The sequence below is a fragment of the Oncorhynchus masou genome, chromosome 32 (genome assembly GCF_036934945.1).
Source record: "Oncorhynchus masou masou isolate Uvic2021 chromosome 32, UVic_Omas_1.1, whole genome shotgun sequence".
NCBI lineage: Eukaryota > Metazoa > Chordata > Actinopteri > Salmoniformes > Salmonidae > Oncorhynchus > Oncorhynchus masou.
The window spans coordinates 26,472,067-26,582,969 of NC_088243.1; the positions used below are offsets into that span (position 1 = coordinate 26,472,067).

Consider the following 110,903-nt stretch of genomic DNA (forward strand, 5'->3'; position numbering starts at 1 on the left):
GGCTTTTAAAGATTTTAATGATTCTGTTTCATTACATTATTATTTCACAATATGCTAGTGAAAAATGATCATATATTCCCCTCTTTGGGACTTAATAAGTCCCAACCATTAAATTTGTTCCAGTACAAGTGAGAAGGAGAAGCACCTTCTGTATTGTTATGGAGGCAATCTGCCTCCCTTTCTCCTTGTCAGTCTTTGCACCTCTTCCTCATTCATACTGGGGATTCAGGACCAAACATCTCATTTCACATACAGCTAGAAAGAAAGAAAAGATCCATCCTTAAGCCAATTGTCCTTAAACATACTGTGTATAAGAATGTACATGCATTTCTTTGCCTTGCCCCAGTTTCTCAGTTATGTAAAATATAAGAACAATAAAAACATCAAAAATAATAAACTGAACCTCATAAACCCTTTTAATGTTGTTCTCAATATGACACCTAAACATATGGCCCTCCCTCACAGACACCTCTCCAACAACTGTTTGGTCATAAGTGAAAAAACCTGTTAGAGGATTATGGGCATGGTCCGTGGACTCTTGTAACCGGAAAACCCTATGTCACATACAGTTTTAGGCAAACAGATATTCAGAAGGTCTAACATCATTTATCATTCAGTAACTGTTACATTGAGTACATGGTTATATCCCTTTAACAGTGACTACATGATTATATTATGTTATACTATGTGTATACTTTAAACACATTCCCTATCCCAACATAAGGGAACAGCATGATGAAAAGTTTCACATCATCTAATTTGCACCATTTGCACAAACGCCGCAGGTTCAGGTACTATTAATATACCTGTCATGGGGGATTTGCTACACAGTATACAATTGTCCAGTCTATGTTTTTGGGCTGTATTCTGAGCCCACTTATACCAGCCATTTTTTGTTGCTTTCCTCAATTTTGGGTCAATGTTTGTGTTACGAATCCATTTGGTTCTACAATCTAGGGGGGGTGGCAACGAGACCCGTAACATAACTAATATTATAACAGTGAAAAAGTAACAGTGAGAACAAAAACCACAGACAAATTAAATCTACAGTCAAACACTCAGGGTTTATTTTTAAACACACGGTAAAGGGGGGCGGGAAGAGGGGCTGAGCTGGACCCAAGGAAATAAATAATAAATATCCTAAAACTCCCCTAAGCTAGACTAGCCTGCTTTAAGAACAGCTAGCTAACTAACCAAAAATACAGTGGGAGGTCCGCCCAGTTCTACTGTAGTAAAACGCCAAATGGATCTACCTCCTGGTCCTCTTCCCCTGTCTTACCCACCAAGGGTAAAGACAGAGATGACCTCGCCTACTGAAATACCGGATTGGGCAAAGCCACCAGAAGACGACTCAAGCCAACCAACTACTGAGCCTGACTGGTGTCAGGAAGAATCACCCTCTGCCTCAAGTGACACCTCTGAATGGGAACAGCTGATAGACTCATTGCTGATAGAGTAAGGGCACTGTCATAACCAGAGGCCCATATATGCACTGTAAGAAAAGTATTTCCTGTTGTAAGATATGTCATCACCCTCTCTGCTCTGAGGGAATGGGAGGAGCAGCAGATCAGGTGCAGAGAATCAAAAGGTATATAGTCAATAAGATTCTTGCTACGTAAGCTTAACTTTCCATTGTGTCCTCCTCCCAGAGCGCTAAGAACCTTGGCGTGATCCTGGACAACACCCTGTCGTTCTCAACTAACATCAAGGCGGTGGCCCATTCCATTCCCACCTTCCGGAGACACCTGAAACCCCACCTCTTTAAGGAATACCTAGGATAGGATAAAGTCATCCTTCTCACCCCCTCCCCCCCTTAAATGATTTAGATGCACTATTGTAAAGTGGCTGTTCCACTGGATGTCATAAGGTGTACTCACCAATTTGTAAGTCGCTCTGGATAAGAGCGTCTGCCAAATGACTTAAATGTAAAGAAATGTAAATGTAAAGAGACATTTGCCATTACTTTGGCGCTGACTTCTTGAATTCTGAATTCATTTAGACAACCATTTGACTTCGGGTAAATTGACACCTGACTCAAATTACTTAAAAGATTCTAACTTGTTGGATCTGAGAAGTGACTCTCCGATATACCGTTTAACTATCGATCAGCTGTTTTGTCGCTTTGCGCCAGGTACGTGGGTGCTGATGCAAATATATCCAGAGAGTTCTCTGTAGCCTCTCGATTGAGCTCAGCATCTCGACCTCGTTGCGAGCCGCTGACACTGCGGTAGTTCAACGGGTTTAACTATTGAACAGCTGTTTTGTCGCTTTGCGCCAGGTACGTGGGTGCTGATGCAAATATATCCAGAGAGTTTTCTGTAGCCTCTCGATTGAGCTCAGCATCTCGACCTCGTTGCGAGCCACTGACACTGCGGTAGTTCAACGGGGTTGAGAGGCACTCCAGTCCTTAAGGTTATCCCTTGCTTTCTCTTATGGATGTCTGAATTGACCCTGTGGTTTTGCGCCAGGTACGTGGGTGCTGATGCAAATATATCCAGAGAGTTCTCTGTAGCCTCTCGATTGAGCTCAGTATCGCGACCTCGTTGCGGACACAGACTTTTTTGATATTCCATTTGGGGCAGGGAATCACCAGCGGGTTCTCTTATCCAGTCCAAACTTGAATCTCTCAATTTAGTAAAGCACCGACTCCAAGTCAACCTCTCAGCCAGTAGAGGGGAGTCGCTACTAACTAAATTCTAAAAGAACTCTGACCGATTGAAACTCTGCTCCTGATCTTGTGGGTCTCCTCGTCATCTCTCAAATGTAATTAAATAACTATTATACGAATTTAATATAGAGATAAGTGTTATCATTGTACCAGGCATTTTATAAGAGCATTAAGTCAATTGCATGTTTTTGATTAACGCTGTGTGTGACCGAGTAACAAATTGTGTATTTTGAAGTGTGTTTGATTGTAAAAGACAAAAAACAGAGTGTTTTCAAAAATAAACGGTAGTCTTATTTTGTCTTGAGCAAAAGGTTCTCTCAAAGACAGTTAACGGCACGGGAGATAACAACTCTGACACTCCCCGCTACCGGGACACTGGAAACGGGGATCAATGCTCTATGACAGAATGAGTTACTATTAAAAGACAAAGAGGAAGGTGTGTCCAGTAGTGATTCATTTAATTGTCTTATCGATCTATCTAAGTTTTATTTTCCAAGCGATACATAGCCGACGGGCAGAGTAGTGAGACTAAGTTGACTAAAGGTCTTCACACTTTAAACTAGATACATCACAGAGGGGAAACACTCAACCACAGGGAAATGATATAGAGACTGGTAGGACTAGTGCTTAATAATAACTCAAGGACCAATTAGTGGTGAAACAAAGAGTCTAGAGGATAAAGGTGGGGTTCACACATCCCAGCTAGAGCTAGACCGTTGAGAGTGACAAGGCAAAAGACCTCTCTACGCGGACAACGCTTCGATATAGAAAGAGAGGCAGGGCTACGCGAGCGGTCCTGGTTATACCGAGATAACCTGAAGTACCTATAGTGCCCTGTCCAATCCAGGGAACGGGACGCTAACCACCTCTAGCAACCCCGCTGCCGGCCAAGGGGCGGGGCTAAAGGTTTCGTATCGCGACACTTGGCGCCCAACGTGGGGCCCCACACCTCTATATAAGACTCTACTACTACCTGAGTTAACGGCCCCTAACAGCGCTCTATTTCTAAACAACTTACTAAAGTAGGTTTCTTTAAAGAGTTAGAGATATGGCTATGGCAGTACTAACCTACCCAGACGCAGAGGGAGCCTTGGCTCTCCCTGCAGATGAGGAGGAATTACAAAAAAATAGGCGAGCTAGTGCCTTACCTTACAAACCATCAGGATGTTTCATCTTACCGGGTTTACCATGGGGTAAACTGCGAACGGTAGACCAGACAGCCATAAAATACCTCCTGGGATTTGAGGGCAGACAGGATTCCTGGAATGATAAAAAATTCCAGAAAAGAACCCTAAGGGGAAACGAAATATACATCCAAGAAATGGGGACTTGGTGCCTGATAAAAGTGCCCTCCACCCCAGATGAGCAAGTTGAAGAACACAACGCGCGGCTGGCCATGATAATGCATGACCTAAGGTCATACTGGCCAGACGCAATAGGTTTAGCGCGGCATGGGGGAAACTGGGAAACGACCATAGCAAAAATCAAAATGCATGACCTCAGTGGAGACAACCTGGCCTCTGCAGAGGACATCCTGTCGGGGGAAAAAGACGGGCAAGATGAAGACCAACCAGCAAGGCCCATATCGGCCATGACGGTCTACAGCCCAAATGAACGGGACCCCCCGACCGCTCCGCCAGCAAACCCACAACAGACACTGGCAAGAATGCAGCCCCTAAACACCCCCCAAACAGGGGGGCTATATCCTGACATAACGGGATGGCGAAACCAGGGAGCTAGGCCGAGGGCCAATCCGTCGGCCCACTTTACCCCTAGGGGACCCTATGATCCCCCACCATTGGTAGACCCTACTGAAATAGGTAGTACTTCATATGATGAAGTTTATACCACATCAGAGGAAAAAGATGATGACCCATACAGCAACAAAGTTGACCTGACCCCAGGGAGGAGAGACAACTCCCAGCCTAAGCCACAGAATAAACCAACCCCAAAGGATACCCGCCCCAGATATCAGAAAAGGGACGAGCCCAAAGACAAGCCCCAATACAAACCTAGAGAAAAAGACTCTAAGCCAGACGACCCTCGCAGACCCCAAAAACAAGACTACCTAACAAAAGAAGACTTCCAGGCCCTCCCAAAAGAGGACAGAGACGAGCGCAGAGCCAGGTATGCTGTCTGGAAAGCTGCCAACCCTGATAAAAAATAGGATAGTGCAAACTGGGAAGAGGGAACCCTGGAAAAGAATCTGATGATTAATTTAGAAGGGATAAAATTTCTAATAGACACAGGGGCGCAATGTAGCATGACCTCTCTTCCAGGAAAACCAGTGGGTACTACTACAGTATTGTTCCCTGACGGACATGAGAAAGACATGCCCCTAATAGAAACATTCGGAATCAATATGATTCAAGGAAGAGAAAACCTACTAACCTTACCAGACGCAAAATTACTACATCACCTAGGAAAAGTAAAAATAAACCATTATAAGCCGGTAGACGTAACAGGACAAATAGAGAGAATAGCCAAAGGGTCAGAACTGCCTGAGGCCTGTACCAAAAGAATAGTCAAAAAATTACACAACATAAACATACAGAGGTACAAAAATGACTGTGGAACTTTAGGCCCTGAGTTTGCACACACCATAATAGGTGGTGTGCATCCTCCAGTCAAACAATACAAGATCCAGGAAGGCCTCCTCAAAGAGGCTATGCTAACAATTGGAGAATTGGAAGCTCAGGGTAAAATAGAGAAAACAAGCACCCCCATCACCAACACACCCATGATGGCAGTGCCAAAACCAGACGGGACAGGGAGGTTAGTGTTCAATTTTAGGGCATTAAACAGATTAACTACAAACCATAATGGACCTTTCATAGACCCTACTATGGCGCTAACAGAGATGAGCATCAAGAAATTCAAAACTTGTATAGATTTAGCAAATGGATTCTATGCTGTGCCTCTGGCAGAAGAAAGCAGGCCTAGAACAGCATTCACCCCTAACATGAAAGAATCCTACCAGTTTAAATGTACTCCACAGGGTTATTTGAACAGTCCGAACGTATTCCAGGAAGCTATGGGAAAAATCCTAGCGGGAATACCATGTGAAATATACATTGATGATGTTTATATCACTCATGACGACCCAGAAGAACACACAGAGGCAGTAATAGAGGCCCTAGACAGACTCAGCAGGGCAGGCATGAAACTGAACTTGACAAAGAGCCAAATAGGTCAAGAGGAAGTGAACTTTCTCGGTTTCACTATAGGCACTGGAATAACCGCAAGCAAGAATTTCTTAGAAAAAGTAGCAGATCTCAGCAAGCCTCACACAGTAAAGGAAATGCAGAGGGCCCTAGGCAAAATAGGGTATCTGAGAAACCACATCAAGGGTTATAGTAGGGCTGCAAAGCATTGCTACAGAGGCATAACAAGAGAAGAGTGTCAAAAGGCCATGTCTCACAAAGAGTATGGCAGACAACCCATTAATTGGGACAAAAGGATGGAAGAATCATGGGAGAACTTGAAAATGATGGCCCTGGAGGCTCAGGAGAATGAGCCCAGAGATCCGACACTACCGCTCTGGCTATGCCTTAAACTAGAAGGGCCAGAGGTGGAAAGAGACGGTTACATTTGGATATCAAACGAACTCTCTCCCAAAACAATCAAATGTTACAGCAAACAGTTGAAGGGGCCCATCATGAAGTACTCCAGTGCAGGGGCCAAGATGGCCCTGCTAGAACTATACTGGAACAAAATAGTGTCCCTTGCCCAAGGACAGGCCATAATCATAAAAGACACAGAACTAAACGAACTATGGGCCACTAACCACACTAAAAAAATGGTAGGTATTACAACCACCACTTGGGATAAGTGGAGGAACGTACATGCCACCAAAGGAGTTATGTTCATCAGTGACCAAGGATGGGACACTGATGAACCAGGACCAGGACCTACAACAGTCAAGGTAAAACCAAAAGAGGATAAACCTAGGGACATAGTAGTGTTCACGGATGGAAGTGAGAAAACAGGAATAACCAAGTGGGGTTTTGTTGTAAAAAAACAAAGCCACTGGAGAAACACTAGTAAAAAGGAAACAAGAAATAGCAGGCACTGCCCAGAAAGCAGAAGTCATGGCCATAATGGAAGCACTGCTACACTGTTCCACATCCAATCTAAAAAGAATAGAACTGGTTACAGACAGTTACTACAGTGCCCAGGCCATGACTTCTGACAAGAAGATATGGCAGAACAACGGATACAGAGGTGCTAAACACAAAACAATTCAGCACGAAGGAGAGTGGAGAAAGATCCATGAGTTAATGGATAGGATGGATATTGTTGTGTCACCAAAAAGCCCACACAGTAGATGGGGGAGGAAAAGAAGCTGACTTCAATCAACAAGGCAACAGGGAAGTAGATGAGCTAGTCCAGATGGGCAGAATAGTTCTCTACAGAACTGAAGCAGACAAACTTAAGGCGTTACACATAGATTGGGGACACCCAGGTCCCAAAATCTTTATGAAGCGCCTTAGACAGGACCAGTTAGAATTTGACCCAGTAGAGGCCAAACTGGCGTGCCAGCAGTGCATTACCTGTCAAGAGCAAAAACCTAGTAATCTAGGAAGAGTGTCTGATCAACACATCAAAACATGCACGCCCTGGAGTCAAATAGCATTAGACACTATGGGTCCCATGAAAAGTGCTACGGTACTGGGACATAGATTTACATTTACATTTAAGTCATTTAGCAGACGCTCTTATCCAGAGCGACTTACAAATTGGTGAATTCACCTTCTGACATCCAGTGGAACAGCCACTTTACAATAGTGCATCTAAGTCATTAAGGGGGGGGGTGAGAAGGATTACTTATCCTATCCTAGGTATTCCTTGAAGAGGTGGGGTTTCAGGTGTCTCCGGAAGGTGGTGATTGACTCCGCTGTCCTGGCGTCGTGAGGGAGTTTGTTCCACCATTGGGGGGCCAGAGCAGCGAACAGTTTTGACTGGGCTGAGCGGGAACTGTACTTCCTCAATGGTAGGGAGGCGAGCAGGCCAGAGGTGGATGAACGCAGTGCCCTTGCTTGGGTGTAGGGCCTGATCAGAGCCTGGAGGTACTGCGGTGCCGTTCCCCTCACAGCTCCGTAGGCAAGCACCATGGTCTTGTAGCGGATGCGAGCTTCAACTGGAAGCCAGTGGAGAGAGCGGAGGAGCGGGGTGACGTGAGAGAACTTGGGAAGGTTGAACACCAGACGGGCTGCGGCGTTCTGGATGAGTTGTAGGGGTTTAATGGCACAGGCAGGGAGCCCAGCCAACAGCGAGTTGCAGTAATCCAGACGGGAGATGACAAGTGCCTGGATTAGGACCTGCGCCGCTTCCTGTGTGAGGCAGGGTCGTACTCTGCGGATGTTGTAGAGCATGAACCTACAGGAACGGGCCACCGCCATGATGTTGGTTGAGAACGACAGGGTGTTGTCCAGGATCACGCCAAGGTTCTTAGCGCTCTGGGAGGAGGACACAATGGAGTTGTCAACCGTGATGGCGAGGTCATGGAACGGGCAGTCCTTCCCCGGGAGGAAGAGCAGCTCCGTCTTGCCGAGGTTCAGCTTGAGGTGGTGATCCGTCATCCACACTGATATGTCTGCCAGACATGCAGAGATGCGATTCGCCACCTGGTCATCAGAAGGGGGAAAGGAGAAGATTAATTGTGTGTCGTCTGCATAGCAATGATAGGAGAGACCATGTGAGGTTATGACAGAGCCAAGTGACTTGGTGTATAGCGAGAATAGGAGAGGGCCTAGAACAGAGCCCTGGGGGACACCAGTGGTGAGAGCGCGTGGCGAGGAGACAGATTCTCGCCACGCCACCTGGTAGGAGCGACCTGTCAGGTAGGACGCAATCCAAGCGTGGGCCGCGCCGGAGATGCCCAACTCGGAGAGGGTGGAGAGGAGGATCTGATGGTTCACAGTATCGAAGGCAGCCGATAGGTCTAGAAGGATGAGAGCAGAGGAGAGAGAGTTAGCTTTAGCAGTGCGGAGCGCCTCCGTGATGCAGAGAAGAGCAGTCTCAGTTGAATGACTAGTCTTGAAACCTGACTGATTTGGATCAAGAAGGTCATTCTGAGAGAGATAGAGGGAGAGCTGGCCAAGGACGGCACGTTCAAGAGTTTTGGAGAGAAAAGAAAGAAGGGATACTGGTCTGTAGTTGTTGACATCGGAGGGATCGAGTGTAGGTTTCTTCAGAAGGGGTGCAACTCTCGCTCTCTTGAAGACGGAAGGGACGTAGCCGGCGGTCAGGGATGAGTTGATGAGCGAGGTGAGGTAAGGGAGAAGGTCCCCGGAAATGGTCTGGAGGAGAGAGGAGGGGATAGGGTCGAGCGGGCAGGTTGTTGGGCGGCCGGCCGTCACAAGAAGCGAGATTTCATCTGGAGAGAGAGGGGAGAAAGAGGTCAGAGCACAGGGTAGGGCAGTGTGAGCAGAACCAGCGGTGTCGTTTGACTTAGCAAACGAGGATCGGATGTCGTCGACCTTCTTTTCAAAATGGTTGACGAAGTCATCTGCAGAGAGGGAGGAGGGGGGAGGGGGAGGAGGATTCAGAAGGGAGGAGAAGGTGGCAAAGAGCTTCCTAGGGTTAGAGGCAGATGCTTGGAATTTAGAGTGGTAGAAAGTGGCTTTAGCAGCAGAGACAGAGGAGGAAAATGTAGAGAGGAGGGAGTGAAAGGATGCCAGGTCCGCAGGGAGGCGAGTTTTCCTCCATTTCCGCTCGGCTGCCCGGAGCTCTGTTCTGTGAGCTCGCAATGAGTCATCGAGCCACGGAGCGGGAGGGGAGGACCGAGCCGGCCTGGAGGATAGGGGACATAGAGAGTCAAAGGATGCAGAAAGGGAAGAGAGGAGGGTTGAGGAGGCAGAGTCAGGAGAAAGGTTGGAGAAGGTATGAGCAGAGGGAAGAGATGAAAGGATGGAAGAGGAAAGAGTAGCGGGGAGAGAGAGCGAAGGTTGGGACGGCGCGATACCATCCGAGTAGGGGCAGTGTGGGAAGTGTTGGATGAGAGCGAGAGGGAAAAGGATACAAGGTAGTGGTCGGAGACTTGGAGGGGAGTTGCAGTGAGGTTAGTGGAAGAACAGCATCTAGTAAAGATGAGGTCGAGCGTATTGCCTGCCTTGTGAGTAGGGGGAAGGTGAGAGGGTGAGGTCAAAAGAGGAGAGGAGTGGAAAGAAGGAGGCAGAGAGGAATGAGTCAAAGGTAGACGTGGGGAGGTTAAAGTCGCCCAGGACTGTGAGAGGTGAGCCGTCCTCAGGAAAGGAGCTTATCAAGGCATCAAGCTCATTGATGAACTCTCCGAGGGAACCTGGAGGGCGATAAATGATAAGAATGTTAAGCTTGAAAGGGCTGGTAACTGTGACAGCATGGAATTCAAAGGAGGCGATAGATAGATGGGTAAGGGGAGAGAGAGAGAATGACCACTTGGGAGAGATGAGGATCCCGGTGCCACCACCCCGCTGACCAGAAGCTCTCGGGGTGTGCGAGAACACGTGGGCGGACGAAGAGAGAGCAGTAGGAGTAGCAGTGTTATCTGTGGTGATCCATGTTTCCGTCAGTGCCAGGAAGTCGAGGGACTGGAGGGAGGCATAGGCTGAGATGAACTCTGCCTTGTTGGCCGCAGATCGGCAGTTCCAGAGGCTACCGGAGACCAGGAACTCCACGTGGGTCGTGCGCGCTGGGACCACCAGATTAGGGTGGCCGCGGCCACGCGGTGTGGAGCGTTTGTATGGTCTGTGCAGAGAGGAGAGAACAGGGATAGATAGACACATAGTTAACAGGGTACAGAAGAGGCTACGCTAATGCAAAGGAGATTGGAATGACAAGTGGACTACACGTCTCGAATGTTCAGAAAGTTAAGCTTACGTAGCAAGAATCTTATTGACTAAAATGATTGAAATGAAACAGTACTGCTGGAGTAGGCTAGCTGGTAGTGGCTGCGATGTTGACACTACACTAATCAAGTCGTTCCGTCGAGTGTAATAGTTTCTACAGTGCTGCTATTCGGGGCTAGCTGGCTAGCTAGCAAGGTTGATTGCGTTCCGTTACTTAAAAGAACGACAATAGCTGGCTGGCTAACCTAGAAAATCGCTCTAGGCTACACAATTGTCTTAGATACAAAGACGGCTATGTAGCTAGCTAGCTACGATCAAACAAAACAAACCGTTGTACTGTAATAGTTACAACAGTGCTGCTATTCGGGGCTAGCTGGCTAGCTACGTTAGAAGAACGACAATAGCTGGCCAGCTAACCTAGAAAATCGCTCTAGACTACACAATTGTCTTAGATACAAAGACGGCTATGTAGCTGGCTAGCTACGATCAAACAAATCAAACCGTTGTACTGTAATGAAGTGAAATGAAAATGTGATACTACCTGTGGAACGACGCGGAATGTTGACCGGGTAGTTGGAGTTCAATTCGGTAGAGGTTGGCTAGCTGTTGGCTAGCTAGCTAGCAGCATTTCCTACGTTAAGGACGACAAATAGCTGGCTAGCTAACCTCGGTAAATTAAGATAATCACTCTAAGTCTACACACTCTAAACTGCACAATTATCTTGGATACGAAGACAACTATGTAGCTAGCTGACACTACGCTAATCGAGTCGTTCAGTTGAGTGTAATAGTTTCTACAGTGCTAGTGGACAGTGGATGTTAGCTAGCTGCTTAGCTGCTTAGCTAGCTGCTTAGCTAGCTGCTGGGCAGATACGTTAGGACGACGAAATACGATAATTATGCAATTGTCGTTGATACAAAGACGGCTATGTAGCTGGCTAAGAAGAAATTGCTAAGATTAGACAAATCAAACCGTTGTACTATAACGAAATGTAATGAAAAGTTATAAAAAGTTATACTACCTGCGGACCGAAGTGTAGATGCGGCCGCTCGCTCCAACCGGAACTATGCTATAGTAGCGGTGTGCATGGCAACGGGCTACACAATGGTACACACAGCGAAAACATGCAATGCTCTGCCTGTGTTGACAATGCTTAACCTTTTGACTTTGACCCTAGGACGGTTTCAATCGATCAGGACTGACAATGGACGTCAGTATAAAAACAAAAAGGTAGAGGAATGGTGCACCCAGAGGGGAGTAAAGCACACTTTCTCACCTCCCTTCACACCTCAAGCAAATGGGTGTGCAGAGAGGACCATTGGCAAACTCAAAACAACTTTGGGGTTGTGGAGAGCGGACAAAGATTGGGGACCAAAGCTAGAGTTAAATAGCACCCCAACCAGTTCTACCTTGTGTTTTACAGGTAGGAGACTGGATCAGGATTAGGAAGAACCCAGCGGCAGATAAAAGTGACCTGGTAGTACCAAAGAAATACGGTAAAAGGCGTATTATTGAGGAAGTAATAAGCGCCAATACGGTAAAAACAGCTTGCGGAAAAACCGTTGACATAGCCCAACTTAAGAAAGTATGTCCTCAGTAATAGTACCAGAATGGAACTACCTCCAAGAGTGCAGAGCAGGCCTCCAAGTCAGGAGGAGCCCAAGAACCATTTGGGTAGGCAGGCACTTTAGACATGAGGAATTAGCCAGACAGGGCCTCAAAGGAGGAAGCACAGGAAGAGTGGTCTGGGAACAAAGTGTTCTGACAGGGCTACCTGGCTCAAGCAGACTGAAATGTGTCCCCTGTAACGTATGCAATGAGCCCACTGGAGATATGCAATACGAAGGGCCCGCTGAGCTAAGCATCAGGCAACTAGAGGTGTGCCCTGATGGAGCCTCAGGAAAGTATAGGTGCAGGTATGGACGAGTTCAGACGTGTGGCAGGTGCAACTGCAACACCATGACCAACTGTGCATTAGACATAAGGACAGTTAATAGTTCCTGGGACCCCAGAGGGTGTCAGTGTGCATGGGATAGGCATGGTGACATCTCAGACAGAGATTGCCTCGAATGTCGAAGACAGAGGGTAACGGAGGTCAAACTGACCAGAGGGGCCCTCTTAACCCCAGTTAGAATAGAAGCCCCACTCTGGCCCATTCCCACTGGAACCGCAGGCCCAGACCCAGCTCCAACAGGCCAAAGGTTCCAATTTACCTCAAGTTATGAGTTCCTGAGAGCCAGAGACCTGGGGGAGGGACCCTCAGATGGGTTTGGAATAGACAGAGTCAACAGGCAGGCCTGGATGGAAACGGGACAAGGTGACTGGATCCTAGTAGACCCTAGTGTGGCCTGGGATGGAGTGCTTCTGGAGTGCACAGGTTGGGACCAGGTGGACAGATATCCCCTAGATAATAACCATGAGGCTAACAAACATCCTGGATGGATGAGGAGGTGTTGGTGGGAAGGCCAGTGCAGGCCAGTTAGAGAATTACTCTGGGGCAGGGCAATGACAAAGGAACAAATGTTCACTTTCGTCACCCCCATGACTGGAGGAAATGATGTCCCTCCCCATGATGGAGATATCAGGAGAAGGTACAGGTTAGGCCTAGGATGGCAGCTGTACTTAGCCCAGGACCCCGTGTATAAAACTGAAGGAGTCTACTCTTGTCACAAGTACATATGTAGAGATAGTGCTGCTGGAGAGGGAAAAGGTAAACCAAAGGCAGCACTCAAAAGAGAATATAGCCCACCTAAGAAATCGTTCCTGGCTAGGGTGAAACTGGCATTTTGATCAGACCCTGGAGAGGGCCTATCCAAACCCAGAAACCCAATAGTTAAAAAAAAAACTAAAAGATGCTCTCCCTCTTATATTTCACTGGAAATATGAAGTTGGGGGAGCACAGAACAAAGCATAGGGAATGTAAGATAGGATGATGCTGGTGGGTAAGTATGTTTTTAATTATAGTTGGCGTCCCCAGCGCCACCATATTAGGATTGTATTTGGGCCTAAAATACGATCAAGAAAAATGTAGAAATGGGAAAGTAATATACCTAAAGAAACAGGAAGAGTAAAATACCTAGAGCAACAAAAAATGTGAAAGTGACTTAATCACATTTAGAACAAACACAAAGAAATGGGGCACAGTGGTACAATGTGACACAGCCAATGAAACTGAGTGTCCAGGTTTCCCCACTGTAAAGCTAAAAAGCAGAATTAATTACACTAAGTGGAACAACAGCCTAGGTGAAAATGTCACAATAATGGCAGCGTTAGGGTATGCAAAAAAATGAGGCATGCCGATAGACAAAGTGTTCAAGAGAATTTGGAAAGGGCTGTTTAAACTACTGGTCAAAATAAGTAAACTGGCCCTAACAATTACCTGGTCAATCTTCAAGGGGATCAGATGGTTGTTAAAAGGACTGATCATCTGGAGCTTGGTATATGAGAGAGTGTATCCTCCTAGAAGACAGGGACCAGCAGTTCCTGTTGAACAGGATGTACTGCTCATGACCCCGAGAGGAACGGATGTGACCCAAGTTTAAGGGGCAAAAAGTGACTACATAAGTGAACCCTGAACAACTCAGGTCACGACACCTTCCTGATCAGAGATAAAGAATCATCCTGCTCTCAACACAACTTAAATAAACAACCAGAATCTTTAGGCAGTGAAACTTAAAGATATCCTCTACCATGACTTCCAACGAAACTGACCATGACACCTCGGCTGAGGCATGCAGTCCCTTCACTGACCAGGTATGGGAAAACATCTGTTGTCAAATATTAGTTCTCGTAGTTTTTGGGAAAATAGCATGGGAAAATAGGCATAATAATGGCTTAGTAACTTGGGTTGCTCTATTTATCGATTCATTAGTGGCCATTGATAAACTAGGGTTAACAATGGGACAAAAAAAGAATGCTGTCCGTTGTACCGATAATACTAATCCAGAGAATGTACACAATATTAGGAAAATGTTATTTGGTCTGTCTATGCTTAGAAGCCTTAGCTGCAGCTGTGACTGTAGTAAGTAAAATAGGTGCAATAGAGAAGAACGGAACAGACGGTAAAATGGAACCTATGTGTGCTACCATAATTGGAATACACTATGTGGCGCGGATCATTGAAGCAGGCCTAGTTGGCATGCTATGTGTCCAAATAGTCAAATTAATGAGAAAACTAAAACCAAAAGATCAGCGGAACACAGTCTTAAAGGCCGTCCCACTGGTCCTCTGGGTAACTATCCTATTGATCCGATGTTGCGGAGAAGAAATGGGGTGGCCCACAAACATTTTGAAAGTAGTTTGGGGATTGTGTTTACCCATATTCTTTCCCCCCACTCCCAGCAGGACCAGGAGGAACACGTCAAGCCATGGGATGGGGTAAGGATGGCTAAAGTAATAGTGCCCCCCCCCAGTGACAGAACCAATAGGGGAAGCAGGGGTATTAATAGAGGTAGAGGAGAGTAGAATATGGTTCATAGACATGTGGGCAAGACATTTAGATGCCTTTAAGGCATATACAAATTGTGGGGGTTGTGGCCAATTGGAACCATTGCCACTATGGATAGACTCTACCAACGGGGTAGTGTTAGGCGGAACCACCTTCATATGTGCTCATTGTTACCAAGGGCGTGTAGCATACCGCATTAGGCGTAGCCATGACCCCATTGGTACTTATGCGGGCCCAGTGACTTCGTGGGGAGCCACGGGGCCAGTAACAGAGGAGGGGGACAGATGGATCAGGAAGTTGAGTCCCAACGGACCCAACCTGAATCTCTGGAAAAGCGAATCATGGCCCAGAAAGGCATGGAGGAAGCCGGGATACCGAACCTTGACCCTTAACCACCGGAGGGTGGCTGGGGACATAGGAAATGGTACGCTGACCGGGCAGTGGGACAAGGCTCTGGTAGTCAAAGACCTGGAAGCCCATTGGTCTCAGGAAGACCTCCCCATGCTAAAACAGAGCCCTTGGTTCATGTACGGGAGTGCTAGACCACTACTGAGTTGCCAAATCTTCCCACCAAAAAGGGAAAGACTCAGCTGTGACCAGTGGAACCTACGCAATTATGTGGCCGTAAAGGCTAGGAGAGAGCCAATGTCCAAAGTGATTGGGTGTCCTGAGACAGACGGAAGTGAAACTCTGGCTGACTTCAGTAGGAAGCACATAAGAGGAACCCAAAGAGGCATTAGGAGGCAAAATGGGTACAGGCTTAGGGAGCCAGGGAATCATAGACATTCTTACTGGCACACTTGTATTACCTCAGTGCCCCCCAGACCTGAGCAAAGAGGGCCTGAAAGGAATGGTCCAGACACAAAGTTAGAGCTAAGATATAGGGAGAACCTCTCAGGCTTAGGCCATAGACTGGCCGACTTGACCCTGGCCGCAGAAAGAGCTGTAGGAGCTCTGACCCAGAAAGACCCCCAGGGGAACGATGGACCTCAAAGTCGCAGGGACAAAAAGAGAACCAGGAAGGGGCAAGGTAGACAATAGGAGAATAACCTTTCTTTCTCCAGGGCCCAATGGAAGACACCCAGTCCGGGGAAGAAGATTGGGAAGAAGAAGAAGTTAATAGGCCAATAGGGCACAGAGTAATAACCAGATGGCAAGAATTAGAACGTAAGGGTATGACTGAGTCCCAGACACAAGGGATTATCCTGTAGGGTGGATAGCACCAGTAGTAATAATTCCTCACCCTGCCACTCTTAAAACATGTGGCTCATGTGATAGAAGTACTGAAGGGGTACTCAGCGGGAGATCAATGTTAAGAGGACGGATGTTAGACAACGTATGTATGTTATGTCTAGCCCGCAGTGATAAGTGGCCAACCCTAAATCCCATAGTAAACAAGGGAGATAGATGGGGACATGTAGAAGAGCCAGAAGAGTTAAATTTAACAATGGTTTACAAGGGACAAGAAGTAGACTGGGATAAGATAATTGGCACTGTTGAATTACATGGGATGGCTTACGAGACCTATTCAACAGGTTGGAGAAGAAGGACAACAGAGACGGGTGCAAAGATGCACAGGCTGTGAATCAGGAACCAGAGGAAAGTACCTCCCAGTGGGGCAATAAGGATGGTGTTAGTGTTATGCCGCTTTGCAAGAGATGCTTATGTTGTCAGAGTTGTGCTAGAAAAAGGCAGGAGTGGTATAGCGAGGACGAACATGAGGTTTGGCCTATGGAGAGAGAATATGCTGATATATTTGAACATGGTAGAATAGCTACTAGATGTGGACATACAGATGGTGTATATTTGAGAATGAGGGCCAGAGCTGATAATAAGGCAACAATGCCGGGACATTTTCTGGATTTTTTTCCCTCATTTTGTCTGTCATAGTTGACATAGTGTACCTATGATGAAAATTACAGGCCTCTCTCATCTTTTTAAGTGGGAGAACTTTCACAATTGGTGGCTGACTAAATACTTTTTTGCCCCACTGTATGTCAAGACTCCCGTAGAGAGGCAGACTATGCGGTGGATTTTGCACGTTGGCGGCTGAGAGTGCCTGGAACCCGGAAGCATTGTTCGTCATGTTCCTTCACAGATTTTCAGAGGTGATCAAAGAGGAGCTTGCAGCCCGGGAGCTGCCCATGGACCTTGACTCCATCATAGCCTTGACCATCCGGATCGATGGGCGGCTTCGAGAATGTAGGAGGGAAAGGGAATCTGTGCCCTGTTGCCCTCGCTCGTTTGGGTCAATAAACATATGTGACTCTAGCTGTCTGCATCTGGGTCTTATCCTGAGTTCTGATAGTACCGAGTCAATGTGTGGGGGTACAGATTAGCTGAGGTCATTTGTACATGTGGGTAGGCCTTGGAGGACCTCTTGGGAGCCGTGGAGATGCACCAGAATACAGAGGCCCTGTTGAAGGGGACGCAGGCCGAGTCCAGGAGCCGTTGGAGGGGACGGAAAGACGACCCCACCACAGTACTCCCCAATCAGACAGTCAGCCGGGCTAGAGGACTGCTGACCCACAGAGAAACAGCCGGGGGAGAGTTGACCCGCCGACGACAACCCGAGGTGGATGAAGACCAAAGGAGTAGTTTTGAGTGTGGAGCCCGGGGACACCTGGCATGGAAGTTCCCGGGTCGAGAGTAGTCGATGCCATCAGCGGGCCCAAATACGAGGCGGGCCACCAACCTCCTGTTGGGCACACAACAAACCACCACGCTCTGTTGTATTATGGGAGTGTGGTAAAGCTCATACAAGCACGCCTGCTGGCCCATCCGACTGACCGTGGTGAGGAGATGTCCATCTCCTGTGTCCACGTCAACACCAAGCCGTAATCGACCGGGCAGGCCACCATCGTGACACAACAAGGGAGCTGCCAGATGGTGGTAGTTGCCGTACCTGAGTTGCCGGTACCCCTCCTCGTGTGACGAGATTGTGGACGCACGAGCTGGGAAAAAGCCAGTGGGAGGATCTGAACTTGAAAGCCGCCGTGGCCCAAGTGATTGCAGTGGATGGTACCCAGCCCCAAGAGTTCCATGTGGGTGACAAGGTGCTAGTTTTATTCTCCACCACAGAAAGTAAGTTCCTTGTTGGTGGAGTCCTCTGACCCCTCCAACAGTACACCACAACCTATTTGGATGACATTATCATCCACAGCCAAGGTTGGAAAGATCACCTCATGCGCTCAGGCAAGCCGGGTTGACAGCGAATGTCAAGAAATGCAAACTAGGGTTTGAGGAAGTGGAGTATTTGATTGGACAGGGGAACGTCAAACCCCAGGGGAGGAAGGTCCAGGCGGTTCGTGACCAGTGGTGGAAAAAGTACCCAATTGTCATACTTGAGTAAAAGTAAAGATACCTTCATAGATAAGAATTGGAGTTAAAGTGAAAGTCACCCAGACTTTTTGATGCAAAATTTTTAAATATACTTTCGCATCGAAAGTAAATGCAATTCCTAAAATATACTTAAGTATTAAAAGTGCAAGTATAAATAATAAAAAATTCCTTATATTAAGCAATTTTTTAATTAACACTCACATTTACAAATTAAGCATTTGTGTTTCTTGAGGCAGTAAGGATAACCAGGGATGTTCTCTTAGTGCGTTAATTGGACAGTTTTCCTGTCCTGCTAAACATTAAAATTGTACTTTTGGGTGTCAGGGATATGTATGGAGTAAAAAGTACATAGTTTACTTTAGGAATGTATTGAAGTTGACAAAAATATAAATAATAAAGTACAGATACCCCCAAATACTACTTAAGTAGTACTTTAAAGTATTCTTACCAATTCTTGTGACGCCCGTTTTCCAGGTACCGATGCTGGTGCAGACAGATGCCTGCAACACGGGGCTAGGGGTCGTCCTGTCCCAGGTACACGATGGGGAGAAACACCCCATCATGTACATAAGCCGGAGGTTGATACCCCTGAGAAAATAAGTACTCGATTGTCGAGAAAGAGTGTCTAGCGGTGAAGTGGGTGCTGACACTCTTAAGTATTACCTGTTGGGCATGCACTTCACCCTGGTCTAGATGGCCCCTGGCATACCGCAGACAAGCCATCAGGGGGAGACTCGTCGGGGCCTGGTGACAGACGGAGTCTGCATCACGCGGTGATGGCTCCCTCTGCTGGACATGCCACATCTCAACGGGTCCTCTGGCCAGGCCTAAATGGGGCTGATTTAGGCTGGTGAGTAATCAAGGGGCTGATTGCTCACCAACTGTATGGGGCCAATAAAACTGCCAGGAGGGCAGCACAAGGGAGGGTTGGAGGTAGTGAGAGGTCGCTACCGGCTAGACGTCTTCACGGTCTGCTAGAACCTAAGAGCTCTGTGTTCTACCCCAGAGGAGACAGCATTCCCTTGAGCACAGATGGCAGTAACCTGGAAGAGGTCTCCTGGAGAAGACCTGTTTATTTTCTTTATTGGTTTAAGTAAAAACCCTTAAAACAGAGGTATCGCCCTTCTGTCCGTGTCTGATCTGTGTAAACGTCTAGATCAAACCCCCCTGGTCTGCCACATTAGATGGCTGCCTCGGCTAATTTAACAATCTAAAAATTGTTACTGAAATGACTAATTGAGTGACAGTCAGTGACAGACATAACAAGAGAAATTTCTGATGCACAACCATATTTCTAACTTGCACCTTGTGTATTCTACTATTCTAACTCTCAACAGTAAGTTGAGACCCTGACTGAGTTCCTAAAAATTTTTTTGTTTTGGGGGGCCCCCTACCAGCCTAGGGCCCTAAGCAACCGCTTATGTCGCTTATGCCTGGAGCCGGGCCTGGGCAATTCTGTGAAAATTCTATTTATGTGGAAGTTACAATTTGTCCCAGTGTGTACAGTAGGTTAATTACTTTGTATTCTCTATCTTCTGACATGAACATATTTCAAATTCAATTGTTTTTTGTAGATCTAAATATACAATAAGTTATAGATATGAGCCACCTCACCTGTAGCTATTTTCTCCCCTGTAGGTGGAGACAAAGAGTTTCCCCGTGACATGATAGTTATGGATGTAGCAGGCAGACCTCTAATGCTGATACTTGGTTTAACGTCTGCTTCTTCTGTGGAACTCAGATCAGATACACAGAATACTGATCAACATTAAAGACTCACAACCTGGAAGAATCACATGATTGAAAAGATAAAATACTGTAACCTGTCCAATCAACATTTATTGTTATAAAAAAGTTAATACTTGGTCCAAGGACGGAGTGATATGATCATACAAACTTTACGCTATGGTATTGTATGGTACTGTACGATATGGACCATGGTATGAAAAGCATCAGGATTGTATAGCACATTTTAGAGTGTTGAAGTCACACAGGGAAAGTCTAAGTGTGTATTAGTAAATACAAAAGCATGCTTAAAATGTAACAATACCATTAACCACATTACAGTACAGTTTGTGTAATTAAAACCTTTAAGTAATTTTGTAATACCCTATCAGTAAATATACATAATATGACTGTTGCAAGTAATAGCACGTTTGCCACTTATGTTCTTTCTCCATTGTTATACTCCAAGTCCAGAACAGTCATTCTATCCTAATTTTGGCTCTAGTTTTAGAGCGTGTATTGACCTCAGACAAGAGAGGAAGGGTGGATGGAGGAACAGGAAGAGGTAGAAGGGCAGGAGAAGGAGGGTTGGAGGGTGGGGGCAATGTAGGTTTGACATCATCCTCCTCTTCCTCCTCCTGCCCCTGGTCCATGTCCCCGTTCCTCCTCAGGTGTTTGTCACAGTGTCTCTGGAAGGTGGTCATCTTAGCAAAAGTCTTGTTGCAGACCCTGCAGTGGTAGGGCCTCTGTCCTCTGTGGAGCCTCATGTACAGCTGCAGGTAGGAGGAGCGGACGAAGGACCGGCAGCAGACCCCACAGCAGAGGTCCTCCATGGTGCTGCTGTGTGTCTTAACATGCTGTCTGAGGGACGAGGCTGACCTGAAACTCTGATCACACCTGTCACAGGTGAAGCTCTGTTTGGCTGACTCCAGGGCCTGATGGGCCAGCAGGTGTGTGGAGGAGCGGAAGGCTTTACCACAGTGATCACACCTGTAGGGCCTCTCTCCAGTGTGCAGGCGGTGGTGCATGATCAGCCCAGCCTTCTGGGTGAAAGCTTTGTCACAGACAGAGCACTGGAATGGCTTCTCCCCTGTGTGGAGGCGTCGGTGTGTCTTCAGGTGAGAAGCGCGACCGAAGCCCTTTCCACAGTCTGGACACTTAAAGGGCCTGTCCCCTGTGTGGGTGGTCTTATGGCGCATCAGGTGGGCTGACTGTAGGAAGAGCTTCCCACACACGCCACACTTATACTTCCTCTCCCCACTGTGGGAGCGCAGGTGTAAGGCCAGGTGAGAGGAGGAGATGAACGTTTTGGAACAGAGAGGACAGGTGTGAGGCTGCTTGTCTGTTCTGCTGCTGCGGCGGTGGCTGTGACGCGCCCGGCCGGAGGAGAGAGAGCGGCACTGGGGCTGACGGGGCCTGCTGATTGGTCCAGACCCGTCCTCCACTCCGTCTCCATCCAGCACACTGTTGTTGTTGTTGTTATTGTCAGGCCTCATGGTTGGTGAGTGTCTACTTGACATGGATTTGACACTAACACCTGTATCTACTCCTGGGCATGCGTTTGGCAGTGGCACTAACACCTGGCTTTGTGTTTGGATGAAACACACATTAACCCTGCTGACGGTTAGTCAAAGGTTTCATCATGACAAGGCGTTTCTCTTCCTCTTCAAACCTGAAAGTAAAAACATATAGGGATGCATTAGTGATAGTTCTCGCTATCAAGTGAAGCAACAATGTTAACCTTTATTGACTTTCTATGGGAACTTGCTTATAATAATGCTCTGACAACAAAATATTCTGATAAAAAGGATAAAACTGCATAGTGTAGCATCAAATTGTCTCTTTTGACCAATAATTGGTTGCCAATCACGACAGTAGCCTATTGGGTCAAGTGTGTGAAGGACTATAGTGCCTAAAGTGCCATCTAAACACTGACATTGTTAGCCTATATGAGGTAGCTGTTGCCAGTGGTGGAAAGCGTACAATTGTCATACTTGAGTAAAAGTAAAAATACATGAATAGAAAATGACTCAAGTAAAAGTTAATGTTGCCCAGTAAAACACTACTTGAGTAAAAGTCTAAAAGTATTTGGTTTTAAATATAGTATCAAAAGTAAATGTAATTTCCAAATTACACTTAAGTATCAAAAGTAAAGTATGAAATCATTTCACATTCCTTATATTAAGCAAACCAGAAGACACTTTTATTTTATTTATTTTTTATTTACAGATAGCCAGGGGCACACTCCAACACTCAGCCATAACAAACCAAGCATTTGTGTTTAGGGAGTTTGCCAGATCAGAGGTAGTAGGGGTGACCAGGGATGTTCTCTTGATAAGTGTGTGACTTGGACCATTTTTCTGTCCTGCCAGCATCCAAAAGGTAACGAGTACTTGTGGGTGTCATGGAATATGTATGGAGTAAAAAGTATTTTCTTTTCTTTGGGAATGTAGTGAAGTAAAAGTAAAAGCAGTCAAACATATAAATAGTAAAGTACAGATACAAAAAAAACTACTTAAGTAGTACTTTAATGTATGTTTCCTTAAATACTTTTCACCACTGGCTGTTGCACTATTATTTAAATGATTATGCACTTCATTCTCGGTTTTAGGCTCTATCTAGCACAGCTGTCAGACAAGAACTGACTTGCCTAGTTAAATAAAAAATAAAATGCATGCCAATCACTGGCAGGCATGGAATCACATTTTCCGCACACGTTCATGAAATCGCGCATTGTAGCCTTGATACAACAAACATCTCTGTACAACAACATGCATCTGTCCTTATATTTGTTCATTTTTTTTGCCTGGGTGATGAGAAGTGGCCAACATGGCGGGTGTAGCCAGAGATAGTGTAGATTATAACGAGACGGTCTGTCTCCGCCATTACAAAGGGACTCCTTGTCCCAAAGGCGGGAAGGTAGAAGGTCTGTTTATCGCTGTATTTTCGCCAGGACAGATTTTGACCCTCTCGCCTCGCATCTTCCTCTCTGGTGTAGACTACCAGTCCCTGCGCTGATTCTTCTACAAACGGAACATTTTCACCGACAATCATATAATAACCTATATGCCTTTGTAATGTTGAGTTCGGCATATTACACTGTTTTATGTGTGCGCCTTCTGTTTCCTGGATTTAAGTGGACATCATAAATGATCGTGTAGCGAGAAGGAAAATAGAGCCTGCCTTTCTGATGCTGCTAAATACAGCGACTGCTACAAATAAACCATGCTGAATACATATTCTGTAGTGGGCTATATTATTAGCATAGGCTACTTACGACGCACCTTCCCTGGCGACTCCCATAATTAGGGTAATGACCGCAAACAGAGAAAAGGCGACAGCGGGATTGTGCCTGCTGCTGCTCCAAAGGTTGGCTAAAATCTGTGTTGTTGTTTTTTTTTTAACCAAAGATGGTGGATAAATGAAGATCGTTTACGATAACAAAAAATATTTTATAAAAAGTTAGTTCCAGTCTGCTTTTAACATGGTGGCTCTCCTATTGACACCAATGCGATAGCAGCTGGGTCTGGTCTGCTTAGTTCATTGACTATTTGAACCAGAAAAAAAATGCGAGTGAGATGCATAGTCCCATACGAGTCCGCATACATAGACTCGGTTTGCTTCTAGCAGATTTCGGCTCGGCGAAATGAACATCGCGGTCGCATGGTTAGCGCTAATCTGGATCCTTGGGACGTCACTATCCTTACCCTTAAAATACCTACTTCCTAAACCTAACCACCTAGGTAGGATGTGTAACATACTGAATCATTTGTTTAGCAAATTAGTCATTTATAGTAGGTTTGCAATTTCGTAACACATAATACGAATTGTAATTTCGTAACATTTACGCAATGGGTGATGGACATTTATAAATTAATACATACCATATTACACTTAACATATAATACGAAATGGAGTGTCTCGGATTTACATAGGGAATAATATGAAATGCTCTGCGACCAGGTTGAAGAGGAGGGTCATGTGAAAAATATTTGTTCTATTGGGGACTCTAACCAAGTTGATTATTTACCTTTAGGCTCCCTACAGGTATAAATTAAAACTTAATTAGATATAACTTTTTCTAAACTACAAAATTGTTAGCCCAATGTAGGCCTAACTCAAAATATTTTGGGAGTAACCCAATTTAAAATGTTGAGATGAGACATTATATTTTTAGTTGAGCAAGACTAGCGGCCTCCAGGAGAAATGTGTACATGTTTTTAGGTGACAAAGTGCACATTATAGCAGGGAGGGGGGCATTTAACTCCAAACCAGCACGTCATCATGTTAGGCACCTGAGGGATTATTTATCAAACGTACATAAATGTCTTACTAAATTCCGTCAAGTGAAGATTCTAGGATTTGCTTGCCACACAAATGATTGGGATTTTATTAAACTATCGCACACAACATAAGCATGTTTTCATTGAAAAATCAGAACCATATTATAAATGTGTACTAGTGGATGAGCTCTACTCTGCCTGGAAAACGCCCATAATGATGATGTTTTAATCTTTTTGCAATTTACTTTTTCAAACAAAAAAAATGCATTTCGCCTATAGCAAGTGCCAAACACTGACCTGGCATTCTGCATGATTGATTATATATAGAAACAATTTAAAAGTAAATGCTACAGCCCATACTGTGCAAAATATGAATTGTTGTTCAATATTTTGTTTGTCAATAGATGTTTGTTTCAATCTCCTGTCATGGTATAGGCTCTGAGATTAAATAAACCTTGAACTATCTCACAGCAATACTGGAGACTACCCATACTGTCTAGCCTACCGGTCTATTTACTTTCTCGAGCATGCTTAGCTGAATGAGCGATGGATAGATAAATTGTAGCCTGATATTTGTTGTGTAGTGAGAATATAACAGTCATGTCAGAAAATATGATTTTGATGTAGGCCCTTAACAATAAAACTCAAAGAAACACATTAGGCTACAAACATGCTTTGCGATCTCCTTACCAATGGCAAATGCATGTTTTATCATAAGGCCAATGTTCAAATGTTTATATTAGCCTCTATTATAATTCCTGTCCACCAAACGTCTCAATTTCCCTCAAAATAACAATATTTGCTTGCAATACAATTCATCACTAGAAGTTGTGCATATCTGAGATTTGCGTCACGAAAAGTCACATGTATCGAAGTGGCGTGTTTTTACGGAGTCGCCGCGCTATAGGCTTTCACAGGCTCCCTTGTTTGAATTACATTCACATCCTGATCAAAGTTTCGTTTCATACACGGAAATGCATGAAAACGAAACAACTTTGATATTCAGATTCTGACCGGACAGAACAGGATAAATGGGCTGTAAAGTTTCATTTCACCACTGTGGAGGAAATGTTGATAAACTGAAACTGTTCGGTAGGGATGGGTAATGGGGAGAGGCTCATACGTATAGACGCTGGGCATATAAAACCGTTAGCATACAAAGAACATTTAGTCTGACGACATAGGTGGCTTCAGATGAATTCTTCACACTCCATGAAATGACTGAGGTAAATTGATCAATTTATGTATCTTAAATACAACAAATCTCTTATGATAATTTTCATTTACTTTTAGGTTATAATTATGACTAGGATACTTGAACATTGATTATTACATTTCTGAACTATAGTGACATTTTAGTTTTCTGTCTGATTAGTACAGTTATATTTGTCCTGACATATTATAACCCCGATTATTATAATTCATTCATTGGTTTCTGTAGAATCCTACGATGTGGAAGGATGAGTTTGAGTAAGAGAAAAACACGGTAAGAAGAATACTTTTACCAGTGTAATTATTTTAAACCAGTTGAAGTAGTTGCTTGGTGTGTGTGGAAATGTCAGTTATATTTTACCAGTTTATAGAATTTAAACCATTTATTCCGAATTTTAGTAGATAGAAGGTCGAGATGTAGAAGAATGAGTTTACATTTTCAACAATACTGTAAAAACTAAAATATCCAACTATTTCACTTCAACCTGTTTCTATTAAGACATTCATTTGGTGCAACAGCTCCCCCTTTCATTGATTACCTGAAGGACATCCTGCGGAGGTACCCTGATGGAGGACAGATATTAAAGGTGAGTTTGATTAATCAATCATCATCATGTCATCTGATCGCTCTGGAAAAGAGTGTCTGCTAAATCACCAACATGTAAACCTAACTTAAATATCATCACAGTCACTACATTTAAAGGAGAGGTGTGAGTATCTTGTTTTGTATAAGTCGGCCATAGACCAATTTACTATGCAAACGTTAGTTAAAGGCACCTACGTAAACATCCCTATCCTTATCTGTACTGTGACTATAGGAGCTGATCCAGAATGCGGATGATGCTGGGGCGTCGGAGGTTGTGTTCCTCCATGATGAGAGATGCTACGGCAGACAGAGCCTCAAGACTGAAGGCCTGGGGAAGTACCAAGGTACCGTTCTTTCATATTTGCGAAGATTGAAAATAAATAACATTGATGTTTGACAGTGGGTTTATGAAAGTGTTCTGATTTCATTTTAATAACCCCACATTAGACAGTAAATGTAGAAAGGGTTTCTACCACAACATCTGTGAAAAAAGGCATAAAACAGAAGGCAACATGCCCAGATTAATATCAGGTGCAGAACTGATTCCTGATCATCATACTGGAATGCAAAAATACAAGTAGTCACAGTATCAGGAAACATGCTTGCCCTGGCTCATGCAGGGCCACCAGCAAACGTGTGGTGAGCTGGCATTTTTCCAAAAATGTTAAAACCGGTGTGGCAATGCCCCATCACTTTTGATTTGGTTTCAAAACAAATATTGAAGTAAAAGCGTTGAAAAGAGGGATAAAACTTTGACTGTTGTCCTGTTTGAGAGCAGGTCCTGATCTGTATGAATGTTGTCGTGTCTGAGAGCAGGTCCTGATGTTTTACTCTGATAATCAGGCTGTGATACACAATTAATTGGTATTTACCGCCAGAAGCTAATGCTCGCAAAATCATGTAAATGTACAAGCCAGAATAACCAGGTTTCCATCCAACCATTTAATGCGGATGAATGACCTGGTGCATAAAAAAAGTCACTACAGACCTTATGGATTTGTCGACAAAATGTCTCAATGTTGACAAAATAAATACGTTAGACATGGTGGGATATTTTTTGAGGTCTGTGAAATACATGATGCAACAATTGCGGTGGGAATGCTTTCATGCGCAAATATTGGAGTCAAGCAATGATGTTGTAGCCATTGAGATAGATAGAGGACTAATCTTTATATCTGTTCCATCATGGCTTCTGTGACAGCATGGGCAATGTCATTGAAGCTATAAACCATAGGAATCCCCACCCATTTGACTACTTTAAAATGGTGAAAGCATGGTGGAAGCCCTCAAGAGTCCCACAGTGGAGGTGTCATAATACCCATAAAACCTAGCGATTAAACAGGGAAGTAGTTGAAATCATTTTTGATCCATTAACTTTTACAATAGGGGATTTTAGAAATACTTCAAATAAGGACTGTTTTGTGTAGGCTTGCCCTGAAGTGACGTTTTGATTACCGTGTAAATCTCTCTAGAACAAGGTGACCTTTATCAATATATTCACTGTATTTACCCCCCAAAAATGAAATGCTAATTAGCTGCTAATGTGGCTATCATGAAGAACTGCAAATGCCATGATGATCTGGATGAGATTGCCGAATCGAGGCAAAGGTAAGAATCTATGGATTAACTATCTAATGTTAGCTAAATGTAGTAATGAATAAATTGGCTACATTCCTAAAATTGACAATTCTGTAAACTGTCTTGTGCAAGTTTTAAATTGACAATTGACCAATTCGACACATTTTGGCAGACTTGATACAAAATATTGTGTAGTAATGTCAATGCTTCACTGGATCTGGGGCGGCAGGGTAGCCTAGTGGATAGAGCGTTGGACTAATAACCGGAAGGTTGCAAGTTCAAATCCCCGAGCTGACAAGGTACAAATCTGTCGTTCTTAACTGACTTGCCTAGTAAAATAAAGGTAAAATTAAAATTAAAAATTTCAAATCCCTGAGCTGACAAGGTACAAATCTGTCATTCTGCCCCTGAACAGGCAGTTAACCCAATGTTCCTAGGCTGTCATTGAAAATAAGAATTTGTTCTTAACTGATTTGCCTAGTTGCAAATGCATGCTTTTGCATGGCCGACGAGCATCACCACCCTGGACGGTTCCGACCTTGAATATGTGGACACCTATAAGTACCTAGGTGTCTGGCTAGACTGTAAACTCTCCTTCCAGACTCATATCAAACATCTCCAATCGAAAATCAAATCAAGAGTCGGCTTTCTATTCCGCAACAAAGCCTCCTTCACTCACGCCGCCAAACTTACCCTAGTAAAACTGACTATCCTACCGATCCTCGACTTCGGCGATGTCATCTACAAAATTGCCTCCAACACTCTACTCAGCAAACTGGATGCAGTTTATCACAGTGCCATCCGTTTTGTCACTAAAGCACCTTATACCACCCACCACTGCGACTTGTATGCTCTAGTCGGCTGGCCCTCGCTACATATTCGCCCTCGCTACACACACTGGCTCCAGGTCATCTACAAGTCCATGCTAGGTAAAGCTCCGCCTTATCTCAGTTCACTGGTCACGATGGCAACACCCATCCATAGCACGCGCTCCAGCAGGTGCATCTCACTGATCATCCCTAAAGCCAACACCTCATTTGGCCGCCTTTCGTTCCAGTACTCTGCTGCCTGTGACTGGAACGAATTGCAAAAATCCCTGAAGTTGGAGACTTTTATTTCCCTCACCAACTTCAAACATGTGCTATCTGAGTAGCTAACCGATCGCTGCAGCTGTACATAGTCTATTGGTAAATAGCCCACCCATTTTCACCTACCTCATCCCCACACTGTTTTTATTTACTTTTCTGCTCTTTTGCACACCAGTATCTCTACCTGTACATGACCATCTGATCATTTATCACTCCAGTGCTAATCTGCAAAATTGTAATTATTCGCCTACCTCCTCATGCCTTTTGCACACAATGTATATAGACTCGCCTTTTTTTGTACTGTGTTATTGACTTGTTAATTGTTTACTCCATGTGTAACTCTGTGTTGTCTGTTCACACTGCTAAGCTTTATCTTGGCCAGGTCGCAGTTGCAAATGAGAACTTGTTCTCAACTAGCCCACCTGGTTAAATAAAGGTGAAATAAATAAAAATAAAAAAATAGTTAAATAAAGGTAAAATAAAATAAAAAAATCAGTCTGAAACATTGCCATCTGGTGGCCAAAGTCTAAATTACACCTAAACTCCTATCTGATTGTAGATGGAACAAAAAAATATATAGAAAACGCATGTTTTTTTGTTTGTATTATCTTTTACCATATCTAATGTGTTATATTCTCCTACATTAATTTCACATTTCCACAAACTTCAAAGTGTTTCCTTTCAAATGGTATCAAAAATATCCATATCCTTGCTTCTGGTCCTGAGCTACCGGCAGTTAGATTTGGGTATTTTAAGTGGAAATTGAAAAAAAAGGTCGGATCCATTTAACAACAGCTGTTGCGCTATCTGTAATATTAAGGAAGTCTCAGGGTTTTGCTTGCCTGAGGTAGAGTACCTCATGATAAGATGTAGATTACACTATTTACCAAGAGAGTTTTCAACTATATTTTTTGTAGCTGTCTATTTACTGCAACAAACCGATGCAGACACTTAGGCCGCACTCAACGAGCTGTATAAAGCCATAAGCAAACAAGAGAATGATCACCCAGAAGCGGTGCTCCTAGTGGCTGGGGACTTTAATGCAGGAAAACTGAAATCTGTTTTACCTGTTTTACCTCATTTCTATGTGCAACCATAGGGGGGGAAAAACTCTAGACCACCTTTACTACAAAACAGAGATGCATACAAAGCTCTCATACTCCCTCCATTTGGCAAATCTGGCCATAAATTATATCCTCCTGATTCCTGCTTACAAGCAAAAACTCAAGCAGGATGTACCAGTTACTCGTTCAATACGGAAGTAGTCTGATGATGCTAAGGTACAGGACTGTTTTGCTAGCACAGACTAGAATATTTTCCCGGGATTCATCTGATGGCATTGATGAGTATACCACATCAGTCAACGGCTTCAAGATTTTGAGCATCGACGACGTAGTCCCCACAGTGACCGTAAACGTACATATCCCAACCAGAAGCCATGGATTATAGGCAACATCCGAACTGAACTAAAGGCTAGAGCTGCCACTTTCAAGGAGCAGGACGTTAATCCAGATGCTTATAAGAAATCCTGCTATGCCCTCGGACGAACCACCAAACAGGCAAAAGCGCCAATACAGGATTAAGATTAAAAACTACTACACCAGAAATGACGCTCGTCGTATGTGGCAGGGCTTGCAAATGTTAAACTATTAAATTATTAGATGAAGATCAGATCGAATGTTATGACCAATTTATGCAGAAAGCCAAGTAATTACAAAGGGTTCACATACTTTTTCTTGCCACTGTAGGTCCAAAAAGTTCCATAAGACTGCTAAACAGTTAATCAAATGGCTGCCTGGACTATTTGCATTGACCCCCTTTTCTATGCTGCTGCTACTTGCTGTTTATTATCTATGCATATTCACTTTACCCCTACCTACATGTACATATTACTTCAATTACCTCAAATAACCTGTACCCCCACACATTGACTCTGTATTGGTACCCCCTGCATAATGCCTCATTATTGTTATTTTATTGTTACTTTTTTCTTACTTTAGTTTATATGTTAATTTTTTTAGCAAATATTTTCTTTCTTTCTTAAAAAAAACATCTGCATTGTTGGTTAAAGGCTTGTCAGTAAGCATTTCATGGTAAGGTCCACACCTGTTGTATTTGGCGCATGTGACAAATACTATTTCATTTTCAAATCTGATAGTTAATAGAGCCGAATATATTGAGAAAAGTCACCTTGTCCGAGAGACATTTACATGGTTATCAAAATGTCACGCCAGGGTAAACTTACACGAAACACAGCCCTTATTTGAAGTGTTTCTAAAACCCCCTATGTGAAAAATGGTGGGAAAACGATTGGAACCATACCACTGTTGACTTTTAGGTTTTATGGGTATAATGACACCTCCACTGTGGGGCTCTATGGCACTGCCCATGCTAAAACTGTCTTTTGGCCACTAGAGGCCTCTATTATTCTCTATGGTTGTAGCCTACTTCCACCAAGACATGGAAAAGCATACAAAGTTCATATGCATATGGAATAAGTTATCATGAACATAACTTATTTAGAACTTAACTTATGGTGGGTAACTGCACGGTGACAAGCTTCATGCAAATTTCCCAAAAATATTGAGGGTAGGCTAGGCCCTATCATATGAATGATGCTGGTGACATGATGATCGGTTCTTGGCTGCCAATTAATTAAATTATCTTTATCCGTATCTCATCATATAAGCAAGTATGTTATTTATCACAAGTTTTTGTAACAAAAAAATGGTAGAGTTGAACATTTGATGGAAACACAAAAAACGTATTTAACATTTTTGGTACATGAAAGCGTAAGTGCAAAAGTGCTTTTATGTGCACTGTGTCATCAAGCTATTTTTTTCTATGCAGTTTTGAGAATATTCACATGAAAATCTGTCGCCAATTGGATGGAAACCTAGGAAATGTTGAATAAAAATTGCATTTAAACATACTTTATCGGTTGTCTGTGTGGTTTGTCCTTCAACTGCTCAAAAGCCACCAAGGTAAAGTTTGTTTAATATTGAATATTCAAGATTGCCTTGACAATGAATGCATGACAATGGTATTTTTGAATCAGGGGAGGATGGAGAACAATCTACACTTGTTTATTTTTAGAATTTTCAACGTTTAAAAAATATTAAATCTGAAAATTGTGTTAATTTGTTTTTTTTTATACATTTTTATTCAAGAGCACATAAAGAATATGTGCCATACATACACAACATATATTTGCTGTCTTTAATGAGGGTAATTACATTCACATGTTAAGGTTACATTTAGGCTGAATAGTGCAAATATTTCAAGAGTCTGAATAAGAATACAATTTGGATAAAGCCACAGAAAAACAACAGAAACAAACAAAAATAAATGACAGAATTAGACCAGTAAGATATGTCTGGAACTCTGACCAGACACCTTCATACCTATACTGTCTATGTTGCAAGATTTATGTAATTCTCTCCATGTCAGCAAGTTCCCCACATAGACCTAACCACATGTCTTTTGAGGGTGCATGTTCATTTTTCCAGCATTTTGTTTCACATTTCCTTGCTGCTGCTAAAAGATAAGCTATCACTTAAAGTGGAGAGGATTGGAGTGTATTCCTAGGAACAATACCTAGAAGGAGATGACATGGGTCTGGTTGAATAATAATACCTGTGATGTCCTGTATAACATGGAGAATTTCAGACCAAAAATACTGGATTTTTGGACATTCCCAAAATATGTAATAAAGTACCTATTCGTCCACACTGCCTCCAACACGTAGCGGATATTCCTTTTTTAATTTTATTAAGTTTATCAGGGCTCATAAAAAACAATGTAGTACTTTGAATTGAATCTCCCTTGTTCGGTTACATGTAGTGGCTTTATATAGTATATTCCATTTGACGCGGTCAAATGCCTTTTCAGCATCGAGAGATAGCATAACTGTGTGTTTGAGTTGGGTCTTAGACTAATTGATAATATTCAGAAGTCATCTTATATTCAACGTTGAGTGACGTCCTTTAATGAACCTCATTGATTTTACAGTCACAATTTGTACTTACTGATCTATGGGAACCACAGTCTTGTCGGTTCTTACCTGGCTTCTTTAACAGGGAACGGTTGCTTCTAACTCAAATATGCGGGCAGGCATAGTAACTCTCTCGTTCCAAAGCAGACTGTCCTAAACAGTAAGGGTTAAATGCTGGAAATGAAATGTAATCCAAAAGCATTGTCTAAATCAATAAATAATCAGCACATTTTAGGCTAATATTTTCAGTAACCTACACTTGGGTAGCCTATATGGAATTGCCATAAAACGTTGAAAAAAATGAATACAAATAAATCATCTTTACCCTATAGCCTACTAAAAGAGAAGGTGGGAATGAGGAAAGCAGGCTATTCTGTTTTTTCCAGATTAAATAATACCTTATCATCCCGACACACTGTAGGTCAAAGATTGATGAATTATTCCAGCATTAAACTCCCAATTATGAGCATAAATTCAAATAGTTTCAAGTCCTTAAGAAGAAGGGGTCGCTTCAATAGTCAGTGTGGACTGGACAATGTTCTGTGGTAGATTTGAGCTACTTCTTGGGCCTTGAGTTCTTCTGTCTCCCTCCTTCTGGGAGTTTTCCACATAGTGGGCATATTTTTTCAGACCCTGTCCTCGGTCTGGAAGGTGGTATAATCCCAATGAGGTGCAGGAAAGACATGGCATCTGGTACAGAATCAAAGATGTGGGTTGCTCTCATGGGTGAGGTGCAGCTTCGCAGGGAACATCAGAGAGTATGTGATGTTTTTTTAGAGATATAGATATGTGCTTGTCCTTGTAGAATAGTTCTCCGTTGGTTCTCAACAGCTGCATTATCTCCTGTTTCATTTCGAAGTTGAGAAGGCACACGATGATTGAGCTGGGCCTCTGTGTGTCCTTCGCTCCGAGCCTACTCTGGGCTGCAGGTGCCGTTCTGTGGGCTCTCTCCATGACCAAAGGTGTAGCAGTATCGATTTCCAAGACCTCCCTCAGCATCTTGTCCACAAATGTAGAAATTGTCTGCCCCTTTTCTGCATTGGTTTCGAGCCCAAACATTTGAATATTATTCCAACTGTACTTTTTTTTTTACAATACCTCTACTTGGCCCATCAGGTAGTTAATAGCCTGGTTTTGTTGTATTAGCTTTTTGTCATGTTCCTCTTTTTTTAAATCATTTTTCTCTAGAGTAGTCTTCATGCAATCGATAGAGGTTTGCATCTTGTCAAGTGAGGTGGCTGTTTCTCATTGAAATAACTTCAGTTTTGTCACGAGAGATGAACCTCCGCCATCTCTGTTTCGGCTGTGATGGCAGCATCTACCAACTCATGGAGTTGGGCTCAGTTAGCGACTTAAACACGGTGAACATAGCGGAGTATCTTCTCTTTGATGCCGTCTTTCATTTAAATACTTATCCTGACTCATTGCCATTCCGATTTAGAAGGTCAAATATGTACTTTTAACTCGTGAAGTTCAATAAAGGCCAAAATTGTCACAGAGCTTGATCAGCAAACAGCCTTTCCCCAGAATTCCATGCAGGATTCTCCAGAAAATATTATTTAAAAAAAGATGAACACAAAAAATTGTCTTTATTGTTCTCCACCCTCCTGATTCAGAATATACATTTTGTCATTGTCATGGCATGCTTGGTTCAATAGCAAGAGAAACCCGAATATCCAATATAATTTGACCTCTGTGCCAAACCAAACTATATACCTTTATTCAGATTCAGATGCAAATTTTGAGCAGCTGAAGGACAAACCACACAGATAAATCGGTAGAGTAAGTGTAAATGTAATTTTATTTAACATTGTGGCTTGTAAGGAACATTTACATGATTTATCAGGCATTAGCTTCAGGCTGTGTATACCAATGAATTGTATATTACAGCCTGATTAATTATACTACTGATGTGTATGAACGTTGTTGTGTCTGTGAGCAGGTCCTGCTCTGTATGCCTTCAACAATGCAGAGTTCGCAGCAGAGGACTGGCAGGGGATCCAGACCACCGGCAGGAGCGTCAAACGCAATGACCCAAATAAAGTTGGCAGGTTTGGGATCGGATTCAACTCTGTCTACCACATAACAGGTGAACCTCAGAGTATTATTATCACAATGAAAGAATCTAACCATGAACATGCGCTAGCTATATCACAAGGTCTGCTTGATATGCCAAAATCCATATCACAGCACATGGATCTATACCGGTATACTGTAAATGTAGTCATACTGCCCATTGCTACGTTTTAATTTCTCTTCATAGCCAGCTTTTCATTACATTACAGCATTTTATTCACACTCAGCAATATTGATCATTTCTAGATGTGCCATCCATATTCAGTTCCAAGTACTTGGGCTTCCTGGACCCCCAAGAGAAGCTATTTGGGGAGCGAATTGGAGGCTTCCGGTGGTCTCTGGAGGAAGAGGAAGACAAGGAAACTCTACTGAATCTGCAAGATCAGTTCCAACCATTCAGAGACGTTGTCAAACTAGTCAGTGGCCAAATGTGGAAGGATATCATCCAGGAGGAGAAGCACTTTAAAGGGACACTCTTTAGGTTTCCTTTACGCAGTGAGGCCTCTGAGATCTCAGACAACCTGTATGACTCCAATAAAGTAGTTCAGCTTTTCGACAGCTTCCTTGCGGATGCAGACATAAGCACTCTGTTCCTGAGGAATGTGTCATCAGTCTCCCTGCAGCACATCAACACAAAAGGGTTTGTTAATATCCGGCTTACAGTGACCTCAAGTCCCACAGTTGATCTGAGTCTGAAGACAAGGAACGAGTCAATCATTGATGGATCAACCTGCTTCAAAACCATCACCTCTACTTCCGAAGGCAAGAAGCAGACAAAGACCAAGTGGCTTGTGACAACATGCTGCATGAAAGAGGGAAATGTTCCAGAGCTAGATTTACTGGCCAAGAAGCTGAGTTTCCGCCCTCAAGTTGACTTGGCATTCCAGTGTAGCCAGGCAAGTGTCCTGACTGATGGCAGACTGAGTGTCTTCCTGCCCCTCCCAAACAATGACTCCAACAAGACTGGCTACCCGGTCCATGTGAACGCCTGCTTTGGCCTCACTGACAACAGGAGACACATCAAATGGCAGGAGGAAGACCAGAAGTATGATGAAGCTGCAAAGTGGAATGAGCTGCTGGTGAAGGAGGTCCTCCCTCACACATACCTCCTGATGCTGCAGGATGCCACCAACCTAGCCAAGAGCTCCACACTCCCCGTCTCATATGTGTACAACATCTGGCCAGACCTCAGTCAGACCAAACACAAAGACAAGTGGCATGGAATTGCTGAAGACATTCTACAACGTCTACTCAAACAGAATACTGCCATCTTCTCTCTAGCTGAAGACGAAAGACAGTTTGTTTCTCCCGCCGTGGCTGTGTGCCCATCCGACGACACCATGCCGCCTGAAATGATGACTGCCGTGACCAGGGCCTTGATTGCAGGTGGTGAAAAACTTGTCACCTTCCCAGATCGTGTCTTCAGAGCTGTCCAGCTGGCCTTCCCAGACCCGGACACACTGAAATGGGTGACTCCAGCTCTTGTAAGGGGTGTTCTCCGCAGAGGTGTTGTGTCTAATCTCTCCAACAATGACAAACTGTCTCTGCTGCAGTACATCTTGACTGATGAGAATTACCACGACCTCAGGGGTCTGAAGATGCTGCCTCTCAGTGACGGGACTTTCAAGACATTCACAAATGAAGAGAAGGACATCACTCTCATTGACAATGACACATTTCCAAGGTAAGTTCTTAATTGTCTTAGTCAGGTATGGAAATAAAGCTAGACAGGGCTAGTAGGAAATATGCCAGAAATGTGTCTTCTTAAATATCACACGGCATAGATTTTGGACCCTTCGCTCTCCGTCTGGGCTATTAGACGTTGTAGTCTTCTATCCTGGCTGGCCCATGCGAAAAATCCTTAAATTCCATCCCTGTATACATTATAGTATTTTTCATATGGATAATCCATTCCCTTTCTCCATGAATCATTTACAAGTAAGTATTCTCTTCATACAGAGTATTGCTGCCAGGTTGCAAAGACCTGTTTCTGCCTGATGATCTCAGCACCACTAGCATCCAACATTTGAAGCAACTAGCTGCAACAAGTAAGAGAATACATTGTACAATTATATTTAACAATGAAAGGTTTTGGATATCATGTAGAATTGCAAATACCTGCATGTTTGTCACATGGCTATTATTTTCATATCTCCATCTTTTTAGATATATTCAAAGTATTCAATGTAGATGTGGAAATTGTGGCTACATTTGCCAAGAAGACTCTCCCAAAGGACTGGAAACAGACAGGGCATGTCACCTGGGAGGTAGGGAGTGCTCAGCACCCACCATTGAAATGGCTCAGAGAGTTCTGGAAATGTCTCAACACTCACTGCGTAGATCTGAGACGTTTTGAAGGCATGCCACTGATACCCATCGAACCACTACACGATACTAGCCATTCTGTCATACTTGCAAGACTCCAACAGAATCCAACCATGATTTTTCAGAAAAGCACGCAATCCATCTTACCAGACAAAATAAAGGAAGTCATCCAGAAGGTTGGGGGAACAGTCGTTAACAGAGACAAATGCCTGAAACACCAAGATCTTGACTCGTACGTACTACCACCATCGCCACAGAACACTCTACAGGTGTTCATGAACTTAGCTGCTTGTCAGGTCATCAGTGGAATCAGGTCTGCTCCTTACCATGAGAAAGAGGAACTCAAAGCCTACTTCTCTACTCTGGATTCTCTCACAGTCCATGAGAGAGACCTGCTCTCAAAGATGCCTCTCTTCCAATCAATGGCCGGAGAATATGTTGCCACCCAATACAAGCAGGCAGTGGTTTTGGGTTCCACCCCAGCTCTCCCCTCAGAGCTCCCAATGCCGGATTCCATTGTCCGGTGTGCAACTGAGGCTGATCGCAGGCTCCTATTGTTGCTCAAGATTGATCTCTTGAATACTGCTCAGGTGGCCGTTCATTTGATTGATGGAGTTGAGAAGAAGTATTTCAAGAAACAAGAGAGAGAGGGAATTATGACCTGGATATTACAGCATGGCAGTATCCTCTTCTCACAGAATGGGACCTTGTACAAAAAATGCCAAGATTTGAGCTTTATCGAAATAGATGGAGAGCTGAAGAAGACCTCCAGTATTTTTGATCCAAACAATGAAGCCTTCAAAGTTCTTTTTGAAAGAGAATTCTTTCCTCCAGCAGTGTTCACAAATACTCCAGAGAAGCTTGACAGCTTAATACGTCTTGGATTGCAGACAAAGGAAACTGATGTCTCAGCAGACAACGTGTTGCATGTTGGCACCCATATTGATAAATCACATGTTCATTCACAAAAGGCTTTCAAAAAAGCAGAAGCACTTCAAAGACTATTGAATGGCAATGACCTGCTTTCCCAATTCTCACATCAGCAGCTGCAGCACCTATCACAGCTGCAGTGGGTCCCTTGTGAGAATCCTTACATCACGAAAGAAAATAATAGGGGGAAAGGTTTCTACAAGCTAGAGGAGATACGACATTCAGAGTACGATGGCATTGTAGGGCATGTCATGCCTCTTACAGGAGACTTTAGTCAGAAAGTAAGCAGCAAACTTGGTCTGCTACGCCTACCTCCTGCTGAGAAGGTTGTGGAGAATCTGTCAGCATTGGCAGCTGTGGCCAAGGCAATGACCGATCCAGATAAAGACGTGCAGTTTAAAACCAAGCTGCATAGCATTTACAAATACATGCAAGATCACATCTGTGAGGTCAGGGAAGTGATGAACAAAAGAGTCATACCTTGGCTGTGGGTACACAATCATTTTGTTTTTCCTCATGATGTAGTCTTGGACTACCCACCTGATTTGGATCTGAGCTCGTACATTGAGAAGGTGCTAGACGAATTTCTTCCATACAAAAAGTTGCTGACAGAGTTTGGAGTGAAGACATCACTCCCAGAGAAAGAAATAGAGGACATCCTTCATGACATTAAACAGACCATTGAAAAAAGGCCCCAATCTTTTGGAAAATCCTCAGAGCTGAAAGTGTCAATAGCCATTCTGAACTGGATGTGGAGAGAGAAGAAGAGAGTCAGGGACAATATCCCAGTGCCGGTCATGGCAGGGAGTCAGAGATTTACCCTGCAACCATTGTCAAAGACAGTGTTTTGTGATATAAGCAGGGATGGTCTGGAGGATCTACAGAATGACCAGGATGAGATTCATGTCATCCACGAGGAGATTCCACCGGCGACGGCACAGTGGCTGAACATCCCTTTCCTCAGCACCCGGATCCTGCGTCCAGAGTTCATTGGAATAGAACAGTGTGGGCAGTCGGAGCCCATAACTCTGAGGATTAAGAACATTCTGAAGGAGTATGACGAAGAAAATGACATCTTCAAAGAGCTAATTCAGAATGCAGAAGATGCTGGGGCAAACACCTGTAAGTTCATGGTGGATTTCAGGAACCACAAAGACCCTGCTGACAGCCTCATAGACCAAGGCATGGTTCTCTGTCAGGGACCGTGTCTCTGGGCCTTCAATAACGGGCTGTTCACAGAGGATGACTGGAAAAACATTCTCAAACTCGGATCTGCCTCAAAGGAAAACCAGGTTGAAAAAATAGGGAAATTTGGACTTGGATTTAATGCGGTGTACCATGTGACTGATATTCCCTCAATCCTCAGTGGCAACAAGCTTCTGATACTTGATCCAAATGTTACACACCTGCAAAAGCACATACAAAACAAAGCAACTCCTGGTATCAAGCTCAACTTGTCTCGGGAGCAGCTTCTGCACAGGTTTCCTGGTCAATTCAGACCATATGAGCGGATTTTTAATTGCAATCTTTCAAGAGACAGCACTCAGAAATTCTACCCGGGCACACTTATTAAACTACCTTTCAGAACACAAGAGGAGGCTGTCAAGTCAGAAATCAGCAGAAATGTGTATGACAGAGATGACATAGTGACATTTCAACAGGACCTGACAAACAACTCACAAACTCACCTCCTCTTTCTGAAGAACATCAACACGGTATCTCTTCAAAACCTTCCGTTTGATGCTTCCACTCCTCCTCAAGACGACCAGATAGAGAATATTTTCACTGCCACCAGAAAGGTTGTGAGCACAATCAATATTCCAGAGGACACTCCTCTAGGAATATTACAGAATGATGCTCTGAAATGTCTGATGAAGCGTGATGTGAAATGCCAAGAGGTCATTGACTGCCATAGAGCCAACATAGCTGAACTAACGCAACAACATTGTGATGGATCTGATGTCCAGTTTTGGCTCCTATACAATTGCTTTGGGACAAAGAATTCTTTACAAATGTTCCAGAGAGATAACAAGCAGGCAGTGCTCTCCTTGCCAATCGGAGGTGTTGCTGTACCTTTAAACAAAGAACTAAAGACAGGGAAATGGGTCCCTGGAGAAACCAACCTGGTTGGCCAGGCGTTCTGCTTCCTCCCTCTCTCTGTTGCCACAGGGCTCCCAGTGAACCTGAACGGATCCTTTGCTGTGACCTCTAATCGGAGAGGTCTGTGGGAGAGTGGAGTGAAATACGACTGGAATAGAGCTCTCCTTCAGGATGCTGTTACAACCGCATATGTCAGTACACTGCTAGTGTTGAAGAACATGTCAAGAAAGGGAACCCTTCAACGTTATCAGTACTATACCTTTTGGCCTAATGGAGAGAACGTGAACAAACCCTTCAAACCCTTGGTTGATACATTTTACTTGGTCGTCAGTCAGCACTTCTCTGGCAAACCTCTGAAGCTTTTCAGTGATGGGGAAAACTGGTGCTCAATGGACAAAGCCAGATTTCTGCACCCAACTATTCAAGAGGACAAAGCTGTTGGAGAGCTTGCAATGAAGGTGTGTCAAAGCAATTCAAACACATCTTATCTTGTTGTTCCTCTGCCTTTGTGGGTGAGACAGAGTTTCATACAGACCGGTTTAGATGAGATTCTCCAGCAGAGAACATTTGACTGGGAAGCATTTTACCAAGAAGTGGTATTCAACAACCTGAACAATATGGACCAGAAGAGTAGGAATGCTCTTGTGTTGCATGCTATTGACCTGAAGGACGATGCCATTGACAATCTACTAAGGAGCTACCCATGCATTCCTACAAAGAACAGTGGAAAACTTCAGTACATCAAAAATCTTGTGAATACTTCTGGAAAAGTGGCACACTTGTTTGAGCAAGAGGAAGGACGGTTCCTTGGTGGAACCAAAAATGACTTTCATTCCCCTAAAAGGATTCAACGTCTGTCAGAACTGGGGATGCTGAGTGACCAGCTCCCTTTGGAGGACATCACAGAAAGAGCAGTGACCATTGCCAAAATCTGGCAAAAAGACAAAGGCAAAGCATACAAGCATCTTCAGTGCATCCTGGAGCTGATGAGGGACTCCCTAAAGGATGAAGCCTCGCCTCACTGGGAGACTCTGAGAAACACCGTGTTCATTCCAGCATGTCCTCCAGTTATTACATACGCAGGGAAGGGTGGAGCAGTGAAGGATGGAATAGTCAGACTTCAAAAGCCTACTGACATTTACAGTGACAGATGTCGCCATCTAGTTGACATGACACAATCTGTGGTAGACTCTTTAAATCTGAAAATACACAGTGACGATGCAGTGCTATGCATACTGGGAGTTTGTGAAAGCCCATCACTCGAGACAGTGCTTCAGCAGCTACAGGAATCATCCAAGCACTCGGAAACATGTGACAAACAGACGCTCTTCAACACAGCCCATAATTGCTACAGCTTTTTGAACAAATGGCTGTATGATGAGAAGGAATTGACTGCCATTTTTGAGAGGGCACACTCATTCCCCTTTATCCTTGTTGAAGACAGGTTTGTAGATGTAAAGTCTGTGGCTAAAAATGAGGAATTTGATGCTAAACCTTATCTTCATGTGCTTCCAACTGCCTTCTCCAGTTTCAAGAATCTCTGGAAATGTCTATGCATCCAAAAGCAATTCACAGCAGAACAGTTTCATGGTGTACTGAAGAAACTCAGCCAAGCCTATGGCATCAGCCCACTTTCCAATAATGATCTAGAAATTTGTCTGACAGTAGTCCAAAGGGGATTATATGAGGCCAAAGATGAAAAACAGGATGACTGTCTCATACCTGATGAAATGTGTGTTTTGCAGCCATCTAACCAGCTGTATTTCAATGACAGCCCTTGGATGGAAGTGTCAGAAGATGTCACTTTGTGCCATGCAAAAATATCTCGTGCCGTTGCACTTCATTTCGGGGTGATCACAACAAGACATCACACACTGCTAAAGCATTCAGTAGAGAACTTCTCACCATTTGCTGAAGAGTTTGGACAACGTGAGAAACTGACAGTTCGCATTAAAAACATAATCTCAGCTTATCCCTCGAAGAAGGACATCCTGAAAGAACTCATCCAAAATGCTGATGATGCAGAGGCCACAGAAATTCACTTTGTTTGGGACAAAAGACAGCACAGCACAGAGAAAACATTTGGACAGAGATGGAATCCACTTCAGGGCCCGGCACTGTGTGTGTACAACAACCAGGTGTTTTCTCCTGCTGATCTGCAAGGTATTCAGCAGCTGGGAGAAGGTGGAAAGCACAACCTTCCAGGGAAAACCGGAAAATATGGACTTGGGTTTAACTCAGTCTACCACCTGACTGACTGTCCTTCGATCCTAACCGGTGACAAATGGCTCTGCATATCTGATCCCAATCTGAAGTATGTTGAAGCATCACGAGAATCACCAGGTGTCAAAATCTTATGGGAAGAGGAATGTAAGAACACCTTCATTGATGTTTACAATACATTTCTCCCAAAAGAATTCTCTCTTAAAGAAGGCACCATGTTTAGGTTGCCTATCAGGACTGGTGACATGGCAAAAACCTCAGAAATATCCGACAATGGGGTCAATGTCGAAGATATGGCAAAACTGTCCTCAGCTCTCTGTGAAGACCCTGAGGGATTGATAATGTTCTTGAAGAACATTAGGAAAATCCAGTTTCATGAAATCAACCCAGGCACAGGAAAGCTCAAGACTACTTTCTCGATTGAAAAAAGTATACATGAGAAGAGCATTGCAGAATGGGTTTCTTTTCAAAATCACGTACAACAGTCACTGCTGACCCACGGACAAACACCACAGGAAGCCATTTACAGTGTCAAGATTTCATCATCTGGTAAATGGCCAAGCCAGTGGATCATTGCAGAGCAGTTTGGCTCTTTTAAAGTAAACACTGATATGGAAGGACAGATTGGCAGAGTTCCCCAGGCAGCTTTGGCAGCATGTGTAAGCTCTCAGCCAAGAGAAAAAGGAAAAATTAGCAGCACAAGCTCTCTGCCTAAACAGGATGACTTCATTGGACAAGCATTCTGCTCCCTGCCCTTGCCTGGTAAAACTGGACTTCCAGTCCATGTCAACGGGAACTTTGAGGTAGATTCCTCCAGACGGGGTTTCTGGAAACAAGATGGGAAAAGTCTGAAGATAGATTGGAATGAGTCCCTGAAATTGAATGTCATCGCCCCATTGTATGCTAACCTTCTCAATTACATCCGTTGTGACCTAAAGAAAGTGAAAGTCAATTCCATACATCTTGATTCAGTCCTTGATAGCTCATACTTGTGTTTCTTCCCCACCATCTCCAAAGACACTGGCCAAGATTGGCATGAAATGATTCATGAAGTGTACAGGTCAGTCAATGACAGAAAACTTGACCTTATTCCAGTGCTACACGGCTCAACTCGACAAGTTCAACACAGGTCAATAACAGAGTACACTGTTGAGTGGTCTAGTGTGAGCAAGATGGAACCAAGTGATGCACCTCATTTGAGCAAAGAAAATAGATCTATTGTTTCTATTTTAGATGATCTTGGAATGCAGTTGGTTCCTTCATCCAGAAAAATGGTGGAAATATGGACCAGCTTCAAATCGGCTGGGATTGAAGTGAGAATAGTCAGTCCTTTGACAGTGGGTAACTACCTGAGGAAGAAACCACTGAATGATCCAACTCACACTGAAATGGATTTACCTCTACCCATTGGCCAGACTTTGATCAGAGACAAAGAGAGATGCTCCATTCTCTTGGAGTACTGTATCAAACATGTTGTAGTTAGTGAGGACAGTTCCAGTTCAGACAGTAGACTTAAAAAAGATGCTAACAGGAAGAGTTCCAGTTCAGTCACCGGACTTCCACTGCTTCTCACTCAAGATCAGATTCTTAGAGTGTTTGACCCTGACTCTCCCAAGCTTCTGTCAACATTTTACAGAATGTTCCATGGACATCATGAGGATTTTGCTGATTTCATAACCAACACCAAACATTTTCAGGTTCTACAAGATGGAAACTTTCTTAAAGAATTGACAATTCCAGTCGCAGCAAAGTATTTGAAACCTATACTTCTGCACCTCCTTCAAAACTGTGAAACCGATCCACACTGTAGGCTACATGTACCAGACCAGATAATACACTCATGGCTGACAGAACTATGGGAATTCTTTAGTTTTCACATACATGCTACAGCTTCAACAAATGGAGATGGTAACCAGGCTCTGATAGCCATCAAGGAGCTGTTCTCTGACTGCCCTATGTTGCCAGTTGTGTGCCCAAGACTAAACAACAAACATGTTCTACAAACAATGAGGAAGATGTCCAGTGTGATTCCATTTTCAAAAGAAGAAATTATATTAATTCTCATGAAACTTGGTCTCATGACACTGGACCTTACATTCTTCCAAGAAGTGAACAGGCATCTGCATCAATATCTACTCCCTGAGCTCATGAGGACAAGCGACAGCAGTGCTGTGTTAGACCAAGTCCACCAGCTGGATAATTCAGAATTTCAGCATCTTTCAGATGATGAGTTGAAGACACTTCAAAATGTCCTACAGTCTGGGATATGCTCATCGAAAAACAAACAGGACTACCAGAGAAAGCTCAAGTCATTGCCACTATTTGAAACCATACAGGGTGGACGGCAGCGTATTGATGGACCCAGAAATGTATACATCCTCAACACAGAGTTCAGGGAAAGGTTTCCAGATCTGTACATGGCAGATGACAACAACATTTTCCTGAAATACAACATTGTAAATGAGAGCTTGTCAAAATACCTGAGCATTAAGATATTAAGTGATTTGGAGTACTATGTCCAGTTCATTCTGCCTTTCCTGCACAAGCTAAACAACAACCAAGTGATCCACTCTGTCCAGCTGTTGTTGTCACTACAACTCAAACAGGACTATCAGCAGTACCATGACAAAATCATCTCTATAATGAAAAATGTGAAATTCATTCGGGACATCCATGGGAATCTGCAGATGGCCTCCTACTTCTTTGATGAGAATCAGATGTTGTACAAGGTGATGCTGCCACAAGAAAGATTTGTGCCAGAAAGCTTCTGGAATGAATTTCATAATAGAGTGAACACCATTTTCAAGAGTCAAGCAAGGAAACTGCTCAAAGAACTTGGAATGAAGTGCACTGTGTCAGATGAGGAAATGATTGAATTTGCTCATCAAATTGAATTGGATGCCAAAGGCACTGCCAGCCTCAAAGGGCTGAAACTGATGTCGTCTACATTGTTTGAAACTATTTTCAAAAGAAATGTCAAAAAGCTAGCACCAGACTTTCTGAAAACGATTGCTGACATCAAGTTTGTTTTTCCTGTGGAAATTCAAAAGAGGTTGTGCAACTACCACCAGTCATATGCAGGAAAGAGGACTGTAGTTTCAATCAGAGGTTGTCTGATTGAAAACGATGTCCTCCACCCATACCTAATTTGGACATCCATGCCAATACTGCACGTAGGAAACTGCAATGAAAAGCATATTCAAATGATTAGAGAAGCAGGTGCAGTTGACCAACCCCCTTCTGAACGTGTGACAGAGAACCTCAGAAACATCTGTCAGTCACCATGCCAAACTGCTGACTTGGTTCGAACACGAGCTGAAGTGTTCCGGACATCTTACACCTATCTACAAACAATAGAGTTTGACCCCAAGCCATTGACTGATCTCCCTGTGGTGCTTGTGGAGGAAGATTCTGCACTTGTAAAGAGCAAGCAAACAACTCTGATACTGCTTCATTGTATGGAGTTCAGGCCGTACTTGTACTGCACTCCTCCAAAGGATGTCAAGTTTGCAGAATTCTTCAAGAAAATTGGCGTCAAAGACGAGCCTACTGCAGAGCAGTACTGCAATGTTCTACAAGAAATCCATGCAGATTCCACCGACAAGCAGACCCTTCAGCCAAATCAGGAGAAAACTGTCAAGCGAGCTGTGGAGCAGCTTTTTCATCTGATCATCAAATTACAAGAAAATCAGGTGGCCTCAGAAATTCCCAAGACCTTGTATCTACCTTCAACCGATGGCAGACTGTACCCTTCAGCCTCACTGTATTTCAATGACACAGTCTTCAAGGTTAGCAGATTGGAGGGTGTCATTAAAGACAAGTTGAAACTCCTGGAGAAACTGAGCAATTGCCATTTAGAGAACGACATGTATGAACATTGTAAAATGATACAGTTGTTGCCCCTGGAGATACAACCAAAAATGCTCTCTCAGATTACAGTAGAGAATGTGGTGGAATCCAACATGCAACTGTGTGAGTACGGGGAGGGCTGCGAGTTCAGCGGATGGTTTGGGGCACACCTATCCTCAGCTCCCTTCATGCACGGTCTAGTGTGTCTCATCAGAGAGCAGTGTCAGGGCAAGATATCACAAGGCGATGCTGCCACCATGTGTCAGAAAACCTTTGGCGGCATTGAGATCACCTGCTGCAACAGCCTTGAAACAGTGCTTCAACTTGGCCAGGAGGTACTGAGTGACACCACTGCTGTCACACAGGTGTACGTAAAAAAGGGCCAGCAAGGTTGTACCTTCTACCTGAAACACAATGACGACCAGGCCCACAAAGTGAAGAGTGAGATCATCATGAGACTGACTAAAGAGATTAATGCCCTTCTTAATAACATTCTTGGCTCAAACCTCCTGCTAGTTCTAGGACACCTTCTTTCGTGTGATAGCATGAAGGACGTCAAGACAACTCTAGAACAGAATGGAATCCATGACAGTGCTGATACTGAGGACTCCATGAAAGGGCCACCGGAACCAGGAAGTCCTATTCCTGAAGAGTGGCATGATGCCCTGGACATGAACTTCCTCAACAACTATGAATCTGGGGAATATGTTGGCTTTCAGAATACGGCAGAGGAGGAGCATTGTTGCTATGCAGTTATAGTGGAACAGCTGTGTGTGCCATCTGGCCAATCAGGACAGAGTCCCTACAGATACAAAATACAGATTGGGAAAGATGAAGTCATAGAAGTCAGTGCCCTTGATCTCTACCAATTTAAACGGGAAAAGAAGCCTTTCTCATACTCTTCCACTAGAGCAACGTGCATGGAACTGGTACAGCTGGGAGAATCTGTGCAGCGGTCTTCATCCACAAAGGCCTCACCACAGTCTCTGGAAGAAGCCAAAAAGGAAATAGACAAATGTCTGGCAGAGATTTGGATTCTGTCTGCAGAGGAGCGGTTCAAGGCCATCAGACGCCTCTACCTGAGGTGGCACCCTGACAAAAACCCAGACTGCCAACAGCTAGCCACGGAGGCATTCAAGTATCTGAAAAACAGAATTGAGGATCTTGAAAACGGCAGGACAGGGAAACCATCCTCACACAGGACGGGGAACCCATCCTCACAGCAGTGGAACACAAATTTCAGAAACTTCTACAACCAGTGGAACCAAGAAGCTCATCGCCACCAGTGTGGGAGAGAGAGGTTCTACAGGGGACACAATACTAGATACAACTTCTGGACACATCATGGAAATGTACCACAACCCAACCGAGCAGAGGCTGAGCGCTGGCTGAGACAAGCACAGTGTGACCTAGCCGCTGCTGACAACGACACAGGAGGCAAGACCACAGAGTGGACTCTGTTCAAGGTACATCAGGCTGTGGAGAAGGCTCTGGTGGCAGCAGAGTACAAAAGACATGGAAATCATTGCAAAGACAGCTCCATCTCCAGCCTAGCTGAGCGGGTGTCTCACTACAGCCCCCAGTTAAACACTCTACCCAACATTGTGAGCAAACTGAAACAGCTGGGAGTCGACCCCAAGACCACTCAATACCCAAACTACCACCCATCACCACACATTCCCAATCAGATGTTCAAGTATGAGAACGAATCAGAGGTGCTGGACATGGCATCAAAGCTTCTGTGCAAAATAGAAATATATATTCATTGATTAAAGACATCGCTTACATACTGCAATTGGGCATTGATAGAAAACAAAAACATGACACTCAGTTAATTTAGAAATGCTAAAGGCTATTTCACTTGATTTAGAAATGCTACATGTAACTTTCATGTTGTGATCTTATGCTTTACTGAGAGTACGTTATACACATAGTGGTTCAATAATTCCTTTGAAGAATCAATTAAAAAGATAACCATATTGTTAAATGCTCACAAAAATACAGTAATGTTTTTCCACTTTTTTATTCTGAAGATATTGTTATAATAAATGTCAAAAATAAACATGATTTAATAAAGATAGATCATTCTCTCTCTGCATCCTCTCTGACACAATATTAGAGTTCAAGTACCTCAGAGATCATGCATTTCCAATTACAAGTAGTTTAAGGTTCAAAATAAAAAATAACATTTGGATTTCACTTTACTTGAGGGATATTGGTGAATTGCTGAGATGGTATTGACATCGTTAATACATTGTGGCAGACTGGGGGGTTTGGTCCAGACATTTACACAGATCAGACACAATTGTATTAGCTCTGTTTCAAGGGTGTTTATTAAATAACAAACAAAGAGAAAATAATAGGTCTCCTAAAACTCAAAATGTTACAAGGCATCATTTCATTTGTTTGCTCCATTGTCTTCAGGCAGAAACATGTTAGTCTGAAAAGTTCATTTTAATCATCTTCACTCTCTTAACACACATCTTCACCAAGATCCAACGGCTGGAACATCTTACATTAACTCTGTACAAACAGCAGGTGGCTGCCTGGGCCCACACGGTGCACTAAGGGTTGGATTCAGACTGGAGATAAGTAGAGGAAGATAAGTAAACTAGACTCGATTCAAGCCATATCACTGAAGTTCGGCACTATAGCGTGATTGAAATGTGTAGGCAATGTTCCCGCGTGTGTGGAAACTGCATTCACAATAATCGCTGCATATGTCGGCTCAATTGGAAAATACCTTAAAATTTCAATCATGCTATAATGTTGAACTTACATTTACATTTAAGTCATTTGGCAGACGCTCTTATCCAGAGCGACTTACAAATTGGTGAATTCACCTTATGACATCCAGTGGAACAGCCACTTTACAATAGTGCATCTAAATCATTTAAGGGGGGGGTGAGAAGGATTACTTTGGATTACTTTGTCCTATCCTAGGTATTCTTCAGCGATACGTATTGAGTTGAGCACTAAACATGGACTTCAGTCAAAAAAACATTACCTTTAAATTTCAATCACACTGTAACGCGGAACTTCCAGTACAGATTGGATAAAGGTCTACTTATCTCAAGTTTGAATAGCGCACTAAGGAAACAGAGTGGTCTTTACATAGCAGGTATGGTGGATGATGGTGCCATAGGGGAACAAAATACAATTAATGTAGTCTCATACATTCAACACATGATATGACTGCAGCCACTCACTCATAGAGAAGTCTTCTCAGGGGATCATGTACACTGAACAAAAATATAAACCAACAAATGTTGGTTTCATGAGCTGAAATAAAAGGTCCCCAAAATTTTGCAGACATACGAAAAGTGTATTTCTCTCAAATTTGTACATCCCTGTTAGTGAGCATTTCTCCTTTGCCAAGATAATCCATCCACTGACAGGTGTGGCATATCAAGAAGCTGATTAAACAGCATGATCATTACAGAGGTGCACCTTGTGCTGGGGACAATAAAAGGTCACTTTAAAATGTGCAGTTTTGTCACACAACACAATGCCACTGATGTCTGAAGTTTTGAGGGAGTGTGGAATTAGCATGCTGACTGCAGGAATGTCCATCAGAGCTGTTGCCAGAGAATTCAATGCTAATTTTTCTACCATAAGCTGCCTCCAATGTTGTTTTAGAGAATTTGGCAGTACATCCAGGCCTTGCAAACCGCAGACCATATGTAACCATGCCGGCCCAGGACCTCCACATCAGGCTTCTTCACCTGCGGGATCGTCTGAGACCAGCCAACTGAACATCTGATGAAACTTTGGATTTGCATACTGAAAAGTTGGGGGGGGGGGTTAATCCTAACTTCTACATCGTTTAGCAGTAACATCGGAAACAATGAAGTCGGCACGCGAAACCCCCACGTCTGCATCACTTGATCTCGGTAAGTAATTAAGAGAATGTGAAACTTGATTGTCAGTACTTAATATACAAGACATGCACACTATTTTATTATATTATGTTATTCACATAGGAACGGGGGAAGCTGCTCTGCAGCCCGTGCGCCAGGTGAACGTGCCCCCTCCACCAAGGGAAGCTGCTCTGCAGCCCGTGCGCCAGGTGAACGTGCCCCCTCCACCAAGGGAAGCTGCGTTGCAGCCCGTGCGCCAGGTGAACGTGCCCCTCCACCAAGGGAAGCTGCTCTGCAGCCCGTGCGCCAGGTGAACGTGCCCCCTCCACCAAGGGAAGCTGCTCTGCAGCCCGTGCGCCAGGTGAACGTGCCCCCTCCACCAAGGGAAGCTGCTCTGCAGCCCGTGCGCCAGGTGAACGTGCCCCCTCCACCAAGGGAAGCTGCTCTGCAGCCCGTGCGCCAGGTGAACGTGCCCCCTCCACCAAGGGAAGCTGCTCTGCAGCCCGTGCGCCAGGTGAACGTGCCCCCTCCACCAAGGGAAGCTGCGTTGCAGCCCGTGCACCCTCCACACAGGGATAAAGTGCATGAGGCTCCCAAATCAGCAGGTGCCAGGAATGCTATCCAGGTTTGGCTATAAGTGTCGATGGTCCATCCATGACTGCGTCCACATTTCGCATGCTGACCACCTCAGTCCTGCAAAACCAGAACGGGTTGGGCAGATTGTGACTGAACTCGGAAGAATATGAAGGGGTTTGATTCATTTACATAATGCAATTGTTGAACGTTTCCCACAACATGAATTAAAAACCTATGCTTTGTATATTGTCTAGCATTCTGTTTCTTACCACCAATCTCTGTATGAGCTGCCGCCACCTCACTGCATCACCCGGGGCAGGTGCTCCATTAGATGATGGGTTAGGAGGCTCTTGGGGGTCCATTCTAATCTTCTCATCCATTTCAATATCATGCCCAACATTCTTGTCAAATAAACTTGCACTTCAGTTAATGAGAAGTCCCCTTGAAATCTGTTCGCATTTTGTGGCAATGCCAGTGGAAATGATAGGAATCAGCTGATTTCATTCGTTTACACCAGCATTGATTCAAAATTAACAAGTTTCAAGGTGACATCTCTGTAACCGAAATTAACTGTTTTCAGCTATTTGGCCAAAACCTTTTGGGTGTGCAATTTCAATAAAATGTTGGTATATGTTGCTTTAAGTTAACCCATTTTAAATTAAACTTTTGTGTTTCTAATAAGTTATGGTGCGCTCCACAACCGACCTTGTTCTGCCATGCGCCAGATTGTAGCGCACTTCCTGTCCTGTTCAGAGATCGACAAAGGGAGTGAGAAGCCACGTTTTCAGTGGACAGCTCCGGTCACCTAATAGGGTAAAACCATTATTACATTATTTTGCAAGGTTAATAGGAAACACACTGAACAAAATAACTCACCGAGAAGCCACCTGCCTCCACTCTCACCAGCATCTAGACGCGTAGACCTTGGCCACTTAGAGCATACATTGAGTGTTTCTAATGCTAAATGAAAATGATATTCCATGTCACTCTATGAGTTCAAATAAATACATGAACATTGTGCAGGTCACAGAAACTAGTCCTTTCATATTGCATTTTTATCTGTTGGAATAAAATATAGTAAATATGTCTCATATTCCATACATATATGAAAACAAATGAATTTAGAACAGAACAAGATAACAATATAAACATTTAAAATGTTTTCAGTTAGTGATAGTTTCAACAGTTACCATTGGAATGGAGTGCTGAGACCAAGGACATGAAATGTGTCCTTATACTCTTTATGCCATAAAGTAGTAATAACAGTACTGCATGGTACCCTTGGTCCTGTGTATAAACATGGGAATTTTGTATTTGGTTATTTTATTAGGATCCCCATTAGCTGTTGCGAAACCAGTAGCTACTCTTCATAGGGTCCACTCAAAACATGAAGCATAACATAATACAGAATATTAATAGACAAGAACAACTCAAGGACAGAACTACATCCAAAAGAAAATTTAAAGGCACATATAGCCTACATATCAATACATACACACAAACTATCTAGGTCAAATAGGGGAGAGGCGTTCTGCCGTGAGGTGTTGCTTTATCTGTTTTTTGAAACCAGGTTTGCTTTTAATTTGCGCAATATGAGATGGAGGTTCCATGCAATGATGTCTCTATATAATACTGTACACTTTCTTGAATTTGTTTGGGGACTGTAAAAAGACTCCTGGTGTAATAAGTGTCTGTGTATGTTTCTTATAGTGTCGGTGTATGTTTCTTAGCCAAGAGAGACTGACATGCATATTAATTACAGTGGCAAGAAAAAGTATGTGAACCCTTTGAAAATACCAGGATTTCTGCATAAATTGGTCATAAAATGTGATCTGTTCTTCATCTAGGTCACAACAATAGACAAACAGTCTTCTTAAACTAATAACACAAACAATTATACATTTTCATGTCTTTATTGACCACACCGTGTAAACATTCACAGTGCAGGGTGGAAAAGGTATGTGAGCCTTTGGATTTAATAACTGGTTGACCCTTCTTTGGCAGCAGTAACCTCAACCAAACATTTTCTGTAGTTGCCGATCAGAAATGCACAATGGTCAGGAGGAATTTTGGACCATTCCTCTTTATTGCTGAAATGAAACCGTTTTGTATTCTTGGGATGTCTGGTGTGAACCGTTTTCTCGAGGTCATGCCACAGCATCTCAAAATGGGTTGAGGTCAGGACTCTGACTGGCCACTCCAGAAGGTGTATTTTCTTCTGTTGTTGATTTACGTCTGTGTTTCGGACGTTGTCCTGTTGTGTCACCCAACTTCTGTTGAGCTTCAATTGGGGGACAGACAGCCTAACATTCTCCTGCAAAATGTCTTGATAAATTAAATCCCAAGTTTTTCTGTGGATGATAGCAAGCTGTCCAGGCCCTGAGGCAGCAAAGCAGCCCCAAACCATGATGCTCCCTCCACCATACTTTACCGTTGTGATGAGGTTTTGATGTTGGTGTGCTGTGCCTTTTTTTCTCCACACAGTGTTGTGTGTTCCTTCCAAACAACTCAACTGTAGTTTCATCTGTTCCACAGAATATTCTGCCAGTAGCGCTGTGGAACACCAGGTGCACGTTTGCAAACGTTTTTAGGCACAGCAGTGTCTTCTTCTGTGGTGTCTTCCCTGAGCACCATTCTTGTTCAGTGTTTTACATATTGTAGACTCGTCAACAGAGATGTTAGCATGTTCCAGAGATTTCTGTAAGTCTTTGGCTGACACTCTAGGATTCTTCTTAACCTCATTGAGCATTCTGCACTGTGCTCTTGCAGTCATCTTTGCAGGAAGGCCATTCCTAGGGAGAGTAGCAACAGTGCTGAACTTTCGCCATTTATAGACAATTTGTTTTACCGTGGACTGATGAACATCAAGGCTTTTAGAGATACTTTTGTAACCCTTTCCAGCTTAAACAATTCTTAATCTTAGGTCTTCTGAGATCTCTTTTGTTCGAGGCATGGTTCACATCAGGCAATGCTTCTTGTGAATAGCAAACTCAAATTTTGTGAATGTTTTTTATAGGGCAAGGCAGGTCTAACTAACATCTCCAATCTCGTCTCATTGATTGGACTCCAGGTTAGCTGTCTCCTGATTACAATTAGCTTTTGGAGAAGTCATTAGCCAAGGGGTTCACATACTTTTCCCAACCTACACTGTGAATGTTTAAATTATGTATTCAATATAGACAAAAAAATACAATAGTGTGTTTTTAGTTTAAGATTACTATTTTTGTCTATTGTTGTGACTTAGATGAAAATCAGATCAAATTTGATGACCAATTTATGCACAAATCCAGGTAATCCCAAAGGGTTCACATACTTTTTCTTGCCACTGTACAGTGGGGCAAAAAAAGTATTTAGTCAGCCACCAATTGTGCAAGTTCTCCCACTTAAAAAGATGAGAGAGGCCTGTAATTTTCATCATAGGTACACTTCAACTATGACAGACAAAATGAGAAGAAAAAAATCCAGAAAATCACATTGTAGGATTTTTTATGAATTTATTTGAAAATTAGGGTGGAAAATAAGTATTTGGTCACCTACAAACAAGCAAGATTTCTGGCTCTCACAGACCTGTAACTTCTTCTTTAAGAGGCTCCTCTGTCCTCCACTCGTTACCTGCATTAATGGCACCTGTTTGAACTTGTTATCAGTATAAAAGACACCTGTCCACAACCTCAAACAGTCACACTCCAAACTCCACTATGGCCAAGACCAAAGAGCTGTCAAAGGACACCAGAAACAAAATTGTAGACCTGCACCAGGCTGGGAAGACTGCATCTGCAATAGGTAAGCAGCTTGGTTTGAAGAAATCAACTGTGGGAGCAATTATTAGGAAATGGAAGACATACAAGACGACTGATAATCTCCCTCGATCTGGAGCTCCACGCAAGATCTCGCCCCGTGGGGTCAAAATGATCACAAGAACGGTGAGCAAAAATCTCAGAACCACACGGTGGGACCTAGTGAATGATCTGTAGAGAGCTGGGATCAAAGTAACAAAGCCTACCATCAGTAACACACTACGCCGCCATGGACTCAAATCCTGCAGTGCCAGACGTGTTCCCCTGCTTAAGCCAGTACATGTCCAGGCCCGTCTGAAGTTTGCTAGAGAGCATTTGGATGATCCAGAAGAAGATTGGGAGAATGTCATATGGTCAGAAGAAACCAAAATAGAACGTTTTGGTAAAAACTCAACTCGTCGTGTTTGGAGGACAAAGAATGCTGAGTTGCATCCAAAGAACACCATACCTACTGTGAAGCATGGGGATGGAAACATCATGCATTGGGGCTGTTTTTCTGCAAAGGGACCAGGAAGACTGATCCGTGTAAAGGAAAGAATGGGACCATGTATCGTGAGATTTTGAGTGAACACCTCCTTCCATCAGCAAGGGCATTGAAGATGAAACGTGGCTGGGTCTTTCATTATGACAATGATCCCAAACGCACCGCCCGGGCAACGAAGAATGTGGCTTCGTAAGAAGCATTTCCAGCTACTGGAGTGGCCTAGCCAGTCTCCAGATCTCAACCCCATAGAAAATCTTTGGAGGGAGTTGAAAGTCCGTGTTGCCTAGCAACAGCCCCAAAACATCACTGCTCTAGAGGAGACCTGCATGAAGGAATGGGCCAAAATACCAGCAACAGTGTGTGAAAACCTTGTGAAGACTTACAGAAAACGTGTCAACATTTGTGTATGTACCAATCAAATAGAGTTTTGTCCTTGTTATCTAATTTTAATTTGACTGCAGGATTCTTCTGTTGGAGTGAAGAATTCATGTTTATATTGATACCACAATATTCCATGACATGACACAGAATATACACTGCTCAAAAAAATAAACTCCAAGTCATTCGCAATTCTGTGAAATCAAGCTGTCCACTTAGGAAGCAACACTGATTGACAATAAATTTCACATGCTGTTGTGCAAATGGAATAGACAACAGGTGGAAATTATAGGCAATTATCAAGAGACCCCCAATAAAGGAGTGGTTCTGCAGGTGATGACAACAGACCACTTCTCAGTTCCTATGCTTCCTGGCTGATGATTTGGTCACTTTTGAATGCTGGCGGTGCTTTCACTCTAGTGGTAGCATGAGATGGAGTCTACAACCCACACAAGTGGCTCAGGTAGTGCAGCTCATCCAGGATGGGACAACAATGCGAGCTGTGGCAAGGTTTGCTGTGTCTGTCAGCGTAGTGTCCAGAGCATGGAGGCGCTACCAGGAGACAGGTCAGTACATCAGGAGACGTGGAGGCCGTAGGAGGGCAACAACCCAGCAGCAGGACCGCTACCTCCGCCTTTGTGCAAGTCATGGTGTGGCAATTCTTTGGGGGGGGCCGCACAGCCCTCCATGTGCTCGCCAGAGGTAGCCTGACTGCCATTAGGTACCGAGATGAGATCCTCAGACCCCTTGTGAGACCATATGCTGGTGCGGTTGGCCCTGGGTTCCTCCTAATGCAAGACAATGCTAGACCTCATGTGGCTGGAGTGTGTCAGCAGCTCCTGCAAGAGGAAGGCATTGATGCTATGGACTGGCCCGCCCGTTCCCCAGACCTGAATCCAATTGAGCACATCTGGGACATATTGTCTCGCTCCATCCACCAACAGTCTGTTGCACTACAGACTGTCCAGAAGTTGGCGGATGCTTTAGTCCAGGTCTGGGAGGAGATCCCTCAGGAGACCATCCGCCACCTCATCAGGAGCATACCCAGGCGTTGTAGGGAGGTCATACAGGCACATGGAGGCCACACACACTACTGAGCCTCATTTTGACTTGTTTTAAGGCCTGAAGTGTGGTTTTCCACTTTAATTTTGAGTGACTCCAAATCCAGACCTCCATGGGTTGATAAATTTGATTTCCATTGATAGTTTTTGCGTGATTTTGTTGTCAGCACATTCAACTATGTAAAGAAAAAAGTATTTAATATGAATATTTCATTCAGATCTAGGATGTGTTATTTTAGTGTTCCCTTTATTTTTTTGAGCAGTGTATTTATGTTTTAAACAAGGCAAAAAAGAAGAATAATTAAGTTTTATTTTACACAGCAACAGGAAGCATGACAACACTGCAGTATGTGGACCAATGCCATAAAACAGACAAAAAAGAGAGAAAACAGTTATGCAAGCATAACACTTGCTTGCTACTAATGATGAGATAACTATACTGGTAAAATGATGATCATATGACACACGTCACTAAATTCTAAATGAAGTGTTTGAGTCTCGACTAAAAATATGAAATACATGATCAAGCTGAGTGACGAATCCTCCATTGTTAAAAACAAACACTGGATTTAGTTCCAATTACACCTTTCCACATGTATTTTATTACTCATGACAAGGCTTTAAGACATCTCGGAAAGTTCCCCTGGTCAATGCACAGTAACAAACACACACTTATGCCTAAAATACTGGTAACCAGTAATGGGGATATAACATCCAATGAACTCAGCCTTCTGGACCATATACTATCGTTGTACACGACATAAGAATACAGAGGGAAAAGTTCAATAAAATGGTTGAAATTCCATTAGAACGACTTTTAAAAAGCCGTAATATATATATATTGCTGGTAATCGTATTTTATTTTTTAAAATATAAACTGTGCGATTAAAGCTTACAATTCACTGCTGGGAGTAGCGCCGCCGGTTTCCATGGAGACCAGGCAACAGAGCAATCCATGGAGGTGCCATATGTGTGCTGTTAGACTCCCGAGAAAGAAACAATTACGTGCCTCTACCTGCTAACACTACCACATCCCTTACACCAACTCTGTATGACATTCATCAAGGTGGAACGCTGCAGAGATCACTTGGTGGATGCAGACGGCAGCCAAAGCATAATATCAAACTCACACAGAGACAAATAAAGTGGCAGTGGGTGGGAACAGGGAGTGAGAAGTTTTAGTGTCTAGCGGGTCCAGCAGGGGGCAGGCTAAGCGTTGACGCAGTTGACTTGGTCCAGGGCACACAGCAGATCCTCGCCCTGCAGCAGGTGCTGGCGACCCACCACGGGGGCATTAACCTCACAGTCATACCGGGTCAGCTGTGGAAGGGTGAAGGGTGAGCCGCTGCCCTCCGAGGAGATGCCAAGCAGGCAGCTTGTCAGGTCTAAGAGAAACAAGAGAATATAAGGGACACTAGTGTCATTGTTTCATGTAAATTATATGTAACACATACAGTGCCTTCGGAAAGAATTCAAACCTCTTAACTTTTTCCACATTTTGTTAGGTAACAGACGCATTCTAAAATTGATTAAATTGTTCCCCCCCCCCTCAATATACACACACACACAATGCCCCATAATGACAAAGCAAAAACATTTCAAACATATTTTTTGGGGCTAATAAAAAACAAAAAACTGACATATCACATTTACATAAGTATTCAGACCCTTTACTCAGTACCTGGTTGAAGCACATTTGGCAGCGATTACAGAGTTTTTTCCATTCTTCTCGGCAGATCCTCTCAAGCTCTGTCAGGTTGGATGGGGAGCGTTGCTGCACAGCTATTGTCAAGTCTCTCCAGAGATGTTTGATCGGGTTCAAGTCTAGGCTCTGGCTGGGCCACTCAAAGACATTCAGAGACTTATCCCAGAAGCCACTCCTGTGTTGTCTTGGCGGTGTGCTTATGGTCTTTGTCCTGCTAGAAGGTGAACCTTCGCCCAAGTCTGAGGTCCTGAGCGCTCTGGAGCAGGTTTTCTTCAAAGAACTCTCTGTACTTTGCTCCGTTCATCTTCCTCTCAATCCTGATGAGTCTCCCAGTCCCTGCCGCTGAAAAACATCCCTAAAGCATGATGCTGCCACCACCATGCTTCACCGTAGGGAATGTTGCCAGGTTTACTCCAGACGTGACGCTTGGCATTCAGGCCAAAGAGCTCAATCTTGGTTTCATCAGACCAGAGAATCTTATTTCTCATGGTCGGAGTCCTGAAGGTGGCAAATTCCAAGCTGGCTGTCATGTGTCTTTTACTGAGGAGTGGGTCCCGTCTGGCCACACTACCATAAAGGCCTGATCGGTAGAGTGCTGCAAAGATGGTTGTCCTTCTGGAAGTGACCATCGGGTTCTTCGTCACTTCCCTGACCAAGGCCCTTCTGCCCAGATTGCTCAGTTTGGGCGTACTGCCAGCTCTAGGAAGAGTCTTGGTCGTTCCAAACTACTTCAATTTAAGAATGATGAGGCCACTGTGTTCTTGAGGAATTTCAATGCTGCAGAAATGTTTTGGTACCTTTCCTCAGATCTTTGCCTCGACACAATCCTGTCTTGGAGCTCTATGGACAATTGCTTCGATCTCATGGCTTGGTTTTTGCTCTGACATGCACTGTCAACTGTGGGACCTCATATAGACAGGTGTGTGCCTTGCCAAATCATGTTAAATCAATGGAATTTACCATAGGTGGACTCCATTCAAGTTGTAGAAACATCTCAAGGATGATCAATGGAAACAGGATGTACCTGAGCTCAATTTCAAGTCTCAAAGTAAAGGGTCTGAATACTTGTGTAAATAAGGTATTTCTGTTTCTGCAAACATTTCTAAAAACCCGTTTTTGCTTTGTCATTATGGGGTATTGTGTGTAGATTGCGGAGTATTTTTATTTTATTTCATCCATTTTAGATTAAGGCTGTAACGTAACAAAATGTGGAAAAGGTCAAGGGGTCTGAATTCTTTCCGAATGCACTGTACATTCGTTTAATGTCAGGCCGTGGCTATTGTATATTCCAGGACTAACTACCTGTAGGTAGGAGCAGTATGGTCCTGTTGGAGGGAGCCTCAGAGCTGCCCAGCTCAGACACCTTGAGCTGTTTACCTGGCCCAGGAGGATCCTGGAGCAATGCCCCCTAAGAAAGATAACATATTCAAATTAGCCCTGAACATGCCAGATGTTATCAAACAGAATATCTCTGATAAATGTTTATTTTTTAATATGTATAATGTGACACAAAAAAAAACATTTCTAAAGGTCCTACACACATTTACTATTCCGACAGCCTGAGACAGAGACAACTTTCTCTTGCGCTGTGAGTTCTGGGTGGCCAGTGTCCTGAGGGACATCTCTCTGTTCATCTGAGGCTCCCTAGAGCACAGAGAGTCACACACCATGTCAGCAGTCAGAAAACACTGATATGCTTTAGTTTTGAGTAAAGGGTAAGTTGGAAGGAGAGTGTGTATGTGGTGGGACTTACCTCATGGTGAGTAAGGAGGCAGGGTAAGGGCTCGCTGCCAGCTCCGGGGCTGGGGAAGCTGTCCGGCTTCTTGGGGCACTAAAGGGGGAATCAGTGTAGCTGTGGACATCCTGGGTGAGGTTCAGAGGAGAGCACAGAGGAGAGCTCTCCAGGGGCTGGGCTGGGCCACACGATGGGGGCTCCTCTGGGGACAGGGTGCGCAGCTGGAAGTCATCATCCATGGGGATGTATGGAGCCAACATATCCAGGTCCTCCATGCCCTACAGGGGGAAACAATAACATATGTCAGATCAGATTTTACCTGAATCAAGTCATATCCTTTAAAAGACGTTTAGAATCCACGCAAGTTCAGGGAAGTGGTGGAATGGAATCACAGCACTTACATCTCTGCCTACAGTATTTAAACCACACAACAGCCGATTCTCGTTTCAATTAGGTTCACCATTGTACCACGATGGACGCATCCCACTGCCACCCCAGTCTCTTCCTTATATTGTTCACTACCTCCTCCAGCTACTGATAGTGTGTAACCCAAGCTCATGACATTTTTCTGGTGACCACACGCTTTTTCAGTTCCGGCCACAAATTCTCTATAGGATGGAGGTCAGGGCTTTGTGATGGCCACTCCAATACCTTGACTGTTGTCCTTAAGCCATTTTGCCACAACTTTGGAAGTATGCTTGGGGTCATTGTCCATTTGGAAGACCCATTTACGACCAAGCTTTAACTTCCTGACTGATGTCTTGAGATGTTGCTTCAATATATCCACATTATTTTCCTACCTCATGATGCCATCTATTTTGTGAAGGGCACCAGTCCTTCCTGCAGCAAAGCACCCCCACAACACGATGCTGCCATCCCTGTGCTTCACGGTTGGGATGGTGTTCGGCTTGCCAGCCTCCCCCTTTTTCCTCCAAACATAATGATGGTCATTGTAGTCAAACAGTTCTATTTTTGTTTCATCAAACCAGAGGACATTTCTCCAAAAGGTACTATCTTTGTCACCATGTTGCAAACTGTAGTCTGGCTTTTTTATGGCGGATTTGGAGCAGTGTCTTCTTCCTTGCTGAGCGGCCTTTCAGGTTATGTTGATATAGTACTCGTTTTACTGTGGACTTTATACCTGTTTCCTCCTACATCTTCACAAGGTCCTTTGCTGTTCTGGGATTGATTTGCACTGTTCGCACCAAAGTACATTCATCTCTAAGAGACAGAATGTGTCTCCTTCCTGAGTGGTATGACGGCTGTGTGGTCCTATGGTGTTTATACTTCCATACTATTTGTATAGATGAACGTGGTACCTTCAGGCATTTGGAAATTGCTCCCAAAGATGAACCAAACTTGTGGGAGGTCTACAATTTTTTCTGAAGTCTCGGCTGATTTCTTTCGATTTTCCCATGATGTCAAGCAAAGAGGCACTGATTTTGAAGGTAGGCCTTGAAATACATCCACAGGTGTTGACTATTTATTAATACATTTGCAAAAATGTCTAAAAACCTGTTTTCACTTTGTCATTATGGGCTATTCTGTGTAGATTGATGAGGAAAATATTTGATGTAATCCATTTTAAAATAAGTCTCACGTAACAAAATGTGGGAAATTTCAAGGGGTCTCTGAATACTTTTCGAATGCACTGTAGGTAACATACCTGTGAGGTGAAAGGTGTCTTGGGTTCTGTGTCGATGGCAAACAGTCTTTCCACCAGGTCCAGTTTCAGCGCAGCACTGATGTCAGAGTCCATTGGAAAACAGAAGTTCAGCGGGCTGTCAGGCTGCAGAGGACATTACATTGGTTAAAGACTAGTATTTGTGAAAATAAGTATTTTTGACATAGCAACTTTCCATTGATTTCCTGACTGTCAGTTTTAAAAGCGGTCCATCTGGACGTGGTATCCCTGGTCGCCTCAGTTGAGCTGTGGCTGCCTGGGGTTCTGAAGGAGTCTGGACCTGCCTTGGTGTCCACTGAGGCGCTGGGGATCAGGGGCTGCTCATTGGGTGGCAGCATAGAGTGAGGCAGGGCCAGCTTGTCACTGGTGGAGGGCAGCATCACATCGTTGTAGAGAGGCACCTCCTTCAGCAGGATGTCAGAGTCTGCAGGGACAGTAAAGAGGAGGTCAGAATGAGTTTGGGATAGTAAAGTAAAGCATGACTTTATCACTAATTATAAAGTTAATCTTCCATTAAAAAGTAACTTTCACCTAAAGCTCCAGGCAGGGCAGGGTACTGACCGGGGCTGCTGAAGTCCAGGGAGATGATGGTGTCTCCTGCGGCCGGGGCCAGAAGGGTGAGGGCCTCTGGTTCCTCCTTCAGTCTGTCATACAGGCTGGCCAGCGGCTGGGCCTCCATTGCCTGGGTGAACAGCTTAATCACATCCACCTTCTCCTCCTTCAGGAGCACAGGGGACACCTCTGCCTCTGAGCCCTCGTCCTCTTCCTCCTCCACCAGCTCCTTCTTTACAGACCTCATGTCCTCAGTCTGCTCCAGAGACAGCACCATCTTCTCCTCCTCAATGCCACTGGAGCAAGAAGGAGACAAAAACAGTTACATATCATGTCTTACTCCACCTTACAAAGGGAAAATCTGATTGATTGGTTGAGTCAGAACCCAGTGGAGTCAGTCCACCAGACAGTTTAAACCCCTGATCAAACTAGCCTCTAACACACTACGTAGACCATGACGGTACCTGAGCACAAAGTTGACAGAGACAACACACTGGGGCTGGGAGTTCTTGTTGTTGTAGATAACAGTTGCCTGAGTCTCCACCCACACAAAGCCACCTATCTTAGCCAGCATGCGGTACTGGCCTGTGCTCACCTGGCCCTTGACAAACACTGGAGAGAGCCAAAGAAAGAAGAAAAGGGTGAGAGAAGAGGAAAGAGAGACTGCAAGTAGCTACCTAGTACGTCAACAATATATTACATACTTATTTATGTGGGGATGCTTACAGTTGTGATGGGTCTTAGTGAGGTAGTCTGCATCCAAGGCATGATAGTACTCATACACAGAGCGATTTAACAGGTCCTCTGGATCATAGCCCATCAGCTCAGTGATCCTGGACAACACAGAGTTAGGGGACAGGTTAATCCTGCTGCTTACTGGAGTGCCATTCAATCTATTGTACACAAGGTGGATCTGTGGCACTACATTCAGGAGCTACCTATTATTTTAAATCACATCTTTGTATGAATACAAGTCATTTAACATTTCAAGGAAAAAAATCTAACGCAACATATATTCTTAAAACAATATCCCTTATTCTTATATTGAGTAAAGCTTTGTGTTAGATTCAGTATTCTTCTACTACATTATTCATGCTGGTGCTGAAGTCAGCGGAATGGTAGGTCTCAGTTTCACCTCTCGTCACAATAGGTGAACTTCATGTCCAGTGTGTGGCGGCTGAGGAAGGTCTTGGTGTCCAATGGCGCCTCGATGTTGGAGGGGTGGGGGATGGGGTCACAGACTAGCACCAGGTAGGAGACGGGCAGCTCCTTGTGCCCAATGGGGCTCTGCTCAGTTGGGGCTTCATGGACTCGCACATGGCCTGAGCAGTGGAGAACCTTCCAGGTGGATGATTTGACATTGACAGTGCGCCCCCTGCTGGTGAGGGTACATTTCATCCGCAGGAAGAAGCTGCGCTCTGTGTTTGGTCCCTTGGACTTTTTAGAGGTCCCTGACCAGGCAGAGGAGAGAGAGAAGGTTAAGGTTACTAAATAAACAATTACATTTAGTGTTGGTGCGATGTACAAAAAAGGAATGGTGCCAGTGAAGCAGAGTGAATACCAAGGGAAAAGACAGTAGCCCACTAATCACCCTGACCTCAGGGCTGGAGTGGGAAATGATAACTACTTCTACAGGCTCCAACTTTTGCTTGGAGCTGCTAAATTGAGCCCCACACTACTTTTTACACTGATATTCCAGAGTGCTGTGTGTAGCAGAGTCTATTCTCAGTAGGAACCTTTAGTTTGAGTGTGTTTTCACAGGGACGGGTCTCACCTGTTCTGTGTACCAGGATCTCCCTTAGCTCCTCGTGGTCACAGGGGTGTGTGTACTCAAACACACTAAGTCCTGTCAGGTCAAACTGCACATGGACAGAAGAGGAAGGATGTTTAGAAATAACATATTCATGTCAAGGAAAGAACAGCAAATGTGACTAATTTCAGGAAACTAGGCATATGTCATCCATTACTACTTCACAGGAGAGCCATTTGAAAGTAAACTTTTTATAAAAATCTAAATACGTTTTTTTGGGCAGAAATTCCAATCTCGAACATGTGGACTTTCATGTGCCTTAATAACAAACTTGTATGCCATCTGTAAATACAAATGTTATTGTTATATGTTACGAGCCTAGTTGGTTTAGCCACAGAAAGACAGGAACCTTCCCACTAGCCAATATTGGCTGAGATAATGGGTGGGCTGGACAAGCCGAGAGATGAGTCCGGATTGGTCTGCCATGTAGCACGCTTCTGTCTGTAATATGAGCTGGTCAGTACGTGTTGGTAATCCTTTCTAAGGCGCAACTTTTTTGATAGATATCATGTAGTAGAACTGCAAAGGTGTTGTTCTCCACTTTCCAAAGGATCGAGTTTTGAAATTAGTGGGATGCACGGTGGAATTTGAGTATGACAACAACGCGTTTGACTGCAAATATGCAGACAGAGTCGAAAAGAAAACATACGGCTGTTGTATAAAACACCTGTCTCCGGATTTATCAAACAGAAATTTGCATCCTGTAGCGCAAACTCCAAAAGGTTCTGGGACACTGTAAAGTCCATGGAGAATAAGAGCACCTCCTCCCAGCTGCCCACTGCACTGAGGCTAGGGAACACGGTCATTTCTCTACAGCTGGCCATGCTTTCCACCTGGCTACCCCTACCCCTGTCAACAGCACCGCACCCCCCACAGCAACTTGCCAGAGCCTCCCCCATTTCTCCTTCACCCAAACCCAGATAGCTGATGTTCTGAAAGAGCTGCGAAATCTGGACCACTACAAATCAGCTGGGCTAGACAATCTGGACCTTCACTTTCTAAAAATGATCTGCCGAAATTGTTGCAACCCCTATTACTAGCCTGTTCAACCTCTTTCATATCGTCTGAGATCCCCAAAGATTAGAAAGCTGTCACGGTCATCCCCCTCTTCAAAAGGGGGTGACACTCTTGACCCAAACTGCTACAGATCTATATCACATTGTATGATTTTTAAGTAATTAATTTGCATGACATAAGTATTTGATCACCAACCAACCTGTAAGAATTCCAGCTCTCACAGACCTGTTAGTTTTTCTTTAAGAAGCCCTCCTGTTCTCCACTCATTACATGTATTAACTGCACCTGTTTGAACTCGTTACCTGTATAAAAGACACCAGTCCACACACTCAATCAAAACAGACTCCAACCTCTCCACAATGGCCAAGACCAGAGAGCTGTGTAAGGACATCAGGGATAAAATTGTAGACCTGCACAAGGCTGGGATGGGCTACAGGACAATAGGCAAGCAGCTTGGTGAGAAGGCAACAACTGTTGGCGCAATTATTAGAAAATGGAAGAAGTTCAAGATGACGGTCAATCACCCTCGGTCTGGGGCTCCATGCAAGATCTCACGTCGTGGGGCATCAATGAACATGAGGAAGGTGAGGGATCAGCCCAGAACTACACGGCAGGACCTGGTCAATGACCTGAAGAGAGCTGGGACCACAGTCTCAAAGAAAACCATTAGTAACACACTACGCCGTCATGGATTAAAATCCTGCAGCGCACGCAAGGTCCCCCTGCTCAAGCCAGCACATGTCCAGGCCCGTCTGAAGTTTGCCAATGACCATCTGGATGATCCAGATGAGGAATGAGAGAGAGGAATGTGGTCTGATGAGACAAAAATAGAGCTTTTTGGTCTAAACTCCACTCGCCGTGTTTGGAGGAAGAAGGATGAGTACAACCCCAAGAACAACATCCCAACCGTGAAGCATGGAGGTGGAAACAGCATTCTTTGGGGATGCTTTTCTGCAAAGGAGACAGGACGACTGCACTGTATTGAGGGGAGGATGGGATGGATGGGGCCATGTATCGCGAGATCTTGGCCAACAACCTCCTTCCCTCAGTAAGAGCATTGAAGATGGGTCGTGGCTGGGTCTTCCAGCATGACAACGACCCGAAACACACAGCCAGGGCAACTAAGGAGTGGCTCCGTAAGAAGTATCTCAAGGCCCTGGAGTGGCCTAGCCAGTCTCCAGACCTGAACCCAATAGAAAATCTTTGGTAGGCTGAAAGTCCGTATTTCCCAGCAACAGCCCCAAAACTTGAAGGATGTGGAGAAGGTCTGTATGTAGGAGAGGGCCAAAATCCCTGCTGCAGTGTGTGAAAAGCTGGTCAAGAACTACAGGAAACGTATGATCTCTGTAATTGCAAACAAAGTTTTCTGTAACAAATATTTGGTTCTGCTTTTCTGATGTATCAAATACTTATGTCATGCAATAAAATGCAAATTAATTACTTAAAAATCATACAATGTGATTTCTGGATTTTTGTTTTGTCCTGGATTTACGTCTCTCACAGTTGAAGTGTACCTATGATAAAAATTACAGACCTCTACAAGCTTTGTAAGTAGGAAAACCTGCAAAATCAGCAGTGTATCAAATACTTGTTCTGCCCACTGTAAATGTTGATGAAAATTCAAGTGTTATGCATGGAACTTTAGATACACTTCTCCTTAATGCAACCGCGGTGTCAGATTTCAAAAAATCTTTATGGAAAAAGCATAATCTGAGAACGGCGCTCAGAGCCCAAACCAGCCAGAGAAATATACGCCATGTTGGGTAGTCAACATTAGTCATAAATAGCATTATAAATATTCACTTACCTTTGATGATCTTCATCAGAATGCACTCCCAGGAATCACAGATCCACAATAAATTTTTGTTTTGCTCGATAATGTCCATCATTTATGTCCATTTATGTCCAAATAGCTTCTTTTGTTAGGGCTTTCGGTAAACTAATCCAAAAGCTTGATCTAGTCCAGTCGGACGGAAGGTTCAATAAGTTATATTACAGGTTGAAGAAACTTGTCAAACTAAGTATAGAATCAATCTTAAGGATGTTTTTATCATAAATGTTCAATAATGTTCCAACCGGAGAATTCCATTTCCTGTAGAAAAGCAATGGAACGAGAAATACCTGTGAAATGTGCGTAACTGAGAACAAGGCTGCTGGCAGACCCCTGAGTCAAACAGCTCTCATCTGGCCCCCCTTCACAGGAGCAGCCTGAAACAATGTTCTAAAGAAGGTTGACATCTAGTGGAAGCCTTAGGAAGTGCAAAATAACCCATATCCCACTGTGAATTCGATAGGGCCTGAGTTCAAAAACTACAAACCTCAGATTTCCCACTTCCTGTTTGGATGTTTTTCCAGGTTTTTGCCTGCCATATGAGTTGTTATACTCACAGACATCAGTTTTAGAAACAGTTTTAGAAACTTCAGAGTGTTTTCTATCCAATACTACTAATAATATGCATATATTAGCATCTGGGACTGAGTAGGAGGCAGTTCAGTCTGGGCACGCTACTCATCCAAAAGTGAAAATGCTGCCCCCTATCCCAAAGAAGTTAAACATCTCCAATCCAAATTTAAATCTAGAAGAATCGGCTTACTATTTTGCAACAAAGCATCCTTCACTCATGCTGCCAAACATACCCTCGTAAAACTGCCAATCCTACCGAACCTCGACTTCGGCGATGTCATTTAAAAAATAGCCTCCAACACACTACTCAGCAAATTGGATGCAGTCTATCACGGTGCCATCCGTTTTGTCACCAACACCCCATATACACTACCCACCACTGCGACCTGTATGCTCTCGTTGGCTGGCCCTCGCTTCATATTTGTCGCCATACCCACTGGCTCCAGGTCATCTATAAGTCTTTGCTAGGTAAAGCACCACCTTATCTCAGCTCACTGGTAACCATAGCAGCACACGCTCCAGCAGGTATATTTCACTGGTCACCCCCAAAACCAATTATTCATTTGGCCGCCTTTCCTTCCATTTCTCTGCTGTCAATGACTGGAACAAACTGCAAAAATCACTGAAGCTGGAGACTCATATCTCCCTCACTAACTTTAAGCACCAGCTGTCAGAGAAGCTCACAGATGACTGCACTTAAATAGCCCATCCAACTACCTCATCCCCATACTGTTATTTATTTTGCTCCTTTGCACCCCAGTATCTCTACTTGCACATCTATCACTCCAGTGTTCAATTGCTAGATGGTAATTATTTCGCCACTATGGCCTATTTATTGCCTACCTCCCTTATCCTACCTCATTTGCACACACTGCATATAGACTTTTTCTATTGTATTATTGACTGTATGTTTATTTATTCCATGTGTAACTCTGTGTTGTTGGTTGTGTTGTCCTGCTTTGCTTTATCTTGGCCAGGTTGCAGTTGTAAATGAGAACTTGTTCTCAATTAGCCTACCTGGTTAAATAAAGGTGAAATTGCATTGCTAGTTATAGCTAGCTAACATTGAACCTGGCTGGTTTGCTACCTGCAGATTCATGCAGGGTAGTAACGTCATGAGTTGGGATTAAATCAAATCAAATTTATTTTTTAGCCCTTCTTACATCAGCTGATATCTCAAAGTGCTGTACAGAAACCCAGCCTAAAACCCCAAACAGCAAACAATGCAGGTGTAGAAGCACCGTGGCTAGGAAAAACTCCCTAGAAAGGACAAAACCTAGAACAAAACCTAGAGAGGAACCAGGCTATGAGGAGTGGCCAGTCCTCTTCTGGCTGTGCCGGGTGGAGATTATAACAAAACATGGCCAAGATGTTCAAATGTTCATAAATGACCAGCATGGTCAAATAATAATAATCACAGTAGTTGTCGAGGGTGCAACAAGTCAGCACCTCAGTAGTAAATGTCAGTTGGCTTTTCATAGCCGATCATTAAGAGTATCTCTACCGCTCCTGCTGTCTCTAGAAAGTTGAAAACAGCAGGTCTGGGACAGGTAGCACAGGTGTTCAGGAACATGCTATATAGTTAATTATCACAAGTGGTCTCTCTGTCTTTCATAAACATGTGCAGTAACATGGAGATATGGCCGTTTGGGAACACTAATCCTATACAGTATATAATATATACACTACCGTTAAAAAGTTTGGGGTCACTTAGAAATGATTCCCCCCCCCCCCATTAAAATAACATCACATTTATCAGAAATACAGTGAACACATTGTTAATGTTGTAAATGACTATTGTAGCTGGAAACGGACAATGTTTTATGGAATATCTACATAGGTGTACAGAGACCGATTATCAGCAATCATAACTCCTGTGTTCCAATGGCACGCTATGTTCGCTAATCCAAGTTTATAATTTAAAAAAGGCTAATTGATCATTAGAAAACCCTTTTGCAATTATGTAAGAACAGCTGAAAACTGATGTGCTGATTAAAGCAGCAATAAACTGACCTTCTTCAGACTAGTTGAGTATCTGGAACATCAGCATTTGTGGGTTTGATTACAGGCTCAAAATGGCCAGAAACAAAGACCTTTCTTCTGAAACTCGTCGTCTATTCTTGTTCTGAGAAACGAAGTCTCTTCCATGCGAGAAAGATCTCGTACAACGCTGTGTACTACTCCCTTCACAGAACAGCGCAAACTGGCTCTAACCAGAATAGAAAGAGGAGTGGGAGGCACGGGTGTACAACTGAGCAAGAGGACAAGAACATCAGTGTCTAGTTTGAGAAACAGACGCCTCACAAGTCCTAAACCAAAAGACTCCACATGTCTAAACTAGAGGTCGAACGATTAAATTGCCATGGCCGATTAATTAGGGCCAATTTCAAGTTTTCATAACAATCGGTAATCGGCCTTTTTGGACGCCGATTACACTGCAATCCACGAGGAGATTGTGTGGCAGGCTGACCATCTGTTATGCAAGTGTAGCATCAAAAGGTAAGTTGCTAGCTAGCATTAAATTTATCTTGTAAAAAACAATCTTCACATAATCACTAGTTAACTACACATGGTTGATGATATTACTAGTGTAACTAGCTTGTCCTGAATTGCATATAATCAATGTGGTGCCTGTTAACCTCTTACATATATGGGGGCGCTATTTCATTATTGGATAAAAAACGTGCCCGTTTTAAGCGCAATATTTTGTCACAAAAAGATGCTCGACTATGCATATAATTGACAGCTTTGGAAAGAGAACACTCTGACGTTTCCAAAACTGCAAAGATATTGTCTGTGTGTGCCCCAGAACTGATGCTACAGGCGAAACCAAGATGAAACTTCAAACAGGAAATGAGCAGGATTTTTAAGGCTCTGTTTTTCATTGTCTCCTTATATGGCTGTGAATGCGCAAGGAATGAGCCTGCCCGATCTATCGTTTCCCCAAGGTGTCTGCAGCATTGTGACGTATTTGTAGGCATATCATTGGAAGATTGACCATAAGAGACTACATTTGCCAGGTGTCCGCCCGGTGTCCTCCGTCGAAATTGGTGCGTCATCTTCAACTGCACGTCTTTTTCCAAGCGATTCACCGGAGAAAGTAGACATTCACGAACGATATATCAATGAAGAGATATGTGAAAAACACCTTGAGGATTGATTCTAAACAGTGTTTGCCGTGTTTCAGTCGATATCATGGAGTTAATTTGGAAAACAGTTCGCCGTTTTGATGACTGAATTTTCTGATGTTTTTGGTACCCAAACGTGATGGAGAAATCGCTCCGTTTTGTATTACACAAAGAATCTTTCAGGAAAAACTGAACATTTGCTATGTAACTGAGAGTCACCTCATTGAAAACATCCGAAGTTCTTCAAAGGTAAATGATTTTATTTGAATCCTTTTCTGGTTTTTGTGCCAATGTTGCCCGCTAAATGCTACACTAGCTATCAATACTCTTACACAAATGCTTGTTTTGCTATGGTTCAAAAGCATATTTTGAAAATCTGAGATGACAGTGTTGTTAAGAAAAGGCTAAGCTTGAGAGCTAGCACATTCATTTCATTTCATTTGCGATTTTCATAAATAGTTAATGTTACGTTAAGCTAATGAGCTTGAGGCTATAACTGGATACAGGTTTTTTTCATAGCCAAACGTGAACAAAACGGAGCGATTTGTCCTACACAAATAATATTTTTTGGAAAAACTGAACATTTGCTATCTAACTGAGAGTCTCCTCATTGAAAACATCTGAAATTCTTCAAAGGTAAATTATTTTATTTGAATGATTTTCTTGTTTTTGTGAAAATGTTGCTGGCTGAATTCTAGGCTTATAGCTATGCTAGCTATATTTATTTAATTTCATTTGCGATTTTCATGAATAGTTAACGTTGCGTTATGCTAATGAGCTTGAGGCTATAAATAGGATCCCGGATCCGGGATTGCTCGACGCAAGAAGTTAAATGTTAACTTTTTTACATGGCACATATTGCACTTTTACTTTCTTCTCAAACACTGTGTTTTTGCATTATTTAAACCAAATTGAACGTTTCATTATTTATTTGAGACTAAATTGATGTATTATATTAACTTAAAATAGAAGTGTTCAGTGTTCATTCAGTATTGTTGTAATTGTCATTATTACAAATATATATATCTATAAATAAATGGCCCGATTAAATTGGTATTGGCTTTTTTGGTCCTCCAATAAATCAGTATCAGCGTTGAAAAATCATAATCGGTCGACCTCTAGTCTAAACCAAAGACTCCACTATGAAAGTAACTATTTCAATTTTCATCATGTCACTGTGATAACTGTTGATAGACGTAGCTGGTAAATTCGCTCTGGCTATCTACTCTGATTTCAGAGCACTCGTCTGACTGTGCCAGAGCGCAGAATAACTGCCGAATTTATGAACGCTAAACACCCGTTGAATATGGCCGGTGTCATTAAACGTTGAGGAATAAAAGCGTAAGAAAAAAGCGTAATTAAATTGTTGCCAGCAGCAGTCAGCAACGCTCTGGATAACATAAAAGACAGCCTAACCAGCTCTGCTAGAGCAAGTAAAATGGTCAGAGAAAGCAGTTCCCTCATTTGTGTATGGAAGTAGCTAGCAAGCTAGCCAACGTTAGCTTGGGTGCTTGACTGCGGTTAGGTCAGAATGCTCAGATCAACCCTACTCCTCGGCCAGAGGGACCATCCAGTGTGCTCTCTGAACGCTCCGAGAGCAAAACGCTCTGAATTTACATAACTGACAATGCTCTGAGTTTCAGTTTACGAACGCCCAGAGCACACACTGAGCACACTTTGGCACTTCAGATTGAATTTACAAACACACTCATTCTATAAACCAGGCATTAGTCTTGACATTTGGTTGTTTGGTTGTTTAGTACATGGCCTCACATGTGAATCCTTAAAACCTGTTAAGGCTCGGGACAATACTGCCCCCTTTGGATGAATTGTGTGCCCAAAGTAAACTAAAAACAAAAATGTCAAAAATTGCTAATATATGCATATAAAAATTATTATTGAATAGAAAACACTCTAAAGCTTCTAAAACCGTTCAAATTATGTCTGTATGTAAAGCAGAACTCACAGGGCAGCCATTCTTCCAAACTCTCCCTCTCTCCTAAGAAAGTTGCTCCAACTTTGACGTCATCGCCCCCACCCTTCCCAACCAGCTACGGATCTGGGAACAGTTTCTATTTCTTCAGCGCGCTCTCGTCTTTCAATGAGACGTGGAACGGAGAAAATAGCACGAGCTTTGACTGCTTGGCGGGCAAAATACTGAGGTGTCACGAGTTTTCAGGTGCGGGCTCTGTGAAAAGGGTCTTTTTTTTCCGGCTTGCTTGAGGAGAGTTCGTTATGTTTGATTTAATCGCCAATTGTTTTGTACGTTAAAAACATTCTAAAGCTTGATTCTGCACTTAGTTTGACCAGTTTAGTCGACATATAATATGTAAATTTGAAGTTTTGATGCGCAATTTTCGTGATCAGAAGTCCAGGTAATTCACCTGAAGATGTTAGCATTTGCTAATACAAAGACACACCAACAGCAACCAAACGTTATATTAGGTAAGTATAACTCCTTCCACGACATTCTTGTCGAAGACCATCAAAGGTAAGGGAATATTTATGTTATAAAATTGTATTTTTGTCGAATCCAACATTGTAGAGAAATAATGCTAATGCCTGAGCGCCGTCTCAGATTATTGAATAGTGAACGAATTCTGTAACGTTAAAAATAAATATAACACAGCGTTTGCATTAAGAAGAAGTGTATCTTTCTAAATATATGTAGAACATGTATATTTAGTCAAAGTTTATGATGTTTATTGCTGTTATCTGGCGTTAGCTGCCGGAGCTATTTATAATTTCTCCGGATATTTCTGCTGCATTTTTTGAACATGGCTCAATGTAAACGGAGATTTATGGATATAAATTGCATATTATTGAAAAAAACATAAATGTACTGTGTAACATGTGCTATTACTGTCATCTGATGAAGATTTTCAAAAGGTTAGTGAACTATTTTTCTTTTAATCCTGCGTTTGTGATTGTGCTATTTTGCATAGCAATGTGGCTACATATTGTATGCTTTCCTAGTGGTGGTTTAACATAAATATGTGCTGTTTTTGCTGTAAATCATTTTAAAATTCTGACATGCTGGGTAGATGAACAAGGTGTTTATCTTTCATTTAAGCTATTGGACTTGTTAATGTGTGGAAGTTAAATATTTTTAAGAATATTTTTGCTTTCCCTGCGCCACCGTTTGGGCTGAAGGGGGGGGGGGGGGGTGTTCCTAGTTGGGAACCTGCAGCCCCTTCAGGACCTGTTAAGGATAGGGCTGTCTGCTGCCCCCTTTGGAGTAATTGCGTGCCCATATTAAACAGAAAAAAAATCTTTCAAAAATTGCTAATATCTGCATATAAAATATATTATTGAATAGAAAACTCTAAAGTTTCTAAAACCGTTGAAATTATGTCTGTATGTAAAGCAGAACTCTCAGGGCAGTCATTCTCCCAAACTCTCTCTTGTCATCATAAAAGTTGGCCCAACTTTGACGTCATCACCCCCACCCTTCCCAAGCGCCTACAGACCTAGGAACAGTTTCTATGTCTTCAGCATGATGTCTGCTTTCAATGGGGCTTCTCATTGTGAGAATAGCGCGCTCACGAGAGTTTTGGCCGCCCAAAACCTTTCGGTCACGCGAAAAAAAAGGTCACATTCATGCGCGCTCTCCGCCGATGTTCACTCTTTTCCTAGACTAATTAAACGACGCGTGTGTTTCTGTTTGTCCTGAGACGAACAGTTCGTCCTGAGAATTGTTGTGCACCTTTATAACATGCTAAACATTATGAACATAGTTTGACAAGTTTAGTCGACATATAATATGTAAATTCGACGTTTTGGTGCGCATCCGCTTGACTTTTGGCTGCATTTCAACCGAAATATGCCGTGTTTGATAACCGAAAGACACAGACTTCACAACTAAACGATGTTTTTGGTGAGTATAATTCCTTCCAGGTCTTCTGATGGAAGAACAGCAAAGGTAAGGGAATATTTGTGTGTTAAATTTGGGTTTCTGTGGACTCCAAGATAGAGGAGCCATCATGCTAATTTCTGAGCGCCGACTCATATTATAGCCTAGTGAACGAATTCTGTAACGTTAAAAATAAATGTAACACAGTGATTGCATTTAGAAGAAGTGTATCTTTCTATATATATGTAGAACATGCATATTTAGTTAAAGTTTATGATGTGTATTGCTTGTTATCTGACGTTATCTGCCGGAGCTATCGTCATTTCTCCGGACATTTGAGTAGCATTTTTTGAACAATGCGTAATTGTAAACAGAGATTTATGGATATATATAGCATATTATTGAAAAAAACATAAATGTACTGTGTAACATGTTATATTACTGTCATCTGATGAAGATTTCAAAAGGTTAGTGATTTATTTCTCTTTTAATCCTGCGTTTGTTGATTGCATATTTTGTTCAACTTGGCTATGCAAATTAGCTGTGTCTTTGGTGGTGGTTTGACATAAATATGTGCTATGTTTTCGCCGTAAAACATTTTAGAAATCTGACTTGCTGGGTAGATAAACAAGGTGTTCATCTTTCATTTAAGCTATTGGACTTGTTAATGTGTGGAGGTTAAATATTTTTAAGAATATTTTTGCGTTCCATGCGCCACATTCCAGCTGAGGGTGTTAGGGAAAGTTCCCAAGTGGGGATCAACATCCACATCAATTAACAAAAGTCTAAGCTTGAGAGCAAATATATTTATTTCATTTCATTTGCGATTTTCATGAATAGTTAACGTTGCGTTATGCTAATGAGCTTGAGGCTATAAATAGAATCCCGGATCCGGGATTGCGCGACGCAACAGATTAACTGCTTAATTAACTCACAAACAATCCGTGTGGAAGCACCTGCTTTCAATATACTTCATATCCGTCTTTTACTCAAGTCTTTCAATTTTTGGGGCATTCTTTATCGATCTATCCTAGTCAGTTCTATCTCTAACGGGACCCCAGACCTACCTGTGCCAGACCCAAGCACTTGTTGACATTTTCAGAGAGATAGATCATGTCCCCGTCTTTAGACAGCACCATGAGGAAGCCCTCCAGAGCCTTCAGATAGGAGCCATTCAGCTGGGAGTCCATCTCACTCTCCTCCTGCTCCTTCTCTACTGCCTTATCTTCTGGAAAAAGAGAGCGAGAGAAAGGGGTGAGGGGATGAGAAAGAGAATAAGAGAGAGGGAGGTAGCAGAAGGGACCGTGTGGCAGACATGGGTACATGAATAAAGCAGGATATATGATTACTAGCCAACACACATGCTTGTGTGGCAGGGTACTGCAACATACACAGGAACACTAAAAGGTTCCGTTCACATAGGCAGCCCAATTCTGATATTTGTTCCACTAATTGGTCTTTTGACCAATCACATCAGATATTTTTCAGAGCTGATCTGATTGGTCAAAAGACAAATTAGTGAATAATAAAAAGAAGAATTGGGCTGCCTGTCTAAACGCAGTCAAAAAGCGCCCAATTATTGATACCCTTGATAGAGATGAGCAAAAATTACTGTATAAAATAAATAATTTTAACCATTATTTTACCAGGTAAGTTGACTGAGAACACATTCTCATTTACAGTAATGACCTGGGGAATAGTTACAGGGGAGAGGAGGTCGATGAATGAGCCAATTGTAAGCTGGGGATGATTAGGTGGCCATGATGGGTTGAGGGCCAGATTGGGAATTTAGCCAGGACACCGGGGTTAACACCCCTACTCTTACGATAAGTGCCATGGGATCTTTAATGACCTCAGAGAGTCAGGACACCCGTTTAACGTCCCAACCCGAAAGATGGCACCCTACACAGGGCAATATCCCCAATCACGTCCCTGGGGAATTGGAATATTTTTAGACCAGAGGAAAGAGTGCCTCCTACTGGCCCTCCAACACCACTTCCAACAGCATCTGGTCTCCCATCCAGGTACCAACTAGGACCAACCCTGCTTTGCTTCAGAAGCAAGCCAGCAGTGGGATGCAGGGTGGTATGCTGCTGGCAATTAATTTGCCAAGTGTCATCCGGGTTTGGCCAGGGTACGCCATCATTGTAAATAAGAATTTCTTCTTAACTGACTTGCCAAGTTAAATAAAATACTGCATGCTCAAAAAATGTGGAAATCATATTATTTTACAGTTGCTTAGAGAAAGAGATTGTTTAACAAGTAATAAAACATTTTCTCAAGAAAAGTCAGGAGTCAAAATTGACATCTGTTTTTAATACAGCACCTCACCTTAAGACTATTCATCCATACAGAATCCTTCCAGATCCATGATATCCTACGTCTGCGCTTATGGACTGCCCAATTCAAATCAAACCACAGGTATTCAATTTGTTTCAAGCTCTGAGACGGCAATTGCAAAATGCTGATTTTGTGGCCAATTAAGGTTGGCAACACATACATTTCTAAATGATTAAATGGGTATTTCGGCCATCTAATTTTTTTTTTTTTTTTTTACATTTGTTTTCAAATAATGTCATCAATTGCTGCAATTCTACATTGTCACATAGTTCTGCAGGATATTGTCCCCAAAAAATTGGAGCCTTATTTTTAATCAAATCTTGCAATTGCAATTTGACTTGCGATTTAGATCAAAACACTAATTATTATTATAATTCTATAGTTAGAATATAATAGTAGGCACTTTGAATACATTGTTATTTGACATGAAAACCCTATGAGGAAAAAGAAAGGAGAGGGTATTGCAACATACACAGAAACACTCTGTTCACATAGGGGCGGCAGGGTAGCCTAGTGGTTAGAGCGTTGGACTAGTAACCCGAAAGGTTGCAAGTTCATATCCCCGACCTGACAAGGTACAAATCTGTCGTTCTGCCCCTGAACAGGCAGTTAACCCACTGTTCCTAGGCTGTCATTGAAAGTAAGAATTTGTTCTTAACTGACTTGCCTCGATTAAAAAAATAAACATAGGCAGCACAATTTTGATATTTGTTCCCCTAATTGATCTTTTGACCATTAACATCAGATCTTTTCAGAGCTGATCTGATTGGTCAAAAGACGAATTCGCGAAAACAGAGAGATTTAAAGAACCTTTATTGTGTCTGGGAACCCACAACACAATAAACACTCAAACAACAAAGCAGATCTCACCGGCATCTGAATCAGCCCAAATGACCTACTGTAGTCTTCCCAGGGGTGTCCAGGCTAACTAAGATAGTAAGGATTTCATGGTTTCCCTTTGTCATCAAGGCTTCAAGATCTGCCAACTGCTCATGTGGACAGGAGAATGCTATCCGCCTGAAGGCTGTCCCATGATCTACTGTCCCAACAATGTTGTGAAGCTCTAGTTTACAGTGAGTGTCTGTGAATCCCATCAGCACAGTCTTCTCATTTCCCCTGTTCACCTTCATCCCCAGAAGGGAGGAGCAGCAGTGTATTGTGTTGATTTCTGCTAGTCAGACCCTGCCAGACACACCTTCTGTACAGGATCATTGGGAGGCTGTTTCTTTGTCCACCAGGTAGAAGCAATAACCTCCTGGGGCCTCAGCCAAATAGAGGCCCTTTCAAACCTCAGTGAGGGGCCAACCAAGACGCTTAGCATTGCTGACAGCCTGGCAAGACTGCAAAGTCAAACCGAGGAAGTCATTACCTTGGCGATATTCTCCCACTCCCTAATTGTAGATGAGTTCAGTCACGATGTCATCATCCTCTGGCCCCAAGCCGACTATTGTCTTGCTCCATTTTCCATCATTAGGGCCCTTACAAGTTGCCTTACATCCTTCTTCAAACTCTTTGTGAAGCACAATCTTCATGCCGAGCATATCTCTTTGAAAGGCGGCTGTTTTGCTTCTGTCTCCCACTTTGAAAACTAAAATGCAAGGCTCGCCTCAAAGCCACTATGAGCCAAGTGAGTTTGCTACATACTAATATATATATATATAACGCTCAGTTTGTCTACGTTGATTAAGGATCCTTGCAATTGATTGCCATATAGAAAAGAGAAAGGATAAACAGAAGAAACAAGACAGAAAAACAAAAACACCCTGAGGCATGATCATTGTCATTGTTTTAATTCTCTCTTAACGTGGTAAGGTTTCCCATTACCTTCTACTGCCGTAACAGCAGTAACAAATTTCCAAGCGGAAACGCTTCTTCACACTCAACTGATCTTCACACTCAACCTTTAAGTCTTTATTGAAGACTCATCTCTTCAGTTGGTCCTATGATTGAGTGTCGTCTGGCCCAGGAGTGTGAAGGTGAATGGAAAGGCACTGGAGCAACGAACCGCCCTTGCAGTCTCGCTGGTTCCTCTCTCTTCCATGGGATTCTCTGCCTCTAACCCTATTACAGGGGCTGAGTCACTGGCTTACTGGTACTCTTCCATGCCGTCCCTAGGAGGGGTGCATCACTTGAGTGGGTTGAGTCACTGACGTGATCTTCCTGTCCGGGTTGGCGCTCCCCCTTGGGTAGTGCCGTGTCTCAGGATGGTAAGTTGGTGGATGAAGAAAACCCTCTAGTGGTGTGTGGGCTGTGCTTTGGCAAAGTGGGTGGGGTTATATCCTTCCTGTTTGGCCCTGTCCGGGGGTATCGTCGGATGGGGCCAGTGTCTCACGACCCCTCCTGTCTCAGCCTCCAGTATTTATGCTGCAGTAGTTTGTGTCAGGGGCTAGAGTCAGTCTATTATATCTGGAGTATTTCTCCTGCACCCTCAACAACCACTGTGATTATTATTATTATTATTTCACCCTGCTGGTCATCTACGAACATTTGAACATCTTGGCCATGTTCCGTTATAATCTCCACCCGGCACAGCCAGAAGAGGACTGGCCACCCCTCATAGCCTGGTTCCTCTTTAGGTTTCTTCCTAGGTTCTGGCCATTCTAGGGAGTTTTTCCTAGCCACTGTACTTCTACACCTGCATTGCTTGTTGTTTGGGGTTTTAGGCTGGGTTTCTGTAAGGCACTGAGATAACAGCTGATGTAAGAAGGACTTTATAAATAAATTTGATTTGAACACCACATCTTCTGTAACACCACAGCTGACCTTACAAACTTATCAACATCAAAGAAATCTGCCAATTTGACAGATTTCCCAAAAGTCTGATACAGGAACCCATTTACCTTCTCTAAATTGTAAATTTAGTCATCACCAGTTGCTATCATATCAAGATATCCTTCTCCTGATCCTCCTCAACTGAGGCTACATACCACTGACTCCCCTCAGCCACATCCCTCTCAACACTCCCCACTCGCACCCCATCACTCGTACCGGGCATCTCACCAGTCTGGGAAAATGGCTCCCCAAATCTGTCCTTACTTCCACCAACAATATTTTTCTGCTGCATAACAGACGCTATGTTCCCCTCTGGTACAAGCTGCAACTCAGTACCCTCAACGTGGACAACTTGTTCCTCTGCAACAGGTGCTTGTGGCCACTACCACTGTCGGCCCACCTCTCCCTGGCCAGGCGTTACGAGGATCACCTGCGTCCCTCCCTCCGCCTTCTCCCTTTTCGGGCAAGCATGTCGCTTATGGCCAACATCCCCAATTTCAAAACACTGTTGACTACCTGTAATAGCATAAGCCATATACAGTTTGTAGTCACACTCAACATTAAACGATACCTACAAAGTCCAAAAACAAACACTTGTCACCGAAACGATATAACCTGTTTCAGAGCTGGGTGTTTGCAACCCAACGGGACAATCTTAATAGAACTTGCAAACTTCCCAAACAGCAATAACTCAAGCTCCAATAACTCATTGGGAATAAACGGCGGTACATTCAAAATCATTACCCTTGTTGGCGGAGAGAAAAAGCGGCATAACTTGAATAAACATGTCTTTAAGAAGTACACCATGCTCAACAAGGCACTTTTCTTTAACTTTTTAGGGATGGGGGCAGTATTCGTAAATTCAGATGAATGACGTGCCCAAAGTAAACTACCTGTTACTCAGGCCCAGAAGCTAGGATATGCATATAATTGGTAGTATTGGATAGAAAACACTCTGACGTTTCTAAAACTGATAAAATAATGTATATGAGTATAACAGAACTGGTATGGCAGGCAAAAACCAGAGGTAACTCCACCCATTTTTCTTTTTTTTTCTTTTTTGAGTTCACAGCTCATCCAAATGCTTGTTTTTGAGAGATTCAAAGGAATACCTCCCAGATTGCAGTTCCTAGATGTCAACAGTCTTTAGAAAGGGTTACAGGCTTGTTTTTTGAAAAATTACTTAGAAATTGTAGTTTTTCAAGGTGGCTCTCATTTTGCGCGCACCTCGTTATTTATCTCCGGCATTGAACATAATACATTCCATCTCAAATTATATCATTTATTTACATATTAGGGTACCTGAGGATTGATTCGAAACATTGTTTGACTTGGCTGGATGAAGTTCATTGGTAACTTTTGGGATTCCTTTGTATACACGTTGAACGAGTGGATTACTGAATCAAACGCGGATCCTAAACAGACTAAACAAACTCCTCCCAGAGCGCTAAGAACCTTGGCGTGATCCTGGACAACACCCTGTCGTTCTCAACTAACATCAAGGCGGTGGCCCGTTCCTGTAGGTTCATGCTCTACAACATCCGCAGAATACGACCCTGCCTCACACAGGAAGCGGCGCAGGTCCTAATCCAGGCACTTGTCATCTCCCGTCTGGATTACTGCAACTCGCTGTTGGCTGGGCTCCCTGCCTGTGCCATTAAACCCCTACAACTCATCCAGAACGCCGCAGCCCGTCTGGTGTTCAACCTTCCCAAGTTCTCTCACGTCACCCCGCTCCTCCGCTCTCTCCACTGGCTTCCAGTTGAGGCTCGCATCCGCTACAAGACCATGGTGCTTGCCTACGGAGCTGTGAGGGGAACGGCACCGCAGTACCTCCAGGCTCTGATCAGGCCCTACACCCAAACAAGGGCACTGCGTTCATCCACCTCTGGCCTGCTCGCCTCCCTACCACTGAGGAAGTACAGTTCCCGCTCAGCCCAGTCAAAACTGTTCACTGCTCTGGCCCCCCAATGGTGGAACAAACTCCCTCACGACGCCAGGACAGCGGAGTCAATCACCACCTTCCGGAGACACCTGAAACCCCACCTCTTCAAGGAATACCTAGGATAGGATAAAGTAATCCTTCTCACCCCCCCTTAAATGATTTAGATGCACTATTGTAAAGTGGCTGTTCCACTGGATGTCAGAAGGTGAATTCACCAATTTGTAAGTCGCTCTGGATAAGAGCGTCTGCTAAATGACTTAAATGTAAATGTTAAATGTAAAACAACCATTTGAGTTGAGTTTATTTTTATTTTTACAGGGCCAGTGCACATTAATCAACGTTTCAGTAAAAGTGCCGGTTTTAGCCAGCCGGCTAATTTTCAACCGCAGTCCCTGGGCAGGTTATTAAAAACAATTACAATATAGACAATAGCAACATAGAACAAGCAAGACATAGCAACATAGGACAAGCAAGACGTAGCATACAGACAGAGCAACATAGAGCAAAAAGCAGCAAGACAAATTTGTTGTGTAGCTGGGACCCTTGGGGTTGCAAACAGAGGAAGATCTTCAAAGGTAAGTGATTTATTTTATCGCTATTTCTGACTTTTGTGACACCTCTGCTGGTTTGGAAAATGTTTAATGCTTTTGTGTGTGGGGTGCCGTCCTCAGATAGGCACATGGTATGCTTTCGCCGTAAAGCCTTTTTGAAATTTGACAACGTGGTTGGATTAACAAGTTATGCTTTTAAACGATGTAAGACACTTGTTTGCTCATGAATGTTTAATATTACGATTTTTGTATTTTTCACTGGACGTTGACGAGGTGGGACACTATCGCAAAGAAGTTCTTTAACTTCTCTAGGGTAGGGGGCAGCATTTGGAATTTTTGATGAAAAGCATGCCAAAATTAAACTGCCTTCTACTCAGGCCCAGAAGATAGGACATGTGTATAATTAGTAGATTTGGATAAAAAACACTAAAGTTTAAAAAAATGTTAAAATAATGTCTGTGAGTATAACAGAACTGATTTGGAAGGTGAAAACCTGAGAAAAATCCATTCAGGAAGTAGGATTTTTTGTTGTTTTTGTAGTTTTCTATTCAATGCCATTACAGTATCCATTGACTTAGGACTCAAATTGCATTCCACTAGATGTCAACAGTCTTTAGAAATTGTTTCAGGCTTGTATTCTGAAAAATGAGGGAATAAGAGCAGTCTGAATGAGTGGACCCTGCCGTGTCACAGAGCTTTTTCATGCGCGCGAGAGAGAGTGCCTTTCTTGTTTACCTTTTATATTGACGACGTTAATGTCCGGTTGAACTATTATCGATTATTTAGGCTAAAAACAACCGGAAGATTGAATATAAACTTCATTTGACATGTTTCTATGACCTTTACGGATACAATTTAGATTTTTTTGTCTGCCTGTTGTGACTGCATTTGAGCCTGTGGATTTACTGAAGAAAACACGCAAACAAAACGGAGGTTTTCGGATATAAAGAGAGACTTTATCGAACAAAAGGAACATTTATGGAATAAATGAATATCTTCTGAGTGCAAACATAAGAAGATCATCAAAGGTAACTGATTAATTTCTCTATATCTCTATTTCTGACATGTGTAACTCTTCTACTTGGCTGGTTACTGTTTGTAATGATTTGTCTGCTGGGCTATGTTCTCAAATTTTTGTAAGGTATGCTTTTGCCGTAAAGCATTTTTTAAATCAGACACCGTGGTTGAATTCACAAGAAGTTAATCTTTAAACCAATGTAAAATAGTTGTATCTTTTCTGAATTTTTATAATGAGTATTTCTGTACTTGAATTTGGCGCTCTGCAATCTCACTGGATGTTGGCCAGGTGGGACGCTAGCATCCCACATACCCTAGAGAGGTTAAGAAACACCACCACCGATGAATTCATCCGCGATGCATAAGCAACATTTTTCATAGCCTACCTTCTCTCCGACGGCGACCAGAAACTCCTCAATAGTGACAGTGGCTTCAGAAGTGCACCTAAAGCCGTGCCAAGGTGACAGGGGCCGTGTCCGCATGTGGGTCGCCATCCCCGCCAAAACCAACAAGAAATACAATATACTTAATTCTACCACAAGAAGAAAAATAATGAACCTTAATCATGCATAGAAAAACAGGAAAGAAAACACAAACGATGTAACTCCAGACAACGCTTGGTCATACAATTCCTAGCATACACCAAACACTCCCAGCAAGCGGAGAGAGACCGATAGAGACACACGCAGAGAGAGAGAGAGACCGAGAGAGAGACCGACCAACAGACAGACCGACCGAAACAGACAGGACGACAGAGACAGACAGGCCGACAGAGACAGACAGGCCGACAGAGACAGACCAGCCGACAGAGACAGACCGACCGACAGAGACAGACCGACCGACAGAGACAGACCGACAGACCGAGACAGACAGACAGACCGAGACAGACAGACAGACCGAGACAGACAGACAGACCGAGACAGACCGACCGACCGAGAGACCAACAGACAGACCGACCGAGACAGACAGGCCGACCGAGACAGACAGGCCGACAGAGACAGACAGGCCGACAGAGACAGACAGGCCGACAGAGACAGACAGGCCGACAGAGACAGACAGGCCGACAGAGACAGACAGGCCGACAGAGACAGACAGGCCGACAGAGACAGACAGGCCGACAGAGACAGACAGGCCGACAGAGACAGACAGGCCGACAGAGACAGACAGACCGACCCAGACAGACAGACCGACCCAGACAGACAGACCGACCGAGAGACCGACCAACAGACAGACCGACCGAGACAGACAGACCGAGACAGACAGACAGACCGAGACAGACCGACCGAGACAGACAGACAGACCGAGACAGACAGACCGACCAACCGAGAGACCGACCGAGACAGACAGGCCGACCGAGACAGACAGGCCGACAGAGACAGACAGGCCGACAGAGACAGACAGGCCGACAGAGACAGACAGGCCGACAGAGACAGACAGGCCGACAGAGACAGACCGACACAGACAGACAGACCGACCAAGACAGACAGACCGACCGAGAGACCGACCAACAGACAGACCAACCGAGACAGACAGACCGAGACAGACAGACAGACCGAGACAGACAGACCGAGACAGACAGACAGACCGAGACAGACAGACAGACCGAGACAGACCGACCAACCGAGAGACCGACCGAGACAGACAGGCCGACAGAGACAGACAGGCCGACAGAGACAGACAGGCCGACAGAGACAGACAGGCCGACAGAGACAGACAGGCCGACAGAGACAGACAGGCCGACAGAGACAGACCGGCCGACAGAGACAGACCGGCCGACAGAGACAGACCGAGACAGACAGACCGAGACAGACAGCCCGAGACAGACAGCCCGACCCAGACAGACCGACCCAGACAGACAGACCGACCCAGACAGACAGACCGACCCAGACAGACAGACCGACAGACCGAGACAGACAGACCGACCGACCGAGACAGACCGACCGAGACAGACAGACCGACCCAGACAGACCGACCCAGACAGACAGACCGACCCAGACAGACAGACCGACAGACCGAGACAGACAGACCGACCAAGACAGACCGACCGACCTAGAAAGACCGACCGACCTAGAAAGACCGAGACAGACCGACTGAGACAGACAGACAGACCGAGACAGACAGAACGACCGAGACAGACAGACAGACTGACCGAGACAGACCGACCGAGACAGACAGACAGACCGACCGAGACAGACCGACCCGAGACAGACCGACCGAGACAGAGAGACCGACCGAGACAGACAGACCGAGACAGACAGACCGAGACAGACAGACCGACCGAGACAGACAGAACGACCGAGACAGACAGACAGACAGACCGAGACAGACAGAACGACCGAGACAGACAGACAGACTGACCGAGACAGACCGACCGAGACAGACAGACAGACCGACCGAGACAGACCGACCGAGACAGACCGACCGAGACAGAGAGACCGACCGAGACAGACAGACCGAGACAGACAGACCGAGACAGACAGACCGACCGAGACAGACAGAACGACCGAGACAGACAGACAGACCGACCGAGACAGACCGACCGAGACAGACCGACCGACCAAGACAGACCGACCGACCTAGAAAGACCGACCGACCTAGAAAGACCGAGACAGACAGACAGAGACAGACAGAACGACCGAGACAGACAGACAGACTGACCGAGACAGACCGACCGAGACAGACAGACAGACAGACCGACCGAGACAGACCGACCGAGACAGACCGACCGACACAGAGAGACCGACCGAGACAGACAGACCGAGACAGACAGACCGACCGAGACAGACCGACCGAGACAGACAGAACGACCGAGACAGACAGACAGACCGACCGAGACAGACAGACAGACCGACCGAGACAGACCGACCGAGACAGACCGACCGAGAAAGACAGACCGACCGAGAAAGAGAGACCGACCGACCGAGACAGACAGACAGACCGACCGAGACAGACAGACAGACCGACCGAGACAGACCGACCGAGACAGACAGACCGACCGAGACAGACCAACCGAGACAGACCGACCGAGACAGACCGACCGAGACAGACAGACCGAGACAGACAGACCGACCGAGACAGACAGACCGACCGAGACAGACCGAGACAGACAGACCGACCGACCGAGACAGACCGACCGAGACAGACCGACCGACACAGACCGACTGACACAGACCGACACAGACAGACCGACCGAGACAGACGGAGACAGACAGAACGACAGAGACAGAACGACCGAGACAGACAGACCGAGACAGACAGACCGACCGAGACAGACCGACCGACCCAGACAGACAGACCGAGACAGACCGACCCAGACAGACAGACCGACCCAGACAGACAGACCGACCCAGACAGACCGACCGACCCAGACAGACCGACCGAGACAGACAGACCGACCGAGACAGACCGACCGAGACAGACCGACCGAGACAGACCGACCGAGACAGACAGACCGACCGAGACAGACAGACCGACCGAGACAGACAGACCGACCGAGACAGACAGAACGACCGAGACAGACCGAGACAGACAGACCGACCGAGACAGACCGAGACAGACAGACCGACCGAGACAGACTGACCGAGAAAGACCGACCGACCGACCGAGACCGACCGACCGAGACAGACCGACCGAGACAGACCGACACAGACAGACCGACACAGACAGACCGACCAAGACAGACCGACACAGACAGACAGACCGACCGAGACAGACCGACCGAGACAGACCGACCGAGACAGACCGACCAAGACAGACCGACACAGACAGACAGACCGACCGAGACAGACCGACCGAGACAGACCGACCGAGACAGACCGACCGAGACAGACAGACAGACCGACACAGACAGACAGGCCGACACAGACAGACAGACCGAGACAGACCGACCGAGACAGACCAACAGACCAACACAGACCGACCGACAGACACAGACCGACAGACACAGACAGACCGACCGAGACAGACCGACAGACCGACCGAGACAGACCGACCGAGACAGACCGACCGAGACAGACCGACCGAGACAGACCGACCGAGACAGACAGACAGACCGAGACAGACCGACAGACACAGACAGACAGACCGAGAGAGAGACAGACCGAGAGAGAGACAGACAGACCGAGAGAGAGAGACAGACCGAGAGAGAGAGACAGACCGAGAGAGAGAGACAGACCGAGAGAGACAGACAGACCGAGAGAGACAGACAGACCGAGACAGACCGACACAGACCGACCGACAGACACAGACAGACCGACCGAGACAGACCGACAGACCGACCGAGACAGACCGACCGAGACAGACCGACCGAGACAGACCGAGACAGACAGACCGAGACAGACAGACCGAGACAGACCGACACAGACCGACAGACACAGACAGACAGACCGAGAGAGAGACAGACAGACCGAGAGAGAGAGACAGACAGACCGAGAGAGAGAGACAGACAGACCGAGAGAGACAGACAGACCGAGAGAGACAGACAGACCGAGAGAGACAGACAGACCGAGAGAGACAGACAGACCGAGAGAGACAGACAGACCGAGAGAGACAGACAGACAGACCGAGTGAGACAGACAGACAGACCGAGAGAGACAGACAGACCGAGAGAGACAGACAGACCGAGAGAGAGAGACAGACCGAGAGAGAGAGACAGACCGAGAGAGACAGACAGACAGACCGACCGAGAGAGACAGACCGAAACAGACAAAGACAGACAAAGACAGACAGTCCGAGACAGAGACAGGCTGAGACAGACAAAGACAGACAGACAGGCCGAGACAGACAGACCGAGACAGACACAGACCGAGACAGACAGACAGACCGACATGGCAAAAGAGAGAGACGGCAAAAGAACTGAATCAAGTAGCGGTGTAAATTATAAAAATTGACATTACACACTGTGTATTAAATTTAACAAACCAAACATTAAATATCATTATAGAAGGTAAAGTAAAAACCCAAAATAAAAGAGAGCCGCACACTCTTGGAGCTCAGATGCAAAAAATGTAATACCAACGTTTCGACAGCCAAGCTGTCTTCATCAGGGTATAATCACAAACACTGCGGGATGACTCATTTATATAGTGTCAAAGGACACAGGTGTTTGTAAATCAGCTCTCTTTTATTTGTATTTTTAATTTTATTTTTATTTTCAAGTTTCTACTCCGCTAGCCAGCACCTCGTCTTAATAGGTGTGCGTTTATTTTTCTTCTAGAATGTAAAAACCCAAACTGGTCCATTCATCAATACCGGTATATAGTCAAATACACTATACCACCCAGGATAGGGCTAAATTGAAATGTTTCTTAAAGAAGAAATATGAAAAAACGCATCTGCATAACCAAGGTAGCAATTGAAAGGGAACAGTTAACTGGGAAAGTATTAGGCCAAAGGAGAGGACACAACAGTTCACCTGACAAGACTGAATCCAAACATCACACTGTTGATCTTATGTCCATTTTACATTTACTGTACTTTTTTCCTCATTTGTTGATCTGAAAACACTGGATACATTTAGTAACATAAGACTATTCCTGGAAAATGGTGCAACATAATACAAAAAAATGAAGGGTTTGAGTGAGAGGACTAACTGGTGTTTCCAAGTGGCCCCCCACACACACACACACACACACACCTCTCCATATTGCCTCTTGCAATATGGATATTGTGAATGCCAGTATCACAATTCCGATTAAAATGATATTAATCGTGCAGGCCTAATGTATAGCATGTTACTGTACAGCCACTACGTTCCAATTGAGGCTCTTATTGGTGCCCAAATCTGCCACTTTCAACCAATATACATATGGGTACGAGTGTAAAGGCATCATGAACAGCATCATGAACTTTACCCAGTACCAGGACATTTTAGCCAAAAACCTGGTTGCCTCTGCCAGGAGGCTGAAATTTGTCAACAAGTGTAACTTCCAGCAAGACAATAACCCCAAGCACAGATCAAAATCCACAAAGAAATTACAACATTTCGCAATGGCCATCACAATCTCCGGACTTGAAACCCATTAAATACCTGTGGTTTGAATTGAAGAGGACAGTCCTTAAGCGCAGACGAAGGGTATCGAGGATCTGGAAGGATTCTTTATGGATGAATTGTCTAAGATCCCTCGCAATGTGTTCTCCAACTCATAAAACATTTTAGAAAAAGGATTGTTATTCTCACAAGGTGAGGTATTGAAAACAGGGTGTCAATAATTTTGACCCCTATCTTTTAAACAAAAATCTTTCTATGAGCAATTGTGTTAATATAAAATATAGCTCAGTATTTGAATTATTTATTTCATACGGTCATTTATGCTTAAATGGAATTTTTGTTCCTCTTTATCAAGGGAGTAAATAATTTCAGACCCCACTCTATATCCTCCTGTCTGCAAGTTTCTAGATCTTCCAGGACGCCCACGCTGCTCACCTCACCGCTTTTTCTCACCTCCCACTTCTCTCCTCACCCCCACCCCTTAACCCCCAAGACACTTTTGACACTATCCGCACCACAGCTGTGTCCCTCTAATTTGGACACTACCATATTCCTCTTCCTCACTCCCCCCAGGGTACTGACCTGTGCTCAGCAGTTTCCTCATATGCAGGTAGCTGATGGCCAGTCTCATGATAGAAGCCTTGTCAAGGTTGGAGGTGACACTGTGGGGCAGGGGCAGCTCCTGGGCCAGCTCGTAGAACACCTCCGACTCCTTCCCCCTCCGGTATCGCGCTGCATCCCGGGACTTCTCCTTCCTCCGCTCCGAGCTCACCCTGCTGTGGGAGACAGGCCGATCAACAAGATGCAAGTCAGAGTCCGGGCCTAACACACACACCACCAGGGATTGCATCCTTGTTGTCTGCCTGCCTGCTTTGCGCACTGTTCATTAAGCCACTGGCCAGACAACGGGAAAGGCTGCAGCAGCTGGGGTCTGCAACAAGCTCCAAGTCCAACCGTCTCACCCTAGCAGGCTCATTTTCAGACGCTAGCCCAGCCTGCGTCTTATTGGCTGCAAACCAAAGGAAGCACAGTGAGCCCCCCATGGCACCATTGGCTGGGAGTGGGGACTTGGTTGTGTGTGATACGCAGTAGATTCTCCACTCTACCTGCTTGGTGCACTGCCAAACCTCTCCACCAATCATCCTGACATTTACTGCCAATAGTACAATCCTCCACTATTGAGGGACAGTGAGGGGGGACAGACGGTCCTCGTTAAGGACACACATTTACATCAAAAAACACACAGGCTACTGAACGAATGACAGCCTCTTTAAAAATTGGTCCACTTCATGCAACAAGAACCATAAGAGGAACAAAAAGGAGCCCGTTTTGAAAACTATGCAGGCTTGGTCTCCGCTAAGATCAGTCCCTCAAAAAAGTAAAAAAAAAAAAATGCTGTACAAATATAGGCCACGATGCAATTCTCCATTGAGTGAGAGAATGTTAAAATATGTAGGCTAAAATAAGATCTTAACAGTAAAAAAATATCATGTGGGAAAAAAACGACAAGGAGAACTTTTAATTCCTTAGAAGAAAGGTCTGCCGAAAACAAAGGTGACAATAAAACATAATTAATTATCTTTCAGAGTTGCTTGTAAAGAAATACACTGCTCAAAAAAATAAAGGGAACACTTAAACAACACAATGTAACTCCAAGTCAATCACACTTCTGTGAAATCAAACTGTCCACTTAGGAAGCAACACTGATTGACAATAAATTCCACATGCTGTTGTGCAAATGGAATAGATAACAGGTGGAAATTATAGGCAATTAGCAAGACACCCCCAATAAAGGAGTGGTTCTGTAGGTGGTGACCACAGACCACTTCTCAGTTCCTATGCTTCCTGGCTGATGTTTTGGTCACTTTTGAACGCTGGCGGTGCTTTCACTCTAGTGGTAGCATGAGATGGAGTCTACAACCCACACAAGTGGCTCAGGCAATGCAGCTCATCCAGGATGGCACATCAATGCAAGCTGTGGCAAGAAGGTTTGCTGTGTCTGTCAGCGTAGTGTCCAGAGCATGGAGGCGCTACCAGGAGACAGGCCAGTACATCAGGAGACGTGGAGGACGCCGTAGGAAGGCAACAACCCAGCAGCAGGACCGCTACCTCCGCCTTTGTGCAAGGAGGAGCAGGAGGTGCACTGCCAGAGCCCTGCATAATGACCTCCAGCAGGCCACGTGTCTGCTCAAACGGGTGGTATGAGGGCCCGATGTCCACAGGTGGGGGTTGTGCTTACAGCCCAACACCATGCAGGACGTTTGGCATTTGCCAGAGAACACCAAGATTGGCAAATTCGCCACTGGCGCCCTGTGCTCTTCACAGATGAAAGCAGGTTCACACTGAGCACGTGACAGACGTGACAGAGTCTGGAGACGACGTGGAGAACGTTCTGCTGCCTGCAACATCCTCCAGCATGACCGGTTTGGCGGTGGGTCAGTCATGGTGTGGAGTGGCATTTCTTTGGGGGGCCGCACAGCCCTCCATGTGCTCGCCAGAGGTAGCCTGACTGCCATTAGGTACCGAGATGAGATCCTCAGACCCCTTGTGAGACCATATGCTGGTGCGGTTGGCCCTGGGTTCCTCCTAATGCAAGACAATGCTAGACCTCATGTGGCTGGAGTGTGTCAGCAGTTCCTGCAAGAGGAAGGCATTGATGCTATGGACTGGCCCGCCCGTTCCCCAGACCTGAATCCAATTGAGCACATCTGGGACATCATGTCTCGCTCCATCCTCCAACGCAACATTGCACCACAGACTGTCCAGGAGTTGGCGGATGCTTCAGTCCAGGTCTGGGAGGAGATCCCTCAGGAGACCATCCGCCACCTCATTAGGAGCATGCCCAGGCATTGTAGGGAGGTCATACAGGCACGTGGAGGCCACACACACTACTGAGCCTCATTTTGACTTGTTTTAAGGACATTACATCAAAGTTGGATCAGCCGGTAGTGTGGTTTTCCACTTTAATTTTGTGTGACTCCAAATCCAGACCTCCATGGGTTGATAAATTTGATTTCCATTGATCATGTGTGATTTTGTTGTCAGCACATTCAACTATGTAAAGAAAAAAGTATTTAATAAGAATATTTCATTCATTCAGATGTAGGATGTGTTATTTTAGTGTTCCCCTCATTTTTTTGAGCAGCGTGTATACACACAGTACCAGTCAAAAGTTTGGACACACCTACTCATTCAAGGGTTTTCCTTTATTTTTACATTGTAGAATAATAGTGAAGACATTAAAACTATAAAATAACACATATGGAATCATGTAGTAACCAAAAAAAGTGATAAACAAATCAAAATATATTATGAGATTCTTCAAAGTAGCCACCCTTTGCCTTGATGACAGCTTCGCACACTCGTCATTCTTTCAACCAGCTTCACCTGGGATGCTTTCCAACAGTCTTGAAGGAGTTCCCACACAAGCTAAGAACTTGTGGCTGCTTTTCCTTCATTCTGCAGTCCAACTCATCCCAAACGATCTCAGTTGGGTTGAGGTCAGGTAATTGTAGAGGCCAGGTCATATGATGCAGCACTCCATCACTCTCCTTCTTGGTCAAATAGCCCTTACACAGCCAGGAGGTGTGTTGGGTCATTGTCCTGTTGAAAAACAAATGATAGTCCCACTAAGCGCATACCAGATGGGATGGCATATCGCTGCAGAATTCTGTAGTAGCCATGTAGTGTGCCTTGAATTCTAAAGAAATCACAGACAGTGTCACCAGCAAAGCACCCCCATACCTGCTTCATGGTGGGAACCACACATGAGATCATCCGTTCACCTACTCTGCATCTCACAAAGACATGGCGGTTGGAACCAAAAATCTCACATTTTGGATCATCAAACTCTGGGTCTTCCATTCCTGTGGCGTGGAGAGCCAGCTTCATCATGGTTTTTGCGACTGCACTTGAAGAAACTTTCAAAGTTCTTGACATTTTCCGTATTGACTGACCTTCATGACCTAAGTAATGATGGACTGTCTTTTCTCTTTGCTTATTTGAGCCGTTCTTGCCATAATATGGACTTGGTCTTTTACCACAGAGGGCTATCTTCTGTATACCACCCTACCTTGTCACAACAAAACTGATTGGCTCAAACATATTAAGAAAATAAATTCTACAAATAAACAAGGCACACCTGTTAATTGAAATGCATTCCAGGTGACTACCTCATGAAGCTGGTTGAGAGAATGCCAAGACTTTGCAAAGCTTTCATCAAGGCAAAGGGTGGCTACTTTGAACAATCTGAAATATATTTGATTTGTTTAACACTTTAATGGTTACTACATGTGTTATTTAATAGTTTTGATGTCTCCACTATTTACATTTACATTACATTTAAGTCATTTAGCAGACGCTCTTATCCAGAGCGACTTACAAATTGGTGAATTCACCTTCTGACATCCGTTTCATCTACAATGTAGAAAATAGTAAAAATAAAGAAAAACCTTGGAATGAGGTGGTGTCCAAACTTGACTGGTACTGTTTATATATCTCCCACGTGATGTGAAAACATGCATGGCTTATTGTCGGTCTTTTCCATATGTATTGAAGCATGTAGAGATTGTAGACAAGTCAAGGCAATGATACCAATGCATACCAGAGGCTGCTGCTGAGTTGTGGTCTTAACCCTACAGACAACAGCGTAAATCCAAAAAGTGTGCAACGCTCACCATGAAAATAGACGTCAGTAAAAATAAATCCTCCCCCCCCTCGAAACATAATTGCAATTTATCTGTTATGGAGTTAGAGTCACATAATTACATTATTTGAGACTGTCTGTAAAAATCAGGAAAATGCTTCAGCTAGCTAATTTAACGTAATTTCAAAATATATAAATTTACTACTAGCCTATATAGATTAGCACATTTCCTAACATTTTTTGAGTACAGAAAGTCCCTCCTAACAGTTAATGACAGAAACTGATCCACCTCAATGTACATCATGTCCACACACAAATGAGTAGCCTAGATGGTCCGTTTTGCAACCCAAATATTTTGCATGCTCAGTGAATGTGTCTGCAGGTTTTGCATCACGTGCATGCATGATGAGAATAACCAGTGTAATACCTCAACCTGAAGTCAAACTGACAGACAGGCAGTCAGTAGGTAGCAGTCTGTGTCTCTTTACCAAGCTGACAGACAGACTGTGCAGGTCAGAAGCTCAGTCAGCGGGGGCCAAATATTTACACTATCCTCAGTCAGATCTCCCAGACCACATGAGGTCTGCCTCTCTGGGGTCTGAGTTTGTGGTCCTCTGGTCCTCTGTGTAATGCAACCAGTTCTGCATAGTGCCATCACACTTCTCACCCTCCACTACAGAGACCTTCCTGGCCACAGTCCAAACAAAGGCAGCTACAGAAGACAGGATTCTCGTGTTGCTGTCTTAATGGTGCGTCAGCCCCTCCACACTACAGATGGGAGGTGGGTGTCCTGCAAGACAGGAATGTCAGTGTTCTGCCATGGCCAGCGAAGAGCCCGGATCTCAATCCCATTGAGCACATCTGGGACCTGTTGGTGAGGGCTAGGGCCATTCCCCCAGAAATGTACAGGAACTTGCAGGTGCCTTGGTGGAAGAGTGGGGTAACATCTCACAGCAAGAACTGGCAAATCTGGTGCAGTCCATGAGGAGATGCACTGCAGTACTTAATGCAGCTGGTGGCCACACCAGATACTGACTGTTACTTTTGACCCCCATTTTGTTCATGGACACATTATTCAATTTCTGTTCTGTGGAACTTGTTCAGTTTGTCTCAGTTGTTGAATGTTATGTTCATACAAATAGTTGCACGTCAAGTTCTGAAAATAAACGCAGTTTACAGTGAGAGGACGTTTCTTTTTTTGTTGAGTTTATATCCAAGATATCAAGTTTAACAAGTGAACATCCATATCAGTGAACCTCCCCACACACTCCCTCTTGTTTGGGGATGGTTTGGTGCCATCGTTGATACTGCTTGGCCAACTTGGTGTTGGTTTGTTGATTGGGTTTGTTGTCCTTAACAGTGCTTGAATCCCCCGAAACCAGAAACATGTTTCTTTGAGCTCATAAGTATCTCTCGTCAATTAATCGTTCAAGCTCTTCAATGGATTCTGAATCATCCAGCGTGTTTGCAGGCAGAGTAAAACAAAAATAACAGATGTATCTTTCCGGAACTGTACAGGCTGTCAGTAGATACCCACAATACATTTTTTTTTACTGTGTGTAGTAATAGGTATTTCTTCCCTCACTGTATGTAATGGGACAAGCTTATAGGTCCTTATGGAAAACGTGTTCCTCATGAAGAGATGCATATACAAAATGTCACAACATAGTATGAGGAAAACCATTAATTGAATACATTTTAGAATAAGGCTGTAATGTAACAAAATGTGGAAAAAGTCAAGGGGTCTGAATACTTTCCCAATGCACATACAAATATTTAAAAAGTACAATATTAATATACATACAAATATTTAAAAAGTACAATATTAATATACATACAAATATTTAAAAAGTATATATATATATACACACACAACGTGACTAAGAGACAAGTCGGAATGTTTGACTAACAAGTCTAACACCCTGTCGCCGCTAGCTGTCTGTCAGCGCCTTGAAGCGAGCCCTATGCCAGAAAATATATTTAAGACCACAGCTGTGCAAAAAGCCCATGGATCATGAAAGACCCATAGTTGCACACAAAAATGCTATATTAAATAGATGTTTTGTTCAGTGGACAGGCTTTTTACATAAATTTGGCCTATGCACAAAGAAAGTGTCTATTAAAGGCCTTTCCTGGCAACAAGTGAATTGCCACACACACACTTTATGCCAGGAACTCCCACTGACGTCAGGCTCTCAGTGATTAAGACGTGATACAGAAATAACAAGGTCACAGCAATTCATGGAATGGCAAACACTATAACATAAAAATAAGCTTGATACTTTTTGCAATGGTTTTGATTTCTGTTTTGGTTTTAGAACCTGCGGACAAAGCAGTGTGAAATTGTTGTGAAAGTAGGCATAGAGCACAAAGCACTACGTTAGATTCATTTCAGCAGTTAAGTAAGGTATTTGGTAATAAATAAAAGCTCCATCACTGAGGCAAACCTCCACCTACATTAGCATAAATGTCTCAATTCTGCCCACATAATCCCATATAATGTTACACTGTAACAACAAAAGTAGCAGCCTCCCATAGAACAGCCTGCCTTGGTTCACACTGATACCACTACATTGGCATATGGCAACTAAACCATCCCAATTATAGAGGCGCCAAACAGTTTTAATTCAATTCTGAGTATTATACGAGCAACCACTAACAATACATTTCAACACCTTTACAATGAAGGCCAGAAAATGTGAGACAAGAGAATGGAGTTGACATACCTGGCTTTCTTCCCTGTTCTTGCCTCAACATTTGAAAACCTCAAAGACACGTTTCAACAATTCCTCAAAACGTTCATAATCTGCATTCAGCACCTCAAAACAAGTGGACCCATATCTCGCGACCTTTTAAAACACTGGCTGTCAGTGCCACTTATTTACGGGAGCCTTTTTGAAAAAGTTAGCTAGCTATGTTGTTAGTTTAGTAGTTAACCGCCTAGCTAGCTAACGTTAGTTCTAAAAATTAAAATATCGAGTCGTCTCTAACATTTACTGTAGGCTAGCTAACTAGTTACGCAAACACGTCAAAATCTAAACCAAGCCGAACGAAACAACACATTACAGCTAGCTAATCGGCTAGATTACGAGAGGCGAATGTACCTTTTCTTTTCTGAGACAACGGTGTTCATTTTAATGACGACGGACTTATTTTGAGCCTCAGACAAGAAGATAAACTGTGTTTCGGGCCCGTACAAAAACAAGCGAAAATTCACGTAGCTATTCAAATTAAATCCGTAATTTGTGTTTCCAGAAATTGTTGATAAATGCAAATCAGGAGAGGTCAAGCCTCCATCGCTGAAGTCAAAACATGAGTGCAGAAGAATGTGTTTTAATTCCTTCGAAATGGCATGAGGTGCCACGCTAGCGGTTGCTTGGAACAACGTTGCATCTGGTTAGCTGAGCAGCTAGGTCAAACACCGTAGGTAGAAACTGGTTCTCCAAAAGAAATCCCCGATCACACTTGTTGGCAGGCTAAATTCATGCGTAGAAACATGTCATTACGGGTCTAATGGTCGTTTCGGGTTTAGAAACTCTGTGGCTAGGTTATCAGCTGCTTATCAATTAAATTTCAATTACATTTATGGGATTTATTGACATGGGAAACATGTGTTAACATTGCCAAAGCAAGTGAAGTAGATAATAAATAAAAGTTAAATAAAACAATAAAAAATAGCATTACACTCACAGAGTGTGTGCACCCGCCAACTTTCCTTCAATATGCAAGTGGCTAAAACTATCTCACCTGAGAAAGCATCCGAGCTCGGCAAAACAGCGCCCCTCTGCCTTCCACTTGGGCTACACAATGTCTTGCGAAATATTCAACCACCTTGGCATTTTTCCTATTTTTTTGCCTTACAACCTGGAACTAAAATTGATTTTTGGGGGGTTTGTATCGTTTTATTTACACAACATGCCTACCACTTTGAAGATGCTAAATATTTGTTATTGTGAAACAGACGCCCAAAAAAAAACAGAACTTGAGCTTGCGTAACTATTCACACCCCAACGTCAATACTTTGTAGAGCCACCTTTTGCAGAAATTACAGCTGCAAGTCTCTTGGGGCATGTCTCTACATCTAGCCACTGGAATTTTTGCCCACTCTTCAAGGCAAACTGCTCCAGCTCCTTCAAGTTGGATGGGTTCCACTGGTGTACAGCAATCTTTAAGTCATACCACAGATTCTCAATTGGATTCTGTCTGGGCTTTGACTGGGCCATTCCAAGACATTTAAAATGTTTCCCCTTAAACCACTCGAGTGTTGCTTTAGCAGTATGCTTAGGGTCATTGTCCTGCCGGAAGGTGAACCTCCGTCTCAGTCTCAAATCTCTAGAAGACTGAAAAAGGTTTCCCTGAAGAATTTCCCTGTATTTAGCACCATCCATCATTCCTTCTATTCTGACCAGTTTCCCAGTCCCTGCCGATGAAAAACATCCCCACAGCATGATGCTGCCGCCACCATGCTTCACTGCGGGGATGGTGCTCACAGGCTAATGAGAGGTGTTGGGTTTACGCCAGACATAGCATTTTCCTTGATGGCCAAAAAGCTACATTTTAGTCTCATCTGACCAGAGTACCTTCTTCCATATGTTTGGGGAGTCTACTACATGCCTTTTGGCAAACACCAAACGTGTTTGCTTATTTTTTCTTTAAGCAATGACTTTTTTTCTGGCCATAAAGCCCAGCTCTGTTGAGTGTATGGCTTAAAGTGGTCCTATGGACAGATACTCCAATCTCTGCTGTGGAGCTTTGCCGCTCCTTCAACGTTATCTTTGGTTTCTTTGTTGCCTTTCTGATTAATGCCCTCCTTGCCTGGTCTGTGCGTTTTGGTGGGCGTCCCTCTCTTGGCAGGTTTGTTGTGGTGCCATATTCTTTCATTTTTTAAATAATGGATTTAATGGTGCTCCGTGGGATGTTCAAAGTTTCAGATTTTTTTTATAACCCAACCCTGATCTGTACTTCTCCACAACCTTGTCCCTGACATTTACATTTACATTTAAGTCATTTGGCAGACGCTCTTATCCAGAGCGACTTACAAATTGGTGAATTCACCTTATGACATCCAGTGGAACAGCCACTTTACAATAGTGCATCTAAATCATTTAAGGGGGGGTGAGAAGGATTACTTTATCCTATCCTAGGTATTCCTTAAAGAGGTGGGGTTTCAGGTGTCTCCGGAAGGTGGTGATTGACTCCGCTGTCCTGGCGTCGTGAGGGAGTTTGTTCCACCATTGGGGGGCCAGAGCAGCGAACAGTTTTGACTGGGCTGAGCGGGAACTGTACTTCCTCAGTGGTAGGGAGGCGAGCAGGCCAGAGGTGGATGAACGCAGTGCCCTTGTTTGGGTGTAGGGCCTGATCAGAGCCTGGAGGTACTGCGGTGCCATTCCCCTCACAGCTCCGTAGGCAAGCACCATGGTCTTGTAGCGGATGCGAGCTTCAACTGGAAGCCAGTGGAGAGAGCGGAGGAGCGGGGTGACGTGAGAGAACTTGGGAAGGTTGAACACCAGACGGGCTGCGGCGTTCTGGATGAGTTGTAGGGGTTTAATGGCACAGGCAGGGAGCCCAGCCAACAGCGAGTTGCAATAATCCAGACGGGAGATGACAAGTGCCTGGATTAAGACCTGCGCCCCTGACCTGACCTGTTTTGAGAGCTCCTTGGTCTTCATGGTGCCACTTGCTTGGTGGTGCCGCTTGCTTGGTGGTGCCGCTTGCTTGGTGGTGGTGCCGCTTGCTTGGTGGTGCCGCTTGCTTGGTGGTGCCGCTTGCTTAGACTCTGGGGCCTTTCAGAATAGATGTATATATACTGAGATCATGTGACAGATCATGTGACGCTTAGATTGCACACAGGTGGACTTCATTTAATTAATTATGTGACTTCTGAAGGTAATTGGTTGCACTAGATCTTGTTTAGTGGCTTCAAATCAAAAGGGGTGAATTCATATGCACATACCACTTTTCGTTTTTAATCAAATAAAATAAACAAGTTATTTTTTTAATTTCACTTCACCAATTTGGACTATTCTGTGTATGTCCATTACATGAAATCCAAATAAAAATCAATTTAAATTACAGGTTGTAATGCAACAAAATAGGAAAAACGCCAAGGGGGATGAATACTTTTGCAAGTCAATGTATCTGATGCTGGCTAGTCAAAAGGAGTATGACATGCCATACTCTTTTAGGCCAGACATGATCAGATACATGGGTAACACATGAATGTCCTCTGCCTCAAGGAGAAATAAATCCCCTGCCAATATTATCAGCAGCACCTGTCTTTTTACTAAAGAAATTAGTTAACTTAGGTACTTTTTCTGTTCAAATTAAATCTTCTTTCTTTTTCTCTGCCCCACTCTGAAAGCTCCTCTTTGCTGGAGCTTAATTTCAATGACAGTCACATTTTCAACCATATTGAGTGGAACAATGCACAGGAATGAATCGGTCTGTGGGTGATTAATGACACTCGTTTCTACTATTATGAGAAAAACTGTAGGTATGGAAATAAATTATGGTCTTTTATGAATTATTATTCAGCTGTATGGATTCATTTACTTTTTTGGGGGCCTGTTTAGTAAACAATGTCCTGGGATGAACCCCACTCCCTCCCCATTTACTTTGCAAATGTCAAGCTTTCTGCAGATTTTGCTGCTGCTGAACCAAAACATAATTGGAGTGATGAGCTGAGCAGCCCACGACAGCGGGTTGTGTGTCGGGGGGGCTCAAGCAGAGAACTTATATATATATATTTTTTAAACTATTACTAGTATTATTATTATGCTCAGCTCACTATGCCCCTTAATGAGGCCTGAGTCATTGCACAGGGGTTGTATTTTTGAAAGGTCTGATTAAACCAGATTAGTAGCCTGCACTGTTGCCTCCCGAGATCAATGCTCTTGACCTTAAACCTTGAGCTAAACTGATGCTCCAGTAAATCATAGAATAAAGAAGATAGAGGCGGGATTTTGTTAGTTTAGTGCTGGCAAGGTTTTACTGGTATATTGAGAAGGGATTGAAAGTTCTCATTAATCCAAATATTTCAGCAACTTTAAATTTAGAGCCGTGTGAGGCATCCTCTTTCAATTGAATAAAGTTCACATAAGGTCTATGTGTCCTTGCAGCACAGGCTAGTGGGACATTACTTGTGCTCTGTTTAGACGGGATCTATTTCCGGCCATTGATTTCAAACAATGCTAATTTTGTATTTTAGAAATTTCTTCCAGCAGGATAAATCAGTGACTCTGGTACTGTCTGAAGACTTCCAGTGCTAAATGACAGGAAGTTCCCATCCTATCTGAACATATCAGTGCACATCTCCGGGTCAAGAACATCGAGCTCTGAGCAGGTTCAACACAGGGCAGCAAATTGTTTCTTCTGACTGCTGGGATTTCCTTCAGCGTCAGAGAAGTGTTGTTTTCAAACCTATCTTCCATCTCCTAGACCAGCTGCTTATTAGCAGAATGCTTGGCCAAAATCTAAGTCTCCCTTTCAACGAACAGTAACCTCACCTTCCTGTAACTATCAGAGGCGACAGTCATGACACTGTAGTTTCCTGTTTATCCATTTATTGTCTGTGACGACAGTAAGAATGTAAGATATACAGTACATGATGGCTCAAACAGAGGATGGATCTTTATGGTTAGGGTTACAACTGCATTTCCCTTCTCTCTCTCTCAAGAGATCCATAAAGCAACATATAAATAATAATCTGATGCAGTCTCTTATAGTCTCTTGTTGCCATCCTGTACCTGTCCCGCAGGTGTGATGTTAGGATGTAGCGATCCTGTGCAGGTGTTGTTACACGTGGTCTGCCACTGCGAGGACGATCAGCTGTCCATCCTGTCTCCCTGTAGCGCTGTCTTAGGCGTCTCACAGTGCGGACATTGCAATTTATTGTCCTGGCCACATCTGCAGTCCTCATGCCTCCTTGCAGCATGCCTAAGGCACGTTCACGCAGATGAGCAGGAACCCAGGGCATCTTTCTTTTTGTGTTTTTCAGAGTCAGTAGAATAGCCTCTTTAGTGTCCTAAGTTTTCATAACTGTGACCTTAATTGCCTACCGTCTGTAAGCTGTTAGTGTCCTAACGACTGTTCCACGGGTGCATGTTCATGAATTGTTTATGGTTCATTGAACAAGCATGGGAAACAGTGTTTAAAACCCTTTACAATGAAGATCTGTGAAGTTATTTGGATTTTTATGAATTATCTTTGAGACAGGGTCCTCTCTTTTTGCTGAGTTTACATATCTACCTCATACCCATGCACATCGACTCGATAAATCGAGCATAGCTGTAATGCAATCCCAGCTTCAGATGCAATCGGTAGGCAAGGGTAATTTCAGTGTAGGAAAGGATGAGACAGCATCTGTGCCACAAGTAAGTACAGATAGTAGTATAAATCCCCTCGCACAGTCCCTGCAGCCGGACAACTTTCTCATGGCTTCTGGAGGGAAATGCTTTAGGAATGCTCAACCGGTGTCGCTCATTCAGCCGACAGAACCTTTCAACAGGTTCTCCTCATTAAGGAGTCCGAGGCTGAGCCTTCTCTGGTCTCTACTCCTCCCGTTAAGGGGTCTGAGACGCCGAAGCCTCCCACCATTAGCTCTGACAAATTGAAAACCCTAGTCATTGGCGACTCCATTACCCGTAGTACTAGACTTAAAACGAATCATCCAGCGATCATGCAGGGGGCAGGGCTACCGACGTTAAGGCTAATCTGAAGATGGTGCTGGCTAAAGCTAAAACTGGCGAGTGTAGAGAGTATAGGGATATTGTTATCCACGTTGGCACCAACGATGTTAGGATGAAACAGTCAAAGGTCACCAAGCGCAACATAGCTTCAGTGTGTGAATCAGCTAAAAAGATGTGTCGGCATCGAGTAATTGTCTCTGGCCCCCTCCCAGTTAGGGGGAGTGATGAGCTCTACAGCACAGTCTCACAACTCAATCACTGGTTGAAAACTATTTTCTGCCCCTCCCAAAAAATAGAATTTGTAGATAATTGGCCCGCTTTCTGGGACCCACCCACAAACAGGACCAAGCTTGGCATGTTGAGGAGTGACGAACTCCATCCTAGCTGGAGGAGTGCTCTCATCTTATCTACGAACATAGACAAGGCTCTAACTCCCCTAGCTCCACAATGAGATAGGGTGCAGGCCAGGCAGCAGAATGTTAGCCAGCCTGCCAGCTTAGTGGAGTCTGCCACTAGCACAGTCAGTGTAGTCAGCTCAGCCATCCCCACTGAGACCGTGTCTGTGCCTCGACCTAGGTTGGGCAAAATTAAACATGGCGGTGTTCGCCTTAGCAATTTCACTGGAATAAAGACCTCCTCCATTCCTGCCATTATTGAAAGAGATTGTGATACCTTACATCTCAAAATAGGGCTACTTAATGTGAGATCCCTCACTTCCAAGGCAGTTATAGTCAATTAACTAATCACTGATCATAATCTTGATGTGATTGGCCTGACTGAAACATGGCTTAAGCCTGATGAATTTACTGTGTGAAATGAGGCCTCGCCTCCTGGTTACACCAGTGACCATAACCCCCGTGCATCCCGCAAAGACAGAGGTGTTGCTGACATTTCCGATAGCAAATTTCAATTTACAAAAAAAAGTGGAAAACAACGTTTTCGTCTTTTGAGCTTCTCGTCATGAAATCTATGCAACCTAATCAATCATCAATTATTATGTTTGCAATCACAACAAATAATCTGCTCAGACCCCAACCAAGGATCATCAAAAGCCGTGCTATAAATTCTCACACAACCCAAAGATTCCTAGATGCCCTTCCAGACTCCCTCCGCCTACCCAAGGATGTCAGAGTACAAAAATCAATTAACCACCTAACTGAGGAACTCAGTTTAACCTTGCGCAATGCCCTAGATACAGTCGCACCCCGAAAAACCAAAAACATTTGTCATAAGAAACTATCTCCCTGGTATACAGAAAATACCCGAGCTCTGAAGCAAGCTTCCAGAAAAATGGAACTGAAATGGCGCCACAGCAAACTGGAAGACTTCCAACTTGCTTGGAAAGACAGTACCATGCAGTATCGAAGAGCCCTCACTGCTGCTCGATCAACCTATTTTCCAACTTAATTGAGGAAAATAAGAACAATCCAAAATGTCTTTTTGATACTGTCGCAAAGCCAACTAAAAAGCAGCATCCCCAAGAGAGGATGGCTTTCACTTCAGCAGTGATAAATTCATGAACGTCTTTGAGGAAAAGATCATGATCATTAGAAAGCAAATTACAGACTCCTCTTTAAATCTGCGTATTCCTCCAAAGCTCAGTTGTCCTGAGTCTGCACAACTCTGCCAGGACCTAGGATCAAGGGAGACACTCAAGTGTTTTAGCACTATATCTCTTGACTCAATGATGAAAATAATCATGGCCTCTAAACCGTCAAGCTGCATACCCTATTCCAACTAAACTACTGAAAGAGCTGCTTCCTGTGCTTGGCCCTCCTATGTTGAACATAATAAACGGCTCTCTATCCACCGGATGTAAACCAAACTCACTAAAAGTGGAAGTAATAAAGCCTCTGTTGAAAACCCAAACCTTGACCCAGAAAAAATAAAAAAACTATCGGCCAATATCGATTCTCCCATTCCTCTCAATTTTTTTGAAAAAGCTGTTGCGCAGCAACTCACTGCCTTCCTGAAGACAAACAATGTATACGAAATGCTTCAGTCTGGTTTTAGACCCCGTCATAGCACTGAGACTGCACTTGTGAAGGTGGTAAATGACCTTTTAATGGCGTCAGACCGAGGCTCTGCATCTGTCCTCGTGCTCCTAGACCTTAGTGCTGCTTTTGATACCATCGATCACCACATTCTTTTGGAGAGATTGGAAACCCAAATTGGTCTACATGGACAAGTTCTGGCCTGGTTTAGATATTATCTGTCGGAAAGATACAGTGCCTTGCGAAAGTATTCGGCTCCCTTGAACTTTGCGACCTTTTGCCACATTTCAGGCTTCAAACATAAAGATATAAAACTGTATTTTTTGTGAAGAATCAACAACAAGTGGGACACAATCATGAAGTGGAACAACATTTATTGGATATGTCAAACTTTTTTAACAAATCAAAAACTGAAAAATTGGGCGTGCAAAATTATTCAGCCCCTTTACTTTAAGTGCAGCAAACTCTCTCCAGAAGTTCAGTGAGGATCTCTGAATGATCCAATGTTGACCTAAATGACTAATGATGATAAATAAAATCCACCTGTGTGTAATCAAGTCTCCGTATAAATGCACCTGCACTGTGATAGTCTCAGAGGTCCGTTAAAAGCGCAGAGAGCATCATGAAGAACAAGGAACACACCAGGCAGGTCCGAGATACTGTTGTGAAAAAGTTTAAAGCTGGATTTGGATACAAAAAGATTTCCCAAGCTTTAAACATCCCAAGGAGCACTGTGCAAGCGATAATATTGAAATGGAAGGAGTATCAGACCACTGCAAATCTACCAAGACCTGGCCGTCCCTCTAAACTTTCAGCTCATAAAAGGAGAAGACTGATCAGAGATGCAGCCAAGAGGCCCATGATCACTCTGGATGAACTGCAGAGATCTACAGCTGAGGTGGGAGACTCTGTCCATAGGACAACAATCAGTCGTATATTGCACAAATCTGGCCTTTATGGAAGAGTGGCAAGAAGAAAGCCATTTCTTAAAGATATCCATAAAAAGTGTTGTTTAAAGTTTGCCACAAACCACCTGGGAGACACGCCAAACATGTGGAAGAAGGTGCTCTGGTCAGATGAAACCAAAATTGAACTTTTTGGCAACAATGCAAAACGTTATGTTTGGCGTAAAAGCAACACAGCCCATAACCCTGAACACACCATCACCACTGTCAAACATGGTGGTGGCAGCATCATGGTTTGGGCCTGCTTTTCTTCAGCAGGGACAGGGAAGATGGTTAAAATTGATGGGAAGATGGATGGAGCCAAATACAGGACCATTCTGGAAGAAAACCTGATGGAGTCTGCAAAAGACCTGAGACTGGGACGGAGATTTGTCTTCCAACAAGACAATGATCCAAAACATAAAGCAAAATCTACAATGGAATGGTTCAAAAATAAACATATCCAGGTGTTAGAATGGCCAAGTCAAAGTCCAGACCTGAATCCAATCGAGAAACTGTGGAAAGAACTGAAAACTGCTGTTCACAAATGCTCTCCATCCAACCTCACTGAGCTCGAGTTGTTTTGCAAGGAGGAATGGGAAAAAATTTCAGTCTCTCGATGTGCAAAACTGATAGAAACATACCCCAAGCGATTTACAGCTGTAATAGCAGCAAAAGGTGGCGCTACAAAGTATTAACTTAAGGGGGCTGAATAATTTTGCACGCCCAATTTTTCAGTTTTTGATTTGTTAAAAAGTTTGAAATATCCAATAAATGTCGTTCCACTTCATGATTGTGTCCCACTTGTTGTTGATTCTTCACAAAAAAATACAGTTTTATATCTTTTTGTTTGAAGCCTGAAATGTGGCAAAAGGTCGCAAAGTTCAAGGGGGCCGAATACTTTCACAAGGCACTGTATCAGTTTGTCTCTGTGAATGGTTTGTCCTCTGACAAATCAACTGTACATTTCGGTGTTCTGTTTTAGGACCACGATTGTTTTCACTATATATTTTACCTCTTAGTGATGTCAATCAGAAACATAATGTTAACTTTCACTGCTATGCAGATGACACACAGCTGTACATTTCGATGAAACATGGTGAAGCCCCAAAATTGTCCTCGCTGGAAGCCTGTGTTTCAGACATAAGGAAGTGGATGGCTGCAAATGTTCTACTTTTAAACTCGGACAAAACAGATGCTTGTTCTAGGTCCCAAGAAACAAAGAGATCTTCTGTTGAATCTGACAATTAATCTTGATGGTTGTACAGTCGTCTCAAACAGAACTGTGAAGGACTTCGGCGTTACTCTGGACCCTGATCTCTCTTTTGACCAACATATCAAGACTTTCAAGGACAGCTTTTTTCCATCTACGTAACGTTGCAAAAATCAGAAACGTTCCATTCCAAAATGATGCAGAAAAATGTATCAATGCTTTTGTCACTTCTAGGTTAGACTACTGCAATGCTCTATTTTCCGGCTACTCGGATAAAGCACTAAATAAACTTCAGTTAGTGCTAAACACGGCTGCTAGAATCTTGACTAGAACCAAATAAAATTATCATATTACTCCAGTGCCAGCCTCTCTACACTGGCTTCCTGTTAAGGCAAGGGCTGATTTCAAGGTTTTACTGCTAACCTACAAAGCATTACATGGGCTTTCTCTTACCTATGGTTCCGATTTGGTCCTGCCCTACATACCTACACTGTCACGTTCTGACCTTAGTTCTGTCATTATATCTTTGTTTTAGTATGGTCAGGGCGTGAGTTGGGTGGGTTGTCTATGTTCGTTTCTCCATAATTTGGGATTTCTGTGTTCGGCCGAGTATGCTTCTCAATCAGAGGCAGCTATCAATCGTTGTCCCTGATTGAGAATCAAAATTAGGTAGCCTGGTTTCACTTTTGATATGTGGGTGTTTATATTTCCGTTTCAGTGTTTGCACCATTCAGGACTGTTTCGGTTTTCATTTTGGATTCTCTTGTTCTTTTGTATTTTGTATTAATTAAATCATTAAATCATTATGGATACATACAATGCTGCATTTTGGTCCGATCCTTGCTACTCCTCGTCAGAAGAGGAGGACGAAATCCCTTACATACACGTATGCTACGGTCACAAGACGCAGGCCTCCTAACTGTCCCTAGAATTTCTAAGCAAACAGCTGGAGGCAGGGCTTTCTCCTATAGAACTCAATTTTTATGGAATAGTCTGCCTACCCATGTGAGAGACGCAGACTCGGTTTCAACTTTGAAATCTTTATTGAAGACTTATCTCTTCAGTTGGTCCTATGATTGGGTGTAGTCTTGCCCAGGAGTGTGAAGTTGAACGGAATGGCACTGGCGCAAAGAACCGCCCTTGCTGTCTCTGCATGGCCAGTTCCAGGCAGAGACAGCAAGGGCGGTTCTTTGCGCCAGTGCCATTCCGTTTAAATTCACACTTCTGGGCAAGACTACACTCAATCATAGGACCTCTCCACTGGGATTCTCTGCCTCTAACCCAATTAAAGGGGCTGAGTCACTGGCTTACTGGTGCTCTTCCATGCCAACCCTAGGAGGGGTGCGTCACTTGAGTGGTTTGAGTCACTAACGTAATCTTCCTGTCTGGGTTGGTGCCCCCCCTTGGGTTGTGCCGTGGCGGAGATCTTTGTGGGCTATACTCGGCCTTGTCTCAGGATGGTAAGTTGGTGGTTGAAGATATCCCTCTAGTGTTGTGGGGGCTGTGCTTCCGCAAAGTGGGTGGGGTTAGATCCTGCCTGTTTGGCCCTGTCCGGGGATATCGTTGGACGGGACCACAGTGTCTCCCAAACCCCCCTGTCTCAGCCTCCAGTATTTATGCTTCAGTAGTTTGTGTCAGGGGGCTAGGGTCAGTCTATTATATCTGGAGTATTTCTCCTGTCTTATCCGGTGTCCTGTGTGAATTTAAGTATGCTCTCTGTAATTCTTTCTTTCTTTCTCTCTATTGGAGGGCCAGAGCCTGAAGACCATGCCTCAGGACTACCTGCCATGATGACTCCTTGCTGTCCCCAGTCCACCTGGCCGTGCTGCTGCTCCAGTTTCAACTGTTCTGCCTGCTGCTATGGAACCCTGACCTGTTCACCGGACATGTCCCAGACCTGCTGTTTTCAACTCTCTAGAGACAGCAGGAGCGGTAGATATACTCAATGATCGGCTATGAAAAGCCAACTGACATTTACACCTGAGGTGCTGACCTGTTGCACCCTCGACAACTACTGTGATTATTATTATTTGACCCTGCTGGTCATCTATGAACATTTGAACATCTCAGCCATGTTCTGTTATAATCTCCACCCGGCACAGCCAGAAGAGGACTGGCAACCCCTCATAGCCTGGTTCCTCTCTAGGTTTCTTCCTAGGTTTTGGCCTTTCTAAGGAGTTTTTCCTAGCCACCGTGCTTCTACACCTGCATTGTTTGCTGTTTGGGGTTTTAGGCTGGGTTTCTGTACAGCACTTTGAGATATCAGCTGATGTAAGAAGGGATTTATAAATCAATTTGATTTGATTTTGATTTGACTCAGTACTGGTAACCCGTGTTTATAGCCAAGTTATCGTTACTCATTGTGTATTTATTTATTGTGTTATTATTCTTCTATTTCTTTTTTTTCTCTCTGCATTGTAAGCATTTCACTGTTAGTCTACACCTGTTGCTAACGAAGCCTGTGACAAATAAAATTGGATTTAATTTGACAGAGCACAGGATGAGATTTATTCCTAAAAAACAGGGACAAAACAAGAGGTGAGAGACCCCCTTCCCTCTTCTCAGACCACATCCCTGTGTCTGATATGAAAGGTGAAAATGACTGACATTTATCTCTATTGTGTTTGAATTACTATCCTCGTGGGTACGGGAAATCCCCCAAAGTCCCCACAAGATAGTAAAACAAGGAAAATTCTCCCTCGTCCTCATGAGGACAAAGGCTATTTTAAGCTTAGAGGTTAGGTTTATGTTTGCAATTAGGGTTAGAATTAGGGATAGGTTTAAGGGTTAGGTTTAGGAGTTCGGGTTAAGTTAAGGGTTAGGTAAAATAGGATGTTTTTTAGGTCCCCACAAGGATAGTAAAACATACTGTATGCTGTGTGTGTGTGTTTGTGTTTTCAGGGAAGGACAGAGAAACTTTTTCACATGGACCCTTCGGCAGTCATTCCAGTATTTTATAGAGCAGATCAGCCATTCTGGTTACATTACCATTTTCCCTGCTATCGTCTATGTGCTGGAGTCAGTCAGTTATCTTGACTAATGGTCACAGCCAGTGGGGACACGTCATTCAGCCCAACCTGTCTTGAGCCCCACCTGTTTAGCCCATTTCATTTTTTGTGCCTCTCTTGCATGTTATTCTGGCTTTAATATTCTGTCACATATCAGTTTGCAAACAATGTTTAAGAGAAAAGAGTTAATAAAGCTGGATGCAGACATGGTCTCTTTTTTGCTTTCTTGAGTAAGGCAGCCTAGCTCAGTACTTTCTGTGGTGCTGGGACAGCCAGCAGAAAATACAGAGCCTCGGGGTTGGTAATGTTCTCAGTGTTCTGTCACTCATGGGGACACTACATCACCGCAAAATCTACGGGTAGAGCTCGAATATTTTTATTTTTTTATTTTACCCCTTTTTCATGGTATCCAATTGTTTTAGTAGCTACTATCTTGTCTCATCGCTACAACTCCCGTACAGGCTCAGGAGAGACGAAGGTTGAAAGTCATGCGTCCTCCGATACACAACCCAACCAAGCCGCCCTGCTTCTTAACACAGCGCGCATCCAACCTGGAAGGCAGCCGCACCAATGTGTCAGAGGAAACACTGTTCACCTGGCAACCTTGGTTAGCGCGCACTGCGCCCGGCCCGCCACAGGAGTCGCTGGTGCGCAATGAGACAAGGATATCCCTACCGGCCAAACCCTCCCTAACCCAGACGACGCTAGGCCAATTGTGCGTTGCCCCATGGACCTCCCGGTCGCGGCTGGTTACGACAGAGCCTGGGCACGAACCCAGAGTCTCTGGTGGCACAGCTGGCGCTGCAGTACAGCGCCCTTACCCACTGCGCCACCCGGGAGGCAGAGCTCAAATATTGAAGCCCCTTGGGTGCTGCTATAGACTTACATTAGAAGTGCCCATCCAAGAAGGCTCAAAGTCATTGGCCACATATCTACAGTAGCTTTGATTGGACTGATCTTGTCAACATCATACTTTCAAAATCTTAGCTAGCCAGCCAGACAAGCAGTCATCATCATAAATCAAGTCGACAATCTACTAGCAAATCCTTTTCATCCTTGCCACATTAAAATAAATTATAGATAAAACATATCGGTGCTCATCGGCAATAAACATTACTCAAATTCAACAATGAGTGCTGAGGCGCGACTGCAGCCTCGGGTTCTATCCCCAGCTGTGACCTGGAGACCCATTGGATGGTGCACAATTGGCTCAGTGTTGTCCGGGTTAGGGGAGGGTTTGGCCAGCCAGAATTTCCTTGTCTCATTGTGCTCTAGCAACTACTTGTGGTGGGCCGGACACCTGCCCGATGACTTCGGTCCTCAGTTCGACGGTGTTTCCTCCGACACATTGGTGCGGCTGGCTTCCGGTTTAAGCGAACAGTGTGTCAAGAAGCAATGCGGCTTGGCTTTCGACCTTCGCCGAGTCCGTAGGGGAGTTGCAGCGGAGACAAGATTGTAACTTCTGGCCCATGAAGTTATATGTGAATGTTTATCCTTT

At 44.0% G+C, this 110,903-nt stretch overlaps 3 protein-coding genes and 1 pseudogene across 15 annotated transcripts; 1 reads left to right on the plus strand and 3 right to left on the minus strand.

Moving 5' to 3' along the window:
• Positions 1-20,108: 20,108 nt before the first annotated feature.
• On the minus strand, positions 20,109-23,690 carry LOC135525797 (zinc finger protein 239). 2 transcript variants are annotated; one of them, XM_064953668.1, is made up of 2 exons: positions 23,297-23,690; positions 20,109-21,684 (listed from the first exon to the last, which is right to left on the minus strand). In XM_064953668.1, the coding sequence occupies exon 2, from the start codon at positions 21,530-21,532 to the stop codon at positions 20,492-20,494; it is 1,041 nt and encodes a 346-aa protein (XP_064809740.1). In that variant the 5' UTR covers positions 21,533-21,684; positions 23,297-23,690; the 3' UTR covers positions 20,109-20,491. The 2 variants fall into 2 exon arrangements, with proteins under 2 accessions (XP_064809740.1, XP_064809739.1); XM_064953667.1 differs by having other exon boundaries at positions 23,290-23,690.
• Positions 23,691-25,317: 1,627 nt separating this feature from the next.
• Positions 25,318-48,346, plus strand: LOC135525798 (sacsin-like). Its single transcript, XM_064953669.1, has 8 exons — positions 25,318-25,521; positions 25,737-25,781; positions 26,007-26,094; positions 26,326-26,437; positions 34,696-34,842; positions 35,076-36,513; positions 36,789-36,877; positions 36,996-48,346. Exons 2-8 carry the CDS (start codon positions 25,756-25,758, stop codon positions 48,023-48,025), a joined length of 12,930 nt encoding a protein of 4,309 aa, XP_064809741.1. The 5' UTR covers positions 25,318-25,521; positions 25,737-25,755; the 3' UTR covers positions 48,026-48,346.
• An 8,359-nt stretch (positions 48,347-56,705) lies between these two features.
• On the minus strand, positions 56,706-96,952 carry LOC135525800 (hypoxia-inducible factor 1-alpha-like). Of its 12 annotated transcripts, none has more exons than XM_064953682.1 (14): positions 96,664-96,952; positions 89,497-89,690; positions 75,368-75,528; positions 63,863-63,947; positions 63,224-63,539; positions 62,815-62,921; positions 62,553-62,700; positions 62,098-62,384; positions 61,821-61,960; positions 61,519-61,641; positions 59,871-60,130; positions 59,659-59,761; positions 59,420-59,525; positions 56,706-57,797 (listed from the first exon to the last, which is right to left on the minus strand). In XM_064953682.1, exons 1-14 carry the CDS (start codon positions 96,690-96,692, stop codon positions 57,622-57,624), a joined length of 2,235 nt encoding a protein of 744 aa, XP_064809754.1. In that variant the 5' UTR covers positions 96,693-96,952; the 3' UTR covers positions 56,706-57,621. The 12 variants fall into 12 exon arrangements, with proteins under 12 accessions (XP_064809754.1, XP_064809753.1, XP_064809748.1 ...); XM_064953681.1 differs by having other exon boundaries at positions 62,068-62,384; XM_064953676.1 differs by having other exon boundaries at positions 75,368-75,525; positions 89,497-89,687; positions 96,664-96,806.
• LOC135525802 (glyoxalase domain-containing protein 4-like) lies at positions 75,561-80,915 on the minus strand (annotated as a pseudogene).
• Positions 96,953-110,903: the final 13,951 nt, after the last annotated feature.

Coding starts and splice junctions, on each gene's coding strand:
- LOC135525797 (XM_064953668.1), bottom strand. CDS start 21,532: ATGTCAAGTAGACACTCACCAACCATGAGGCCTGACAATAACAACAAC.
- LOC135525798 (XM_064953669.1), top strand. CDS start 25,756: ATGAGTTTGAGTAAGAGAAAAACACG. Junction 26,438..34,695: donor AGGCCTGGGGAAGTACCAAG/GTACCGTTCTTT, acceptor GTCTGTGAGCAG/GTCCTGCTCTGTATGCCTTC. Junction 36,878..36,995: donor GAAGCAACTAGCTGCAACAA/GTAAGAGAATAC, acceptor CCATCTTTTTAG/ATATATTCAAAGTATTCAAT.
- LOC135525800 (XM_064953681.1), bottom strand. CDS start 96,692: ATGAACACCGTTGTCTCAGAAAAGAAAAG. Junction 60,131..61,518: donor AGACACCTTTCACCTCACAG/GTATGTTACCTA, acceptor TTCCCCCTGTAG/GGCATGGAGGACCTGGATAT. Junction 59,762..59,870: donor GCCTCCTTACTCACCATGAG/GTAAGTCCCACC, acceptor TCTGTGCTCTAG/GGAGCCTCAGATGAACAGAG.